Raw genomic sequence first — 144,179 nt, forward strand, 5'->3', positions numbered from 1 at the left:
ATAATTTTTTTTTAGCTTAGTGTGTAAGCTATTGTTCGTAGGAGTCTTTAAATGTATTATCAGGATGGTGCCGTGTGGTTCCCGGCACCAATAAAAAAAAGAATAGGACCACTCTATCTCGTTCCCATGAATGTCGTAAAAGGCGACTAAGGAATAGGCTTATAAACTTGGGATTCTTCTTTTAGGCGATGGGCTAGCAACCCGTCACTATTTGAATCTCAATTCTATCATTAAGCCAAATTGCTGAACGTGGCCATTCAGTCTATTCAAGACTGTTGTCTCTGTCTACCCCGCAAGGTATATAGACGTGGTCATATGTATGTATGTAAATATACCAATCAACGTAACATTTCGTGATTAAATTCTCATACTTCCGAAACAGACGGAAATAGCTAGTTCATTTTAAGTATGCAATGAATCAAAATGCCTTGATTTTCGTGTTAAACCTCTCGCTCGTTTGAATCAAGGTAGACCTGATGATATTCATATACATATAAAATGTGAGCTGTTGTGCAATTATTAATTAAACCTTCATAAAATTTATGAATATTTTTATGAAGGTAGGTATGTATGTCTATAACTAATAACGAATGTTGGATGATAATAATATTTTGTTTGTGAGTAAACAAACAAAAAAAAACATAATTTTCTTTTTCTTTTTTCACTTTTTTTTTATTTTTACCAAATTTTGAAAAACTATTTAAAAAAAGAAACCTGATTTTTTTTTAAGTAATTTATAATTAAAATAACTTTTATAAAAAAAAACGTTCAATCTTATATTCCTCATTTTTTTTAATTCACTCGCATAATTAATTTTCTACGAAAAATTATACTATTATATGGTTAAATATTTATACTATACTATACTATAGGGTTAAATATTTATACGTAACGTATAATATACTATAGGGTTAAATATTTATACGTAAACTAATGTACGAGTAGCACAAAAAGAGAACCGTAAAAGAGAGAAATATAGTAATTTGTATAACGTTTGTAACCTTCGTATACTACGGACACCAATACATTTTGTCATGACTCAATCAGTCAATTTGGTAACGAAACGCAAAAAAGGCATGCAAAGACGGCCATAGCTTTGTGTACAGTTCGCAAAAAAGGCGACTTACGCAGTACTTGCATACTAAACCGCCGTATTGACAACCGTACGAAATGATAAGATATGATAAATTGATAACGCGTGTAGTCGAACAAATATATACAAAAACTCTAGTAATATTTTGTGCTTTATTTAAAAGTTTTAAATTATCCTGATTGCCCTACGTTGTGGATGCTTATGTTTATTTTAGTAAACATATTATGGGAGGGGTAGGCAGAGACTACAACTTTCCACTTGCAACGATCCCTGCATATTTAATTCACATTTGTAACTCTCTTCACTCTCTAGTTTTACCCGTGGCTCCGCCTGCGCAAGCGCCACCTTCAAGGGAACCTACAAGTTTTTCGCAAATGCCACGTGATCTTTAATACTTATCAGGGTGAAAGGTACCCTATGTCCATTTTCAGACTATCTAGTCTATAAGTTTCTCCTTAGTCTGAGTTCTAGTTCTATTGTTGTTTATATTTGTTTATCATATATATATTTTTCCATAATGTACATAGATATTTAAAAAAAAAATATTCGCAATTCAATTTTTTTTCTTTTCAAGTACATTAGTTTTGTAGATAACGCGTGTAGAAATAACAAACAAACTTACTTCATAATATAAGTAAGATAGTATCGTAATATCAGTTTTGTGCCTACTCATGATTTTAAATATTTATAATACATTTTTTTGCTAACCGTACTAACTAATAACACACGTGTCGTAAGCGTAGAAAACGCATGAACGGACGCACTGACGAACCGTGAATATAAGTGAGTAGTGAAAACGAACCTACGTCCACTGTTAGACAAATGATACGATCATTTGCGAGTCGCTTTACGAAATCGTATTTATAAATACATACATATGGTCACGTCTGTATCCCTTGTTGAGTAGACAGAGCCAACAGTCTTCAAAAGACTGATAGGCCACGTTCAGCTATTTGGCTTTAAGATAGAATTGAGATTCAAATAGTGACAGGTTGCTAGCCCATCACCTACAAGAAAAATCCCAAGTTTATAACCCATCTCTAAGTCGCCTTTTACGACATCCATGGTAACGAAATAGAGTGGTCCTCTCATTTTTAATTAGTGCAGGGAACGACATTTTAGAGTATACCCCAGGCTCCTCTCCAGAGAGGTGTGGATGCAACCGGGACTAAAGCCAGGAAGACTGCTGGGTCTAAATTACCTACGTCTACAAGTTAGAAATCGTATAAAATCTGATGTTTCACAATGAAAACTGTAGGAAGTATAATTATAAAGTTATTTATTCCTACAGAAGATATAAGGAGAAAAGAGGAGAGAAATAATCAGTTAAAAATCACTATATTATTCAACATAAAATTAAGAATATCTATTTCACAATTAAAAATTATTTTGACATATCTCTAACAAACAAAATCATGGCAACCGTTGCTATGGCGTATACCAAAAAGGTTGCCTACAAAAACCTAATATTCGCAACAAATTTCAAAGCACGACTTGCAACTGAAAATAAAACAGCGTCACTGTCCGTCCACCCAGGTTTTCTATCCCATACAATTACAACAGCTTTTACGCAATAGTATCGTAACGAGCCGGCCCGGGTGGGTTGCCTAAGCGAGCGTGATACATAGGTATAGTTTTAGTAGATACTTCAGTTGACAATTGTGACAGCTGTGATGTAATAGTTCGAACTAATTGTAATTAAAGATAGATAAGCAGATATACAAGGAGAGTGTGGAGGGAAAGGTCGGAGTGGGAAGACCTAGACGAACGTATCTTGATCAAATTAAGGACGCCCTGGTAAAGGGTCAGGTCAAAAGTACCCGAAACCGCCGAGCTTGCATGAAGAAAGTTATGAATGTGGATGAAGCGAAGGAAGTATGCAGAGATCGTGGCAAGTGGAAAGAGGTAGTCTTTGCCTACCCCTCCGGGAAAGAGGCGTGATTTTATGTTTGTATGTATGTAAAGATAGATAAATACCGTTTGGTTCGCGGCATCAATACAAAAAAAAATAGTACCACTCCATCTCTTTCCCATGGATGTTGTAAAAGGCGACTAAGGGATAGGCTTACAAACTTGGGATTCTTTTTTAGGCGATGGGCTAGCAACCTGCCACTATTTGAATCTCAATTCTATAATTAAGCCGAATAGCTGAATGTGGCCATTCAGTATTTTAAAGACTGTTGGCTCTGTCTACCCCGCAAGGGATATAGACGTGACCATGTGTATGTATGAATAGAAAAATGTTTATTTGGTTCAAAATGCAAATTAAAATATGACAGTTTATATCCAAAAATGTACCAAAAAGGGGGGAGACTTTTTGGTACATTATTGGATGCTCAGCAAATGTCACAGTGCGAGACGCGACGCTGGTCTTCCGCGGATGCCATTGACAAAATTAAAATTAATTAATTAATTGCCGGTCAAGTTTAAGTTTGGTAAGTGCTAAGAATATTACTTAGAAATTAATTTTGATGAACTAGACTAGCTCTAGGTTTTAGATCCGTCGATTACACGTTTGTTGCAAAAAAAGTTTAAAAAATATAACGAGTATAATTACCTTATCACAGAAATCATAATAACAGTCGCAATATTTCGATTTCTGTGAAATTATTAAAATATACTTATTATAAAAATTGAAACAATTAGACATTATTTTTAAGAAGTTTTTCAGCTTCATTAGGGCATGATGCAAAATTATGTGTAAAATGTACCGCATTTATAGCTAATAAAGTATTTGTATTTATTAGTATTTTAATTTCGTCAATATTTTCTTTATAATTACATTTGTTACCAGTTTCATAGAATTAATTTATGAGAAATTATCAGTGTGTGAATAAAGAAAGTTCGTTCTTGAACTACTTTTCTGTCTTCAAATGCAGCGTGCGTAACAAATATACATACATTTTAATGCATTACATGTGCATCGATGCCAGTAGATTATTAAATGAGATAAATTGTTAGAATTTAGTACCGTGTGGTTCCCGGCACTAAATTATAGGACCACTCCGTCTCTTTCCAATGGATGTCATAAAAGGCAACTAAGGGATAGGCTTATAAACTTGGGATTCTTTTTGCAGGCAATGGGCTAGCAACCTGTCACTATTTGAATCTAAATTCTACTATAAAGCCTTACAGTTGAACGTGTAATTTTCCGTGTCAGTTTTTTTCAAGACTGTTGGTCTTGTATACCCCGCACGGGATATAGACGTGGTGAAATGTATGTATGTTAGAATTAAGTATGTATGAATAAAATTACATAATATCACGTTTTTAACTATTAAACGTAGCATTCCTGTATCTTCGAGATTGTTGGCTCTGCCTACTATGTAGAGAATAGAGATGTGATTATATGTATGTATATGTATATGTGATATAGGTATATTATATGTGTGATATAGGTTAGACAGAGTCAAAGTCTGACTGGCCTTATCCAAGATCATCGAAAAAGGTCATCACAATCTCCTTTTTAGAATGATAGGGATGAGAGAGGTAACCGGTTTTACCAGAAGAAAGTAGGATAGGCAGATTCAATAATACAGAGACTCGCTTGACTTTTGCTCGATGACCTGATAACGTAATTAAGATTTTTTATTATATAGATTTATAATAAGAATTATAATATTATATTACTAGCGACCCGCCCCGGCTTCGCACGGGTGCAAAATTCGGAAAAAAATATACATAAAAACCTTCCTCTTGAATCACTCTACCTGTTACAAAAAACCGCATTAAAATCCGTTGCGTAATTTTAAAGATTTAAGCATACAGACAAACAGACTAAAATAGCGACTTTGTTTTATACTATGTAGTGATAAGTATTTATGTTAAGTAAACATAAATAAACAGACGAATAAAAAAAACGCGCTTTTTCCAGACTAAGTAAATTTAAAATGGCGGAACTAATTTCCTAATGAACAATTTAAACGCTTTAATTTGATACCGCTACAAATTATTGTCCCGTATTTTCTACGCTTTTCATTTAAACTAAGTGATGTGTGGTTCGCTACACTTAATAATACGACCACTCCATTTCCCATGGATGTCGTTAAAGCCGACTAAGGGAATAGACATATTAATCTAGTAACTAAATGCTGTGTGGTTCTCTATTCTTAAGAATATGACCACTCCATAGATTTTTCATATATATCGTTAAAGCCGACTAAGGGAGTAGACACATTAATCCAGTGCGATATTCCATGTTGTACTGAAGGATAGTGTATGCCACCTGCTTCTTTTACCATGCAGACTGTAAACAGCAATCCAGGTAAAGGTCTTAACTTAGGATACTTCATCAAGGCGATGAGCTAGAAACCTGTTAACATCTGAATCTGAATTCCATCACTAAGCCATTCAGCTGAACGTGGTTTTTCAGTCTTTTCGGATCTGCTGGCTTCATCTGACCCTTGAAAACATCGAAATATCTAGGTAATATTTCACACCCGATTATATACCGTGGTTCCCAGCACCAAAACAAAAAAGAATAGGACCACTCCATCTCTTTACCATGGATGTCGTAAAAGGTGACTAAGGGATAGGCTTACAAACTTGGGATTATTTTTTAGGCGATGGTCTGGCAACCTATCACTATTTGAATCTCAATTCTATCATTAAGTCAAATAGCTGAACGGGGCCATTCAGTCTTTTCAAAACTGTTGGCGCTGTCTACCCCGCAAGGGATCTAGACGTGACCTTATGTATGTATGATTATATACACTCTATGACGAAATGAATAACTGGAAATATATAATCATTTTTGGACAAAACCTGTAATCTATCAGTTTCTATAATCCACTATGTGATATAAATATTATAATAGTATGTTCATAACGTAAGTCTATGGATTAACTTGATTGATGCTATGGCATATTCATGTTGGGAAAATTATGAGTAAAGATCACGGTATGTAGTAGATGAGGCAAAAATCTTTGTCACTTAAGGAGTAGCCAAAGCCATTTGTCACATAACTTAAGGCCACGTTCAACAGGATGGTTTAATGTTATCTATACTAATATTATAAAGCTGAAGGGTTTGTTTGTTTGAACAAGCTAATCTCAAGAACTACTGGTTCGAATTGAAAAATTCTTTTTGTGTTGGATATACCATTTATCGAGGAAGGCTTTAGGCTATATATTATCACGCTGCAACTATTAGTAGCGAAGAAATAATGGAGAATGTGAAAAAAATCGGAGAGAATTATTCATCCTTGAGGGCTTCAATGTTGTCCAAAATAACTATTTCACGCGGAAGAAGTCGCGGGAACAACCAGTAATAAATATAGATAAACATCCAACACCCAGTCCAATCAGAAAAAGTTCGTTTCTCATCACGCCCTGGCCGGGATTCGAACCCGGGACCTACTAAGTCACAGACAAGCGCACTACCGCTAGGCCACAGATGCCGCCAAATTACAATCTTAAATTAAAATTTATTTCAGTTGTTTTATATTTTATTCCGATGTTTTAATGACCTATTAAAAATGTTTTTTTTACTAAACCTTTATTTACATAAAAAGCTCCTAAAATATAAAACTAACAAAAATCCCTCTTAAACTAGAATACCTAATTACTTATCTTCTTTTTCTTTGATCTGTGTTCAAAATATATTTACTTGGTGAGCTAGCCAAAAAGGAGGCTTTATGTCTAGATTGTATAGAAAGGAGAAACTTTCTAAGTCTATTTTACTAGGTCATAAGACTTATTTTACCAGAAATAGTATTATTATGTTTTTAACGAGTATCGGTTAAAATTGAGATTCAAATAATAACGTCAAATAAAAAAGTCAATACATAGGTACTCGTAATCTCGTCAATTCAATACTCATATTGGATTGACGTTAATTATTCTTGACTTTGTACCCAGATAACAATTTCAATCTCAATTCTATCAGTAAGCTATACAGATGAACGTAAACTTTCAGTCTTTTCGAGACTCTTGACTCTATAAGGGATATAGTCATGAATGAAGAGATATTAATGTCAATCCATTTGAAAATAACAATTTCTTTCAAGTTTTTTTGCTATACAAAGCTTCCATTATTGAATTTTCACTAACGCTAAACTAAAATTTCTTTGTTAATAAAAATTTTGTTAATTAAAACATTATATTTTATATTAAATTCCACGTGATCAGAAGCGTGAAATACTTGAAACATAAATATGATACAGTAAAAACAATGCACGACCTTCAGATGCCAAAAGTTTACCGCTAGAGGGAGCCTAGGAGACCAAGGTTCGTATCTAGTTATTTACGTTTCATTGTTGCACTAGCTATTACCCGCGACTTCGTTCGCCGTAAAAGTTCATCGAAAAAGTTGAACCTCGGTCTGAGAAATGTTTGTATAGCAGTTTTTAATTTAGACTTAGTCTTAAACATTAGAGAAAGCCTCTTTTAAATCGGAACAATAGTTTTCGCGTGTTGCGACCAAAAACATGCAGACAGACGTTAATTCTACATACATATGGTCACGTCTATCGTATATCCCTTGTGGGGTAGACAGAGCCAACAGTCTTGAAAAGACGTTAATTCTAAATAACATATTTTTGACTTTTTTGGTCTTATATAGATCCTGATATTTATCAATATTATAAGTACAGACAATAAAACAACATACATACATACATATAGTCACGTTGTAGAGATTAACTTTTTGTTTCGTTGATAACAAAATAAAAAATATGTCTCACGCTTTCCCTTTGTCGGTCACAATAACCACTTATAAATACTAAAACGACTACTCTTAATTATCTTTATTAAATTATTAAAACCTTTTTTTCATTTTCAATGGCCAGCAACAGTAATTTAATGTACTTAGTATTTTTAAAAATATGATACAATCATATTATATATAACTTATATTCTTTACAATATAAACAACATAGATATAGTCTTTCCAAGACTGTTGGCTCTGCCTACCCCGTAAGGGATATAGACGTGATTATATGTATGTATATATATACTTTCGTGAGTGGGCTTTTATAATATAATAGAGATATATAAAAATAGTAATTACTTACATGTAGACGAGATTATATGTATGTATGCAATTTCTTGTAATGGCTTCGTATTAAGATTTAACTTTGTATATGTGCTTAGAAATGGTCTACATATCGTAATCATATAAATTATCATCGTTATTTTTATTATAATCGATACTTAATCTCTCAGCGGAATCCAGTGTGCAATTATTCCACGTCACTACTCATACAAATACGGTATGAATCTGTGTGCGCACGATTTCTACGCTCAGCACTTTCACTCAGAGAAACTGTCTTTTTGTGCATTGTCGGCGGCGCGAAAGAGCGCTAGCGACCAATGCGAAAACGGGGTTATCAGTTTTCCATTTTTAAAATAGGCACAATTTTGTTTTTAGAACTATTGATTGATAAACATTTTGATAAGTAAATAATTCTGAATATTGCGTTAAACGGTTTTCGATTTTCAAACCGTAATTTCGATTTGAGAATTGATAGCGTACGTAGGTATTGAAACATTTCGAATATCTTATGAGGAAGGTTTTATTATACCTTGGGAAACTTGTTTTTGATATTGGAAACGTAAATTTACTTTTTAAATTCTGTTAGTTTTAACAATATTGAAATAAGGTGACGATTATTCGTTAGTAATATAATTTAATCTTTTATAAAGCTGTGTCAATGTGGTTGGTTAAGAACTTAATTCTCGTTTAACGTTTATTTTGACCTTGTCTCGAGAATTAGATTGTGCTTCGCCAATGTTATTACACTGAAATAATATTTTCTAATGAAACAAAGAAGTACGACATTTATTGTATGGATAAAAAAAAAAAAAAATCTATTCGATTTTTTGTGCTATAATAATATCCTTTTTTTAACTTTAGTTTAATTTTTATGTTAAATTTATTTAAGGAGTGTCAATACCAAGCTTTCACTTTGTCTCTATTTAAGTATTTTTTTTTATTTAAAAGGTAGTAAATAAATTTTTAATAACTGAACAAGTAAGTATTTTAAAACATAATCTATTTCGCCTTCAACACCACCTACCTCGAATTCCTTTCTAAAAATCTGACCGAAGACGGAAGTTTGAGTTGCGATAAATGTATTTATGTTATATGTTTACAAATCAAACTACATTTCCTCGATTCAAAATTTCTCTCCTTATGTATATAAAAAAAAAATAATACTTGCCATTATTCCAGATTCAAATACTTCCAATTATGAAAAAAAAACGCACACACACGCACTTAAGTACTGTCGTTCACAAAAATCACGAGAAATCCAACACATAAAAAATATAATAATTCGATATTTATTTTTTTAAATAAACAGCATAACTGTCCCTTCGTCTGCCCGCTTCGAAAGACAGTCGTAGACTGACCGAAAGTTGATGTTAAGATTCAGTATGCGCTTGCGACTCTATAACGACTTAACTGTCTTGATACTTCGTCGTGAATTTTGATTTAGTAAAAAATGAAAGTGCTCATTGTTTTTCTTTATCAATTATAGTTTGATGAACCCGTGACGTGATGACTGAATGAAATATTTGTGGTGTCATTGAGGACGATTGAGTGAATTTATCGCTTATGTGAGTATTTCTTTTTTGTAAGCATATTTTAAAATTATAATTAATTAAAATTATAATTTAATATTTAATTGTTCACGGTCTCATGGTAAAGTTAGATAGGTAAAGCTTATTTAAAATTTGTTATAGTAAACACTATCAAGTATTTAATTTTGTTGTTCAAATTATAAATATATCTAAATATATTTTATATGAAATAAATTCTAAAACTAATTTCTGTTTCCAAAAACAAAATCTATCTCCCCATATAAGAATTTTAAATTTAGTAAGCTTGCCTAACTACTTTGTAACTTAAAGTTAATTTAACTTAAAACGATAAAATAACGCTTCAAGTTTTGGTAGCGTCTTCAATTCTGTCACTTGCTAAATAATTGACACAATATTCCTAAAAGTGTAATTAAAAATATAGTTTCGTAAAGTATCAAAACTATATGCTCCAATTTAAAAGTCTTTTTGTCAAAGTAAAAATCATATGCAGCTCGTTCCTTTCACCCTTACCGAATGTCAAACAAGTGTGAAAGAGACAAAACATAATAAGAAATGCGTCAAACCTCATTAACTACATTAATTATTAATCGGATCACGTCATTATTTTTTTTTTTTTTTAATATAATGAGCAAAATAAATATTGCCTTAATATTGAACCACGCATATAAGATTTTTTGAATGTGGATAAAGCGAAAGAAGTATGCAGTAATTAAATATTATTAAAGAATCTTATCATTCGACACAAATATACTACTCTGTCAAGAAAGTAGCAGGAAAAGATCAATAATACACAAACTGTTTGTTATTCATCCAAATTTATTTTATCACCTTGAAAATATGCTCCTTTAGAAACGATACACTTACGCCAACGAATAATCCAATCATCAAAACATTTTTTAAACGCTGTTTCCGGAATTGAGGTCAGTTCTCGCCGCGAATTCTCTTTTATGTCTTCTACCGATTGAAAACGGGTGCCACGAAGTGGTAATTTGAGTTTAGGAAAAAGAAAAAAGTCGGCTGGAGCCATATCTGGTGAATATGGTGGTTGCTCGATGGTATTTGTTGAGTGTTTGGTTAAAAATTCGTTCACAATGATGGCCTTGTGCGAAGGTGCATTATCATGGTGCAAAATCCAAGAATTTTCTTTCCACAAATCTGGCCTTTTTCGTCGGATTTGCTCTCTTAAACGCCGCATAACACTCAAATAATATTCCTTATTTACCGTTTGACCTTCCGGCAAGAATTCCGAGTGCACAACACCGCGATAGTCAAAGAAAACAGTCAACATGACTTTGACTTTTGAACGACTTTGGCGTGGTTTTTTCGGTTTCGGTTCAGTTGGAAGGCGCCACTCCGAAACTTGTTGACTAGTTTGCATGTCAAACTCGTAAACCCACGTCTCGTCACCAGTAACAATGCGTTTCATGAATGTTGGGTCGGAATTGACTCGTTCTAGCATGTCCTCAGCGACTCTCATGCGATTGAGTTTTTGAAAAAAATTCAGGTCTTTTGGGACTAGCCGAGCGGCAACATGTTTCATACCCAAATTATTAGTTAAAATGGTACGGATCGACTCGTGAGATTCAGAAAGTTCGGTGGCTATCTCTCTCAAAGTTGAATGAGGATTTTCAGTCACTATTTCCTTCACTTTTGCGATGTTAACTCAGTTGCAGACGTTGATGGCCTACCAGAGCGAGGCAAATCTTCCATCACATCTCGACCGCTTTTGAACGCTTTGTACCACTCATAAGCACGAGTTTTTGATAAAGTCGATTCACCGTAAGCCTTCTGTAACATTTTCAGTGACTCCGAACACGATATTCCATTGGCAATGCAAAATTGAAGACAAACTCTTTGTTCGATGTTTTTATCCATTATGAAATTAGCAATACACACTAGATATGATATAACTAAAAATAGCACTGTATTTAATGTAAACAACAGATGCAACTCAAACTCCGCGCCAAAATGGAAAACAGTTGTGCCAATCTAACAACAACAAAAAAAAACAAAAATTTGAATTTGGAACCATAAATAAATAATCCATTCCCGATACTTTTCTGACTGAATGTATTTCAAATTTAGAATGTCGTCTTTAAATATGGCCATTAAAATTGTAATTAAGAACCCGTTTAAATATAACCACAGATTACTAAATCACATAAATCAGATAAGATAAAAAAAAACTGGTACCTAACAAAATATTATTCTGAATAAGCTCACAGACGACCTTCATGGCGAAATGGTTACGACAGGTTGCTTGGGGTCCTGGGTTCTATTTCGGCACCAATTTATTTATTTCAAGCTTTTGTTTAAATAATCAGCCCAGTAGTTTTTGAATTAATTCGTTACAAAAATACAAATACATACATACAAACATTCATACATATAGTCACGTCTATATCCCTTGCGGGGCAGACAGAGCTAAAAGTCTCGAAACGACTGAAAGGTCACGTTCTGCTGTTAAGCTTAACGATAAAATTATAATTCAAATAGTGTTAGGTTGCTAGCCAATCGCCTAAAAGTAGAAACCCAAGTTTAAAAGCCATCCCTTCCCCATGGACGTCGTAAAAGGTGACTAAGGGATGAGCTTTTAAGCTTGGAATTTTTGAATTTTAAATCTATTTTAATTAAGTAAATTAAAATTGAAAAATCCCAAACTTAAAAAGCCTATTAAAACAAAACGTAGTATTACAAACAATAAGGTATCAATAACAAACTTCCTAGCGTCCTACGGAGACGCTACGAGTTTGCGCATCACACAAAAGACATCAACGCATGCGCACATTGTTCTGTTTCATACTGAACTAGCTCTCACGCGCAGGTCCATCCACGTTGTACTTGTACATTATATTTGTTTGTTTATTCATATAATCATGTCTATATCCCTTGCGGGATAGACGGAGCCAACAAACAGTCTTGAAAAACTGTACGGCCACATTTAGCTGTTTTGCTTAATGTTAGAACTGAGATTCAAATAGTGACAGGTTGCAAGCCTATCGCCTAAAAATAAAAGAATCCCAAGTTTATAACCCTATCCCTCAGTCGCCTTATACAACATCCACGGAAAAGAGACACAGCGGTCCAATTCTTTTTTGTATTAGTGCTGGGAACCACACGGCACTGTAGAAAAACGTAACGCAAATTGGATCATGGTTACTCATTATTTTAGCTGAATCTACAGGTTTCCTAGCGATGTTTTCCCTTACTGTAAGACCTTTGATTTGGTTATAAACTAATGTACGTGAATCATAATAGAGTCATTAGCAAATATGGTCTTATGTAATTTGAACCTGTGCCACCGCTTTTTTATTCGGACATTTTAACCGGTCGACCACCAACGCTGTAGATACACTCGGTCATAACATATGAATAATAAATCACAGAGATAAATCACAGAGATATATCTATACATCTATCTATATCTATACATATAATAAAATTGTAGAAAAGTGATGTCTGTACATTGAAAATAAAAATAAAAAAAATAGCAGGGGTTATTGTTATGTCGATGTCGAACCCAAAAACGTAATTAACTTTTTTTTTGTCTGTTTGTCGGTTTGTCTGTTTGTCGGTTTGTCTGTTTGTCTGTTCACGCTAATCTCAGAAACGGCTGAACCGAGTTGGATGCGGTTTTCACGAATATATTGTGGTATGCTTCAGTTATGCTTTAGTGTTTGTTTCATGTCAATCGGTTCATAAATAAAAAAGTTATGTCAAATTAAAGAATCACGTCGAACACTATTCTATGCTTATACATAGGCACCATTAATCTCCGCAACTATTTGACGGATTTGATTGAAATTTTGTACCGACATATTTTAGAGCCTGGCGCAACATAAAGACTACTTTTTACCGCGGGAAAACATCCGTTTCCCATGGGAATCGGTAGTATATTGTTTTTTTTAACGCCTGTTCCGGTCAACGAACGACGTCGATCATTGTTACTAGATAGGTAAATTACAATCTATCTATATATATACATATATACATATAATAAAATATATATATACATATAATAAAATTGTAGAAAAGTGCTGTCTGTACATTGAAAATAAAAATAAAAAAAATAGCAGGGGTTATTGTTATGTCGATGTCGAACCCAAAAACGTAATTAACTTTTTTTTTGTCTGTTTGTCGGTTTGTCTGTTTGTCGGTTTGTCTGTTTGTCTGTTCACGCTAATCTCAGAAACGGCTGAACCGAGTTGGATGCGGTTTTCACGAATATATTGTGGTATGCTTCAGTTATGCTTTAGTGTTTGTTTCATGTCAATCGATTCATAAATAAAAAAGTAATGTCAAATTAAAGAATCACGTCGAACATTATTCTATTATACATAGGCACCATTAATCTCCGCAACTATTTGACGGATTTGGTTGAAATTTTGTACCGACATATTTTAGAGCCTGGCGCAACATAAAGACTACTTTTTACCGCGGGAAAACATCCGTTTCCCATGGGAATCGGTAGTATATTGTTTTTTTAACGCCTGTTCCGGTCAACGAACGACGTCGATCATTGTTACTAGATAGGTAAATTACAATCATTAATAGAATATGTTATAGTTACTTATTACCTTGGAATTGACTGGATTACCATGGGAAAAAAATTAAAAGGGCTCATCTAAATTCTTTCTACTTAAGTTAGTTTAGGCTGATATCATAAACTATAAGAATAATTTACCGAGGGAAATCATAGTACTCCCATGGGAATGAAAAAACATTGTTCTTTTACGGCTGAAGGTAGTTTGTAAGCTGTTGAATTTTAAGAATAATGTCGAACAGATTCCTTCCAGTTTCCCGTGGGTCTGAGATGTTATCCCGCGGTAAAAAGTAACATAAGTGTTGTTATTTCCAAGCCTAAACTAACTGTTTGCCAAATTTCATCCATATCTGTTCAGTAGTTTTTGCGAGAAAGACTAACAAATATGCGTCTATACAAAGTTTCGCGTTTATATTATTAGTAAGAGTTAATTCTATTACGAATAACTACTTTTTTTCTCTGTTAGTAGAATTTACTGAAACTTTTTTAGCTACCCAAAATGACTGTGATTATGATCCAAAATAAAAATAAGTATATATTTAAAAAAAACGCTGCTCATAGTCACTATTCCACGCGAACGAAGTCGCGGGCACAGCTAGTTGACAATAAAAAGCACAACCACTTGCAAATCGTCAGTCACGGGTGAAAGTTTTAGGCTTCCGACATTCCGTCGAAAATGGCGTACAATTCCGGTCTGTGTGTAACTCACACGCCTTTTTTTTTGATTGATGTAGAGTTACATACATATAAACATATGGTCACGTCTATATCCCTTGCGGGGTAGACAGAGCCGACAGTCTTGAAAAGACTGAATGGCTACGTTCAGCTATTTGGCTTAATGATAGAATTGAGATTCAAATAGTGACAGGTTGCTAGCCCATCGCCTAAAAAAGAATCTCAAGTTTGTAAGCCTATCCCTTAGTCGCCTTTTACGACATCCATGGAAAAGAGATGGAGTGGTTCGGCCTCGGCCACGGCACACGGCCGATGATGTAGTTAGTTAACTGGTATTAATTAATTTTTGACTACAACAAATCAACTTGAATCAACAAAAATGTAATGTATTTTTTTAAATATATGTATGAATGCTAGTGCCGTGTGCTTCCCGACGCTTTAGAGTAGGAAAATGCCATTTATTCCCAAGGAAGTTGTGAAAGGCGACTAAGGGATAGGCAAATAAACTTGGGATTCTTCTTTTAGGCGATGGGTTTAGCAACTTGTTTTTTGTATCTCAATTCTTTCTTTAAGCCATACAGCCGAATGCGGCCTGTCAGTTTTTATGAGACTGTTGGCACTGTATATTCCGTAAGGGATACAGACGTGATTATTTGTATGTATGTTTGTAAAGCAATAACTTACGAACATATGGGAGATTTTCTAAATTGAATTTTTAAGTTAGTGGTGTAACAAAATCGGTTAAGATGTTTTTGAAATATTCACAATTTTGTTATTAAGTTTGCGAAGTCTAAATTCGATGCGAAAAACCAGTTTTACAGTACAGGCCTCCATGGCGCAGTGATAGTGCGCTTATCTGTTACACCGGAGGTTCGAATCCCGGCCAGGGCATGTTGAGAAACGAACTTTCTCTGATTGGCCTGGGTCTTGAATGTTTATCTGTATAATTAATTATTATAAAATATAACATCGTTGGGTTATTATCTCGTAACACAAGTCTCGAACTTACTTCGAGGCTAACTCAGTCTGTGTAATCTGTCTTGTATATATATTCATTTATTTATTCCTTCGTTCGTTCGATCGTTCGTTCGTTTGTTCGTTCGTTCTTTCGTTCATGCATTCATACGTTCATTCATCTAGTTCAGCGTTTACCATGATCCAACATGGGTTAGGTTCACCTGCTAAGGTTGCGGAGGTCAGATTCAGCTTGACAGATGGTTACCCATACAGAATCTTGGTCACAGGCGCACCCGCACAGGTTCGGAAGAGGTCTCTAAAGCTCGTAGCAAGTAGAAATGCATAGTCTCTGCCTATCCCAATGAGAAACAAGCGTGATGGTATGTATGTATGTTGGAGTCGAATACTGAACCACTAGACCACAAATGCTCTCAAACTATTCCAAAACAATACTAGCAAGTGAAATTGCTTAGTCTCTGCCTACCTCAATGAGAAACAGTCGTGATGGTATGTATGTAAGCTGTTTGAGTCGAATACTGAACCACTAGACCACCAAAGCTCTAAAACTATTCCAAAACAATACTACCAAGTGAAATTGCATAGTCTCTGGCTATCCTTATGAGAAACAGGCGTGATGATGGTATGTATGTATGTATGTTTAAGTCGAATACTGAACCACTAGACCACCAATACTCTCAAACTATTCCAAAACAATACTACAAACTAATTTGCATGCAATTCGAATTGTTACAATAACTATAACTGAAATGGTATGCGATGTAATTGGAACATTGCGAAGGCGGAAGGTAATATCTTAATTAAGCAATAATAAATTTATATACACACATACATATAATCACGTCTATATCCCTTGCGGGGTAGACAGAGCCAACAGTCTTGAAAAGACTGATAGGCCACGTTCAGCTAATAGAATTGAGATTCAAATAGTGACAGGTTTGTATCCCATCGCCTTAAAGAAGAATCCAAAGTCTATAAGCATATTTTTGCCTTTTATTTGCCTTTTACGACATCCACGGGAAAGAGATGGAGTGGTCCTATTCTTTTTTTATATTGATGCCAAGAACAACACGGCATTCCACAAGTCCAGTAGTAGTATTCGTCAAAAACAAAAAAGAAAACAGAGCTTGTCTCTTGATGATATGACTATAATTATGGATGGACTAAACAATGACTAATCTATTCATTACCAAATCGTAAATGAATCAACAGACGGCCTCTGTGGTGCAGCGGTAGTACGCTTGTCTGTGACACCGGAGGTCCCTGGTTCGAATCCCGGCTAGGGCATGATGAGAAAAAACGTTTTCTGATTGGCCTGGGTCTTGGATGTTTATCTATATAAGTATTTGTTATAAAATATAGTACCATTGAGTTAGTATCTCGTAACACAAGTCTCAAACTTACTTCGAGGCTAACTCAATCTGTGTAATTTGTCCCGTACATATTTATTTAAAGAACATTCATACATTGCAGTTGAAACTTACTCATTTATGCACTAGGTACAATAATAATCTCAGCTCAATGCATTGCAACTAATATTAAGGCCACTTACAAAATAAGGTGAAAGTAGAGGTAGCGAGACCAGTGAACTTGACCTCCCGCCCCCCGCTCGTTTCTTAGAAAGTTCTTACATTGTACGGGATTTAAGGTGATATGAGGGGTCAGATTGAACTGGGTTTGAACTCGAGTAGTGTACCAGTTTAGTTAGTGTTACAATAAAGGCTGATTATATGAGAGCGCTGTGATAAATACCCCGGTGGCCGAGTGATTAAGTTAATCGGTTCGTAGGCGACAAGTTCCGGGTTTGAATCCTTCTTCTGCGATCAGATATTAAATGGATACGCTTTAGAAATTGGATGGGCTAGCAATTTGTCACTATTTTAATCTCAATTCTATCATCAAAGCCAAACAGCTGAACGTGACCCATCAGTCTTGTAGAGTCTGTTGACACAGTCTATCCCGCAAGGGATACAGACGTGATTATATGTATGTAACTATGTTAAATTTAATCGGGCGTTCAAATAATTTGATTGAAATCAAGATATAAAGATGTCAAATGTAATAAACATATATGCGTTCAGACAACAAGTGGTATTTTGTCCATTTAAATTAGCAACCTTGTTGTAAATGTCCACAAGTTGGCTTTCAAGGTAAACTACCAAAATGGCGGCTAGCGAAGATTACTAGTTGACCATTTTGAATGAGTTTTAAGATTGTTGGGCTATATTAAGATATTTTCTTTTGTCTGAATTTTGGAGAAGGCAGAATGTTCTGGCTGGGCGTCTTTTATCTATACTAATATTATAAAGCTGAAGAGTTTATTTGTTTGTTTGAACGCGCTAATCTCAGGTACTACTGGTTCGAATTGAAAAATTATTTTGTGCTGAATAGACCATTTATCGAGGAAGGCTTAATTTCATGACAATCGGTCCAGCCGTTTCGGACGAGTACGGGAACGAACATTGTGACACGAGAATTTTATATATAAGACTAGCTGTGCCCGTGACTTCGTCCGTGTGGAATAGTTATTTTGGGCATCAGTGAAGCCCTCAAGGATGAATAATTTTCCCCGATTTTTTTTCACATTTTCCATTATTTCTTTGCTCCTTATAGTCGCAGCGTGATGTTATATAGCCTAAAGCTTTCCTCGATAAATGGTATATACAACGCAAAAATAATTTTTCAATTCGAACCAGTAGTTCCTGAGATTAGCGCGTTCAAACAAACAAACAAACTCTTCAGCTTTATAATATCAGTATAGATATTGTGTTCTTCCTCTGTCATTAGTCCCGGTTATATCCTGACCTCTCTAGAGGAACCCGGGGTGCGTATTTTATCAAGAAACCTGGATTGTGAGTCTCCATCTGCCCATCTGACCTCCGTTACCTCTGCAGGGGAATTTAAAACATATGTGATCATGGTTATTCACTATATTCAGTTTTTCCCCTTACGCATTCTATACACATACGTTTGACTATGTTTTTTATTTATTTTATTTGTTATAGCTTTAAGTTTGTTTCACTAGTGAAGAAAAAGAATTTTCTTTAGCTTCCTGGTTTGTGTACTTTTTGATGCATCTTCAAGCCAGGTTGCTAGTGTTTTTGTAATGTGATGACGCAAATGGTTTATTCTATATTCATATTAATATATATTTATATGACACATCTGTATAGCAAATTTGAAAATTCTAAGTAGACTTCTCGAGATTTTCTTTTATTTTCTAGACTGTTTACTCTGTCTTACTCGTAAGGAATATAGACATGATATATTTATGTATGTACCCAAAGCCTCAAAATTAGTAGGGTGAACTCAATCTGTGAGATTTTTGAGTCATATTAAACAATGCCGTGTGGTTCCCGGCACCAATACCTAAAAGAAGATGGAGTGGTCCAACCACTCCATCTCTTTCCCATGGACGTCGTAAAAGGCGACTAAGGGATAGGCTCATAAACTTGGGATTATTTTTAAAGGCGATGGGCTAGCGACCTGTCACTTTTTGAATCTCAATTCTATCATTAAGCCAAATAGCTGAACGAGGCCATTCAGTCTTTTCAAGACTGTTGGCTCTGTCTACCCCGCAAGGGATATAAACGTGACCATATGTATGTATGTATGTATGTAAACTAAACATATAAATAACAGTCTATTATCAATCCAACGTATGGATATAACATAGTGAAATCAAAGTTAATATACTTATTTAAACTATACATACATATAAATAGCAAGCTTTTTCTCCACAAGCAGGCTTTCACGGCAAACCGGTGGACTTCCTGCAATAGCAGCCTATATCCGCCTTCACTAGTAATTGTTATAATAACTAATGCCCGCTAGCGGCTTCGGTCGGAAGTCGATATTGTGTCGTATAGACAAAGACATCCTATTTGTATTTCCTTGCGTCCTTGCGTTTCAGTTCAGTCGAGTGTTCGTTCAGTTCAGTCGAGTGTTCGTTCGTGGCAGGACGCTTATCTCATTGCTTTGTGACTCAATTACCGGTCTTAAAGTAGTGCGTGCTAATTTGAATGGTGCATCAGTGCAATCAAGGTGCAATTTACATAAACATTGTCGGCTAACTTTTTTTATTGCTACCTGCTTTATGACAAAGCGGAATACGTGCCTAGCTCGTTTCAATCTATTTTATCGTGTTTTGTGCTTACAACAATAATTAACTATGAGCACACGCAAAACTCCATCGCCAAAACATGAAGCCAACCGGTCCAAAAGGAAAACACCGGATTGTCACTGCAATATCCAAGAAATTATGAGTGACTTTCAAAAGAAAATGACCATTTCTTTCAATGAATCACTGGCAACTCAATCTGAACAGATAAATAGTTCACTAAATCTGTTGCGAGATGATGTGAACTCATTTACAGGACAAATTAATGAATTAAATGCCACAATGCACAAAATTATTGAGGATCAATCAACGTTAAAAGAGGAGATCACAGATTTGAGATCATCAAATGATAAAACAAATAAAAAAATGGTCAATATTGAATGTGATGTTAATAACCTTGCGTCTAAAGTTAGTGAACTCACAGACCAATTAAGATTAAAAGAGCAACAAGGAAGAATCAACAATTTAGAAATAACCGGCATACCAATTGTCAAGGGCGAAAACCTGTACACCATTGTTGGTAATATTGCGTCTAAGATTGGCATTTCACTTAAGCCCACAGACATTGATTTCATCCACCGGGTGAGACGTTTCAATAATGCTCAGACAAGTGAGATAAAACCAGCGCGTGATGCTACCCTCGCACCAAATATTATCGTCCGTTTTACTCAAAGAAAACGCAAGACAGATATGTTGACGGCGGCACGGGCGCGACGCGGACTCACCACTGCAGATGCCGGTTTGGATGGTCCAGCGAGTCCCATCTTCATCAGTGATCATCTTACACCTCAAAATAAATTACTATATAAGCAAGTTCGTACCATAGCCAAGGAAAAATTATATAAATATGTATGGTTGTCAGACTGTAAAATTTTTGTGCGAAAAAGTGATACCTCGCATGCTATTTTGGTGTCCCGTGAATCTGATCTCATCAAAATCAAATGACTATGCCGTCTATTTCATTTCCAGTCGAATATGTTAAGTATAGTAATCATATTTAATACCCTAAACTCGTTTTGCATTTATTTTTATAGTAAGAAAACATGTACTTGTAATTATTTCTATATAGTCTTAAATTTTATTATTTGTTTCGAATATGCTGGTGGAACAATAAATATATTTAAAATTCGGTAACAATAATTTTTCCATTTACTATCAAAACGTGCGGGGCTTACGTACAAAGTCACATGAGTTTTTAGGAAACGTTTTGTCAGGAAATTATGACATTATATGCATAAACGAAAGTTGGCTTAATGATAACTTCTATGATTCTGAGTACTTTGATAATAGGTACTCGGTGTATCGATGTGATCGCGACCCAGTAGCAAGCGGCATGGATATGGGTGGTGGTGTTGTGATAGCCGTGCGACGCGACCTGCGCCCGGTGCACAGGATTGACATGCGTGCACCGCCGCCTGCAGATGAGGTATGGGTGTCCGTGGCGCTGAGCTCGCCGCCGTGCTCGCCTGACCTTCGGCGTCCGGGCGCTGCATCGCCTCGCTACTTACACATTATTTCTACGTATATATCTCACGGACCGAATCATGAGTGTTTGGTTACTTCATTTTATGACAGGGTTATTGATTTTATAAACGCTCACCCAGACGACGTCTATCTGGTTCTCGGGGATTTTAATGTCACTTTAGCGGATTGGTCACATAATGTAGATAACCAATGCATGGATATACATACCAATAACAATAACTTGGCCTGTATTACCGAGGATTTTTTAAACTTTTCATTGCTTTCCCAATATAATAATCAATTTAATTTAAACAATAGAATGTTAGACTTAGTTTTTAGTAATGAATTATGCACTGTTAACTCGTGTAATTTTCCTTTAGTAAAAGAAGATCCGAATCATAAATCTTTAAATATTATTTTAAACACTAACTTTCTTTCTCCATCTTCATTAAGAGATGCCAAAAGTAACAGAAAACTTTTTTTCAAAGCCGATTTCGAGTCTATAAAAATGGAACTCAATACCATTGATTGGGTAAGTAAATTCAATACTCTGTCTGACGTTAATTCTATGGTGGACTTCTTTTATTGTGTTTTTGACGAATTAATTGAAAAATATGTACCTACTTCTAAATTTAATAGTAAATATAAATTTCCTCCTTGGTACACGCAACCCTTGATAAAATTAAATAAAGAGAAAGAAAAATGTCATAAAAAATGGAAGTTTTATGGAAATTTGCAAGATTATTATACTTTTTCCACTTTAAGAAAACGTTTCAAAAAATTAGAAAGGTCTTGCTATGATGTGTATATTAAATTTTCAGAAGAAAATATAAGAAAAAATCCTAACTCATTTTGGTCATTTGTAAAATCAAAAAAGAACCATAACGACATTCCAGAAAATATGTTCTATAAAGATGAGTGTTTAACTGATGGAAACAAAATTTGTGACGCATTTAATAATTGTTTTGGTTCTGTTTTTGTTTCTTCGAATGGTGTAAGTTCACAAACCACTTTTTCATCTGGATCACAAGATAAAATACATGACACAACTGTTGATATAAGTCACATAAAATTTGATCTAGAAACCATAGTCAATGAATTTAAGAAAGTAAATATACACAAAGGGGCCGGTGCCGATAACATCCATCCTGTGCTTATATCAAATTGCGCAAAAGAACTTGCAATTCCAATGTTAATTATTTTTCAAAAATCAATAGATACAGGTGTATTTCCAAATAAATGGAAACAATCTCTGATTACGCCTATTCCAAAAAATAAAAACAGAGAACAAATTACTGAATATAGGCCAATCTCAAAATTATCCATTTTAGGCAAAATTTTTGAAAAACTTGTGACTTATCATCTTTCTTTGTCAGTTCGAAATTTTATTGCAGAAGAACAACACGGGTTTTTCAAGGGTCGTTGTGTTGAAAGCAACATGGTAACTTTTACTGATTTTTTATCACAAGCTATGGATAACAATGAACAGGTGGATGTCGTGTATACCGACTTCTCCCGGGCATTTGATAAATTAAATCATAAACTCCTTATTTTGAAGCTCGAAGAAGCCGGCATACATGGCTGCCTCCTTAGGTGGATTGAATCCTACATCAGTAATAGGAGTCAGGCCGTCTGTATTAAAGGATATTGTTCGCAATTTTTACCTGTGCCTTCCGGGGTCCCACAAGGTTCCCATATGGGGCCCTTGCTTTTCTCCCTATACATAAATGACATAGGAAACATATTTAATAACAGTCACCACCTTTTATATGCTGATGATAATAAAATATATAAAAAAATTAGGTCTGTGGTTGACTGTAACAGATTACAGGAGGACTTGCTGGCTCTTCAAGACTACTGTACCTCTAATCAGCTATATCTTAATACTGATAAATGTTATATTATTACCTACTCACGAAAAAGAAATATTGTCAAATACGAATATAAATTAAATAACGAAATTTTGCAGAGAGTAACAGAAATTAGAGATCTAGGTATAATTATGGATTCTGAACTCTCATTTAGGAAACACATTGATTTCGCAATAAAAAAAGCATTTCAAAAATTAGGCTTTGTATTAAGAATTAGTAAACCATTTAAACAAACCATCACAATGAAAATTTTATACTTTGCATTTGTTCGTTCTATTTTGGACTTTGCGAGTGTTGTATGGAGTCCTTATTATAAAGTACACATAGATAGAATCGAAAGAGTACAAAAAAAGTTTATAAAATCTTTAAATTTTCGTGAGTGTACACAATTTGACTCATATAACAAGGCCTTGCTTCATCATAAGTTTCTCTCCTTAATTGACAGGCGAAAAATGTTTGATTTGGTGTTTCTATATAAAATTCTTAATAATTTAATTGATTCTTCAAAACTTTTGAGTAAAATTTCCTTTGTGACTCCTAGGCGTTTACCTGTACGCCCCTCACGTAAAATTCCACTTTTCTCTCCTCCACATTTACACAAAAACTATACTCGTAACACATTTATACATCGTTCCACCACCATATATAATAAAGAGTTTGGAAATATAGATCTACTAAACACTACTCTAAAACGATTAAAACTCAGTTTTCAATCTAGTTCAACTGATAGTAATATAATTTTGTAAAACACTTATACTTATATAACAAACTTAATTAACCTAACACTGTAAGCTATTCTTAGTTGATTTTGTTTACAAATTCCTGCCATGTAATTAACCCTTTTTATTATATAAGTACATCACTTTAGGGCACTATAGGTCTTTAAATTGTACTCATAGTTTATGTAAATATCTATTTGTAAACGACTGTTTGTTGCCTAAATAAAGATAAATAAAATAAAATAAAATAAAGTCAAAGGCTACATAAATTTCGATTCGGAATCACATAAGTGATACATGGAATAACGTCTTTATGTCTTACGGGGTTGACAGAGCCAACTGTCTTGAAAAGACTGAAAGGCCACGTTCAGCTGTATGGTTTATCGATGGAATTGAGGTTCAAATAGCGACAGGTTGCTAACCCATCGCCTTAAAAAAGAAAACCAAATTTATAAGCCTATTCCTTAGTCGCCTTTTACGACGTCCATGGGAAAGAGGTGGAGTGGTAGGACCACTCCATCTTCTTTTATGTATTGGTGCCGGGAACCACACGGCATGTTTAGTTTAACTTTTCACTTTGTTTTATCCATATCATAAACTGTAATGTAAGTATTATGATAATATTATAGAGATACTCGTATCAATAAGTCATCTTGATTTGGTAATGTATGTTTCTTTGTGTGCCGTGTAGTTCCCGGCACCAATAGATAAAATTATAGGACCACTCTCTTTCCTATCGATATCGTCAAAGGCGACTAAGTAATAGGCTTATTAACTTGTGATTCCTCTTTAGGCGTTGGGCTAGCAGTCTGTCACTATTTGAATCTCAATTCCATCATGAAGCCATACAGCTGAACATGGACTGTCAGTCTTTTTAAGACTATTGTCTCTGTCTACTCCGCAAGGGATATAGACTTGACTATATGTGTGTATATATAAATGAATTTCCCACTTATTCAGATCTATGCAATGCCGGATCTGGAATCTTAATTAGTCTCATTAGATTCATTAATTTTTTTTCAGTGTCTTACTATTATGAAATTTTGCTAATTATTCTAGCCTATAGCTACTTTTTATATCAATTCATTACAATAAATAATAAATAATTAAAAAAAAAATTCTCATGACATATTGTCAAATCGATGTCATTAAATCTCAACAATTTTAAACCTCAGAAGTTTTAAGCTCACATAAAATTTTTAACGATAAGTTTTTCTAAATATTGTAAGTTCTAATAAGGTTCTTCTCGTTCTTATTTTTAGTAAACAATAGTGAATGTAAAATGACCAAAAAGATTGATGCGGCTAAAAGCGCAATTGTGTTCGAAGTGGACCCTAACGAGTGTCCCTTCAGAGAGTTCAGGGATAATGAACTGCATCCAGATTTGTGGGGAATGGTAAGTAACTAGCTTTTGCAGCGTGCATCGCTTCGCTAGAATCTCTTATTCTTTCATTAAGTTGTGGCGAAATCTATACGCCACAAGTCACAAAAATAAAAAATAGACATGCGACGCTATCAGACATAAACAGCGAAAAACCTGAATCGCGCAAGCAAAGATTTCACGGATTGGAGCAATATGTATAGTATATACAACCTCTGACTGAACATCGTCGGAGCCGCGTTTCCCTAGGCATAACACCTAGCCTAGCGGAAGATCTTCCCTTTGGTGGCGGTCGAGCTTAATCATCGCTCCCGCTACAGGTCTTCAAGACTATTGGCTCTGTCTAGCCTACTAGGGATATGGACGTGATAATATGGTATAAATAAATACTCACAACTTATTTTGGGTCAAGGTTATGGTAAAAGTTACAACTTGTGCTCCATGATATAGAAGTAGATATTGATTTCATAACTTCCTTTAAAGCTAACCCAATCTCTATAATTAGTCTGTTATGTTTATTTATATGCCGTGTGGTTCCCGGCACCAATAGAAAAAAGAATAGGATCACTCCATCTCTTTCCCATGGATGTCGTAAAAGGCGACTAAGGGATAGGCTTATAAACTTGGGATTCTTCTTATAGGCGATGGGCTAGCAACCTGTCACTATTTGAATCTCAATTCTATCATTAAACCAAACAGCTGAACGTGGCCTATTGGTCTTTTCGAAACTGTAAGCTCTGTCTACCCCGTTAGCGATATGAACGTGATTATATGTATGTAAATTTATTAATCCAGGGTCCAGCAGCAATGAGAGCCGCTATGCTGCTCAGCAAGACCGCAACTAAAGCGTCTTCCGAAGCGGCCTGGGTGGACGACCAGACGCAACCGCTGCCAAGGTCTGTGAGACAGTATCTGCACGGGTGGATACGAGCTGAAGACTTGGCCTTGGACAGGTGGGATGCGGAGGTCGTTATTTTTGAGGTAAGCTGCAACAGCTATAAGGAGCAAAGAAATAATGGAATATGTGAAAAAAAAAACGGGGAAAAATAACTATTCTACGCGGACGAAGTCGCGGGCGCAGCTAATACAAATATACAAATACAAATATCGTTTATTCAGTATGAGTTTACAAAAGTTTGTTGTGCTGGACCCCATTAAAGGTTTCCCTGTGATATGGGAGTCAGGCGTCTTCCGATCGTAAGTTACATTATTTTCATACCGTAAACGAAAGGAATTAGGATATTAGTCATTTGTTTAATAATATAAATTGTAGATAGTATTTCATAAAGTTATTCTTATTTGCCGTGTGGTTTCCGGCACCATTACAAAAAAGAATAGGACCACACCATCTCTTTCCCATGGATGTCGTAAAAGGCGACTAAGGGATAGGCTTACAAACTTGAGATTCTTTTTTTTAGGCGATAGGCTAGCAACTTATTGTCACTATTCGAATCTCAATTCTATCTTAAAGCCAAATAGCTGAACGTGGCCTATCAGTCCGCTCAGGACTGTTGGCTCTGTCTACCCCGCAAGGGATATAGACGTGATTATATGTATGTATTCTATCACAGGAGAGTAACGACGGAGGCAAGATGTCACCAATAGAGATACAATTGAGTCATGCCCAGGTTTTGCTGCGCTCATCATTCTGCAGGCGGGTTATGTCAGCGTGTTTTATGCTGGAGAGGCTTGAGGGTTTTGTGGTAACGTATGATGATTAAAGATCGGAATAGGTTGATTGAATTGGGGTCAATGAACTGAAACATATCCTACTACTATTATAAAGGCGAAAGTTTGTATGGATGTTTGTTACTCTTTCACGCAAAAACTACTGAACCGATTACCATGAAATTTGGTATGTAGGTAGCTGAAGACCCAGAATAACACATAGGCTACTTTTTATCCCAGAGTTCCCGCGGGATTGATAGGGATTCCATGCGGACGAAGTCGCGGGCGGCCTCTAGTATATTAATATGGACATGCCTCCGTCCGGGATTGCGGGATTTGTAAATTATTAAGATTTTTTTCGGAATTTTAACATGTGGGATGAAGATGAAGTGGTAGCCGTTTTCCCCCGACTTCGTTCACGTAAATTGTAGTTCTATGTTACCCGCGGACAATGTAGTTTACTGTAAGTGTAAGTACTGAAATGGAATCCCGGAAAAGAGGCTTATCCATGGTTATGCTTTCTATGGTAATTCATGATGCAAGTACATAAAATCAATCTACTTATTTCGATCTCTGATGATCATGATGTCACTTAATTTTAATCAACAGTTCAAATATAACATGTTCCTCTTTAAGTATAGATCGTAACTTGCTTGAAACGACAAACTTGGATGTGGAGAGTTAGAGGTTTCCGTGTGGTTTTCGGCACTTTAGAACGGAACCCTACCATATATTTCTTTCACGGATGTCGTAAAAGGTGACTAAGGGATATTACCAGCTTGTAAACTTAGGATTCCTCTTGTTGGCGATGGGCCAGCAACCTGTCACTATTTGAATCTCATTTCTATCATTATGCCAAACAGCTGAATGTGGCCTATCAGTCTTTACAAGACTGTTGGCACTGTCTACTCCGCAAGGGATTTAGACGTGACTTATTATATGGAATCACAGATTGAGCATCAATGGGAGAATTTCGCGTGCACCCTTCAGCCTGAAGGCTGGCGAGCTCGCTACCACGTCTACTCCCCTGGCATTAAACCTGGTGGTGGTCAACAGCATAGACCAGGACTCTCCAAGAATGGTATCATGATTTCCAATTGTTAAGCCCCTTTGGAGTAGTGTTAAACTTGCTTGGAACTAATGTATAGAGGACAAACTCCTTGCCGTTCTTTTTGAACCAGTAGTCGGCAGAAGAAAAAGAGGTCGAATTGAGAATCTCCTTTTTTGGAGTCGGTTAGAAAGAAGACCATTCTGCCGACGACTGATTCGAATATGGAAACCTGAAGATGAAAAATTATTTCGTCCTAATGTTCGTAGTATTGTCGGAGAAACAGTTTCAGATTCGGGAACCACACGGCACTAGCGGAAGGCAACTGTCAAGATTTATTTTATGACTTGGCCTGTCACTATTTGAATCTCAATTCCGTTATAAAGCCGTATAGCTGAACGTGGTCTTTCGGACTTTTCAAAACTGTTGGCTCTATCTACCTCGCTAGGTATATAGACGTAATATGTATGTGCCACAAGTGCCGTGTGGTCAACGGCACCAATAAAAAAGAAAAGGATCACTCCTTCTCTTACCAATAGATGTCGTAAGGTGACTTAGGGATAGGCTTATAAACTTGGGATTCTTCTTTTAGACGATGGGCTAGCTACCTGTCTCTATTTGCATCTCAATTCTATCATCAAGCCTAATAGCTGAACGTGGCCTATTAGCCTTTCAAGACTGCCTACCCTGCAAGGGATATGGAAGTGACTATATATATCACTACATAGTATAAAACAAAGTCGCCCATTTTGTCTGTAGTCCCTTCGTATGCATAAAACTTTAAAACTACGCAACGGATTTTGATGCGGTTTTCACTAATAGAAAGAGTATTTTCTCCGACAGGTTTTTATATATAATTGAAATACATTGAAACTATATTAGCTGAGTTATAGCGATTTATGTCCAAGAAGTCAGAAAAAAATCTAATTGTGGATTGCATTTGTGCGTGCGCCGCTTATACCGTTGGATACAAGTAAGAACAATGTATAGCAAAAACATTGGTCTTTATTAGTTCTACAAAAAAGTCCGCGATGACATATATCCAGCTTTTTTATTTAAGTCACAAAAACTACTTTTCTGTATTAAAAAAGCATTTAATTCGTTGGGTGATGTTTAACTGGTGATATAACCAATAATACATATATCCTTATCAAAATAAGTAAGTTCATCATCACGAGCATTTAATTTAGATTATTTTTGCAGTTTACAGTGTGTTATTTAGACATATCCCTAACATCCCTAACATTTTAATATTTTAAACGCGGTTAAGGGAAAGAGAAGTTATTGTGAATTGAAAATTAGTATCCAATATGTGTTGGTGCGTTGACTGTATTTGTCGAAGTAGCGGGATACACGCAAACGAAGTTGCGCGGGTCAGCTAGTGTAGATATATAGAATAGAATAGATTTATTTTCAAAATTGGATACAAGGTATCACTTATTGACGTCACATCACTTAAATCTAATTATAACTACTACCGCTTCCAAAGCGCATGTGTAGAAAAAGCGGCGGAACAAACTACACTGCAGCATTTTCATCGGACGTCAATATACAAATATATATAAGTGAAAACAATGAACCATTTACCATCATTATTTTCTACATCCAGGCTGTTACCTCGTAAGACTGTTCCACCTTGGAGCCTGGCGCTGCGTCTGGGTCAGCGACCAGGTACCGGTGGACGCCATAGACTCCCCCCTCCTGCCGTTCTCACCCCTCATCATCCACACGCCTGTCCAAAAAGCTGGACCTGCGCAGAAGCAAATAATAACGACTGTTACTTCGCAATACGTTCATTTGTGGCCCTTGTTGCTTTGTAAGGTAGGTAATTGATAAATGTATCACTTTTTTATCCTATACGTTCAGCTATTTGGCTTAATGATAGAATTGAGATTCAAATAGTGACAGGTTGCTAGCCCATCGCCTAAAAGACGAATCCCATGTTTAGAAGCCTATCTCTTAGTCGCCTTTTACGACATCCATGGAAAAGAGATGGAGTGGTCCTATTCTTTTTTTAACAGTGCCGTGAACCACACGGCAAAACCAACCATTTTAACCAGATGTTAAGATATAATAATTATATATCTACACATATATAAAATAAAACTAAATCCACGCCGAAAGTCTTTCAATAAAGTTAACGAGCAATCTCCACAAGTTTTACACAACAGTAATTCTTTACAGCCTCCTCGGTGAATGAGGAAGGGCACTTCGGAATAACTAAACGTCGTTTATTGCGGAATAAATTGGAGATTCTCTCAGTTATTACCTTAGTAATTGGGTGTTGCGGTCTGCTGTCAGTTTTAAAGGGGGGGGGTAATATTGATGCGGTGGCTTTATAAGTTACTAGCTGTGCCCGCGTGGAAAAGTTATTTAGATCATCATTGAAGCGCTCAAGGATGAATAATTCTCCCCGTTTGTTTTTTCACATTTTCCATTATTTCTTTGCTCCCCATAGTTGCAGCGTGATGTTATATAGCCTTAAGCCTTCCTCGATAAACGGTCTATTTAACGCAAAAAGAAGAAATTTTTCAATTCGAACCAGTAGTTCCTGAGATTAGCGCGTACAGACAAACTAACTCCTCAGCTTTATAATATTAGTATAGATCAAGATGGAATTTTCAAAGATGTTGCTCTTTGTCTAGACAAAGTTTGTCTAGACAAAAATACTACCTACAAAAATTTCGGAAAGATTGAGGGATCACTTTCAACTGGATTGATGGCTCAATAGAATTTTATTTGCCGTGCGGTACCCTGCTCCAATATAATAAAGAATAGGACCACTCCATTTCATTTCCCATGGATGTCGTAAGAGGCGACTAAGGAATAAGCTTATAAACTTGGGATTCTTATTTTAGGCGTTTGGCTAGCAACCTGTCTCTATTTGAAATCTCATTTCTGTCATAAAGCTGAACGTGGCTCATTCTCATTAAGGCCGTACATGGCCGAGGTGGAAATTGAACCTGTACCTTTTTGCGCATTACGGATTTTAACCGGTCACCTTACCGATTCGACTGCCGACACCGCCATTTAAAATCTATATGAGAATAAATCATCCGAATGTAAACTTGTAAATTATACTTGTTGTACATCTAGCGCCACTATTTTATAAATAGAAAGTATCTGCAAGTGGTAATTGCTATTAAAATTTCCACAGGCGCTTCTGAAACTGGCGGCGCCTGATATGAATTCCGACGAAGGAACAGATAATGCTGAAGACGAGCCAATGTCTGAATTCAGCGTACTTCACGCCTTGACAGGGTCTTTGCACATGGTTTATAGAGGGCTTGGTGAGTTTGACAGTCTTTCTTTCGATTCAAGCAGGAACTATTAGGTTTCTTATACATACAGTCTTTCTTTCGATTCAAGCAGGAACTATTAGGTTTCTTATACATATAATTACGAAATTTATAATGACAGCTGAGGTAGCGACATTTTAACGGGTCCAGTTACATACATACATATTATGACGCCTATATCCCTTGCGGGGTAGACAGAGGCAACGTCCTGGACCTCTCTTGAGCCACACTGTTGTTGTTCCCTGAGGAGTTTTATCCCACACGTTCATATAATTACGTCTCTATTCTTTACTGAGCAGATAGAGCCGATAATACTGGAAGGCCACGCTCGCTCTTGGCTAAATAACTTTTGTAATATTTTTTCACAGCTTTTGTTTCCAGTGTCCAACTTATATTATAAATGCGAAAGTAAGTTTGTTTGTTGCCTATTCACGCGTTATTTACTGAACCGATTTTAATGAAATTTAGCGTATGTGTAAAAAGGACATTGGTTACCTTTCATACCGGTAAAACCTTAGGATGGGATCGGATTTGCGAAGGTTTGCCTTTGTAGCTAAATTCGTCGTTTTTGTGAGTGGCGTTCAATTCGTTGCTTTATTGTAGATAGTAGTAAATACCTTCACGCGGGCGAAGCTTTGGTCCAGCGCTGCGGGTTAAAGCAAAGCTGGTCTATTAAAATAAGATTTTTTACACAAAAAAAAAATTAATTGCTGCAGATTTTGTACTATTTTGTTTTGTACAACTAAATAGACGCCGAGGGTCTATGGGAACTCATCACGTCAGAAGTGCCCATGTTCTCGTGGGATGATGACGACGACACCATGGCCAGCACGGTCAAGTCCAAGAGTACCAAGAAACCAACTAATAAGGACAGCGCTGTGGTCAAGGTGAGTCATAACTAAAGTGACCATACGTCCCGCTTTCGGCGGGATTGTCCCGCTTTCAGGCTGTCTGTCCCGCTGTCCCCGGCAAGCGCAAAAATGTCCCGTTTTAGCAAACAAACCAAATTTTTATACTTATTTTATATCAACATTGCACTCAAATCTCGCTGACGAGAACAGTCAGTCAAAAATACTAAATGTACAGGCAAAATATTTTAACTGTTTTATTATGTACATAATTCGGTAAGCGTCCCGCTCTGACGCAAAAAAAAATGACCACGTTAGTCATAACCAGATATAGGTAGATTGATTTTATGTACTTGCATCATGAATTACCATAGAAAGCATTATAACATGGATAAGCCTCTTTTCCGGGATTCCATTTCAGTACTTACACTTACAGTAAACAACATTGTCCGCGGGTAACATAGGACTACAACTTACGTGAACGAATTCGGGGGAAAACGGCTACCACTAATATATTCTTCATCCCATTTGTAAAAATTCCGGAAAAATACTAAATAATTTACAAATCCCGCAAGGCATGTCCATATTAATATATACGTTTCAGTTCATTGACCCCAATTCAATCTACCTATTCCGATCTCTGGTCATAAGTTATGTTAGTCATAGTTATGGCGGCCTATGTGGCGCAGCGGTAGTGCGCTTGTCTGTGACACCGGGGTTCCCGGGTTCGAATCTCCCGGCCAGGGCATGATGAGAAACGAACTTTCTCTGATTGGCCTGGGTCTTGGATGTTTATCTATATAAGTATTTATTTATTACAAAATATAGTATCGTTGAGTTAGTATCTCGTAACACGAGTCTCGAACTTGCTTCGAGGCTAACTCAATCAGTGTAATTTGTCCTGTATATATTTATTATTTATTTATAACTGTGTGTGTTCCTGGGAATATCATGAAAACTGACTTTTGGCCTGGCAACTGTCTAAACTCATCTCACAGGATTGTTAGAGTAAGCATGGCTTGGCTACGCATGGTGCCGTGTGGTTCCCGGCACCATTAATAAAAAAAAAAAGAATAGGACACCAACCAGGAGTCTCATTCCCATGGATGTAGTAAAAGGCGACTAAGGGATAGGACTTTTGAACTCGGGATTCTTCTTTTAGGTGATGGGCTAGCAATCTGTAACTATTTGAATCTCAATTCTGTCATTAAGCCAAGCAGCTAATCCTGGCCTATCAGTTTTTTCAAGACTGATGGTTATAAGCATGTATGGCTACGCAAAGCGTAACTTATATCGTCAGCCGCCTTTTCCATGGATGTCGAAAAAGGCAACTAAGGGATTGGCCCATAAACTTGAGATTCCTCTTGCAACCGATAGGTTAGCAACCTGTTACTTTTTGAATCTCCATTCCGTCATACAGCTGAACTTGGCCTTTCAGACTTTTCAAGACTGTTGGCTCTGTACACCCCGCAAGGGATGTAAACGTGACTATTGTGTGTTATTTCCCTGATATAATGTTAATGTTAACCGTTTAATACAAAGCCGCATACATCTTCTCATAACTTTAATTTTTCTCCGATTATCGCTCTCATAACATTATTTTTTAGCGTGGATCAATGGCGTCAATACTGCTGGAAGACACCAAGAACTTGCAGCCTTATCATCTGCCCGGAATCACTCCTGCGCACGAAATGGATCTACTTATATCAATGGCTAGGGATTTGCCCATCAAGAAACCACTTCCAGAACCCGGTAGGTATATAATGTTCTTAATTCCTTGTTTGTTTTCTATTTAAATGTAATAAGACTTTGTAGTGATTAGAACCGTGTAGTTTCCTGCATCAATACTTAAAAAAATAATACGACCACTCCTTCTCTTTGCCATGGATGTCGTAAAAGGCGACTAAGGGATAGGCTTATAAACTTGGGATTCTTCTTTTAGGCGATGGGCTAGCAACCTGTCACTATTTGAATCTCAATTCTATCACTAAGCCAAATAGCTGAACGTGGCCCTTCAGTCCTTTCAAGACTGTTGGCTCTGTCTACCCCGCAAGGGATATAGACGTGACCGTGTGTATGCACGTATGTATTTATTTACAGAGGTGTCACCGTGGAAGCAGTATCGATGGGTGGACTGGGCGAGAAGTCATGGTCTGTATGATGCGTACGAGTGTCCAAGGACAAGGTATCTGAAAGTGAACGGATTGTTGAAGCTGTCTCACGCTCCTCATCTGTTGGATGTCGGCAGTACTGAATCGGCAAGTATTTATAACATATATACACGTATATACCCTTGCGGGGTAGACAGAGCCAACAGTCACCAAAAGATTGAAAAGCCACGCCGAGCCGCTTGGCTTAATGATAGAATTGTGATTCAAATAGTGACAGGTTGCTAGCGCATCGCCTAAAAGTGGAATCGCAAGTTTATAAGCCTATCCCTTAGTCGCCTATTACGACATCCATTGAAAAGAGATGCAAGTGGTCTTGTTCCTTTTTTATTTTGGTGCCGGTAACCACACTGCACTATGGCAAGTATTTGTATATTCTAAAACTGGTAGGTGGCAACAAGCAACAAGCAGGCAGCGACCATTCATAAACTTTGTCAAATATATACCTACAAAATATTATACTAAGGCTTAGTATATTAGTAGGGCTAGTATATTTTGTAGGTACTAAGGGATAGGCTTACAAACTTGGGATTCTTAGTTAGGCGATGGGCTAGCAACCTGTCAATATCTGAATCTCAATTATATCATTAAGCCAAATAGCTGACATGTTATCACGTCTAGAACCCTTGCGGGGTAGACAGAGCCAACAGTCTTGAAAATACTGATAGGCCACGTTCAGCTGTTTGGCTTAATGGTCCAATTGTCATTGTACCAAAAAATATTTTTTTGAAAGCATTTCTTAAACGCCTGTTCTTTTTCCATTTTTTTTATGTCTATTACAATGTTTTTTTCATGTATTTTTTAATTTTTTCATATATTTTTTAACATTACTTTTTTTCTTTACATAGATAACGTTTGCTTTTAGACAACTCCACGAGAGAGCTGACCCGAATGAGGTAATTCTTTTTTTTAACTTATTTTGTAAACGTTCTTGGCATTTCACTTTACTTTTTTAACACTATCCATGATTAAGTCGTTATAAAAAAAAAACAATGTCATATTGTTCTTTTAAGGTTAAAAATAAAGCGAAGGATGGACCTGATAAGTCACAGACAGGGCCTGTCACAATGCAGATAAAAGAAGAAATGAGAGAATGGATTCCATATAAAGAGGTTATTTTGATTATATATATTATTACTTAGGTAAATAAGAAAAGTACCCGAATCCGCCGAGCTTGCATGAAGAGAGTTATGAATGGGGATGAAGCGAAGGAAGTATACAGAGATCGTGGCAAGTGGAAAGAGATAGTCTCTGCCTACCCCTCTGGGAAAGTGGCGTGATTTTATGTATGAATGTGAATAAGAAGCATCATGGATAACTGAAGCTTTCAGGCAGTAGTTCCTATATAGGTATACTGATCCCAGTCGTCTTACATATATTTTAAATTCTAAATTTTGTTCATTATAATAGAACATTTCAAACATCATTAAATAATTGACATATCTTTCGGTTTACTTAAAACTAAGTTTAAGGCCGTTCCCAAAGCGTTGTCAACACCATCAATAATAAATGGTGTTCTTATTTGATATACGTACAAACGTATAATCATATCTAAATACCCTTTATGGAGTAGAGAGAGTCAACAAGCATGAAAGGTCACGATCGGTTGTATGGCTTGAAATGGTAAAATGAGATTCAGATAAGTGCAGCTTGCTAGTAAATTATAATTCCCAATTTTTCATTAAGGCGATAGGTCTATTGCATAAAAAAGAAAAAATATCAATACAGTGTATCAATCCTTTGTGAATTCACCTTTAAATAAAACATTTTATCTAAGTACTCTCAATTTTTTGTGTGGTTCTTGAACCGCGTTAAAACAAAAAAGGTTATTAATTATTCTTCCAAACTTTCGCAGCTCCAACTCCTAGTGAAAGGTCTCGACATTCTATTCTACCCTTCAATGTACGAGTTCACGTCATCAGCCAGCAGTCCACCGGTCAGGATCACGAAAGCACCTCCCAATAGAGCGATCGACGTCCCAGCCCCAAAATGTGAACCCCTTTACCTCCAAATCGACAGTCCCGATGACAATTTACTGAGGATATCACTAAGCATACTGCACCCAAGAATTCTGCTGAACTGCGGTATACCTAACGAAGATTATATAGAGCCAGGTTATATGGTGTTGGAGGAATTCGAGTGGTTCAAAGATTGTGATTTGCCTAAAGCCAAAGGTTTCATTCAGACTAGGGGTTATGATACTGTCGAAGTGGAGTTCCATCCTGGAAGACATTTTTGCAGGTTGTTACTGTATTTAGAAAAAGAAACTAATTATTTTATATCTAGTAATGAATTCTGAAATGTTTGATCGATATTTGTTTGATCAACAGCATCTTTACCCACCCACAAATGTTTCGCCAACGTTATGAGTTTAGTTTCAGATTCAGTAGTAGACTACATGACGGTAAAATGGTATATTTTGATGGAACACAATGTCTCAGTCGCAAATAATACAAAATTCTTTGACAGATATCGCTTTAAAGGGGTTTTATGATGTATTTCACATTCCGCTCATATCACTAGCTTTCGATCCATCAGCTGGTAGCCTTGGATCACTGCGATAATAGACAATAGAAACAGAGATTTATTTCGTTTACTTAATCTAAAAATTTCATTTTTTAGAATCTGGGTCCATTCTCGTACAAACTGGCATATGATGCTGATCAGTGAATCTGCACTTCTATTGGGACCCCGAGATTTGATCCAATGTGCTACAGTCAGAGAATGTCCATGGGCAGCTAAGTTTCTCACCAACCTTTCAACAGCATTCGTAACTTGGGTGCGAGGTGCTAGATCTAACACGGATATGGCAAGCGCTGATAGGGATTTCTATAGGTAAGACAATAAAAATAATTGGTTTTCTAAGTAGCACTGAACGAAATCTGTGAATCTTCATTGCACCGTTGGCAGCTGGATAAACGTAGGCTTTAAGTCTTGGGATTGTTATGTGTGTGTGAAGAGAGAGTAACAAAAGCCTTTGATTCAATTATAAACAAAGAAATAGGCGTATCATAGGTTCCTAGTGTTTGAACCTTAAAAATACCAATGTGTATATCATCAGGTCTTGAGAAACTTGTAAATTTGCACGTTGAAGAAATTGCATTACGAATCAAATTGTTTTTTTGATTGTGTCACTTGAGTTGAAGAAATTCAAGCATTTTGATATAATTTTTAAATTTAATTAGCGATTTTTGTATTATGTCAGTGAAACATAATTATATCTCAGATCATACCAACCGGATCTGCCATGGGACCCTGAAGTGGTAGGTTACGAGAAGTATCTCCTTCACTGGATGTTCCGCCAGGCATTGCAAGCTCATCTCATCAAGAAACTGTCACATCCAGAGTTTCAAGCAGTTTGCAATGTTCTAAGGAGATATTTTTGTGATCCCGACTTTGGATTTCCACCGAAACCAAAACCGACAAGGTCTTTGAGAGAAATCGTTGATTTGGATCCGTGTGACTGTCTAATGCCCGAGATGGAGGAAGATGAACAAGTGGAAGAAATGGAAGAACAGGTATTATAAACATTTTAGAGGTCAAGTACGTGTAAGTATTCATTTTCTTTTCGGTTGTTACAAATGTTGTCTGCCCAGTAAAGAAAACTATTTAAACGGTTTGTTGTGGCAATTTTTTCAAAAAGGTATCATAAAATTTTACATTACATCACTTAAATTAAACCTAAAAAGGCAACGTTTAACTGTTAATGTCCCTGACAAAAATTATTCAGTCATAAAGTCCTCTGTGATATCCCAATGAGTTGTTCTATTCTGCTCTGCATGAAAACACATTAACAATACTTGACTTAACACTATTCTTATGGCAATTTATTATATTATTATCAGTCACCGGAAGTCCAATCATTAGTGGATGCAGAAACAATGGAAAAGCTTCTTCTGCCACCACAACCGCCTGTCACTTCCCAAGTTTGCGAACTGGCTACAGAGGAACTCCCTTGTGGAGTCCTGAAGGAGGAACGAGATAAGGTCATAAGAAGGCACGAGGCTGCCACAGTGTTACAGGCCCATTGGAGAGGCACCTGGGCCAGGATGTGTTTGAATACCACGCCAATGATTTCTCCTGATGTTTTGAGAATTGTTAGTGTATGCGATAAGTCTTGGTTCTTACTTAACTTTGTTATGTATGTGATTATTTTATTTTTTTTATTTTTATTTATTTATTTCAGAAGCTTAATTCTATCTTTACAGTTTGCACCAATGCGATAGAGAAGCAATACATTTTAATTATTATTATTACTGTAGCATACAATATATAACGCTGTTGTTATTATGGTTACAATTGTAGACTTGCAGCAGCGAAATTCAGTGAATGTAACTATTGGCCTGACCAAATTTGGCGCGTTTTGCATACCTATTTTAAAATTGTGTTTCTTAGGACTTTTTTTGGTTAAATTGCATAATTTTTTTTCAAATCGCAAACGCAAATATTTTTTCTGTGCTGAGCATTTAAGTAGTTATGACAAAATTCAATTTCAATCATCACAGCCTTAAAATATGCCGTGTGGTTTCCGGCACTAAAAGAAAAGCTGCATCTCTTTCCCATGGATGTCATAAAAGGCGACTAATGGATAGGCTTATAAGCTTGATATTCTTCTTTTTGATGTTGGGCTAGCAACCTTTTGAATCTCAATTCTATCTTCAAGCCAAACAGCTGAACGTGGCCTATCAGTCGTTTCAAGACTGTTAGCTCTGTCTACTCTGAAAGAGATATAGTCGTGATTACCTGTATATGTATAAGACAATTTAGTCAATTCTGTGAGAACTCTCGACAAATTAAACTACGTGTTGCTCTGTAAAACAAAGAAACGACATTTAAAGTTACTTTGCCGATCTTTTTACTACTTAACACAATCTTTAATTCACCTTTTTATTATTGTAAATCTGACGCCATCTTGTGTTTACAATATCATCTTATATTATTTTTCTAACCACAAGCGCCATCTATCAAATCAACATAACAATAATAGTAAAGCGCTCAAATTTGAACTATTAAAGAAAGGAATTCAAAGGTATTTCCTTACATATGTATGTATGTATGCATCCTTAAAAATACATATCCTTTTCAGATACTAGACAACGCATTCGGTAACCTCGAGTCTTTATCGGACGTCATGAACCAATTCTTTTCCATGTACCCTGGAGCTAAATACGCTTACTCTGTTGCGTCTGCGCTGAGTGGAGTGTACAGTTTGAATCAGCACAGCGGTGTTACTCACGTATCGCCTAAAACCGTATGGGTACCATTTTTCACTGGAACTTTCTACTGTCATTCGCCAGTGAAGGTACACTTTGATGTTGGCAGCTCCCTGCAGCAGAACACCTTGGCTGTGTATGACAATGACACGGGAACTCAATTGCCGCAAGTCTACAATTCTCACATAACGTTTGATGTCAAACCTAATATGTTTGGGTGAGTTGATTCTATTATATTGGACTAGAGGCCGCCCGCGACTTCGTCCGTGTGGAATCAATCCCATAGGAATTTCGGGATAAAAAGTAGCATATATGTTTTTCTGGGTCTTCAGCTACCTGTAGAATAAAATTTCATCGTAATAGGTTCAGTAGTTCTTGCGTGAAAGAGTTACAAATATCCATACTGACATACTCGCAAACTTTCGCATTTATAATATTAGTAGGATTTAAAAGACGTAAGGGATCAATGAGTGTCTTGCAACAATTGTGTTAAATTGTCCACACATCTTCTTAATTTCTTCTGACGGCCTCTGTGCCGCAGCGGTAGTTCGCTTGTCTGTGACACCGGAGGTCCTAGGTTCGAATCCTGACCAGGGCATGATGAGTAAAGACCATTTTCTGACTGGCCTGGGTCTTGGATGTTTATCTATGTAAGTCTTTATTATAAAATATAGTATCGTTGAGTTGTTAAGTATCTCGTAACACAAGTCTCGAACTTACTTCGAGGCTAACTCAATCTGTGTAATTTGTCCTGTATATATTTATTTATTTTTATCTGCCCTATAGTTGAAGGTTCAATCTGAAATTGATAATGGCGATTTTTGTCTTTATTTTTCATCATAGCTTTATTCGTTACAGGCATGACTTTAAAGCAAATTAATAATGTTTACTTTTACTATCAATAATTTAATTGTGTCCTATAATTTTAAGTTTAGAAACATTTACATTTTTTACCGACAAATTTATCTTATTTACTAAAATTCTAATATTTATACCTACGAAAGCATAAATGAAAATAAAAATTCTTAACTTAATGCGGTGTGGTTCCCGGCACTAATACAAAAAAGAACAGGACCACTCCATCTCTTTCCCATGTATGTCGTAAAAGGCGGCTGAGGGATAGGCTTATAAACTTGGGATTCTTGTTTTGGCGATGGGCTAGCATCCTGTCACTATTTGAATCTCAATTCTATCATTAAGCCAAATAGCTGAACGTGGCCTATCAGTCTCTTCAAGACTGTTGGCTCTGTCTACCCCGCAAGGGATATAGACGTGACTATATGTATGTATGTATCGATAGATAGATATACAGACTCTTTATTGCACCATAAGAAAAAGAAAAACAGAAAAAAAACACACAAGGTAAAGAGGTACAAAGGCGGACTTATCGCTAAAGCAATCTTTTCCAGTCAACCTTAGGGTGGGAGGAAATTAAAATAGAAAGGCGATTGGCGCAGTAAATATAAAATAAAATGTATGTATTAGAATAGAATAGATTTATTTTCAAAATTGGATACAAGGTATCTATCACTTATTGACGTCACATCACTTAAATCTAATTATAACAACTACCGCTTCCAAAGCGCGAAGAACTATTTATTCATTACTATTCTTAACTAATAGCACATTCAATATGTCGCAGATACTCTGTGCTGGGCCACGGAGCTCTCACGAGTCCAGCAGGCGCCAACTCCGACGTCCACTGGCAATTAACAGTGCTGTGTTCCACTGAAGGTGCTTTCCACGTCTGCGACAATGATACTGAGAAATGCAACGAAATTCCTCTCCAACATGCCACCAAATTGCACGTTGATGAGATCTTTATACCGAATAGACGAAACATATTGGGTGGTGTCCAAATATCTGTGACCAAACATGAGACTGTCAGCTTCAGAGCTGCCGCTACTTCGTCTGAGGTGTGATGTTTTAACAAGTCTATCATAGTTTTCGTTTACTTCGTACACTGTGTTTTTCGCATTTGATTTTATAATTTAGTCATTCCAGGCCCGTGTAGCGATTTTAATTTTTTCGCTCCACATTACAATCTTAGGAATCCAGTGCATTAGGCATGATGACATTTTTTTTTTGTTTCAAGTGTTTATTTAGTTTCACAACAACTAAAACATTGGTCAAATAATGGCATCAATAAACAATAAACTACCCGAGATATACGAGGTAACATAACACATTATTTGGACGAGTCCAAAACGCCCCGTACAAAACGCTACTCAAGTGTGACGTCACAACTGAGTTTCTTGTTCGCGTCATGAACTTTATTTGTATGGCAGCTACCTTAATTATTGCGTTTATGGATATGATGTCTTAATGAAAGTTATTCCATATTTTTGTTTATTCACTCCTGGCACAGTTATTATAAATAATTTTGAATTTTTTGATTGGACTTTCCCATCGTACTTTGAATGAATATAAAACATATAGGGTGTCAACATTATAACTAAAAATTCACATAACGGAATTAATTACGTGTATTCTATCATGTTATGCACTAATAAATAATGTTTTAAGACCTAGTCATCATCCCTATTTTTGAATCTATTATCGCGCATATCATTCCCGACGAGTCTTGCGCAGATATTTTCGGTTTACCTCTTAATAAGTTATAGAGTTTATTCGACCTATTAACGTGGAATGCAAAAATTTGGCATTAGCATGTTCCATCTATCCCTTTTTTGGTGTACTCTCCCTTTTTGGTACTTTTGAACGAGAGAAAACGATACAAATATGTGTGAAAGTCACGAGCTTTTATATAGATAGTTGAAGAATAAATCATTATGTCTTCAGCTGGAATTAGAAGCAGTGTTACGAACTACCAAAGACGGGATTGCTGAAGAAATTGCCCGATGTTCCGGCAAAGGAGAGTTGAACTGGCCGTATATAAGGCTGACACCTTATCGGTCGCATAGTACGGCGCCGCTGAAAAAGATCAAATCATACTCACAAGCGAATTTGCAGGTGATTTTTCGTACATAAATAAACTGATAGAACAAAATTGTGTAGATTTTATAATGATTAATTTTTATTTAGATAAATTAAATACAATTGAAATAGATAAATATAAACGGGGCATATTACATACACAGATTGTGATGTGTTACGAGATGGTAACTCAACGATACTATTTTTGGAATGAATAATTATATAGATTAACATCCAAGACCCAGTAACTGATAATAAATAATTTTATAAGAAGTGTATTTGAACAGAGAAGTACAAAACTATGCCAGAAATTTCTGTAAATGACTAAAGATGTTGACCAAATCATTATAAAGAATGTCCATTAAAACATATAGAATTTGTACTTACTTATTAGCGGCCCCTGTGGCGCAGCGGTGGTGCGCTTGTCTGAGTCACCGGAGGTCCCGGGTTCGAATCCCGGCCAGGGCATGATGACAAACGAACTTTCTCTGATTGGCCTGGGTTTTGGATGTTGATCTATATAAGTATTTATTATAAAATATAGTATCGTTGAGTTAGTATTTCGTAACACAAGTTTCGAATTTACTTCGAGGCTAACTCAATCTGTGTAATTTGTCCCGTATATAAGTATTTATTTTATTTATTTATGTATTTACTATCAAAATATTTCTTTACCAGAGTTCAGTAGAAAAACCGACGATGTTGAGCGCTCGTTCAATAAAAGGAGTCAAAGTTATTAAGCCTAGTTCGGCAAAAAGTCGATCTCTTAGCAAGGTAAGTCATTATTTTAAGGTTAACCATCGCATATACATATATGAATTAGTATGGAAGTATGCAGAGATCGCGGCTAGTGGAAAGATGTAGTCTCTGCCTACCACTCCGGGAAAGAGGCGTGATTTTATGTATGTATGTACTTTCGCATAGAGTGTCATTTGGTTCCCAGCACTTTGAAATAGAACCATTCCATCATTTATGTTCATGAATCATCTTTACAGATATAAAATCGAGTAACTATCACTCTGTCTAGAATTAATACTGGGCAAATCACGAAGATAGTGCCTTTCTTTTGTTTCACAATTTACAAAATCTATATCCCTTGCGGTGTAGACAGAGCCAAAAGTCTTGAAGAGACTGGTAGGCCACGTTCAGCTGTTTAGCTTTATGATAGAGGTTCAAAAAGTGACAGTTTGCTAGCCCATCGCCTAAAACGAGAATCCCAAGTTTATAAACTCATCCCTTAGTCGCCTCTTATGACATCCGTGGGGATGAGATGGAGTGGTTCCTATTCTTTTTTTCTATTGGTGCCGGGAACCACACGGCACCAAAGAAGTTTCAGTACAAAGTTTCAGAGATCTGCTTTATCCTCTCCTGAATTACGTGCTTTTCAACTTTGAAAAAATGCTTTCCCTTTAAACTCATGAACTTAAAGGGAAAGGTCGGAGTGGGAAGACCTAGACGAACGTATCTTGATCAAATTAAGGACGTCCTGGTAAAGAGTCAGGTCAAAAGTACCCGAAACTGCCGAGCTTGCATGAACAGAGTTATGAATGTGGATGAAGCGAAGGAAGTATGCAGAGATCGTGGCAAGTGGAAAGAGGTAGTCTCTGCCTACCCCTCCGGGAAAAAGGCGTGATTTTATGTATGTATGAATGACATGAGTTTAGCTGTCAAAATTAATCTTTCTTTTTTGTTACCTCTAGTTCAAAACGAGTACACCTGATCCGAAAGTGTATACGATTGAGTAAGTATTTTTCAAATAACTATACTGTTTTTATTGAAAACTAGCTATGCCCGCGACTTCGTCCGCGTGGAATAGTTATTATGGGCATCATTGAAGCCCTCAAGGAGGAATAACGATCCCCGTTTTTTTTTCACATTTTCCATTATTTCTTCGCTTCTTATAGTTGAAGCGTGATGTTATATAGCATAAAGTGTTCCTCGATAATTGGTCTGTTCAACACAAAAATATTTTTTTAATTCGAACCAGTAGTTCCTGAGATTAGCGCGTTCAAACAAATAAACAAACTAACTCTTCAGCTTTATAATATTAGTATAGAGTATAGATAATGCTTAATGATAGGCAAAATGAAGTGTTGCGTTAAAAATCCTCAAGTTTTTGGTAACTGGGTTGTAACAACAAGTAAATCAGTGATTACTTTTATGTCTAAGTGTTACATATTCTTTTTTATTTTTATTCAATACTCACGTCTTTTTCTATACGTAAGTGCTTACCTCTGTGGAGAGTGGCCTAAGACCACGATATGATTTTTATATTGCAAACTAACTTTGATGCGAAGAAATCAATTTAAATTTAACGCCGTGTGGTTCCCGGCACCAATAAAAAAAAAGAATAGGACCACTCCATCTCGTTCCCATGGATTTCGTAAAAGGCGACTAAGGCTTAAGGCTTATAAACTTGGGAATCTTCTTTTAGGCGATGGGCTAGCAACCTTTCACTATTTGAATCTATAGTTAAGCCAAACAGCAGAACGTGGCCTATCACTCTTTTCAAGACTGTTGGCTACGTCTACCCCTCAAGGGATATAGACGTGATTATATGTATGTATGTAACTTTAATCACAAATATTCAGGGTCATAGCACCTAGTGGATGGCCTCTCACACTGCCTCAATGGAAGAGAGTCGATGAAGTGCGAAACTCCGTGGAAAAAGTAGAAACAGCTCCAAAGAAGCCTGTTAAAGAGAAGGTTTGGGTTTGGTCTTAAACACTATTATAGTTACAACTTCGCGATGATAAAATTCCACGTTGACAAACAGTTACACAGATATTCATTCTTAATTCTTCACATTAAAAAAAAAAAACTTTTACTGGCAGGAAAGAAAAAAAACTAATCTTACATTCAGATGTTTGTATGTTTTTATTTTATAACGCCTTACTGTATTAGTATCTACTGTAAGGAGTAGGTAATTAAAAAAGAAAGGCTTAATGGTAGAATTGAGATTCAAATAGTGACAGGTTGCTAGCCCATCGCCTAAAAGGAGAATCCGAAGTTTATAAGCCTATCCCTTAGTCGACATCCATGGAAACGAGATGGAGTGGTCCTATTCTTTATTTTTAATTGGTGCCGGGAAGCACTCGGCACAATTCTACATATTTAAAATTAATCTAATAACTTACTTACTGGCAGGAAAGAAAAAAAATACTAACCTTAAAAAAAATACAAACATTTAATACTGTAAGAAATATTTAAAAAAAAGAATCCAATACCTGTTAAATCTTAAATACAGCCGTCGTCGTCAGCCAAAGATAAATCCGCGCCGCCGCCGTCGATATACCAACCTCAACCCGACGACGCGTACACAGAGTTGGAATGCGCGTACTCATCCGCGCTCGGTGCTCTGTGCAAGCGAGACGATGAGAGGGACCTGCTGTTCGCTGCGACGATCAAGGAATGGGACGCCAGGGAACCCGGTCGTAATATCAGAGGAGCTCAAATCAGGTTTTGTTTTTCTTTTTTCAAAATTTCTGTCCTGTCCTGGTAAAGGGTCAGGTCAAAAGTAAGTCAAAAGTTGACTAAGCAGATATACAAGGAGAGTGTAGAGGGAAAGGTCGGAGTGGGAAGACCTAGACGAACGTATCTTGATCAAATTATCGACGTCCTGGTAAAGGGTCAGATCAAAAGTAGGTATCCGAAACCGCCGAGCTTGCGTGAAGAGAGTTATGAATGTGGATGAAGCGAAGGTAGTATGCAGAGATCGTGGCAAGTGGAGAGAGGTAGTCTCTGCCTACCCCTCCGGGTAAGGGGCGTGATTTTATGTAGGTATGTTTTTATTCTGGACCACTTCTACTTACGTAACGTACGTACGTACATAAATTTATTCACGTCTATATCCCTTGCGTAGTAGACAGAGCCGACAGTCTTGAAAATACTGATAGGCCACGTTCAGCTGTATGGCTTGATGTTAGCATTGAGATTCAAATAGTGACAGGTGGTTAGCCTGTCGCCTAAAGGAAGATCTAAAGTTTATAAGCCTATCCCTTGGTCGCCTTTTACGACATCCACGGGAAAGTGGTCCTATTATTTTTTCTATTAATGCCGGGAACCACACGGCACGATATTTAATTGAATCATAAATACGTAAATAGATAAACATTCAAGACCCAGGGCAATCAGGGAAAGTCTGACCATCATCATGATGGTCACAATGTTAAAGCAGCAATTGACCTCCAATGAACGAAAGATGATGATGATGATGATGAGAGAGATTCTTTGCACAGTAAGAGTGTCAGTCATGCGTCTGGTGACAATGTGAGAAATGTTTAAATGTAAGTTTGTAACTTTTGCAAAGTGATAACAAAAGTTTTTACAAAATGTTTTCTAAGAGGCACTCTAAGAAGAAAAAAACTTAAATTGAACGATTGTGTTTTTAGAAAAGAATTCCGTGCTCATTTCCTTGAGGCCCTGCCCCCGCCGCCCACTGAAAGCGTGCACGTAATGGAAGAAGTGAACGATGAACAACTTGGTGAGGAAGAAGAGAAACGTAAGAACTCATTACATACATACATATATACATAAATTCACGCCTCTTTCCCGGACCTCATAACATACATGCATTAAAAGCTAACGTTGAAAGTTAGTTGCGCTTAGGAAAACAATATTGAGACATTTGCAAATATAATATGCTTGTTCTTAAGTATTGCGCTCACCGTATATATATGTATGTATACTAGCTGTCCCGGCAATCGTTGTTTTGCCATATAAATAATTTTTAAGTAATTTATAGTTAAAAATAAAATTAAATGTGGACAGCCCTTAACACTTAGGGGTGTGAAAAATAGATGTTAGCCGATTCTCAGACCTACTGAATATGCATGCAAAATTTGGTTAAAATCGGTAAAGCCGTTTCGGAGGAGTACGGAGACAAACATTGTGACACGAGAATTTTATATATAACATATATATACATATATACTAGCGTTTACCCGAGACAAAAGAATACAGGTTTTATTTTTATTCCCGCGGTAACTACAGTTTTTAACGGGATGAAAGGTATATATATGTCTTTATCCGTACCCCACACTATATGTATGTGAAATTTCTACAGATCGGTTCAAGAAGTAACAAACAAACTCACCTTTGGCATTTACATACATAGCATGATATATGTACCTAGTTTATGTTGTATGGAAGTAATTTCCTTATATACAGTCATCCAAGTATATTATTTTTATTATTTTTTTTCCATCCAAGTTTATTTTTTATTTTTTAGAAGAACAACAGCAAACTCTTCAAGGACCCAGCCCTGTAACAGAGAGTGGCAGTAAGTACTTATTTAGTAAAAAAATTGTAGCGTGTTATTATGAAAATTAATAATAAAAGCAACAAAAATGCATCAGTACCATTTTGAACAAAAGTAACGACTGGACTCCATTTTGTACGCTATAAAATTACCTAATTCGTAGCGAAGGAAAATGAAACTTATCTACCTAAAGCATAAGATTTCTAATTAAACTTATAATGCTGAAAAAAAAAATAGGTAAACTATTGGCAATCTTCATCAATTCTTTAAAAGTTTAACGAATTTATTAATAAACGACCATTTAGGTAGATAAGACTGAAAATATTGACTGAAGATACACAAGTGTACCTAATACCTAGACCAAATTAACGAATCGCCTTTTTAATCATTTTGACGGCCTTTGTAGCGCAGCGGTAGTACGCTTGTCTATTACACCGGAGGTCCCGGGTTCGAATACCGGTCAGGGCATGATTAGAAAAGAACTTTTTCTGATTGGCCTGGGTCTTGGATGTTTATCTATATAAGTATTTATTATAAAATATAGTATCGTTGAGTTAGTATCTCTTAACACAAGTTTCGAACTTACTTCGGGGCTAAGTCAATCAGTGTAATTTGTCCCGTATATATTTATTTATTTATTATTTATTTATTTTCAGTGATAGAAATGTCAGTTGAGTCGGAAGAAGAGGCTAAATACTTAACCCTGCCTGAACAATTGAGGGATAAATTCATACCATTGTACTTTTTACCTCTATGTACGAAAGAACTAAACGAAGAAGAAAGGTACGTGGAATCAAAATTAAATTTTTATCTAGATTTAAGTTCTTGCCTGTGTAAAAAAATAAATATTGATCAGTCTTATATACAGTCGTTCATGAGCCAAGTTCGAAAACTTTTAAAGCATCGAAAGACATTCATTCATACATATAATCTCGTCTAGTGCTGTGCCATCCCAGCACCAATATAAAAAAATAATATGACCACTCCATCTCGTTCCCATGGATGTCGTAAAAAGCGACTAAGGGATAGGCTTATAAACTTGGGATTCTTATTTTAGGCGATGGGCTAGCAACCTGTCACTATTTGAATCTCAATTCTATCATCGAGCCAAAAAGCTGAACGTTGCCTGTCAGTCTTTTCAAGACTGTTGGCTCTGTCTACTCCGCAAGGGATATAGACGTGACTATATGTATGTATGTTATCTCGAATTTAATGATTTATGAAAAATTAATGATAAACATGTGTGGCCCGAGCCTGACCTAATGGCCTCTTAAAGGCTTGTGCATTTTTGACATGGTGTTGACATAATTTATACCTACAGTGTGTACATATTTTCTTTTATCTATATCTTTATTTATTTGACGAAATATTCGTATTGATATTATAATTAGTTCTACATTCATTCATGTTTGTTTTTAATGTAGACAATGTGCATTCGTCCACGATTTCGATTTAAGAGATCTAGGTATATTTGTAAATTGACGTCCGATAAAAATGCTGCAGTGTAGTTTGCTTCTTCTACACATGCGCTTTGGAAGCGGTAGTATGTAGTTATAATTAGATTTAAATGATGTGACGTCAATAAGTGATAGCTTGTGATCCAATTTTGAAAATAAATCTATTCTATTCTATTTTTGACGGCCTCTGTGGCGCAGCGGTAGTACGCTTGTCTGTGACACCGGAGGTCCCGGGTTCGAATCCCGGCCAGGGCATGATGAGGAACGAACTTTTTCTGATCGGCCCCGGGTCTTGGATGTTTATCTATATAAGTATTCATTATAAAATATAGTCACTATTTGAATCTCGGTTCTATCATTAAGCCAAATAGCTGAACGTGGCCATTCAGTCTTTTCAAGACTGTTGGCTCTGTCTACCCCGCAAGGGATATAGACGTGGCCATATGTATGTATAAAATATAGTATCGTTGAGTTAGTATCTCGTAACACAAGTCTCGAACTGACTTCGTGGCTTACTCAATCAGTGTAATTTGTCCCGTATATATTATTCTATTCTATTCGAATTTCCAGCGTGGTGGTGACGCCGGACATGGCCGAAGCTGCCAAGCAGGATCGTCACGCTCGCCTCGATGTGGCTCTAGAGCGCATGCGCGAACTACAACTGTACAACGAGTTGCGCATGCTTGGACGTCAGAGGCAGAGGGCCCGGTTGCTGGAGACACTTTTTGTGGGTAAGTGGTGATTTGATATTTCAAATTTGTTATGGAATTTGACGAATAACCTTGTGGATAATGGAGAATCTGATAGTGATGCTGAGTGGGACGTGACTATATGTGTGTATTATATGTATGTGTGTATTAACACACATATAGTCACGACTGTATCCTTGCAGGGTAGACAAAGTCAACAGTCTAGAAAAGAGTGATAGGCCACGTTCAGCTGTACGGCTTAATGATAGAATTGAGATTCAAATAGTGACAGGTTGCAAACACATCGCCTAAAAGAAGAATCCCAAGTTTATAAACCTATCACTTAGTCGACACCCTTTACGGCATCCACGGGAAAGAGATGGAGTGGTCCTTTTTCTTTTTATTGTATTGGTGCCGGGAACCACACGGCACAAATGTTAATTAAAATTTATATATATATATATATATATAATCAACAGATTCCCACTGGAACCCTGAGTTGGCTGACGTTATGTACGCACGAGATGCGGCTATAGCCCAAGAAACACTAACAAGAACTCTTTCTGCTAACAAAAAGAAGGCTGAGGCTAAAGTTAAGAAATAACATACATACATACATATGGTCACGTCTATATCCCTTGCGGGGTAGACAGAGCCAACAGTCTTGAAAAGACTGAATGGCCACGTTCAGCTATTTGGCTTTATGCTAAAACTTAAGAAATAACAATGAAAATATATGAAAGTATTATCTTTATGTGCAACTTTTACTTTGAAAAAGCTTTTTTAAGCTTTTACCCCGCCCGTGTGAATTTAGCGTCATCAACAAAAAATAACGACGAATTTAGCGCCATTTACCTACAAAAAAGTGACGAAAAAGCATCACCTATAACAAGCAGCGAAATGAAATGCAACATTCAAAAAGCCAAGAATTTTGCACCACCTGCAAAAGAATACAGGTTTTATCGCAATTCAAAATTTGTTTGGATAGTACGGATTTTGTTTAGGTATAAGAAGTTTAATTTTTGTTTGGCCTAAGAAAACATTTATTTTTAAGTTGATTGTTAGTTTTAAATGTTAATATTATACCTAGTTACATATTAGAGACGTGTTTTTAATTTTACTATTTGAGCCGCAAAATAAAAAAGAACTTTATCTATACTAACATTATAAAGCTAAAGAGTTTGTTTGTTTGTTTGAACGCCCTAATATCAGAAACTACTGGTACGAATTGAAATATTCTTTTTGTGTTGAATAGACCATTTATCGAAGAAGGTTTTAAGCTATATAACATCACGTTTCAACTATAAAAAGCGACGAAATAATGGAAAATGCGAGAAAAACGGGGTATATTATTCATCCTTTAGGACTTCAATTATGCCCAAAATAACTATTCCACGCGGACAAAGTCGCGGGTACAGCTAGTGTTTATATATATATTTTTATATTAATTTATATTCCCGTCTATCTCCCAAGTCCCACTGAATTGGCCCATCGTGAGATGCATATCACATCTGATTCATTAGTCCCATGGGCTGATAGTAAGGATATCATCTAAATTGTCCCAACATTGCGAGTATTCAGAACCAACAGTCTTCTAAAGACTGAAAGGCCACGTTCAGCTGTTTGACTTAATGATAGAATTGAGATTCAAATAGTGACAGGTTGCTAGCCCATCGCCTAAAAGAAGAAAATACATATATATGGTCACGTCTATATCCTTTGCTGGGTAGGCAGAGCCAACAGTCTTCAAAATAATGAAAGGCCACGTTCAGCTGCTTGGCTTAATGATAGAATTGAGATTCAAATAGTGACAGGTTGCTAGCCCATCGCCTAAAAGAAGAACATACATACATACATATGGTCACGTCTATATCCCTTGCGGGTAGACAAAGCCAACAGTCTTCTAAAGACTGAAAGGCCACGTTCAGCTGTTTGACTTAAGAATTGAGATTCAAATAGTGACAGGTTGCTAGCCCGTCACCTTAAAAGAAGAATCTAAGTTTAAAAGCCTATCTCTTAGTGCCGTGTGGTTACCGGCACCAATAAAATAAAAAGAATATGACAACTACGTCTCTATGATTACTGGTACTTACATATTGTCTTGGAATTTGAAAGCAAAATAAATTAATTTTTGAACCAAACTCAATTAGTTAACAACACATCAAACTAGCGGTATAATAGTTACATTAGTAAGGACGGTAATCGTGTTAACTTGTTAGAAACTGTCAGAACTTTTGCCCGCTTTAAAATTTATGGATAGCCTCACTGGCTTCCAATGTAAACTGATATCTAGCTGATTAAATTTGTTTGTTTATATCAATATTATTTTATATACATACATATGGTCACGTCTATATCCCTTGCGGGGTAGACAGAGCCAACAGTCTTAAAAAGACTGAATGGCCACGTTCAGCTATTTGGATTAATGATAGAATTGAGATTCAAATAGCGACAGGTTGCTAGCCCGTCGCCTAAAAAAGAATCCCAAATTTGTAAGCCTATCCCTTAGTCGCCTTTTACGACATCCATGGGAAAGAGATGGAGTGGTCCTATTCTTTTCTGTATTGGTGCCGGGAACCTCACGGCACTTTCCACTAATAACTAATACGAATCATTATTTTACAATGATTCGTATTAGTTATTAATACGAATCCGTTAACAAATAAAAACATATGTACATACATTAATCACGCCGTTCCCTGACTTGTGGTTTCCGGCACCAATAAAAAAAATAGCACCACTCCCTCTCATACCCATGGATGTCGTAAAAGGCGACTAAGGAATATGCTTATAAACCTGAGATTCTTCTTTTAGGCGATGGGCTAGCAACCTGTCACTATTTGAATCTCAATTCTATCATTAAGTTGGCTTAAAACCGAATAAAGAAAAATTAATTTATTTTGCTTTCAAATTCCAAGACAATATGTAAGTACCAGTAATCATAGAGACGTAGTTGTCATATTCTTTTTATTTTATTGGTGCCGGTAACCACACGGCACTAAGAGATAGGCTTTTAAACTTAGATTCTTCTTTTAAGGTGACGGGCTAGCAACCTGTCACTATTTGAATCTCAATTCTTAAGTCAAACAGCTGAACGTGGCCTTTCAGTCTTTAGAAGACTGTTGGCTTTGTCTACCCGCAAGGGATATAGACGTGACCATATGTATGTATGTATGTTCTTCTTATTAACCAAACAGCTGAACGAGGCCAATCAGTCTTTTTAAGACTGTTGGGTCTGTCTACCCCGCATGGGATATAGACGTGAATATATCTATGTATATATGTATAAACCACGGCTCTTTCCCAGAGCGGTAAGCGGCGACTACATCTTTATACTTGCCATGATCATTGCACACTTCTTTCGTTTCATCCACATTCATAACACTCTTCATAATTAAAATTATATTCAGAAAATAGGCCATCGCGGGCAATTTTTGACGTCATGTTTTATTTCAAAAAAGTTAATTTGAGTTATAAAAATTGCGTAGGAAGTTAATTTTACACAATTGAATTTACTTTTTCGTTTAATTATAAAAAGTATTATTCATGTGTAGGTAATTACGTAATAACTTTATGTAACTTATATTAAGGCAAAACAAAAATGTCGTTGATTGAGTGGATAAAAATACCACATAGTAAACCTGACTAATGGTTTTAGTTCGTAAGAGACAGTCACATTTATCCTTTTTTTTTTAATGTTAAAATTAAATTTATTAAAAAACTAGGTTCCGCCCGCGACTCCATCCGCGCGGATGTCGGTCTTCGCGTGGATGGTTTATTTCTCCATTTTGAGTAACTCTGACAATGATATCTTATAAATATCTATTGGACCCGAATACGGGTGACGCAATGTGTTTTCGCGGTACTACAGAACAACGTTTATGGATAAAACTGAAAAATTAAGATTTATTTTTCTTCTACAGATTTATTATATGTATAGATAACTTAGTATATTTACATATAAATCAACAAATAAGCCTAAATTTAAAACTAACACTTAGTTACAAAAATGCAAGTCCCGGCAGATCGGAGTCTTGAGGTAAGCCGGGAGAGATTCGTGATTTATAGAATAGAATAGAATAGATTTATTTTCAAAATTGGATACAAGGTATCACTTATTGACGTCACATCACTTAAATCTAATTATAACTACTACCGCTTCCAAAGCGCATGTGTAGAAGAAGCGGCGGAACAAACTACACTGCAGCATTTTCATCGGACGTCAATATACAAAATATATAGATCTCTTAAATCTAAATCATGGACGAATCATACATACATACATACATATATTCACGTCTATATCCCTGAAGTGATAAGTTGGAACGTAACCCTTTGAGTCAATACTGGTTTCATCAACGTTAGATGCAGCTGGTAGGATGGACCAGGCAATAACTTCCATATTGGTTCACGAGCTATCAAAGATAAAGTTACTTAGCATTGACACTCAATAAAATACTGACAGAAAATAGCGATAAGAGCACGTAATTATCTGTACTTTATAATAATGTGCCGTGTGGTTCCCGACACTAATAAATAAAAATAATAGGACCACTCCTTGTTGTTCCCATGGATGTCGTCAAAGGAATAGAATAGAATAGATTTATTTTCAAAATTGTATACAAGGTATCACTTATTGACGTCACATCATTTAAATCTAATTATATCATTGGTACTACCGCTTCTAACGCGCACGTGTAGAAAAAGCGGCGGAACAAACTACGCTGCAGCATTTTCACCAAACGTCAATTTACAAATACATACATACATATGATCACGTCTATATCCCTAGCGGGGTAGACAGTACCAACAGTCTTGAAAAGACTGATAGGCCACGCTCAGCTGTTTGGCTTAGTGATAGAATTGAGATTCAAATAGTGACAGGTTGCTAGCCCATCGCCTAAAAAGAATCCCAAGTTTGTAAGCCTATCCCTTAGTCGCCTTTTACGACATCCATGGGAAAGAGATGAAGTGATCCTATTCTTTTTTGTATTGGTGCCGGGAACCACACGGCACTTGTCCTGCTAACCTTTCTGCAAAATATACTCTATGATAATTTGTGCCCGCAAAATCTGCGCGGATCACTAGTGTTATTGGATTGCATCTCAATCATGTGCCTTTTGGTGGCCGCTCCTCGGCGGCGGCCATTTTTGTTTCAATGAGACAGATATTAAAAAAAAATGAATAACTATGAGTTTAAATAGCTACCATAATGGTCTGTCCCTCACTGTAAAAGTATCGGTTAGTACATACATACATACATAAAATCACGCCTCTTTCCCGGAGGGGTAGGCAGAGAGTACCTCTTTCCACTTGCCACGATCTCTGCATACTTCCTTCGCTTCATCCACCGGTTATCGGTTAGTATTCAAACAAATATACATACCTTCGGACTACTAATGTTTTTTCGTAATTTTCCATTAATTCTTCGCTCCTAAAAGTTGCAGCGTGATGATATATAGCCTAAAACCTTTCTCTATTAATGGTCTACATACATAAAATCACGCCTCTTTCCCGAGGGGTAGGCAGAGACTACCTCTTTCCACTTGCCACGATCTCTGCACACTTCGTTCGCTTCATCCACATTCATAACTCTCTTCATGCAAGCTCGGCGGTTTCGGGTACTTTTGACCTGACCCTTTACCAGGACGTCCTTAATTTGATCAAGATACGTTCGTCTAGGTCTTCCCACTACGACCTTTCCCTCTACACTCTACTTGTATATCTGCTTAGTGAACCTGCTTTCATTCATCCTCTCCACATGACCAAACCATCTTAACGGTAATTAATGGTCTATTCAACACAAAAAGAATGTTTCAATTCGAACCAGTAGTTCCTGAGATTAGCGCCTTCAAGCAAACAAACAAACTCTTCAGCTTTATAATATTAGTATAGATTAAGAATTCTCTGAACATCTCCCCTTTTAAACTTATTTATTATTTATTAACCTTGTTCAATACTCTAAAATATTTTCAACATCCAATGAGACAGTTTCGTAGAAAGCCCTCAAGTGTCTTCTGAGCGATATTTAATGGAAAGTGGACTGTAAGGCATGATGCACACTTGCCACCGATTTATTGTTAAAATTCAAAAAATTCAAAATTCAAATTCAAAATTCAAATTCAAAATTCAAATTCAAAATTCAAATTCAAAATTCAAATTCAAAATTCAAATTCAAAATTCAAATTCAAAATTCAAATTCAAAATTCAAATTCAAAATACAAATTCAAATTCAAAATTCAAATTCAAAATTCAAATTCAAAATTCAAATTCAAAATTCAAAATTCAAAATTCAAAATTCAAAATTCAAAATTCAAAATTCAAAATTCAAAATTCAAAATTCAAAATTCAAAATTCAAAATTCAAAATTCAAAATTCAAAATTCAAAATTCAAAATTCAAAATTCAAAATTCAAAATTCAAAATTCAAAATTCAAAATTCAAAATTCAAAATTCAAAATTCAAAATTCAAAATTCAAAATTCAAAATTCAAAATTCAAAATTCAAAATTCAAAATTCAAAATTCAAAATTCAAAATTCAAAATTCAAAATTCAAAATTCAAAATTCAAAATTCAAAATTCAAAATTCAAAATTCAAAATTCAAAATTCAAAATTCAAAATTCAAAATTCAAAATTCAAAATTCAAAATTCAAAATTCAAAATTCAAAATTCAAAATTCAAAATTCAAAATTCAAAATTCAAAATTCAAAATTCAAAATTCAAAATTCAAAATTCAAAATTCAAAATTCAAAATTCAAAATTCAAAATTCAAAATTCAAAATTCAAAATTCAAAATTCAAAATTCAAAATTCAAAATTCAAAATTCAAAATTCAAAATTCAAAATTCAAAATTCAAAATTCAAAATTCAAATTCAAAATTCAAATTCAAAATTTTTATTTACTACTAAAGGATACTATATATCGTTTAATAATTGTCAAAGCGATAAAAAACTGCACTGCAGCATTTTCTTCAAAAAATTGCTAGAAAGCTTAAATTTGGACGAAAGTTTCATATCATTGGGATTCATCTTTTAGGCGATGATCTAGCGAACAGTTAAACAGTTAAACGTGGCCTGTCAGTCTTTTGAATACTGTTGGCACTGTCTACCCCGCAAGGGATATAGACGTGATTATATGTATGTATGTAAATTTCATAACTTCATACAAATCAAGTCATAACCCCTTACGGGGTAGACAGAGCCAATAGCTCAGGCTTGATTATTTACCTCTTTAATTCGTGATTGATGATTCACGTGAACATTAAGAAACGAATTACAAAGATTAAATACATTTTATAACTATTGAATCATTCCATCTCTTACTGAATCAGTCTTGAAAATACTAATTGGCAATATTTTGGCTTAATGATAGAATTGAGATTCAAATAGTGACCGGTTGCTAGACCATCGCCTAAAAGAAGAATTCCAAGTTTACTAGCCTATCCCTTACTCGCCATTTACGACATCCATGGGAACGAAATTGAATCGTCCTACTCTTTCTTTTATTGGTGCCGGGAACCAGACGGCACAGATAGTGAGCACCGAGCCTAAATTCGTCTGCGATAATTTCCTAATGGGCCCATAAAGAGAGAAGTTGATAGTGGTTGGATGAGAAAATTTTTCACTACAATTTTTTATTTTTTTTTCAACTATTGAATACATTTTGGTAACCGAATTCTGAGGAAAGAGTATTAAAATGAGCAAAAGCTTGGAAGATAAGAAATTAGAGTGAACTAACAAACATAAAATCTTCCCTGTTTCCCGGAGGGGTAGGCAGAGACTACATCGTTCTAACTGCCGCTATCCCTGCTTACTTCCGCTTCGTCCATATTCATACAAATCTCTTCATGCAAGCTCGTCGGTTTCGGGTACTCTTCATTTCATGCAGTTTTCTCATAGTGAGCAGGGTTTTTGGTAAGAAAAAAGATATAGTTACTGCATGCCCAGTGACATGACGTAATTAAAAGGTAATTAGTTATCTTAATCTGTGTCCCTGTAATATAAACGAACCATGTGTTTTCCATGCTGTGCCGGCAACTTTGTCCCCGTGGAATGGTTATTTTGGGCATCATTGAAGCCCTCAAGGATTAATAATTTTGCCCGTTTTTTCTTTGCTTCTTATAGTTGCAGCGTGATATAATATACTTAGCCTTAATCCTTCCTCGATAAATGGTCTATTCAACGCAAAAAGAATTTTTACAAACAAACAAACAAATATACCAATTAATTATACCAACCTCAAACGTCACACCTATCATAAAAACAGTATTTTTAAGCATATTTGGTCACATAACATAAAATATATGAGTTAAATATTAGAATTTTTGCAGTATCACAAAACATACCTAAGTTATTTTTTGTTATATTTAGGTTATACATGTGATTTTATGTCAAATACATTCTTATTTTAATTACCAATGAAATTCTATAATTTGCGTTCCGAGGGTATGCAAAAAAAGGGTTTCATAATTATTACTACAAAATCGCATTTCATTATAAATTTATCCGAGAAGGAAATTAAAGATTTTTGTAGCAATCTCACTAATTCCCTTAACCCAAAAACAATCAAATATTCATGGATGCGGGTTTCGAACCTATGCACCTGGAGACGGCACGCCTTACCACGCGTCGGATTCTTTTACCACTCCACCACCGTGCTCAGACAGACATTTATAACCAACGATGTATTTTATCTGTTAAATCAAAAAAATATCAAACCCATGGGCTGATGTTTCAACACGCAGTGGCAGCCCTAACTACAAATATTTACTTCAAAGTATAAATACAAATCACAAAGTTTAATTCTATCTACAATAAACCGTCTGTAACCCAGGTACAATGTATTTTCCATCAATTTTGCTACTCTTTGTGTATACTTTAGCAGCGGCAGAAGTTGACAATCTGCTCTCCGATGAATACATCCAACTTCTGAACACCAAGCAGAGCTCATGGAAAGCAGGTCGCAATTATCCTGAAGGAACTCCGAAAGGCCATCTACCAAGTCTAAGTTGTTTGTTGCGAGAAGTTAACAGAGATGATATACCTTCTATCACTTACGATCGTAGCTTCATAGATTCGCTTCCAGAAAGTTTCGACGCAAGAGTTCAGTGGAAAAATTGTCCATCTCTAAAAGAAATCAGAGATCAAGGTTCATGTGGCAGTTGCTGGGCGTTCGGTGCTGTTGAAGCGATGACTGACAGATGGTGTATCCACTCAAACGGCACGCAGTTCCATTTCTCTGCTCAAGACATGGCCGGCTGTAGTTTAGATGGAAACGGCTGTGATGGAGGATATTTGAGGGTCCCTTGGCAATATTGGCATACTGACGGCATAGTTTCCGGTGGAAACTATAATTCAGAGCAAGGCTGTAAACCGTACGAAATTCCTGAATGTGTTCATGGCTATGATGATGGTGCAAATTGTACTGGTTATGGCAGTCTCTATTGCGATCAGAAATGCCGTGATGGTTACGATGTATCTTACGAACAAGATAAAAAATATGGATTAAAACCTTACGCTGTATCGCAGGAAGATCACATAAAAGCTGATTTATATGTCAATGGACCTCTTGAAGTGGGTTTTATAGCTTGTCCAGATTTATATCATTACAAGAGCGGCGTATATAGAAGCACATTTAGTCCAGATAATAACCAGTGTGGCGGGCATGCTGTTAAAGTGCTGGGCTGGGGTGCAGAAGACGGTACAAAATATTGGTTGCTTGCAAACTCTTGGAATACATATTGGGGCGAATTAGGTGGGTTTTTCAAATTTCTTCGTGGAGAAAATCACATGGGAATTGAATCCGAGGCGGTGGGTGCTAAACCTAAATTGTAAATATATTACGCGTTGAAAAATGTGGGATTTTATTTATTTCAAGAGGGATGTTAAAACTTAGAAAAAGCCTATTTAACAAAATGAAAGTTTACCCTAAATGTTTTGTATTGTATTTATTTATTACTGTCAATGATACATACACATTAAGGTTATGTCTATATCCCTTGCGGTGAAGACAGAGCCAATAGTCATGAAAGGACTGAATGGCCACGTTCAGTTATTTGGCTTAATGATAGAATTGAGATTCAAATAGTCAAAAAATAAAGTAAGTATATTTATTTAAAATTATTTATTATCACCCCCCACACTAAGATTCTCTGCTTAACTCAATGGTAGACTGTTAGATAATGCTATTAGCATTAAGTATTGTACTTTACAAATTGTAATTGTTACAATCCTACTACTATTATAAAGGCGAAAGTTTGTATGGATGTATGGATGTTTGTTACTCTTTCACGCAAAAACTACTGAACCGATTACCATGAAATTTGGTATGTAGGTAGCTGAAGACCCAGAATAACACATAGGCTACTTTTTATCCCAGAGTTCCCGCGGGATTGATAGGGTTTCCATGCGGACGAAGTCGCGGGCGGCCTCTAGTAAAGAATAAATAAATAACACATAATCCAGTTATTTTACAATGTAACTTATAAAAGAACTAATTGTTGCCCGCAAATTCGTTCACTGTAAAAGTTCAATAACAATCTCAATACCTACATATAAAAGGGCAAAAAACCACAGTTCATGGCAAAATATTGGAAAAAACTAACATACTTTGCCGACCCCACGTAAAATGAGCAAGAAAGTAACGGCAAAAATGAAGATTGTAACTCACCCCCAAAAGATCTACAGGACATACATACATATAATCACGTCTACATCTCTTGCGGGGTAGACAGCGCCAGGAGTCTCGAAAATACCAATAGGCCACGTTCAGCTGTTTATCTTAAAGTCGCCTGAAAGCTGGCTTACAAACTTGGAAGCTTTTTTGGGCGATGGGCTGGCAACCTGTCACTAGTTGAATCTTAATTCTATCGTTAAGCCAAATAGCTGAACGTGGCTATTCAGCCTTTTCAAGACTGTTGACTCTGTCTACCCCGCAAGGGATATAGACGTGAACATATGTATGTATGTATGTCGCCTGAAAGAAGAATCCCAAGTTTATAAGCTTATCCCTTAGTCGGCATTCACGACACCCACGGAAAAGATATGGAGAGGTCCTATTCTTTTATGTACTAGTGCCGGGAACTACACTTTACCAATAGATAATCGGAATACTATTTCGATTCATTTGCGACAAACCGTTAAAGTTTAAAGTTAGGTATTTCAAAAAAAATATTTATACTAATATTATAAAGCTGTAGAGTTTGTTTATTTGAACGCGCTAATCTCAAGAACTGCTGGTTCGAATTGGAAAATTATTTTTGCGTTGAATAGACCATTTATCGAGGAAGGTTTGAAGCTATATAACATCATGCTGCAACTATTAGGAGCGAAGAACTTATGGAAAATATAAAAAAAAAAACGGGGGAAATTATTCATCCATTCCACGCGGACGTTGTCGTAGACTTAGTAATTGAGTATTAAAATAATGGCACTAGAATTTTTTTAATGCAATTTTCTTGTTTTATTTTTAGTCTGATGGAAAACAAATTTTAGTATCCATTTCAGCAAATGATACGACACAGGCGTCCTTTCGCTGAATTTTTCAATAAACAGCTTGTTACCGCGGCTGCAAATAGTTTATTCAAAAGGACACCTAAAAGCCTAGCCTGCAAAGAAATGTAGGCCAGTTTTTGAATAACCTAGAATATTTTAAAGATATTTTTACCAAGTCGAATATTATACAAACTTGCTTACGCCTGTGTTTATTCCCATTTTTTCCGTTCATCATCAGCACACAAAATATTTTCTCAGGCCTATTAGAGGAGTGTGGTTCCCGGCTTTTTAAAATAAGACTGCATCCATGAATGTCGTAAAAGGCGACTAAGTGATAGGCCAATGAACTTGGTATTCTTCTTTTAGGCGATGGGCTAGCAATCTGTCACTATTTGAACATCAATTCCATCTTTGATCCATACGGCTGAACGTGGCCTTTCAGTCTTTTTAAAACTGTTTGCTCTGTCTACCCCGCAAGGGATATGGACGTGATTATATGTAAGTATATAATATAATAAATCGGTGTGGTGCAGCTTATCCTCAAATCTGCACCTAGCATTATTCTGCCCTGGTATAACTAAAATGCCGTTATCTGCCAAATCCTTGTTTTAAGTAAAACGTCAAAAACTGCAGTAAAAATTTAAACTGATGCCATTCATCAATGAGAACGCCTATTTATGACTTAAAGGTACTAAAAAGTCGTATATACAGATCGAAAGAGATTTTTTTTTTCTTATTTTACTGGTAAAAAAGGTTTAAATCCTGATGTCAGATAACGGCATTTTAGTTATACCACGGCAGTATTACTAACTACAAATTATTACAAACGTATTCCAATAAAGCCGAGTCCACATTGATCGCGAAGAACCAATATAAGGCGGCGTCTACAACAGACGAGCTGCTCTTGAAACATTTGAAGTAATTTAGGAAGGGTGTTACTCAATGTGCTGAATGTAACAACTGCTTTATTTAAAAAGTTAATATGACAATACCCATTGTTAATTTATGCGTCTCTGCCAACTTATTCACGAAAGTTTTGAGTGAAGCATCTACTTCGCGTTCTTATTATGTCCCGGGTTCGAATCCCGGCCATTGTATGATGAGCATAAAACCTTTTTCTGATTGTCCTTGGATTGTATTAGATGTTTATCTATATAGATAAGTATTTATTATAAAATATGATTAGAATCTCGAACCACAAGTCTTGAACTTAATTCGAGTCTAACTCAATCTGTGTAATTTGTCCCGTATATATTTATATTGTTTTTTTTATAAAAGTACAAATATATATACTAATATTTCTGTCGGCTGCTCATCCGGCACAGAAACATTTGTCGAAGTTAAGTTTCAGACTCATATTATAAAGCTGAAGAGTTTTTTTGTTTGTTTGTTTGAAAGTGCTAATCTCAGGAACAATAAGTTCGAATTGAAAAATTCTTTTTGCTGAATATAAGGCTTTAGGCTATATAACATCACGCTGCAACTATAAGGAGCAAAGACACAATGGAATATGTGAAAAAAAACGGGGAAAATCATTCATCCTTGAGGGCTTCAATGATGCCCAAAATAACTATTCCGCGCGGAGAAGTCGCGGGCACAGCTAGTACTCAATGAAGGTTAAAAATAAATATTTTTTTATCCACATTGATCGCGAGAGCCAATATACAGCGTCTACTACAGCCAACCTGCGCTTGATTAAAAACACAACCATCTGAACTAACACAGGCGGGTGTTCTACAATGGGTTTATTTCTAACGAATTGAATGTAGGATGAATAATTTCCCCCTTTTTTTTACATTTTCCATTATTTCTTCGCTCCTTATAGTTGAAGCGTGATGTTATATAGCCTAAAGCCTTCCTCGATAAATGGTCTATTCAACGAAAAAATAATTTTTCAATTGGAACCAGTACTTCCTGAGATTAGCGCGTTCAAACAAACAAACTCTTCAGTTTTATAATATTAGTATAGATATAAAGCTTTTTTTAACAGTTACAACATGCTAGCTATTAAAAACTCAATCTATACATATAATAAATCTGTAGAAGGGTCAATTCTGTACATTGAAAATATTGAAAAAATAAGTAGCAGGGGGTGTAACTGGATCGATACCAAACACAAATATGTGATTAAAAAATTTTTTGTCTGTCTGTCTGTATGTTCAGGCATCACGTGAAAACTAACGGTTCGATTTTGATGAAACTTGGTATAATTATACCTTATTATCCTGGGCATAAAATAGGATACTTTTTATCCTGGAAAAATACGAAAAAAAAAAATTATTAATTTTTCAGTTTATCCATAGACGTTGTTTTGTAGAACCGCGAACACACGTTACGTTACCCGCAGTGGATTCAGCGCCGTAACCTGTAGCACCGAAAGTCGGATTTAGCTTGAACCGTTTGCGGCACACGCGGGCCGCTACGAATTACTATGAAAAAAAAACTTTAGTCCGGTCAATCTAGACATTCGAAGCTACATTTCCCATCAAGCTGAAAATGAGTATAATTGTTTAAAACACAATCAAAAGCATTATTTCAAAATTTCCCATGATTCTGGTTTAAGGAAATAAATTTACCCAAGGTCAAAGGTAAAAAATGGGTGTTTCGCGATTTTCTTCAAAACAGTAAGTTTTTCAAATCGCAAAATAACCTCAGTCATTTGTAGATCATAAAGTTATCTATAAAAAAGGTATCAATATTTTTTTTCAATAAAGCTACCGTTTTTGAGATATAACGATGCAAAAAGTTGCAAGCGTCATAATATACACACGTTTCCACGCCACCTCTGAGGTAGTGTACTATTAGCGCGTTTTTTTAACATTTTTATTATTAAACTTGAAAAAGTCTGAAAGAGGTTATGAAAAACACGTGTTTTTACTACGCAGTGGCACTCAAGCCTAACGTTTGCATTATTTAAAAAAAAATAGAATAACCCTAAGTGAAGAAAATCATCTTAGGACAATAATAGAGATTACAATTAAATCAAATTAAAACTAAAACTACTTATAAAAAGAAAGAAAAAAAGATGACTACAAACTTAAATTTAATTTATAAATTGTACAGTCTCTGCATAGTATCAACATGTGGGAGTGTGCCCAGAAGGCTGGCAGCATTGCCGATTTGAATGGCAATGCTGATACTCTGAGCCAGATAATTTCCAGCCCTCCGGTCAAAAGATACCTTAATCAGCTTTTTCGACAATTGTCGGAAAAACTGATGGGCAGATAGGTCCCCCGGTCCCAGAGTTTCTACCTCAAATGGTTCAAAAGTATAGGTATTACCGACCTACATATTTGCACGTTTTGAGGTTTCTTGCCTCATTTGAAGCAGAACCGGCCTTAGATTTAGTAACCTGAAGATGAGACGGCGCAAGTGTATCGACACAAGTAGCATCCCACACCAAAGGCCGCCTCAATCTCCAGGGTACCAAAGTCATACCATCCGGTCTCTTGGCATCATCCCGAGCCAGACCGTTTGGTTCTAGAACGGCTGGAACATGGATGGTGGCAAGAGCACAGAGGATTATATTATTTAGGGCGGCATGGCGCCCTAAACGGCCGGCACTTCTAGGGCATGAGAGGCCGTGGTGTCCATAGCTGTCAACGGTATCCCCGCAAGGACTACTATTATTAAAGACTAACGGTATTTCATGTGTTGAGCATTCTGAGATAAAGCAGGTATACGACCCTAGCCACGTACACAATTAAACAGAGAGGCAGATGTTGTCTCAAGGTTTCACTACAGTATAAATGAAGGGACTGGGTTTCATTATACTTATGTATATTTTATATTTTGAATTCAAGTTAAAATTACCGACAGAACAATATTTTTACTTATATTACTGCCACACAGAGTATATACGAGACGTGCTTATGCATATTATGACTCTTGCAACTTTTTGCATCGTTATATCTTAGAAACGTTAGCTTTATTGAAAAAAATATTGATTCCTTTTTATAGATAACTTTATGATCTACAATCTATGTCTGAGGTAATTTTCCGATAAAATTTACCGTTTTGAAGAAAATCGTGAAAACCCCATTTTTTTTACCTTTGACCTTGGGTAATTTTTTTTCCTTAAAGCGGAATCATGGGGAATTTTGAAATAATGCTTTTTATTGTGTTTTAAACAATTATACTCATTTTCAGCTTGATGGGAATTAATGTAGCTTCATTCTTATTTTTTGGTCTAAATTGACCGGACTACTTACTACAGAACGCGAACTCAACAATAGTAGCTCAATAGAGGGATCTCCTTAATTATTATAGGGCTAGCCGTAATTGGGTCCAATAGATATTTATAAGATGTCATTGTCAGAGTTACTCAAAATGGAGAAATAAACCATCCACGCGAAGACCGACATCCGCGCGGACGGAGTCGCGGGGGGAAGCTAGTGCTAAAATAATTCTTAGAATGTGTCGCAATTTATAAATGTGAAATATTTTTAATAGGAAGTTATTTGTATAAGTAATAATTAACGATAACGTCACTTTTAATATAAAACATAAAAAAAATAACTTCAGTTTTACTAGTTAAAACACGACTTTGCAAACGGGCAGTCAATATTGAATTTTTTTTTTAATAAAAAACCTAGTTTAATTTAATTAATATAATCGTATCTTATATTCATCATAACCAAAGTTTGTATCTGTTAACAAAACTGTTACAGCGTACAATGTTTGTTTTCTTGCTTTTTCTTCTATTTGATACAAGTGCTGTAGCAAACAACCATCTTCATCCACTTTCAGATGAATTTATTGACCTCATCAACTCCAAACAAAATTTATGGAAAGCTGGTCGGAATTACCCAGAGGATATTCCAATAGAGCATCTAACAGGACTCTTTGGTTCTATTCTAAATGAACTTCGAGAAGGCGACGCTGTTAAAGTTCATGACGCTAATCTTATTGCTTCACTGCCTGAAACATTTGACGCTAGAGAAAAATGGCACAACTGTCCATCTTTAAATGAAATCCGAGACCAAGGAGGTTGTGGAAGTTGCTGGGCTTTCGGTGCTGTTGAAGCGATGACTGACAGATGGTGTATTCACTCAAACGGCTCGCAATTCCATTTTTCTGCTCAGGATATGGTGGGTTGTGTCACAAAAGCTAAGGGTTGCCATGGTGGTGCTCCCATTGAAGCGTGGAATTTCTGGAACACTGACGGTGTTGTTTCTGGTGGTAATTATAATTCTAAAGAAGGTTGTAGACCTTACGAAATTCAAGAATGCATTCACGATAATTCTCCAAGGGGTAACTGCTCAAATCATGGTAAAGTACATTGCTTTGATAAATGTCGAAGTGGTTACAATGTGCCTTTTGAAAAGGATAAACGTTTTGGATTGACTCCTTACCGAGTCATGGGTGAAGATCATATAAAAGCTGAACTGTATTTAAATGGGCCGCTCGAAGCCGGATTTCTGGCTTGTCCAGATATACTTCATTATAAAACCGGCGTTTATAAATGTGTTATTGATCCTCCTGATAATCGTTGTAAAGGTCACGCCGTTAAGATACTTGGATGGGGAGTTGAAAATGGTACTAATTATTGGTTACTAGCAAACTCATGGAATACTAATTGGGGTGAATTAGGGGGGTTCTTCAAATTTATTCGAGGAGAAAATCATATGAGAATTGAAAATGAAGTTGTTGGCGGAATGCCAAATTATGAAAAGTAGAAGTTAATAAACATATTGTTTTATTTATTTTTTGTTTATATTTTTAAAATGATCAAAATCTTGATTTTTATTTAAAACATATACAATAACAGATTTCAATATGATCCCTTGTAAAAATACTTAATATGCTTACATAGACACACCCGCAGCAAAACTTTGTGAACCTCTCTTTTTATACAAGTGGGTTAAGGGCTAATATCTTTTGACACCATTGTAGAACACCAGCCAACATGCAGAATGTCCTGTTAAAATGAACCCCGCGTCTCGAGATTCGCAAACTTAATTGATTCCGTGTTTTATGTGCTCTGTGTCAGCTTTAAATGGGAATGTTTGTATGTTTATTAGTATATTAGGATGAATGAAAGCAGGTTGACTAAGCACATAAACAAGGAGAGTGTGGAGGGAAAGGTCGGAGTGGGAAGACCTAGACGAACGTATCTTGATCAAATTAAGGACGTCCTGGTAAAGGGTCAGGTCAAAAGTACCCGAAACCGCCGAGCTTGCATGAAGAGAGTTATAAATGTGGATGAAGCGGAGGAAGTATGCAGAGATCGTGACAAGTGGAAAGAGGTAGTCTCTGCCTGCCCCTCCAGGTAAGAGGCGTGATTTATGTATGTATGTATGTTTATTAGTATGTGTATATGTATGTGTAGCGGAAGCGATTATTCGAGCAACAAAGGGAAGATCTTCCGCCAGGTTGGGTGTTAAGCCTGGGGAACCGCGGTTCCCACGATGTTGTGTCAGAGATTGTATGTATATATGCTTCAATCTGTGTAATCTTTGCTTGCGCGATTTAGACTCCTCGCTGTTGTGACTTGTGGCCACATATGTATGTTTTTTGTATAGTATGTATGTATATACATATGTCAGTTAATCAGTCATAGGACTTTTATTATTATTTTCGGCTTAAAAATTGGGATCCTTCTTTTGGGCGATTGGCTAGTAACCTGTCACTATTTGAATCTCAATCTCTCATCCTTTATGGGATAGAGATATGACTATATGTGTGTATGTAAAAACTAGCGCAAACCCAATTGAAAATTAGTTTGCAATAGTCCTACTAACTAGTTCATCACATAAAAGTAGGCGCACAGTTGGAACTTTAGTATAACAAAGTGAATGGTTTAAATCAATACCGAGTCACTGCGACACGGTTCCATGTGACGTGGCGTGTTCATTGTATTTGCACCCTTGTCGCCGTTGACATGTGAACAATTATTATTGTCATTGCGAGGGTGAATGTACATATGTGTAGCAGTTTGTTACATATGCACTGATGTATGTCATATTGTTTTACTTGATGAATTATCCGTCCAAATAATCACGTCTGTATCCACGGGGTGGACAGAGCCAGCAGTCTTTGAAGTCTGACAGGTTTCAGCTGTATGTCCCAATGATAGAAGGGAGATTCGAATATTGGCAAGTTGCTAACCCATCGCCTATAAAAAGAGTCCCAAGTTCATGAGCCTATCTCTTAGTCGCCTTTTACGACATCCATGAGAAAGAGATGGAGTGGTCCTATTATTTTGTATATTGATAAATTATCTCTTTTTATATAATGGGTGTCAGCCATAGAATTTTCGTAACTCACATAGCAACGGGCAGACCAAACCGCTGGGTTTAGATATTTAAAATTTGACATTACAGTTACATACATACATATAGTCACGTCTATATACCCTGCAGGGTAGACAGAGCGAACAGTCTTGAAAAGACTGATAGGCCTCGTTCAGCTTTTACACACATTAAAGTTAAAAAATAGACATTAAAAGTTCTTTATGAAAATTCGAAAAGGTTAATTTTACCCTTACGAGTATGTTATTGAAACACCAAAAAGACGAACTGAAGGCTTCGATAGTTCGTTTTTGGTTCGAGTGGCTGAGGTATGGAATGAACTGATATATATTCCCAGACAAGAACTGAGTGTCATTTTAAATAGGTCAAAAACATTTCGTGTTAAAGAAATCGTACCTTATATGTCGCACCCAGTGAATTATATCACTTTTGCACCTGCGCTTCGTATAACTACGTTTACATAATAATGTCGGACGATGCACACCGCATTTTGCGGGGTTCCATTGTACGACATTTTATTTTAGAAAACTATGCACATACATACATAAAATCACGCCTCTTTCCCGGCGGGGTAGGCAAAGACTACGTCTTTCCACTTGCCACGATCTCTGCATCTTGCAACTCTCTTCATACAAGCTCGGCGGTTTCGGGTACTTTTGACCTGACCCTTTGCCAGGACGTCCTTAATTTGACCAAGATACACACTCTTCTTGTATATCTGCTTAGTCAACCTGCTTTCATTGATCCTCTCCACATGACCAAACCATCTTAACATACCCTTTTCTATTCCTGTAACTACATCTTCTCACCACAACATTCCCTTATCACGCTGTTCCTTATCCGGTCACTCAATGTCACACTGATCATACTCCTTAACGCTCTCATTTTTATTTGTAAATAAATACATTGTCACGTCTATATCCCCCTATATTCTCTTTTTATGGTAGACGGAAAACTAGGGCGCCAATTTTCTTCAGATAGAAAATGTCACTTGAATTATGCTTTTAAAATTGATAGTCTTCATTTAGGCGATGGGCAGCAACTTGACACGATTTGATTCTCAATTTAATTATTAAGATGAACGTGGCTTTTCTGTTTTTTTTTAAAGTGTAGGCTCTGTAAAATTGAAATTCAAATCTTTTATTCATTAGTATATGACACTTAAACATCACTTAATAATTGTCATATCTTTTGGTTTCACAACATTGGTTGACCTCAAATAAATAACTTAAAACTAAGTAACAAACTGCACTGCAGCATTTACTTCGATAACGTCAACTTCACAACTATCCAAACTTGTCTCCTGTCCTGTATTCTGTATACCCCGTTATGGATAAACGTGATTGTGTAAAAATAGAAAAAAGTAGGTTAACTTTTATTCATATTAATAAATTTATTTATCGTGATTCAATGGACACATTGCCATCTCACCTAACTCATAGTATTTAGCGGTCAATATGAAATGATGCACTGACCTGTCTATGTGTGAATGTTTGATTTAGTAGTGTGAGTCATTTGTTTTGTCGCTCGACCGACAGAACACTGTATCTGAATATTTTAATAATTTTAATTCAGGCTGGAAAAAAAAACAAAAGTGATGACTGGTAATAAAACTATAATAAGTAAATAATAAAATAAAAAATAATAATTTTCAAATATAAAAATAAAGATGCTCTTGGTTATCAATCATACGATACTGTTTAAAGTATAAGTAATATTTGTAGACTATACCACAAATTGATTTTTTTATTGAACGCATTCGTTCGTTCAAGGACAAAAAAATATTGTACATGGTTGTTAAAAAACTTGCAAAATTATCTGGCAAGTCACTAATTTAAAAAATAAAACGAAGTTCGTGAAGCGATATATTTATTTCTTTTTAAGATTTTCGCTTTTCATGGTGTGTTTTAAATATGAAAACTAACAACCTTAAAATGTTCAACCTTCATGGACAAATAACTATTCGTTCTGCATACATACTTACCTAATTTGCATGTGTTTTATGTCTCTGTAAAAATTATCATAAGAATTATTAAAATAGCTAAACTATTATATTAATGTTACAAAGATTTTTATATAAGTAACATATTTATACATAATTATACTTATGTGTCTGTCGTTGGATAGTCTTTATATCAATATACGAGTACCTACTGTTATTCACAATTCCAAAGATTAATCAAAATTTCCGTTTGTATAAAAACGTTAAACCGCCATCTATTCAAACACGTTTCTAAATTCCATATTAACACGCAAAACATATTTTTCACGGATTTTCAATGTAGGTAATACTTAATTATTGCATGATACATTCTTACTCAATTGGAGCGTGGAACGAGGTAGACCCATACTAGGTTTGTATTACAGTGGAACTGGCACTCGGCGGCTGTACATCACTGGACAACAGAGTTTAAAACGGTACGAAAAAAAAAATCAAAAGAATCTCTGACATCTGTCAGATTACGCGCGAAAAGTTCGTTCTGTTTTCAATTTTGGAGCATTAATTTTGATACGTGACAGTGCGAAATTGGGAAATTAGATTTGATTGTTCTCTGATTCGCATTAATTTTTCTTTTAGTTTTTCAAGGCAAAAGACATTTGAGTTGAACAGCCAGATAAAGTGATTAATTTTTAATTGTATGTGTTTTGTGTGAGTGTGTGCGGTAGCAGTGGACGCCTTATTGTTGTAATCGAATTAGCCATAATTTAATTAGTTCAGCCGTGGACACTGCGGTAGACCACGCTTGTACAAGTAGGTTATTATTTCAGAGCATTTTATATTATCTAAGTTTAATGTTTCTGTGCGATTTTGCTTAGTATACCTAGATTTTGTGATAGTGTTGCCATTTGGTGGATTTTGTGTGGGTATCTCTCTAACATTTAAATAATCACCTTCGCAAATAGATACGTAATTATATAAAAGTAAGTAGGTGTCCAGGTTGATAAAAAATTTCGCAGGTAGGTGCCAAAAAGAATTAAGTAATTGAATGGTCTAATATTTAAGCATCTATGTGCGGCTTATTCTTTTTATTTAATTTGGACATTAATATGACGACCGATACATTTACTACCGCATTGGCAAAACCATTTAGTGCCGTGTGGTGCCTGGAACTTTTGAATAGGACCATCACTTTCAATTCTTTCCCATGGATGTAGCAAAAGGCGACTACGGAAAAAGGCAATACATTCAATGCCCATGATACATTATGGGTTAGGTACTGCAAGTGCAAAGGTTGCGGAGAGGCTTAGAGGGGTTTTAGAGGCTGGCATAGTAGCTACCAGGAGTCCCATTTCTCCCGGGGGCCGTCCGTTACGGGATTTCCCCTTCGAAAATAAGTTAGGTATTTTATGAAAATTCAAGTTTCACCAAGGCAAATTTGTTTTTCGTTTGTACTTACATATAATCACGTCTATATCCCTTGCGGGGTAAACAAAACTGGCAGTCTTGAAAGACTGACAGGCCACGTTCAGCTGTTAGGTTTAACGATAGAATTGAGATTCAAATAGTGACAGGTTGCTAGCCATCGCCTAAAAGAAGAATCCAAAGTTTATAAACCTATCCCTTAGTAGCCTTTAAGGACATCCCTTCGAAAGAGATTTAGTGGTCCTCTTTTTTATATTGGTGCCGGGAACCACACGGCACTGAGGGGACCCACAGGTGTGCATTTTATTTTTGTTTGTTTTCATTATTATTTTCGTTCGTTTAAAAATGCTAGACCATCACAGGGTCACACTTAATGTTCATTTCCCGCTCGTTATGTTAATTATTTTAACGTACCTATCTATATTGAGGAGTGTAGTTTTTCTACGCTTAATTGAGTATTCTCTGTTAGATAATTATGGCCAATTAAGAATTCAAGTCTGTGTGTCTGTAACAATCTGTTTGAATTGCTAATCAGTTTCTCTGTGGGGAAAAGATGGGTACCTACTTGTATCTTTTGTTATATATATATATATATATATGTAGGTATATACGTTTTAGCATCGGTAATTTTTCAGGAATTGTTTTTTTTTTAAAGAAAATCTTCGCGACTATTTTTAATTTTTTTTACATAATTAGAAGTTAAATTAGTACGTTAACCTCTGCATATCGTGAAATAGGATAGCTTTATTTATCTTATATATAAAATTCTCGTGTCACAATGTTCGTTCCCGTAGGTACTCCTCCGAAACGGCTTGACTGAAGGTTTTATTGAAGGAAGTCATGAGATGCTTAATTCTTATTTCAAAAATAAAAAAAATACTCACGTATGTACTTACTTGCTTAAAAACGGTTTTTTTTTTATTTCTTGTTTGGCTTACAAAGCCAGACCAGCAATATAAAAGTCAAATTATGAGGTTATTTAATATCAATTTGTAAGCAATTAAAGATCAATAGACGATGACCTTTTAATAGGCGTATTGTAGGAGATAAGTGAAGATATTTGACCTCTTTTTTACATTAACTAAACTAGAGTACGCCCGCGAGTATATTTCCCATGGATGTCGTAAAAGGCCACTAACGGATTGACTTATAATACTAAGGATTCCTGTTGTAAGCGATGAGCTAGCAACCTGTCCCTATTTGAATCTCAATTCCATCATAAAGATTTTCAAGAGAGTTTGCTCTGTCTACCCCGCAAGGGAAAGACTTGATTATATGTATGTACGCATACGTATGTATATTTATCGAACAATATCGTCACAAGCATACAGACATATTGTTCTCTTCTTAATTAGGCTTAAAGTATGCCTAGTCTTTCGAAAACAATGGAAGTCTTTGTCGCATCCAATCAATGTGACTATTGATCCCAATAAGGTGTTACTAGATGTTGTCCGCGACTTCGTACGCCGTAAAAGTTCAATATCAATCTTTTATACCCTAATTGTAAATTATGCACCTTGACGACCTGTGGCGCAACGGTAGTGCGCTTGTCTGTGGCATCGGTGGTCCCGGGTTCGAATCCCGGCCAGGGCATGATGAAAAATGAACATTTTCCATTATTTCTTTGCTCCTAATAGTTGCAGCGTGATGTTATATAGCCGAAAACCTTGCTCGATAAATGGTCTATTCAACGCAAAAAGAATTTTTCAATTCGAACCTAATAGTTCCTGAGATTAGCGCGTTCAAACAAACTGTTCAGCTTTATAATATTAAAATAGATTTTTTAAATATTTATTTAGTGCAAACATTATAGTATCGTCGAGTTAGTTACTTGTAAGACAAGTTTCGAATTTACTTCGATGTTAACTTAATCTGTGTAATTTGTCAAAAAAATATAAAAAGATTAGTCCTGTTTTGAAGTACCGTATAAGTATTTTTGAAGTAAAAGTCAGTTAAAGACGTGTGTGTTATAAGTACTTATACATTAATTTCCCCTCAATATGCAGGCTTTCACGCAAAACCTCTTTAATACAAAAACTAAAATTCTACCAATCGTTAAAAAAATACTTTTAATAATTTATAAGCGTTGAGCTAGCATCCTGTCGCTATTTGAATCTTAATTCTAACATTGAGCCTAACAGCTAACCGTGACCTACCAGTTTCGAGACTGCTGGCTCTGTCTACTCCGCAAGACATTATATGAATGAATGAATGAATTTTAAGGTTGCAACCCCATTGACCCAATTATTTCGTCCAACACATTTTATTGCCAATTTAGGTCGTCCTATTAGGCGGGTTATTCGCAGAAATTTATTTAAATAAAGAGACAGCTAATTTAATTTGTAATGACAAAATACACTCCTTCAATCGATGAATTCCTCGAATTTACATTCCCTCTGAAATTCCGGAAAATCCGCCAGTAGACCACATTAAAAAACTTACATGCCAATTGTCAAATTGAATCAACCTATCCAAAATTTAACCGTGTGATTCCATAATAAGACCACTCCATATCTTTCGCGTGGATGTCGTAAAAGGCGACTAAGTAATAGGCTGATAAACATTCGTTTTTTTCACGTTTTTTAAGTACCGTATGTACAGTATGTTGGCTATTAGTTTGAATACACTCCATATATTTCACATGGATGTCGTGAAAGGCGACTAAGGGTTAGGCTTATAAACTTGGAATTCTTCTTTTAGGCGCTGGGCTAGCAACATGTCACTATTTGAATCTCAATTCCATAAAACAGCTGAACGTGGCCCTTTAGTCTTTTGAAGACTGTTTCTTTTCAAGAATTTAGACGTTATTATATGTATAAAATAGAATAGAATAGATTTATTTTCAAAATTAGATACAAGGTATCACTTATTGACGTCACATCACTTAAATCTAATTATAACCACTACTGCTTCCAAAGCGCATGTGTAGAAGAAACGGGGGAACAAAACACACTGCAACATTTTCACCGGACGTCAATTTACAAATACAGATCTCTTAAATCTAAATCGTGGACGAATGCACATAAAAAACATGAATGAATGTAAAACTAATTATTTCAGTATGTAAGATATAGCGCACCATATTTATAAGTTCCTTTCAATAAGATTAAAAAATGTACTCCCGTATTTTTTCAAGCTTTTTAATCTGTTTCAGAATCTAATACCGAAGCTCACTGCGATCTGTTAAGAACTAAGAAAGTAATTAATGTAAGTATTGAAATTCCTTCTTTGTAAAGTACACCTTTTTGTATGTGTTAGATTTTTAAAATAGTCTAAATTAACTCGAATTGATTAAAAAAACTTACACTATATAAATAAGATTGTTCCCTTAGTCGCCTTCAAATACATCTATTTCGAAGAGTAATCGTGTCCCTTAAGTGACAGAGACTCTAGTTTCCCTTCAAAACGCATAAATCATTCGCCTTTTACCATACCTAAGGCAAAACTTAACGAATTTGCCATATCAAAACTAGAAAGATAAAAGACTTATTCATTGAGTTACGATAAATCAAAACAATTTGTTACCAACAACATCAAACAAATCTCTTTGAAGCATTCTATTAAGTAAGAACACAAGAAACATGTTTGATACTCGTAGACCGTAACATTAACGGTTGTAATGTGTCCAGTTTCATAAGCGTTCTTTTATTCATTGCATATACTTGTATTACGTGTGGTTCCCGGCACCAATAGACAAAAGAATAGGACCACTCCCATCTCTTTCCCATGGATGTCGTTAAAGGCGACTAAGGGATAGGCTTATAAACTTAACGATTCGTCTTTTAGGCGATGTGCTAGCAACCTGTCACTATTTAAATCTGTACTGTGTGATCATATATATATTTATAGCCATACTTATGTATGTAAATTATTATATTATGCACTTACAGTGCATAAAGTAACCTATTATTCATATTTATCAATACATATAATACCTATACTAATATTATAAAGCTGAAGAGTTTGTTTAGTTATTTGTTTGTTTGAAAAAAAAATTCTTTTTGTGTTGAATAGACCATTTATCGAGGAAGGCTTTAGGCTATATAACATCACGCTGCTACTTTTAGGTGCGATGAAATAATAGAAAATGTGAACAAAACGGGGAAATTTATTCATCCTTGAGGGCTTCAATGATGCCCAAAATAACTATTCCACGCGGATAAAGTCGCGGGCACAGCTAGTATCTTATCATAAATCTTTAACATCGCACCACCCGTAAGTACCTACATCCATGTCAGTTTGGTCCAAAGGTTCGACTGGCAGATAATGCTTTGTGGCATTAAGTCCACCCGTTGTACCTACATTTATCGTGCATAAAGTTTAAATAAATAAAGAAATAATAATAATCTTGTTAACATAATACAGACGATTTTAATCCGTCCGAACATTTTGTAATTGAACATGATTGTAAAGACGGACGGCGAGGCGTGACAAATTGAGTTAGTTCGTCATCTCGCGTCTAGAACTCAGGATTAATTCCAGAAGCTATACATCATTTGAGGAGATGAAATATAACAATCTATGTAGGTATATCTCAGATTTTATTGGACACTGGTGTTCGTATTTCCTGTATTTTTATAACATAACATATAGTCACGTCTATATCCCTTGCGGGGTAGACAACAACAGTGGTAGATAGAGTCAACAGTCATCAAAAGATAAAAGGCCACGTTCAGCTGTTTGGTATAATAATAGAATTGAGATTCAAATAGTGACAGGTTGCTAGCTCATCGCCTAAAACAGGAATCCGAAGTATATAAGCTTATCCCTTAGTCGCTTTTTACGATATCCATGGGAAAGAGATGGAGTGGTCCTTTTCTTTTTTCTATTGGTATAGGTAACCACACGGTATTTAGGTAACTTTTTTTTAATAATTAAGTCTTATTCTGTATTGTCGTGTGGTTTCTAACACTTTAGATTACATACCATATCTTTCTCATGGATGTTTTAAAAGGCGACTAAGTGAGTAAATGTATTAATGACTAAGTAACCTACATTCCAAATTTGATATTCCAAACGCTAGGGGGTACACATTGACGGCCTCTGTGGCGCAGCGGTAGTACGCTTGTCTGTGACACCTGAGGTCCCGGGTTCGAATCCCGGCCAGGATGATGAGAAAAGATTTTTTTCTGATTGGCCTGGGTTTTGGATATTTATCTATATAAGTATTTATTATAAAACATAGTATCGTTGAGTTAGTATCTCGTAACAAAGTCCGAACTTACTTCGAGGCTAAATCAATCAGTGTAATTTGTCCCATATATATTTATTAATTTATTTTTATTTAAAGATAGCGTTTCCGCTATTTCATTTCACGCGGGCGGTGCCGCGATTGTATATATTTTAATTCTGTGATTCTGTTACCAATAAAGTTTCTTTTTCCTCTAATAATTCAACTCAGTTTTATAGCAGAAAGTCTGAGAAAGCGGCATAATAATCAGGCACTATAATAGTGTTTGGGAAAATCCCACAGACACAATGATGCTATATTTTTAACACTAATTTAGTAAAAAGTTTACGGTATATCAACTTTTTAGCTCATCTTATTCTTCATACATGCATACATAAAATCACACCTCTTTCTTGGAGAGGTAGGCAGAGACTACATCTTTCCACTTGCCACGATCTCTGCATACTTCCTTCGCTTCATCCTCAACTCTCTTCATGCAAGCTCGGCGGCTTCGGGTACTCTTGACCTGACCCTTTACCAGGACTTATTTTTCATACTTACATATAGTCACGTCTATGTTCCTTGCGGGGTAGATAGAACCAATATTCTTGAAGACCGAACGGCCACGCTCAGCTGTATGGCTTTATGACGTTATGGAGATTGAAATAGTGACAGGTTGTTAGCCCATTGCCTAAAAGAGGTTTCCAAGTTTATAAGCCTGTCCCTTTTTAACAACATCCATGGGAAAGATATGGAGTTGATCTATTCTAAATTCTAAAACCACACGGCAATATTCTAAAGTGAAAGATACACTCATTCTTAACCTATGTAAAAAGTAAAAAAGTAAAAGGAATTTATTCATAAAAAATACAAAAATGGAAAAAATAAAATGTACAAAAATAGACATGTAGTAAGTATGGTGCTCCCGAAAGGGGAACCCTCAGCATAATGCTGGTTGTAAACATACTGTATGTTTTGAAACTATATTTATGAACCAAGCTTCGTAAACGCTGTTAATGATGAAATAGTTACATTGCTACCTCATCACTAAAAAGAAAAACCCACGATTTCCTTTCCTTTCATTTTCTTTTACAGCTACGGAAAGAAATGGCGCATTCGGATGTTTCTTCTTCCGACCAGGCTAGCAATATGTAGTATATTTTATCTAGCTATATATCAGCTCAATAAGCTTCTTTAAGCTAAATAAAAATATGACTTAATTAAGCTTTATCGCAACTGTTCACTGGAATACACCTGCGTTTGGCACCTCAATCAATTGATATAAAAGACACTACAGGTATCAGAACTCTTTATAGCGCCCTCTATGTTTATTATACAAAAACAAAGAACAATGTAATGCGAACCGTGGAGAACTACCGGTCATTACGCCTTAATTCATTAATTTCACAAACCAATCGAACACAAAAATCAACTTAAACGAAAAGGGCTTAAGTCGAAAATCACAAAAATGGTGTAACCAACTTTGCGTAAGCTAACTTCAGTGTCCTAAAAGGGGTTGTCATAGAAACTGTAATGGTGCGCGCGCATCACTCACACTACCGTAGTTCACGCACACTCCCCCGCAGTCTCCCCTTATTGTTAGAGCGAGATAGTTGCTTAGTACTATTGCATACAAAAGTGGTTTGAAATTTTTCGATTATCAAATTAAAATAAAGAGGAAATTAATTGTTTGACTAATTTACATTATAAGCGCACATTCTAAAAGAGATCTAAATTTGCCGTGTATGTTTCTTAAGTGATCTAAAAGAGGACTTCCCAAAGTACCCAAGGGAAAAGACATTAACTGGACTTTTGATTAACGTGGATATAACCGGGGGATTTGTACTTTTAAAATGTTAAGTATGATCTAAAACACTCATAGTAGAAAACATTTGAGTTATACATTAAGTTATTTAGATTTGTCTTAAAGTTATAGATGTAAAACTATAGAAATTTAGTACTGTCGAATGTGACGTGTCATAGTAAATTTTTGTGATCTGTTTTTCAATAAACACCTACAATCTCAGATGTATTTTACATTTGAGCAGAAAACTTGAGTACAATGTCACGCCGCTCCAATAATTTAAAAGCAATTTATAAAATATAATAATAATTATAGAATATATAAAATATGGTCTTTAATAAAAACTATAATATCCAATTATTATGTGTCAAACCATTCATCAGATATATACATATATCGAACAATGAATTGATAAGGAAGCATTTACAGAAATTACCAATTAACACTTGTATTTTTTCAGCAAATCCCCCAAATAACACATTCTGTAAATTTTGTAACGGACTGTACTCGATGTACTACAGTCCCTTACAAACACTGGCGTCGGTAAGTGTACTATAACAATTACACATGTGTGCGTGTTTTATACCACAGATTCTGCGCGATGGACCCCAGTATTCTCGCAGCCATGGACAAAGAGGCACTCAAAAAGCAGATCGAAAACATGAAGTACCAAGCGTCTATGGAACGCTGGCCGCTATCTAAAAGCATTGCAGCGTGAGTAACAAATTCCATTTTTAAATTTAAAAAAAGGAACGCGTAGTGTTCATCGCCATTCGTGAAGTGAAATAGGCCGGGTTAGCCCGGGAGTGTCCCTGTGCAGTGCCCCATACAATTTTGGTGCTTTTTCTTTATGGATTGAGGTAGAAAATTGCGTGTACCATCAGCTAAAACGGGTAGGCGTTTGTCGTCGCATAGAATATTGTGAATGGTTTCTTTTTATTTATATTTTTTTTATTTTTTTTTTAATTCTCGTCGAATTCTGACTTCTATACTTATTCCGCTTTTCGTATTGTCAATTTTTTTTTGTTTATATCCAAATACATTTTAATAATTTTTATTGGCACTTGCCATTAATTTTTAGGGCGGTTATTACGTTAATGCCTGTCTGACACTTAATTTTTTTCAGTAGCTATGAAAACCATTTTTATTAGACATCGTTAAATTTTAGTATCAGTGAGTTACATGTTTTATTATAGGGAATCGATATGATCGCCCTAACTAGGTTATGTTTTTACATTTTATAGCATCGTTTCAGATACGCCTAATGGTTTCTTTACTTTCGATAAAATGGTCAATTTTCACTTTAAATTACTGCCCAAAGTCTTATCAATACCTTTAATATTATTTAATGTAAGGCCATCTACGTTTTTATTGATTTCTGACCTACGGTAACATAATTCGGTATTCCAATGTGTCCCTTATAATCCTTTATATATTATAAGGCATTTTCCAAACTTTTCACATGAGATGTTACATGTGAAGTACCTATACCTTCGTACGTTTTTTGTTTCTTGTTACATCATTAACAAAATTGATGTAATGATTAGTTAAATTTACAAAGTATCCAAAAATATAAATGATATTCCTAGACCTAATGCAAAAATCTGTTTTTATTAAAGAAAATAAATTGTACATTTAATTTTCTTTTTTCCGACGAAACATTAACACAAAAATTTGACACGAACGAAAAATTTTAATATCTACGATAACTATCTTGCTAATTTGCAACTCAGGGTATAATCAGGTCAAATACATTGGAAAATATTCTATATTAACTCCTTTTCACGGACCCGTCATAGTCTGGGACATTATATTTTTATATAGAAACTGCTAAATTGCATAAATAGTATTTAATGTCAATGATACCTTACTCTACTATTTTGGAAGTTGCTTTTGAACGGGTTTATTTTTATGTCATTATTTAAATTATTCTTTATTAAGAAATCCTCTGATATTTCTTTAAATTTCGTCAGGAATGGAAATTATTGAAAGACTCTGTATTTACATTACATTAAATGATAAAAAAATCTTCTAATCATACATACTAATTGCCAAAATTACAGAACAAACATTCCGATAGTGAGAACATTCACGTGCTCAAATACCAAAGAAGTGTAGTGGTTGAATATACATGCATGCAAATTTTGGGGTTTTGTCTTAACAAGACTTGGGTTAAACAGTACTTAATTTAAAACCTAAAACCCTTAAAAAATTCATTATTTTTGAGTACTGTTTTACTTAAAAATAATGAATGATTTTGTATTTCATACATTTTATGAATACACAGATAAAAACACATCTGTTTCCGGGTGAACTTTTGCCCTAAAAATTATGAGACTCTGGAATGCCTTACCCGAAGACCTCAGACATAATTTTATGGGAAATGTGCATTCTTTCTTCCTCAGAAAACAAACGACGTAATGATTCATCATCTCTTACTTATGTGAACAATATTTATGTATGTCTATGAATAATTCATTCGCGTTTTTTTCTTACTCTTAAAATGCATACATATGGTCACGTCTACATCCCTCGCGGAGTAGACAGAGCCAACAGTCCTTAAAAGACTGATCGGCCACGCTCAGCTACTTGGCTTAATGATAGAATTGAGATCCAAATATTGACAGGGTGCTAGCCCATCGCCTTAAAAAAGAATCCCAAGTTTGTAAGCCTATCCCTTAGTCTTTTACGACATCTATGGGAAAGAGATGGAGTGGTCCTATTCTTTTTTGTATTGGTGCCGTAAACCACACGGCACCGGATAATTATCTGTTTGCTATTTTCTAAAGGTTGACTAGTAGATAATGCTATTAGCATTAAGTCCACCTATTGTACCTTTTAAGCGCAATAAATTCTTAAAATATAAATTAAAGTAATCAAAGATTACTTCATTTCAATTTACATATATATGTACTTTTCTATGAAAAAAAATCTATTTTTTGTTATTTTCTCTAAATTTGATATGATTTTTGGATATATTTGTAATATAATATACATGTTTAAGTAAATACCTAATATACTCGTATAAGTAAGTCCAAACATATAATAAAACTATAACTGAACTTTGTCTGTACATTGAAGATATTTAAGAAAAAAATATAAGGGGTCTTTTTAGGTTTAATAGAAGCCAAAACAATTTTTTTTAGAATTTTTGTCTGTCTGTCTGTCTGTCTGTCTGTATGTTTGTACGCGCATCACGCAAAATCTACCAAACGGATCTGAACGAAATTCGGCACAGATCGGAAGACAGAACCTGGATTAGAATATAGGCTACTTATTATCCTGAAATTCTATCCCAAGGGGATGAAATAGGGGGTGCAAGTTTGTATGGAACTTCGTCATTTTTAAATCGATATTAAAAGCTATTAATAATTATAATACATAGACTGATAGACAAAACTGTAGTCAAAATCTATACTAATATTATAAAGCTGAAGAGTTTGTTTGTTTGAACGCGCTAATCTCAGGAAGTGCTGGTTCGAATTGAAATAATCTTTTTGTGTTGAATAGACCAATTATCGAGGAAGGCTTTAGGCTATATAACATCACGCTGCAACTGTAAGGAGCGAAGAAATAATGGAAAATGTGAAAAAAACACGGCGAAAATTATTCACCCTTGAGGGCTGCAATGATGCCTAAAATAACTATTCCACGCGGACGGAGTCGCGGGCACAGCAGTCATTAATAAATTAATATTAAAATTGTTATATTTAGGATCATTACCGTTTATTTTCTTGAAAAAAATATAAAAAAATTAAAAAATTAAAATTTCTTCATAGATTGCTCTGATAAATCTCTTAAAACTAGCTTTTATCTTTGGCATCTAATTCCTAAAAAAAAACATTTTTTTTATTCTAAAATAAATATTTCAATTCTCACACCAAGAAACCAGACTCCATCCCACAGTTAGTAATAGGTATCGAAAAATCTAGATAACCTCTTCTGTATTATTTGCTGACAACTAAAAGCCAACTTAACATCTCTAAGGATTTAAAGTTCTAAAAACTTGAAAGTTTCACAGAGCTTTATTTGACACATGATAAAGGCTAGACAGATTAATTTTGTTTCTTCGATACATACATACATACATATAGTCACGACTATTTCCCTCGCGGGGTAGACAGAGCTAACCGGAGAACCACACCACAAGAATATAAATATAACGCTATAAATCTATCATTGGCATTTGAAGTTTCAAATGTGGATTTCGCCACAGAATTGAATTATGAAAATAGACATACAGACGGGATATCTTCCACTGTTTATTTATTTAAAGTAAGATTTCGAATTTCGAAATTCGTGGCCATTCAGTCTTTTCAAGACTGTTGGCTCTGTCTGCCCCGCAAGGGATATACACGTGACCATATGTATAAGATATCGAAAAACACGGGAAAGACTTTAAATTCTTAGTTAGTAACCTCCCACTATCCTTGGATGTCGATTCCATTCAGCTTATGCGTCGTGTGGTTCCCGGCACCAATAGAAAGAAGAATAGGACCACTCTATCTCTTTTCAACCACTATTCGAATGTTTTATATGTTGCTTGAATGTGTTTCTCGTGTTACCTTAATCGGTTAGCGCGCAAACTAATGTACGTAACTCATAAAGGATTAATTGGCCGAGGTTGGATTTGAACTTATGCCTTAATGGGCATCCCGCATTCAAATCGGACAACTAACTTTCATAGTACATACATACATACATACATAAACTCACGCCTCTTTCCCGGAGGGGTAGGCAGAGACTACCTCTTTCCACTTGCCACGATCCCTGCATACTTCCTTTGCTTCATCCACATTCATAACTCTCTTCATGCAAGCTCGGCGGTTTCGGGCACTTTTGACCTGACCCTTCACCAGGACGTCCTTAATTTGACTTAACTTTCATAGTATGTCAAAAATTTATAATGAATGTCATAAAATTCAATTTGCCATGTAAATTCAACATGATTGCTAATTAAAATTATATGGAACAAATAAGGAAACTTTATTAACATGATTATAATAACTTATTATAACTTGTTTTTAACATGGCTAATAAGGACGTAACATTTTCCTTACGAGTAAATGTTTTTTTGTTTGTTTGTTACAACTTTATTGCACAGATTTGTACAAGAACAAGACATACATAGTTATAAAAGGAATTAATCACTTGCAATTGCGGACTTATCCCATGGAGGGATCTCTATCAGTCAACCGGCGAATAAATGAACTAGATAATAAGTAAAAATCGGCAAGTCGCTGTGTTGTATGTAAGTACATCAAAGCAAACATTTGAACATGTAAATTTCAATTCTGTCTACATACATATAATCACGTCTATATTCCTCGCGGGGTTGACAGAGCCATCAGTCTTCAAGAGACTGAAAGGCCACTTTCAGCTTTTTGACTTAATGATACAATTGAGATTCAAATAGCGACAGGCTGCTAACCCATCGCCAAAAAGAAGAATTCTAAGTATATAATCATTTTCTTTAATCGCTTTTTACGACACTCATGGGAAAGATGTAGATTGGTCCTATTCTTTTTTCCATTGGTACCGGGAACCACACGGCGCACGGTTCTGTCTAACCCGTGGTTAAAGATGTTTTGTTAGTAGGTAAAAAGTAATTTTCAATTTAATATCTTTGACTGGAAGAGATCCCTTCATGGGACAAGTCTGCCATTGCAAGTGATATATTTCTTTTATAACTATGTACTACTTTCTTGTTACTGTGTAAATTTCTATACAATTAAGATATTACAATCAAGCAAACAAACAAATACATACATACACACATATGGTCACGTCTATATCCCTTGCGGGGTAGACAGAGCCACGTTCAGCTATTTGGCTTAATGATAGAATTGAGATTCAAATAGTGACAGGTTGCTAGCCCATCGCCTAAAAGAAGAAACCCAAGTTTTTAAGCCTATGCCTTAGTCGCCTTTTACGACATCCATGGGAAAGAGATGGAGTGGTCCTATTCTTTTTTGTATTGGTGCCGGAAACCACACGGCACTCCATGGGAAAGAGATGGAGTCGCAAACAAACAAATCTTTTACGCTTTATCTATTAACGCCTTTAACGTCAGTTTCCATAACAAAACATACGAACTGTCAAACAGTTTGCCAAAGCTTTCGTCCCTTAGTCATGTGTGTGGGCCGATTGTTGTATGTATATATATTTCGATATTTCGTTGTTTCAATAGAGCGGGAAGCGTGTGTAAACAACTATATATTTAGTATCTACATGGTCGAGTGGTTAAGGTGTCCGACTTGAAAGTACGTGTTCGTAGAAAGCATTCATTCATGTATATACTCGTAAACTCTTACGATTTTTTTATTGAAATCTGATGACGTTTAAAATCAAACTGAATAAAAGTACTAATCTTAATTTAAAAAAAAAAAGAAAATGAAATAATAGCTAATCTAAAAATGTGAAAAATAAATTCTTACAACTGATTTCACATTTATATTCCTGTCACTATATCTTATTATTTAAAATACTTTGTTATTTCTTTATTCATTTTTTTTTTTGTTTTGGTACATCAGCATTATTCTATTTTTTCTGTTCCATTAAGAAGAATTTGTTTGTAAAAAGAAATATTACTTGACGAAAAATTGAAAAATTTAACGAGGTCGCCAGCCATCAAGTATCAAATTGAATTTTATTGAAGACTGGAGTGTTTTATCTCACCCTTCAGGCTATAGAATTCTGTTCACATTGGTAAAATGGCGATTAGAGGAAAAATACAGTTAACCTTACTACTGTTTGTAGCTACTACTACTAGTGTACTACTAAAACTACTATTCTACTACTGCATTACTACAACTACTATACTACAACCTCTATTGTACTACTACAACTACTGTACTACTACGACTACTGAAATATTGCAACTACTGTACTACTATAACTGCTACCTTTACTGTACTACTAAGACTACTGCACTACTACAACTACTGTGCTACTGCAACTACATCATCTACTGCACTTCTGCTACTAGGTACTACTGTATTAGGTACTGTACTACTACAACTGTAACTAGCTGCTTCCCGCGACTTCATTCGCTGAAAGTTTACTGAATAAGCTCACCTTCTATATTTTGTGTCTGATTTCGTTATTTCACGGTTGGTCCCAAAATAAAAGTCGTTCAGTTTGGTGTACTGATTCACCTTTTATTCTTCAAAATTCTTGTTAATTACATACAACCCTGTATATGATCAAACTCGGTCTAGTAGCTGTTGAGTTCATTCGATTATATCGATTATAATATAGGTAAAATATTTATCGTTTTTTGGATGGAACAGAATTCCCCTCGTCGCCGCTACGACTGAAGTAACTCATTACCAAAACTCGCTCAATACAAAGGCAATGTGCCAAATTCACTTCTGAAATACTCCAACAACAAGCATAGCCCGATAACGTTAAGATGTATGTTAAACGTTATGTGTTGAAACAGAAATACCTACATATTATTTTGGCTAGATGTTTCGTTGTTCTTGAAAATATGTTTGTTGCAAAACTTTTCTTTTCAATAAAAATATACATATATTTTTAAAAACTTTGGCACGAAAATGTGCTAAAAATAATACTATTTGAATCTCCATTCTAGTATAAAGCTAAACGTAGATTACTTATGTCAAAATGCTGATAGGTGTTTTATGCATATCCCATAGTTGCCTTTTACGACATCCATGGGAACGAGATGGAGTGACCCTGTTCTATTTTTTGGTGGTGTCGGGAATCACACGGCGCTAATTTAATATAAAAAAACACTTTAATAATCAAAATTGCTCATTACACCAAAACAAAATAAGATTTTAATACAACAGCCATTTTCATTAGTATTAATTTTTATTAGTAACCGTAAGAATAAAATTATAACAAACGTAAATCCACGTTTTCATCGCATTAACTTTATTTATACGCGAAAGCTTCAATTCGGTGGAGCCCATTATATAACCAAGTTATCCCTTAACTAATTTAATTTGGATATAAGCAATAAATTTTGATCATGGCGCTCAGAAGTCGATTTCCGTGACCCTTCGGTATGATTATACCTCTACGTTGACTTTCAATATGGACATTAATAAGGATATACCTGGATTATGTTATTACGTAGACGACTTTTAAACAAATTTTGAAATTGTAGCGTTATTGAAACTTTTATTTTTAATTTTCTTCTTCAGTTTTAAGAACATTGGGACTCTTTATCATTAACTAGTTTCTTTTATCATTTTGTCAAACGCATCCGCGAGAGACCAAAGTCGCGGCTAATTTTTTCACATTTGCTGAGCGGAAACCGTTTTGTTTGTAATATCTTTATTAAAACATTATTGTTATATATAATAACGTCTATATCCCCTGCGGGGCAGACAGAGCTAACAATCATCGATTGAAAGGCCACGTTCAGCCGCTTGGCATTGAGATTCAAATAGTGACAGGTTACTAGCCCATCGCGTAAAAGAGGAATTTCAAGATTATAAGCATTAGTCCCTTTGACCCTTAGTCGTCTTTGACGACTTCCATGGGAATGCAGACTTACGCGTTTAAATTACAAATACCTGTTCTACGGTTGTCGCGCTTAGAAAGAACCATTTTTTAAAATATGGCGTCTAAAATGGCGCTTTTGTCATGTGAATTGCAATTTACAAACCCACGATAAGACGCTTGCTTAAGAAATATGTGGTGATGACGTCGCGTCAGCCATAATATCTGGGAAACACTATACTTAGCCGTTGCTCGTAAACTTAAATTCAAGTTCCCGCAGGAATTTCGAGATAAAATCTCTCAATGCATCCCCAGACCACTTAAAATATGAACTATCATACCAAATTTCAAATCTCATGCACCCAGCTCCCTGCATTAGCATTATTTGCGCTGTTCGTCCACTGATGCTCATATAATATAAATAATAAATATATACGGGACAAATTACACAGATTGAGTTAGCCACGAAGTAAGTTCGAGACTTGTGCTAAGAGATACTAACTAAACGATACTATATTTTATAATAAATACTTATATAGATAAACATCCATATCCCAGGCCAATCAGAAAAAGTTCCTTTCTCATCATGCCCTGACCGGTATTCGAACCCGGGACCTCCGGTGTCACAGACAAGCGTCCTACCGCTGCGCCATAGAGGCCGTCTATGGGGGATATATATATGGGGGTGACGTCATATCGACCCCCATATTGTTTGGAAAACCCTCGGTCGATGTATTTCTGTCTCTAAATACATATGGAATTGAATAAAAATAAATTGACATCAAGATAGGCCGTCGTCGGTCGAAGTTATGGCGAATAAGAGACTTTTTTCCTATACTAATTAGTTTCTAGAAAATAACCTTTGAGATTCGACTATTTCGACTATATTCGATATCTAGCCCGTAGAGGATAAAATGCATATATAAAATCAAGACTCTTTTCCAGAAGGGTAGGCAGATATTACGTTCCACCTGCCACAATCCCTACTATTACCAAATACTCTTTTACGCAAGCTCATCGGTTTACGGTAGGTAGTCTTGACCTGCATAAAATGCGTCTATACCCTTGCGGGGTAGTCAGAGCCAACATGTCATGAAATACTGATAGGCCACGTTCAGCTGTTTGGATTCCAAGTTTATAAGCCTATACCTTAGTCACCTTTTACGTCGTCCACGGGTAACAGATGATGTCGTCCCATTGATTTATATTTATGTATGATTTAAAAATTCATGGGAGTGACGTCACGACAGAGCCATATTGTCTGGGAGACCCTCGCTCGCTATATTTTTGGTCGAAAACTCGCCGAGTACGTATGGAATTGAAAATAAAATGACATAAAGATAGGCCATCGGTTGTAATTATGGCGGACGAGAGATTTTTTCTGTTGTCGGGTTTCTCGGTGAGTTGTCGAATGGAAAGTCCATCACGTCTATATCTCTTGCGGGGTAGACAGAGCCGAAAGTCTTGAAGAGACTGACAGGTCACGTTCAACTGTTTGGCTTAATGATAGAATTGAGATTTAAATAGGCATATGTTGCCTAAAATAATCCCAAGATTATAATATAGTCCTATTATTTTTTTTTATTGGTGCCGGGAACCATACGGCACTAACACGGCTTTAAGCCTTTCTCAATAAATGGTCTATTCAATACAAAAAATACGAACCAGTAGTTCCTGAGATTAGCGCGTTCAAACAAACAAACAAACTATTCAGCTTTATAATATTTGTATAGATAATTACTATCTAGTTTAGAAAGTGGTTTTAATTATTTACGTGACTCGGCTATGTCTGGCCCGTAAGAAATAATAAATATATATATCTAATTTTCATTCCCTGAGGGTAGTCAGAGAGTTAATGTTCTTAAGCTTCATTCACATTTTGATTGTACATACATAGTGCGGTATTTTGGACACTTGACTCTGTCTACCCCTTAAAACGCAACGACGATAACATATGTATGCATTATTACCTCTTTTTAACCGTGCCATCTGTTTCCTTTGCTAAATTAAATGCATGCGTGTTCAAAAGTGAAATACGACTAAGGGACAAAGACATGTCATGTCTATTCAAAAGTGGAATAGCTGAAACACGCATCAACAAGACCGCAGCCCACCTAGCTACTTACCCAGAATAACTGACCCAAAAACAAAGCCACCCCCTGTCACTTGCCAAGGGGGTGATCCGGGGGGAGGGGTGGAGCGAGGGAGGGGCAGTGCCTTCTTATAATAATGTATAAAGCATGGCCGAATTTCGTGTGTGCCAGTGTGATTGGGGGGGAGGGTAATTACTGGAGTGTTTAGTGGTTAAACTTTTCACTTAAGATCCCAATATAATTGATTAAATTGTCTGTATATATAGTTCCATGTTAGTGGTTCCGTCCGTCTGGTTCTCGGCACTTTAAAAAAATAAGAATAAGACCACTAGGTCTCATTCCCATGGATGTTGTAAAAGCCGAATAAGGGATTGGATTATAAACTTGGGATTCTTCTTTTAGGCGATGGGCTAGCAACATGTCATTATTTGAATTTCAATTCTATCGTTAAACCAAACAGCTGAACGTAGCCTATCAGTCTTTGTAAATATGTTGGTAAATATTTAAAATATAAAAAATAAAATTAAAATATGAGCCACAAAAAAATTTATATGCACAAGATTGAATATGGGACCAACTGAAGAATGTACATACATATTTATACGAAAGAAGGTATCTTTAAAATTGGTGTGATTCACCGAGTAATCGTGTCATAAACATACCTACATGAGTCATAAAAATTTTGTTCCTCAATGTTTACTAGCGACCCGCCCCGGCTTCGCACGTGTATTATTTCCACATAGGTATAAACCTTCGTCTTGAATTTATATTAAATAAATATATACGTCACAAATTACACAGATTTAATCACTCGGTCTATATATAAAAAAAAAACTGTATCAAAATCCATTTTGTAGTTTTAAAGACCTAAGCATACATACCTACATACATAGGAACAGACGCGGGAAGCGACTATGCTTTATACAATTTAATGATAGATAAATCGTAACAAACAATACCTACCCCTTTTTGCTGTAGGTTGAATACCAAAATAATTTCTCGCTCGGCTACTTTTAAGGCCTAAGACATAAAATGTTGCCTATTTCGTTAAGAAAAACATGTTTGTTCGAAATAGATATTATTTTTATTACGCACCTAACTACGCGTTCTGCAAAAAAAAAAAACATATCCAATTTTATTACCTCGTTACTTTACTTTATATTTCATTCACACCGCATTCATATCGGTACAGTAATAAAATATTTTACACACTCGGATGTGCTGGGTTCAGTATGCCATCCTTTTTAGGAGGGACATTTTGGCAAAATTATGGCTAAGTTGCTATGCCGCGTAGTTCCCGGCACCAATACAAAAATAATAGGACCACTCCATCTCTTTCCCGTGGATGTCGTAAAAGGCGACTAAGGGATAGGCTTACAAACTTGAAATTCTCTTTAGCCGATTGGCTAGCAACCTGTCGCTATTTGAATTTCAATCCTATCATTAAGCCAAATAGGTAAACGTGGCCATTCAGTTTTTTCAAGACTGGTGGCTCTGTCTACCCCGCAAGGGATATAGACGTGACCAAATGTATGTATGCTATGAATAAGGCGATTATTAAAATATAATTGAGTATTATTTTTGTTCGTCAGATTTTCATACTAAGTCATGCAATAGACAGTAAATGTTTTACACTTTTAATAAATGGAATAAAAAGATATGGGTAATTGACATTCGTTTCTTCCCGTTTTTTTTTAAATACCGTATGTATGTTGATTTTAAGTTTGAATCCACTTCATATATTTCACATGGATGTCGTAAAAGGCGAATAAGGGATAGGCTTATAAGCTTGGAATTCCTGTTATAGGCGATAGGCTAGCAACCTGTCACTATTTGAATCTCAATTCCATCATAAAGACACACAGCTGAACGTGACCTTTAATTCTGTATGTAACACTAGAGACCCGCCCCAAATCCATACACAACTACCCGAGATTAGCGCATACATGTAGACAGAGAAAAGAAGGGGAATTTATAATGTGTAGCAATACAGAACATACATGCCAAATTTTAGCATCCTTTACTCAGTAATTGCAGTAGTACGTTGCCGTCAGTCAGTCAGTCAATAATTTAAGTGTAATGATTGATGATTGAACTTTTTTTTCTTCCTTCCCCTCTTTCCAGTCAAGTAACAAAAACAATAAGTTATTCAAAGTGGCAAGCCACCGCATCTCAAACTTTGCAAAGCAAATCAATCTGTGTCCTCTCAAACTGTTCGAAAATTATTTTTCGCTGAACGGTTTCCATTTTTTTTTACAATAAAATTGCTTTGTTGCATTTTTGTTATTCAAATTCATTGAACGGCTTATCTTTTGATGATGCTTTACCACGTTTTTTTCTTAACTTTTTTAAACCTCAAAAATCTGGCACGTAAGTACATTTTTGCTAAAAATTTGTTTTTGCTTTTAATTAGGTACTTTATTAAAATCGAAACTTTGTGTTGAAATATGTCCTTCTTATTTCAAATAACTGTTACTATTGCTAGGTCTCTTTACTTTTTATGTATACGGCAACATTTGACGGAATCTCTTCAAGTCTATAGCATTTCTTGTTACCGTATAGTAAGAAACAGGGACCGCCATTTTATGATACATTATTCAATGATGCCGTATGGTTCCCGGCACCAATACAAAAAAGAACAGGACCACTCCATCTCTTTCCCATGGATGTCGTAAAAGGCGACTAAAGGATAGGCTTACAATACAAACTTGGAATGCTTTTTTAGGCGATGGGCTAGCAACCTGTCACTATTTAAATCTCAATTCTGTCATTAAGCTTAATAGCTGAATGTGGCCATTCAGTCTTTTCAAGACTTCTGGCTTTGTCTACCCCGCAAGGGATATAGACATGACCATATGTATGTATGTATTATTCAATGATACCTTGTCCAAACATTTGGTCAAAAAGATACACAAATTTGGCGTATGTCCAAATTATTGGTTTTCGCACTTATGTCTATTTTTACTCCGTTCCTGTGGAATAAATCAAATGGGATTTATTATTGAACGTTTTAAAATATCATAGTGCCCTTTTTAGGGTTCCGTATCTAAAAGGTAAAAACGGGAACCTATTACTAAGTCTCCGCTGTCTGTCTGTCCATCATTCACCAGGCTATATCTCGTAAACTGTGATAACGAGAAAGCTTATAATGTATTTCTGTTTTCACTGACAATAAATACACTATTTTAATATTTTATTTAACAGCAAGAAGAGATTCTTTCTCCTCTCGTGAGAGAACAGTACATTAATGGGAGCCAAAAAGCTAAGAACGATAAAAAAAACTTAAAATCCAAATTAAGAATCGTGAAATGTTATAAATTGCGCGTAACGGAACACAATAACGGAATTATCGCGCCATCTAGCGTTCAACATAAATAACGTATGACAGATTTATAGCTGAATCGGGTAGGAGCAATATTCTCAAGTTTATTTGGTAGGTGAAATTGATTGCCAAATATATTGGATCTGAACTGTCGCCGGCGCCTTTGTGCGTTCCGTTTTACGTTAGTGCCGTGCCACTAATTTAATGCAGATTGTAAATTAAATTTTGCTGAATCTGGATTTTAAAATGATAGATCGCTACGATAAAATGCATTCGTTAATATATTTATTGAACAAACTTTCAATAACAAACGTTGTAACGTTCGTTCAATAAATATCTTAACACGTGAAAACATAATTTTGGGTTAGCTTATTTAGATTTTTTATGTAAATATCTTATGTTTATAGAAAACTGCGGCCTTTATTTTGGAATTTACGAAAAAAAGTAAGCAATGCTTTTCCTAAAGGTCTATTTTATGTCAACCAAATTTCATAAAAATCGCTTAAAGTAGTTTTTGAGTTTATTCGTTACGCGTTAGTCGTTCGTTAAGCGTACAAAAATACGTATATTTTCTGTTTATTATTAGTGTGGAATTAGTAGCCTACTCAACAAAGTAACTTAAATAGATAAAAAGTAACTTTAAGTTAGGCCAAATCAAAAATTACGTACACATATGCGAAAAACTATTAAAATTACATTTTAATTATAGATATACATTTGTTTGCTTGAAAAGGTTAGAACGTTTCAAATTTAATTTAAAAAAAAAACGATGTTTTATAAGTAAGTACGTAAAAAGTTGTACTATTTACAATGTGGCAAATACAGGAATGTAGCAACACTAATTGGTATCCACATTCAAATCCCCTGCAACAGATACAGGGCCGCATTCATCTCACACGTCGAACATGTCATGACATGAACGGTTCACATAACATCTCTCCGAGATATACACACATCCTATACCCTAATTGATACCTTTTCACCTGGCGTCGCTTTTGTAAAATACACGAACCAAATACCCACGGCCGATTGATTGAAATTGATGCCTGAATACAGCTCTGACATATTGGACTTCTGAATGCGGCCCTGGGCTCACTCGAATATGGTTTTGTGCAAAAAAAATTGGATATTGAAAGCGATTGGAAATTGAATTGATATTTTATGTGATCGTCTCGTTTTTTTTACGCGTGCACTAGGAAAATGTGGTGTTTTGTTTTTAGAACGTAGACTTTTACAGCTGGACCTGGCCTTTTAGTCTTTTCGAGACTGTTAGATCTATCTAGTCCGTAAGGGATATAGACGTGAATATATGTATGTATGTGTTTTTAGAGACTGGCAAAGTTTCTTGATTCCTCCTGGCGTTAAAATAGATAGGTGTTTTTGTTGTCGAGTTGTGCTTTTGAAAATAATCCTAAACGATGAATGAGTCAGGGTTTTACACGAATTGCCTTTTATCGGACCCCTTTGCAGGGGTACCTAAACCATATTAGATTTTGGAAAAAATTCACTAGACGAGTCTATATCGCCTACGGGGTCAATAGAGCCAACAGTCTTAAGGCTGAAAGGCCGCGTTCAGCTCTATGGTATATGGTTTATGTTAATGAAATTGAGCTACAATAAGAATCCTAAGTTTATTAGCCTTTCCCTTATCGCCTTTTACAACATCCTTGGATTGACATGGAGTGGTCCTATGCCAAAGTGCCGAGTATTTTGGTACTTCATCGTTCATGAAAAGAGAAATCTCTCTCCAGACACTAATACCCATTTCCGCTCCAACACTAAAACATAACAAGAGAACATATAACTGCAGGTTTTATAAGTGTCCGAAGCACACAGCTGGCCGTTAAACCCTAAAGTGGGCATAAAACCTCTTGATGTTCAGCAAACGTTATTTTAAATGGTTAAAAATAACACGATGACTGTATGCACGTTTCATACTTCTCTTTTGATGCTATTGGAATTTAAATTTTTACTGCAGAGAAATTTTATTGAAAGCTTTGAATGGTCTATCGGTCGTACAGTCAACCGCATATCAAGTTGGGTATCTTGTAATGGCGTGATAATAGAAATGAATTTCCAATTGAATAGAAAAATGTAGGAGTACTCTATCTTTCCCATCTCATCATGTTGTAAAAGGCAACTAAAAGATAGGCTTATAATCTTCTTTTAGGCGATGGGCTAGCAATATGTCACTATTTCAATCTCAATTCTAAATATTATAAAGCTAAACAGCTGAACGTGGCCTATCAGTCTTTTCAAGCCTGTTGGCTCTGCCTACCCCGCAACGGATATATTATTATATACACGTGATTACTATGAATGTATGAATGTTTTGCAATTGATTTGAGTTGATTGATATGCCGTGACTGTAAATGTCTTCCATTCTAGTTTTGTAGCAAAGAAGAATCTTTATTTACATACATACATACATATGGTCATGTCTATATCCCATACGGGGTAGACAGAGCCAACAGTCTTGAAGACTAAATGGCCACGTTCAGCTATTTGGCTTAATGTTAGAATTTAGATTCAAATAGTGACAGGTTGCTAGCCCATCGCCTAAAAGAAGAATCCCAAGTTTATAAGCCTATCCTTAATCGCCTTTTACGACATCCATGGGAAAGAGATGGAGTGGTCCTATTCTTTTTTGTATTGGTGCCGGGAACCACACGGCATCTTTATTTACTCGTACTAATTACTTACCAGCTGCTTTTCAAAGGGTCTTATATTTAGCTTTTAAGCCGTTGACTAGCAAAGTAAAACTTTATGCGCATAGACGTAGAAAAAAAGGCAGACGGAGATATACTACACGGCAAAATGAAGCACCAATATTGTACACGCTCTCACCTATTAGTGTGACGGTTGGCCGCCATTACGTTCTTAAAGCGTCATAGATTATCTCACAATACGGCAAATTTTGTCGCACACACCATGCGTTCAACTTCGCCTTCACGATGCTTCACTTTTTTGTATGCCACACTCCGTCCTACTTTTTTTAAACGTCTATGTAGGTATATTGTGTATAGTAGTGTGGTAGGTGATTATCAATTTCATAATTTAATATTCAACTATTGCGACAAGCTGTCAATCAGTCGCTTAAAATAATAATCTAGAGTTTTAACGCCTTTGAACCAAATGATAACATTAAGCAATGCTTTGACAAAAGCTTAACGTGCCCTTTGATTTCGTTGGCTATTGGCTCTGTATTAAGTACAAAGACGTGATAAGTATGTGTTTTTGTACACTAAATAATGTGTACAAAAAGTCTTACTTGTGCCCAAAATTCAGATTGTGTGCACAGATTTCACACCTCATTTTTTTAACTGAAAACTTCCATAAAACCTTAATCCGAGTCCAAATTTATTGCTGGGAAAGTCATATAAACGGTAATTTATTCCAGCAAGCCAACTTTCAATATTCAAGAACGATAATATATTATACCCCAGAACTTTATGGTTTAATTTTATTCAACTTTCCAAATTAATTGATTCATTGCTTCTTCAAATATCTTTCTCAATATTTGTTACTAGCTTTTGTCCGCGAGTTCATACAGGTGAAGGAGTCATGCTCTTACCTATATGTGTCGTTGGTAGTTACAATAGTTTGCTTTTAAACTGTAAAATACTCAAGTCAAGGAATTTCATCAACATTTTCATAAAAGCTTGTCGATTTACCGTGCACTTGAATCAGGAGCTGAATCTCTTTATTTGGTGAAAATCCTACTACTATTATAAAGGCGAAAGTTTGTATGGATGTTTGTTACTCTTTCACGCAAAAACTACTGAACCGATTACCATGAAATTTGGTATGTAGGTAGCTGAAGACCCAGAATAACACATAGGCTACTTTTTATCCCAGAGTTCCCGCGGGATTGATAGGGTTTCCATGCGGACGAAGTCGCGGGCGGCCTCTAGTACAATATAATTTTTCAGATTTTTTACTACATATCATTCCTATGTATGTCGTAAATGGCGACTAAGCTTTATAAACTTGAGAATCCGCTTGTAAGCGATGGGCAACAACCAAAATTATTTATTCGTATGATATTACTAAAGTCAGAAATTAAGGTAATAAGTCATATAATGTAGGTAAAGAATTTTAACAAGTATAAAAGTATATACCGTAATAATTTTTGTTGTATCATTCTATTCGTTGTGAGAAAAGGCACCAAAATTCAATTATCAGAAGCCGATAAAGAAAACAGATAGGGAGCGCGTGTAAACGCCAAGATGAAGCGTCAATCTAGATTTATTATTCTTCAATTATATAATAACCAATTTCATTGTTGCAGGATGCGGGAGTATGTGGAGGAAAATGAAAAGAATGATCCCCTCATACACGCGCCAGACAAGAAAAACAACCCATGGGCTGAAAAAGGAAAATGCATCATCATGTAATCTATTAAATAAGTAAAAAACAAAAAAATATCACCAAATTCTAAAATACACGATTCAGGTACGACGGGTGATGATGATGATGGTGGTCTGGTTGATATTAAAGAAACGATTGGTAATGCTCAAGATTATGTTGATGAAGATGATGAAACACCTGTTTTTGATGAGCTAATTGATGATACTGCCAGACAATATTTACAACTGAGAGTTGTACAAATCATCGAGCGTAGTGAAGCCAAAACTCCACACGTTACTCTATTTATGTTCATGTAGCCTTTTGTTCCAAAATAAACAAATCTAGTCCTTATAATTATAACATGTAAAGAATGTACATTTTGACTGTGCGTGACGCAAGGATGTACTTATGAATGTTTTATTAAAAGGTTAAAAATGGTTGTAAATACGTTAAATTTTGTATTTCTAGTAATAGAATGTTTGGTCACGAATCTAACGGTAGAGGTTACTGGAAGGATAATAGCGAACGCGTTAAAAGTGTAATGCAAAAATGTAAAAAAAATAATAATAATTTATTTCGATGATATAAAGCCGGCAGATAAAAAAAATTATTTAATTTTGTTATTTGGAAAATAACACCTTGAAAATTACCTATGTTTTGGTTTTTGTTTTTTTTTATATTTGAATTTGATTGAACCCATGCAGTTCCATACAAAGTAACGCAACTTCCCTATACATCTCTTTGTATGGAGTTGAAGTGGATTCGTGTATGGGTCAACTAAACTGTGCTGCATTCAAAGCCAGTTTGGTTGGTCCATGGAGAAACTTTAATGAATTTTGTTTAATTTCTTATAAAGAAAAAAAATTAAAAACAATTAAAGAGATCATCTTCGCCATCTGAATCTAGTAGCTAAATCGGTAACGATAAATGGGAGGATTCTTTGAGCTCAAGAGTTTTCACATTTAGATAATAATAATAATAAAATTATTAAACTATAGGGTTAATCGCGAATCACAACTTAACAACTATTTGCTGAATCACATGATTAAGGTATGTTTGAGAGTAAATTGGCAATAAGTGAATGAATATAAAGACAATGATGTTAAACGTAGTGCAGTGAAAGTAAATTTAAGGTAACATGAAGGATTAAACATAATCTTGTTCAAAACAAACTCTAATTGTTAAGCTGAATTAGGATACTTTTTTTATGAACACAGGTACATTCCGCAGTGCCATTATCTAGTAATGCTTATATAATATATCTCTTAGCGACCTTCTATATTCCAGTTTCAATATCATATTAATATCACCAGCGTTAATCACGATCCCTTGCATTTATTTTCATCGAAACTGCTTTTTTATCACACTCAAGCTTTCATTTAAATACTTCTTCTCCTGGCATTAAAATTATAAGTAATTAAATTCTATTATCAACTACAATTTTTAAATTTAGCACTTGATTAGCATAGTATAATTCAAAATTAAATTGAAATGAAAAATACCTAAGTCGTTCAAGGTTTACTTATTAAAGCAAACTATCGTAGTTTCCTAATAAACTTCTTCTAAATTGTATCTAAGATTTTCAGGTTACAAATACTGAAACTTTTTTTTGATCGTGCGAAATTTTAAAATTTCTGCCCGATGTAATGAAAAGTTTTGGTATTTTCGACCGTGTAGAGCTATAACTAACATTCCATTTAAAAGGATTGCCTCTAATCCAAATTCTTGATTAAAATAGAAAGTTTAAACTTACGCACTGTAGATAATTATAGATTAAAATTAAATCTAACTTTAATTAAATTTCTAAACTTAAATACCTTCCCTTACCATATCTAGACACGAAGTATGGAAAATCATTCGGGCTGTGAATACTTCAATTGTTTAAGACGCTTCACCATCGTCAGTAGTCAGGCCGTCACCTATAGATATGCTTACACGGACAATAACTCACATTCATACAACCAGTACTGTTTCAATAGTAGCTTCCATCAAAATTATTTTGTCACATTCCAGATTTGTCAATTCATTATACGTACTTCTTTAGGTTACATCTTCAATAGCATTCTTCTATCGCCTGCTAGCAATTTCTATCATAGCTTCGTTATTTACATCCCTATCTCTAATATAATTTCCATATTATATCTATCCTTTATTAGCATAAAAATAGTCATAATTAGGAAATTAGCGATTAATTAGTAGAGCTACTTAAGAAACATGAATCAAAGTTGTTTGTTAATCTATATGATAAAATTGCAATTCAGAGCATTAACCTTAGAATATAAATAAAACGATAATTGTTAATTTAAAATATTTAGTTGATAAATTAAGGGATCTCATAAAAAGATGGCGAAGCTTTTCTCTTGGGGGTAATATTTTCGGTTTTTTTAATCTTAGGGTAATTTTCAAGGTGATATTTGTCGGTTGATTTATTAAGTTTCGTTCATATTTTATTATAATTTATTCCACTGTTATGCTAAGTTTTAACCAAAGATTTCTTTGTAACGTGGGTATTGTCACCGCATATAAAATAAAATTTAATAAAATAGAAATTGAATGGCGCTTTTTTAACGTAATATCTAGTTCTAGAATTAGGGCGTGAGATGAATTCTTCAGGGGTCGGCAATGTGTGATGACTACCTTAGAATAGCGGGCGTCTTAAGGCCACGGTAACCACTTACCATATCGTGGGTCGTTTGCCTGTCAATAGAAAAAAGAAAACATTGCTTAGCGTCATTCAATTCCTATGTTTTTTAAACTAAGAATAACTTAAACGGTAATTTTTAATGGATTAATCCGAAATTTAATAACTAGGTAAGGGTGATATTGGAAATGATTTTTTTAGAATCAGTAGGCTAAGATACCGTATGTTATTATTAATAATGTAATCAGTAATCACTGAAAATAAATGAAAATCTGTAATGTGTGTGGTTTTAATTTACAACATTTTTATTCATACACGAGCTGAGCTCGCGACTTCGTCCGCGTGGAATAGTTATTTTGGGCATCATTGAAGATAATTTTCCCCATTTTTTTCACATTCTCTATTATTTCTTCGCTCCCAATAGTTGCAGCGTGATGTTAAATAGTCTAAAGCCTTCACCGATTAATGGTCTATTCAACACAAAAAATATTTTTTTATTCAAACCAGTAGTTCCTGAGATTAGGGCGTTCAAACAAACAAACCAACAAACTATGACAAAATATGGGATGCTCAAGCGGGATTTCGAAAGGGAATGGGATGTACTGATCAGGTCTTTTCCTTGCGGTGCATAGCCGAAAAGTTTTTGGCCAAGAGTCAAAAAGTCTATTGCACATTCGTAGATCTGGAAAAGGCCTATGACAGAGTTGAGAGGAATGAATTGTGGTCAGCACTTTCTATGCATGGGGTAAGCAGTCTCTTAATACGAGCACTGAAATCCTTATATGAGGATTCGAGTGCTTGTGTCAGGATAAACGGAGCGCACACTGAGTGGTTTAAGATTGAGAAAGGCGTTAGGCAAGGATGTGTTGCGTCACCGTGGCTGTTCAACCTATTTATGGATAGCTGTTTGACAGATTTGAAAGAGTCTAAAAGTGGATTAAGGATGAATGAGTTACTCGTCAAATGTCTGCTCTATGCCGACGATCAGGTTATACTGGCGTCATCAGCGGAGGAGTTACAGGAGATGGTAAACTGTATGCATGAAGCTTTAAAAGAGAAAGAATGAAAGTGAACGTAAGTAAAACTAAAACACTGGTTTTTGAAATGGAGAAAGAAATGACAGCATGTAATATTTTGATTGGAGGAGAAAAAGTGGAGCAAGTGAAAGAGTTTGTATATCTAGGATCAAAGTTTACATCAGATGGCAAGTATGATAGTGATATTGAAAGGAGAGTGAACGCGGGGAACATGGTGAATGGAGCTTTGCATGCCTTTATGAGCAGTCAGAAACTATCCAAAAAGGCTCGACTGGCTGTGCACAGGGGCGTGTTGGTCCCGACATTAATGTATGGGAGTGAAAGTTGGGTATGGCAAAAGAAGCATGAAAGCAGAATAAATGCAGTGGAAATGAGAGCGTTAAGGAGTATGATGGGTGTGAAATTGAGTGACAGGATAAGGAACAGCGTGATAAGGGAATGTTGTGATGTGAAAGAAGATGTAGTTACAGGAATAGAAAAGGGTATGTTAAGATGGTTCGGTCATGTGGAGAGGATGAATGAAAGCAGGTTGACTAAGCAGATATACAAGGAGAGTGTGGAGGGAAAGGTCGGAGTGGGAAGACCTAGACGAACGTATCTTGATCAAATTAAGGACGTCCTGGTAAAGGGTCAGGTCAAAAGTACCCGAAACCGCCGAGCTTGTATGAAGAGAGTTATGAATGTGGACGAAGCGAAAGAAGTATGCAGAGATCGTGGCAAGTGGAAAGAGGTAGTCTCTGCCTACCCCTCCGGGAAAGAGGCGTGATTTTATGTATGTATGTATGTATGTAAACCAACAAACTCTTCAGCTTTATAATATTAGTATAGATTGTGAGGATATTGGTAAGTTGGCCATTTTCCATTTATGCTACCATGCAAGCGAAATTTAAATCTCTACAAAAGTCTAACAGATAGATTTTCGCGTTTATAATATCTTTTTTTTTTTCCAACACTATGTTTTATTAAGGTTTAACAAATAAAGATTAAAATGAACTCAAGACTAAAGCCTTCTGGGCACACATTCCCGCATATTGATGCTTTGCAGGGACTGTAAAATTTTAAAATTGAATTTTAGTTTGTAAGCGTTTTTTTTTCCTTTCGTTTTTATAAGTAGTTGTACCAATAACTTGACATTGACTTGATATAAGAAAGCTGGCCGCTTTTTAATATCTACGTTTAACAGATAGATTTAGATATAATATCGTAACGTAATATCATCATTATCATATCGACTGTATAGCCTGTAACAGCAGTTAATGATAATGCTTACATTAAGCCGTGATCATATCGGATGTAATGCGGGATTTCCAGATTACATTGTAATTAACGCACTAATTACGATACTGATGGGCTTTCTAAATTGATAGGGTAAGGGAATTTCATGTCTGAAATAGTACATACATACTTACATATGATCAAGTCTATATCCCTTGCGGTGTAGACAGAGCCACCAGTCTTGAAAAAACTGATAGGCGACGCTCAGCTATCCAGCTTTAAGATAGAATTGAAATTCAAATAGTGACAGGTTGCTAGCCCATCGCCTAAAAGAAGAATGCAATGTTTATAAGCCTACCCCTTAGTCGCCTTTTACGACATTCAAGGGAAAGAGATGGAGTGGACCTATTCTTTTTAGCACTGGTGCCGGGAACCACACGGCACGGCAAGCAAAGGATTAATACTGATTTTTAAATGAATTCATTTTACAAGGCATTGACTTAAATATTAATTTAAGCTATTTTATTTTAATAAACATTATTGGATTTCTGAACGCACAGAATTTCATAATTCCACACCCTTCATTATTTGGCGGGAATTTCTTTGGCTTTATTATTTTAGCCTCAAATTGCTACCTTCCTTATGTACAGTCAACACAAAACATCCTGAAGGAACGTAATATAAAAAAATATTCTTGGTTAAAATAAATTTACATATTCTTCTTTTTCAGTAAGTACCCTTTAACAAACTTAACGGGGGTCGGAATAATGTTTAAGTTTTTTGCAGAACTCGTATTGGATCATATTAACAGATTCAGTCTTAATGTTTTCTCTCAAAGTGAGGGCATCGGTAAGTATATAAACTAATGTGGATAACTTCGTTAATAGTCATTGATACACGGCCGAATGGGATTTGAACACCTGCCTTTTGACCGTTTCGACCACTGTACTCTCCAACGCTCCTTAACGCTATGCATTAATTTCTTTTACGTTTTACTACAAAATCGTTAAATTAAAATGCCCTTGCTACTAGAACTACTACTCATATGGACGCAGCTAAAATAACTGTTATTTTATGTCGATATATATACATACATCCTATTTAATATTATAAATGCGAAAGTTTGTGACTATGTCAGGATGTCAGTATGGATGTTTGTTACTCTTTCACACAAAAACTACTGAACCGATCACGATGAAATTTAGTATGTAGGTAGCTGAAGACCCAGAATAACAAATAGGCAATTTTATCCCGGAGTTCCCGCGGGATTGAAAGTGTTTCCATGCGGACGAAGTACATACATACAATCACATCTATTTCCCATGCGGGGTAGTCAGAGCCAACAGTCTGGTAAAGACCAAAGGCCACGTTCAGCTGTATATCTTAACGATAGAATCGAGATTCATATAGTGACAGGTTGCTAGCCCGTCGCCTAAAAGAAGAATCCCAAGTTTATAAGCCTATCCCTTAGTCGGCTTTTACGACATCCATGGAAAATCCATCCATTTTTTGTCGACAGTACTTAGTATTCGGAGTTTACAGTATAACTCGTAAAACTCTACTCTTATTAACCGTATGGACCAAGTTCGTAATAGGTTTATTATGATTAGCAAAAATTTTCTTCTAACGGGATAAACTCGTAAGCAAATTATGGTGAAAAGTTTGTTAATTCATTTATTTTTTCATATAATCACGTCTGTACCCTTTGCAGGGTAGACAGAGCCAGCAGTCTTAAAAGACTGACAGGTCACGTTCACATGTTAGGCTTAATTGAAGAATTGAGATTCAAATAGTGACATGTTGCTAAGCCATCGCCTAAATGAAGAATCACAAGTTTATTAGCCTATACCTTAGTCGCCTTTTATGACATCCATGAGAAAAAGATATGGTGGTCCTTTTTCTTTCTTTAGAATAGAATAGAATAGCATAGAATAGATTTATTTTTAAAATTGGATACAAGGTAACACTTATTGACGTCACATCATTTAAATCTAATTATAACTACTACCGCTTCCAAAGCGCGTGTGTTGAAAAAGCGGCGGAACAAACTACATTGCAGCATTTTCATTGGAACTGCTGGGAACCACACGGAACTGTCTGTACATGTTATTTTATTTTTTTAGTATTTTGTTAACGCCGTGCTTATTTTGCATAGCAAACACCCGCATACGAAGCTTTTGTACGTAAGTAGGTAGGAACTCTAAACCTAGAATATTGCACGAAAATATTGATGAATACATACAGATATATTACATCAAAGAAGCATGAATTAAGCAACACTGCCTACCCCTCCGTGAAATAGGTGTGATCTTATCATTTGTAAGTTACAAAAAAAATATAGTAACAGATACATTTTTGTGTTTGAGTTATAGCGGGCTTTTTAATAGGAGAGATTCTGTGTATACTCATATTATAAAGCTGAAGAGTTTGTTTGTTTGAACGCGCTAATCTCAGGAACTACTGGTTCGAATTGAAAAATTCTTTTTGTGTTAAACAGACCATTTATCGAGGAAGTCTTTAGGCTATATAACATCACGCTGCAACTATAAGAAGCGAAGAAATAATGGAAAATGTGAAAAACGAACGGGGAAAATTATTCACCCTTGAGGGTTTCAATGATGCCCAAAATAACTATTCCACAAAGACGAAGTCGCGGGCACAGTTAGTATCGGATAAGATCCTTTGGATTTTGTGACATCGTGCCGGCTTTGTTTGCCTCCCGCCCATCTTCACCTCCCGGGGTATCCCATAAGAGCGCGTGCGCACCCCGAACCTTCTCGTTTGGTCTCCTTCAGCGATCACCAAGTTAAGTAGCTCGCTATCCTCAGGCGGGTACAAGCTGGATCTCGTGTCTATAACTTGAATAAATCTCTGTTAAAAATTGTAAAACTAGTCCAATAAAATCCTATGAATTTATAAATTATCTCTCATCATCATAAACCACAATATTTTACCTGTCACAATGCATGTATTTTTCTCTATAAGATTCATGGTGTCCCGGCACCTATATAAAAAAGAACAGTACCACTCCATCTCATTTCCCATGGATGTCATAAGAGGCGACTAAGGGATAGGCTTATAAACTTGGGATTCTTATTTTAGGCGTTGGACGAGCAACCTGTCACTATTTGAATCTCAATTCTATCATAAAGCCAAACAGCTGAACGTGGCCTATCAGTCTCTCCAGAACTTTTGGCTCTGTCTACCCCGCAAGGGATATAGGCTATATGAATGAATTAATGAATAGATTTAAATCTAAGACCTTCAGATCATAAGCCTTGATTTAAATCTAAGCCCTTTACATCATAAGCCTTTTAACCACTGTTCCACAGCGGTGCCTTATCAATATTTCAGCATTTGGCAGCCATCCAAGACCGTGTCTGCCTGCTCTGTGACAGCTGCTGCCTTCGTTTTAATACACCTGCATTTATGTAGATTTCATCCCAGTCCAAAATCATGATGTTTGAGCCGCCGTGTTATGTCCACACGGCGACGGTACTAAGTTTTACAAAAATATAATATGTATTTTTCAATACGAAAACAAAAATATACTACATACATAAATATTAAAAACATATATCATACATACATACATATGGTCACGCGTATATCCCTTGCGGGGTAGACAGAGCCAGCAGTCTTGAAAAGACCGTAAGGCCACGTTCAGCTATTTGGTTTAATGATAGAATTGACATTCAAATAGTGACAGGTTGCTAGCCCAACGCCTAAAAGATGAATCCCAAGTTTGTAAGTTAAGCACACTAAGAGATAAGCTCTTAGTGTGCGGATGTCGTAAATACATATATCCACGTCTATATCCCTTGCGGGGTAGACAGAGCCAACAGTCTTGAAAAGACCGTAAGGCCACGTTCAATTGTTTGGCTTGATGATAGAATTGAGATTCATGTAGTGACAGATTGATTCCACTTTTAAGACGATGGACTAGCAACGTGTGTTAATTAGCGATTATATGTTATCTTATGTCTCTTTCAACATTCATAAGTCAACATCAACATTCATAAGTCTCTTTATGCAAATTCGTCGCTTTAGGGTACTCAAAGCTACAGTAAATATGACATACGAATACCTCTTTCTTCTACAGGGGTTAAAAGTATTCTTGCAACCAACAACACAGTTACACAGAATTGGGTGTGCGCCAAACCTTATGTGACGTGATTGAGCGACACGTTTTGTTGACAGGGTTAACCGATGGCCTTAACCCTCAAGCGCTTACATATATATTCGTCGTCTTTATCCCTTACGGGGTAGACAGACCCAGCAGTATCGAAAATAGTGAAAGGCTGTATGGTTATGATTAATGTGCTGTCTGGTTTCTTTAGAATATAACCACTCCATAATTATAACCAATATTAGCCCATGAACGTCGTAAAAAGCGACGAAGGAATAGGCTTATTAACTTGGGAATCATCTTTAAGGCGATGGGATTTCATCAATTACCCATACAGCTGAAAGTGGCTTTTTAGTGTTTTTTAGACTGCTGACTCTGCCTACCCTGCAAGGGATGCAGACGTGAACGAGTGACGTTATGCATGTACGGGTTGTGGTTAAAATAAAATATTTCTTGCCATTAAAAAATGTTTAGTCGCTCTATTCGATGGCCTCTGTGGCGCAGCGGTAGTACGCTTGTCTGTGACACCGGAGGTCCCGGGTTCGATTCCGGCCAGGGCATGATGAGAAAAGACCTTTTTCTGATTGGCCTGGGTTATGGATGTTATCTATACAATTTATTATAAAATGTAGCATCGTTGAGTTAGTATCTAGTAACACAAGTCTCGAACTTACTTCGAGGCTGACACAATCTGTGTAATTTGTCCCGTATACATTTATTTATTGAGATCTTTTCAGCGCGTCGCCACCTAGGACCGTCCATAAAGTTAAACGTGGAAAGAAGAAAATGTCACGGTTAATATTTAACTAGATACCCTCTCCAATATCTATGAATTATTAAAATCCTTTGCAAAACATCTGCTCCACTGTATATATTTTGAAATCGAAGCTAAACAAATGCACGCTGCAATTTCAGAGGATATTGCCGGCTGGATATCGTAAACTGGATAAAACTGGTTCATACCGGTATTGTAAATTAAAAAGGTAACAGAAATAAAAAATTGCAGATGATGTCAAATCTGCAAGTATAAATAAATATACACGGTACAAATTACACGGACTGAGTTACCCCTAAATTATTCGAGACTTGTGTTACGAGATACTAAATCAACGATACTATATTTTGCAATAAATATTTATATAGATAAACATCCAAGACCCAGGTCAATCAGAGTTCGTTTCTCATCATGCCCTGGCCGGGATTCGAACCCGGAACCTTCTGTGTCACAGACAAAGCACTATAAAAAAATCTGTACTGAAAGAGAAGAAGTATGGGAACAAATGGTCGAATAAAGCCGTGCCGTGTGGTTCCAAGCACCAACATACCAAATAACTATGACCACTCCATCATTCTGGCTCTGTCTACCCCGCAAGGAATATAGATGTAATTATATAAATGACTGAATAAATTTGAAAACAAGAAACAGGTGGCGTTAGTAAGTAAGGAGGGAGGAAAAAAAGAGAAAAGTCACAATACACTGTGTCATTTCTTAATTGTAGTAGGAAAAAATCAGTACATACATATAATCACGTCTATATCCCTTGCGGGGTAGACAGAGCCAGCAGTCTTTAAAAGACTGAAAGGCCACGTCCAGCTGTTTGGCTTAATGAAAGAATTGAGATTTGAATAGTGTCAGGTTGCTAGCTCATCGCCTAAAAGGAAAATTTCAAATTTATAAGCCTATCCCTCAGTCGCCTTTTACGACATCCATGGGAATGAGACGGAGTGGTCCTATTCTTTTTTTTATTGGAGCCGGAATCCACACTACACAAAAAATATATATACATACATATAATCACGTCTATATCCCTTGCAGAGTAGACAGAGCCAACAGTCTTGAAAAGACTGATAGGTCACGTTCAGCTGTTTGGCTGAACGTGGCCTACTACTATGTAGCCTAAAAAAAAAATATATATTTTTAAACTATTACGATTCCTAAAACGTAGGTGGAGCTCATTCTGTTAACATTTTATTTTGAGCTCTATACGCGAGTCCCCGTGCGGATATACCTTAGGATTTGAGGATTAGCAAATGGCCCAGAAGACTGGAAACAAATGTTTTTGGTCCCCTTGACTTTCAGAACGTGAGGAGTCATTTCGACGAGGAGTCAACTTTCTTTACCTTCTTCCAAGACCTAGATTAAATAAGTCAAGTTTTTTTTAAAGTGCTGTATGGTTTCCGGCGATTCGGGATAGGAACACTCCATCTCTTTCCAGTGGAAGTCGTAAAAGGAGACTAAGCGTGTAGGTGCACATTCATAAAGCTGCTCCCATGCTGGCCAGTTTTGTGTCTTCCTGTGGAAACTGTAAAAGTCAATCAAAGAACCTAACTCATATTGGATCATTATTACACATTCAGACAACTGAATGTGCAGGTTTCCTTACGATGTTTTCCCTTACCGTAAAAGCATCAGTTAGTATTCGAACTGATACCTGGATTTGAACCTATCCTAGCTTGCGAATTTAGTCGGGCACCTTAACCCTTCGACCGCCGCTGCTCTAATTCAAAAACCACCCTATTGTTTCAAAACGCCCCGCCCGATCTTACCAAAAATCAAATTCAAAATTTTTAATTAATTATTTATTATAGGATACTTCATATCGCTTTATAATTGTCAAAACTTTTGGTTTCACAACATTGGTTGACGTCCAAGGCGACAGTGCAGAAGAAGCGGTAACAAACTGCACTGCAGCATTTTCTTCAACAACGTCAACTTCACAAATATCCAAACCAAGAATAGAATTAGAGAATAAGATAGAGAGAATACATTACCACGTCAACGCCTTACCGTCTAACCGTATAAGGCGCTATCACCTCGCAATTTTTACAACCCTATTATCCATTCCTGTCACGTTTCCCTTAAACACATCCCCGCATCCTTATCCTAAACCAATAAGGTCCAAATTGCAGCCAAATAACCTATATATCACGTGCCAAGAGCGAACTTTCTACAGTAATTCGATATGGACTCAGTAAATATATTTTCGTTGGGTACGTAGTTTGTCTTGGATGTAATTTTGTAAAAGAGTTTTCAGTTTTCAGGTGTGCGAGTAGGATTTTGAAGTGAATTTGAGATAGATAGATTTTGTTTTTTTTTTTTTGTTTTTTTTTTTTTTGACAAATTACACAGATTGAGTTACCAAATTACTCGATGTAAGTTCGAGAATTTTGTTACGAGATACTAACACAACGATATTATATTTTATAGATATATAGATAAACAATATATAAATAATAATATAAATAAATAAATAATACTTATATAACTAAACATCCAAGACCCAGGCCAATCTATCATTAAGCTTAATTTTTCTTTTCAAGACTGTTGGCTCTGTCTACCCTGCAGGGGATATAGACGTGACTATATGTTATTCCACATTGTTCGCTGATAGCATTTCTTAATGAAATTAAATAAATGTAGAAAAATATATCCCTCAGCTCTCATGCGCAGAAGAACGGCATTGTTTTATCAAAGAATTTATCAAAAAATGTTCAGCATTTACACAGAATAAGCGTTGACTCATAAAATAACAATGGCAAGGAAGGGGTGACCATAATTTTAAACAATAATGTCTTCTCTTATCATACGAAAGATTATTTTTATTTACCTACATATACATAAATACATATACATGGTCCATTACATTATGGTCCCACCTCTTTATGGAGAAAAAGAGAGATGATGATTTTGTCTTGGTGCCGTGGGGTTCCCAGGACCAATATATAAAAGAATAGGACCACTCCATCTCTTTCCCATGGATGTATTAAAATGTGACAAAGGAATATGCGATGGACTAGCAATCTGTCACTATCTATTTGAATCTCAATTCTATCATTAAGCCTAACAGCTGAACGTGGCCTGTCAGTCTTTCAAAACTGCTGGCTCTGTCTACCCCGCAAGAGCGCGTCGCAATGTTCGAATTGTGCAGGTAAAGATTTTTTAAATACCTATTTTTTTTATCAATTGCTTCCCTAGATGCATTCCCATGATAATTATGAGTTAAAAAAATCACTTTATTATGTCCTTCTCAGTTTTCATAACTATGTATCGACTATGGAAACATTCATACATAACATACATAAAATCACGCCTCCTTCCCGGAGGGGTAGGCAGAGACTACCTATTCCCACTTGCCACGATCTCTGCATACTTCCTTCGCTTCATCCACATTCATAATATAGATATGACTATGGAAAGTTTAATATAATTCTTCAAATAGATTTATCTATTGGAAGTAACTTACAAATAACAAAAACACATTTTTTGTTTTTTTTTTTTAAATAATTTACGTATTTCCGCGTCAAACACAACACCTGGTCACCCTAACCGCAAGCATAAAGCATCGGTGACACCGTCCCGAGTAAGTTTCATTTAAAATTCTATTCCGCTTGAAGCACATAAATACACGTTTGCGTCAAAAGTTAGTCTTCTCCCCCGGCTGTGGTCCCAAAGCGCAACCTATCCAATTTGGCAGCATTATACATGAAGGTCTTCTTATTCTGGCGTTAATCGAAGAATAGGACTGCTCCTCATCTTACCCATGGATGTCGAAAAAGGCGACTGAGGGGAAGATTTATAAACTTGAGATTCTTCTTGTTTTAATAGGCTGGCAACTTGTCAGTATCTGAATCTCAATTCCATAATTAAACTATACAACTGCACGTGGCCTTTCAGTCTTTTTAGACTGTTGGCTCTGTCCACCCCGCAAGGAATATGGACCTGACTATATGTATGTATTCTTAGTTAAAATTCTCATCGCTCTATAGAGAAGCATGATATACGTCTTTGGCCATAATCCTGGATTGATTAAGTGAAGTTTTTACACGAAGCGTCTCCCGTCTGACTTCCGAAACCTTTACTGGTGAACCTAACCTTTATTGAATCATGGTTACAGATTCAGTTTCCTTATATTTTCAATCACCATAAAAACCTACCTGATGTACTGGTTTTCTCATGATGTTTTATCGGTTAGCATTGAAATTAACGACATGACTCAGAACAGCGTTCACTCATTCATTCATATAGTTATGTCTATTTCCCTTGCGGGGTAGACAGAGCCAAAAGTCTTGAAGAGACTGGTAGACCACGTTCAGCTGTTCGGCTTTATGATGGAATTGAGATTCAAAAAGTGACAGGTTGCTAGCCCATCGCCTAAAACGAGAATCCCAAATGTATAAGCCCATCCCTTAGTCGCCTCTTAAGACATCCATAGGAAATGAGATGGAGTGGTCCTATTCTTTTTTATGTTGGTACCGGGAACTACACAGAACAGCGTCCTTGGTTTATGACCACATTGAGTGAGTTCATTCAAATCTAACACCATAACAGTTTTATCACTTACACTACAGAAAGCGTCAGCTCCTCAACCGTCTTCTCCAATTTGACAGCATTATTCATGAGGTTGCGATGTAGGAACCTTCGTCTAACTGATTTTAGACGCACGTAGCATCCATTAGGCAAATGATTTGGGTATTTCGAAGAAAACGCGTTTCTCCTTTTAGGCGATGGGCTAGCAACCTGTCACTATTTGAATCTCAATTCTATCAATAAGCCAAATAGCTGAACGTGGCCTATCAGTCTTTTCAAGACTGTTGTCTCTGTCTATCCCGCAAGGCATATAGATGTGACCATTTGTATGTATGTACATCAAATTTAGTTTTATATGCCCATTAGTTACACCAGACGCTTTATCGAAGTCTTATAAATGCCAATAAAGAAACTAGTGAACTGGCTACAATCGTCTTAACTTTGCATTAGAAACGTCACAACGACTTAATTCCCATTCTTAACTTCACTGACAAGTCAGTTAATTATTAGGCTGGATTAGTCGTGTAAATTTACACGCCGCCACCCTAATTACTGGGACCGGAAACCGAAGCAACTTATAGGGAAAAACAGAACGGTTTGATTGACAAGATGTAGCGATTTTTTTGTTTTTTGTTTTTTTTTTTGTCTGCGTGGAGAGATGAGCAGTTGGCACACACAATTTATTTTCTATGCTGCCATTGACATTTCAGTCTTCTGCATACTTGTGTTAGTCTCTGGCCTGTCGACGGCCTCTGTGGCGCAGCGGTAGTACGCTTGTCTGTGACACCGGAGTTCCCGGGTTCGAATCCCGGCCAGGGCATGATGAGAAAATAACTTTTTCTGATTGGCCTGGGTCTTGGATGTTTATCTTTGTAAGTATTTATTATAAAATAAAGTATCGTTGAGTTAGTATCTCGTAACACAAGTCTCGAACTTACTTCGAGGCTTACTTAATCTGTGTAATTTGTCCCGCATATATTCATTATATATTAATATTTTTATATATTTTATTTTTTCTTTTAACATCACATGAAGAGAGTTATGAATGTGAATGAAGCGAAGGAAGTATGCAGAGATCGTGGCAAGTGGAATGAGGTAGTCTCTGCCTACCCCTCCGGGAAAGAGGCGTGATTTTATGTATGTATGTAACAAATAACACGGGCTAAAAGTAATGTTTAGCCCGTGTTATTTGTACATAATTCAATTTAAACGGATAATTGATACAAATAATTTTTTTAAGGTGTATTTTTTGGTACCTTTATATTTTAAGATATGACAATTATACACACATACATATATATAGTTACGTCTATATTACTTGCGGAGTAGATAGCGCCAACAATCTTGAAAAGACTGATAAGCCACTTTCAACTACTTGGCTTGATGATAGAATTGAGATTCAAATAGTGACAAGTTGTTAGCCCATCGCCTTAGAGGAGAATCCCAAGTGCAGAAGCCCATCCCTTAGTTGCCTTTTACGACACTCATGGGAACAAGACAAAGTGCACATGGCACTGAAATTAAAATTTATAAATATTGAAAGCAAAAATGAAAAAAAAAATACAAAATGTACATACGAGTATATACATACATACATACATAAAGTCACGCCTCTTCCGGAGGGGTAGGCAGAGACGACCTCTTTCCACTTGCCACGATCTCTGCACACTTTCTTCGCTTCATCCACATTCATAACTCTCTTCATGCAAGCTCGGCGGTTTCGGGTACTATATACGAGTATACTTATATTAAAATTTCTCTCATGACTTGGACCAAACCTCACGCCGACACCCGGAGGCCGGTCCGGCACCAAGTGAATTTGGTATTCTCACCCAAACTCGCCACAAGAGCCCCTCCCAGGGTTTATTGTGAGTTTGAAGTGAAGATCATTCATAATGGAACGACGCTGATTGGAGTTCCGAATTCGTATGGGTTCCTTTTCAATGACATTTAAGTAGAATTTGGATTTGATGCTTGTTAGTAATTATTCAAATACATACATATGGTCATGTCTATATCCCTTGCGGGGTAGACAGAGCCAACAGTCTTGAAAAGACTGAATGGACACGTTCAGCTGTTAGGCTTAATGATAGAATTGTGATTCAAATAGTGACAGGTTGCTAGCCCATCGCTTAAAGAAGAATCCCAAGTTTGTAAGCCTATCCCTTAGTCGCCTTTTACGACATCCATGGGAAAGAGATGGAGTGGTCCTATTATTTTTTTAATTGGTGCCGGGAACCACACGGCACCTTACTATATACTATACTATATACTATATTATTCAAATACATACATTAAATCACTCTTTTCCCGAAGGAGTAGGCAGAGACTACGTAATAACACTTGCCACGATCCCTGCATACTTCTTTTATTAAACGGTTTTATTTAGCTCACCCCGTTTGTTTTATTTATTCTTGGGTCAATTTATCCTTGGACTTGTAGGTTAAGGGTAAACTTGACCTTACCTTTCGAAAAATATCCTTTTAAGAAATATGAAAATTAAAGTAGGTATTTCATTATTAAAATTTTGTAGGTAAAAAGGATTGCTAGGAACTAGGTGAAAAATACCTTTTACGCCTTAACTACTGTACCGATTTTGATATATTTAGTTTAATTATAGTCTGAATGAATCAAAGTTTACTTTATTTCCTTTTCGGAATAAGAAAACGGATGATTTAACTTTGAACAAAATAGCAAAAAACGGCAATATGACAAAATGCTTATTTTTCGAAAAATATTGAAAACGTAAACGAATGATATGTATGAGATATAATGAGTCATGAAACATTGTGTGCAAAATTAACTGACATAACATGACCTGAAAACAGCAAAATTTGCGCAAAAAAAAGGGTAAATTAAATCAGACTTTGTATTGACCTGAAGTTTGTTACCTCCAAACCAAATGGAGGATTCTCATTTTAACGACGCCGTTTATATCAAAAAAAAAAGAATAGACCACTCCGTCTCTTTCGTATTGATGTCGCAAAAGGCGACTAACGGATAGGCTCATAAACTTGGGATTTCTTTTTAAGGCGTTGAGCTGGCAACCTGTCAATATCTGAATCTCAGTTCCATCACTATACCATGCAGCTGAACATGGCCTTCCATGGCCTTCCTTCTTTTCGAGGTTGTAAGCTCTGTTAAGCCCGTAAAGGATAAAGACGTGACTATAAGTATGTTTATTTACACTTCTGAAAGATACGCCCTTCTCATAATTAACTTTGAGATTCTACAAACGTGCATAAAATCACACATCTTTCTCGGAGAGGTAGGCAGTGAATTCATTTCTCTACTTCCCGCAATCCCTACATACTTACTAGAGCCTTTTCCATTATTCTCTTCATGCAAGCTTGACCATACTTTTTCTTAAATTAAATTATTATTTCGACCTTCCAATCGTCGCTGTATGAAAAAAAAAATCATACTTATAATTAACCCTCCGGACCCGGGTTAACCCTAGTGGTTAACCGGTTATAATCTCCATGATAAACGGACAAAAAGGCCCTTTGAAATAAAAAGCCCTGACACATGGTCCGGGGATGACTGACCCATGAATAATATGAGGGGAATAAATTTAATTCGAATTATATAACGAACTGGGATATAAGAGGGTAATTTATTTTTGAAGGTATGTTTGAAAGTTAGGTTATGTTAAACTTATTTTACTACATAGATACTTATGATCACATCTTATATATACAGCTGAAGAGTTTATTTGTTTGTTTGAACGCGCTTATCTCAGGAACTACTGGTTCGAATCGAAAAATTCTTTTTGTTTTGAATAGACCATTTATCTTTAGGCTATATAACATCACGCTGCAACTATTCGGAGCGAAGAAATAATGGAAAATGTGAAAAATAAACGGGGAAAATTATTCATCTTTGATGGCTTCAATGATGCCCAAAATAACTATTCCACGCGGACGAAGTCGCGGGCACAGCTAGTTGAGATGCAAAGATTGAGAATTGAGATACCTAAGTTCTTATTTTGAACTTCCGAAGACTGAATAAAACGGAAAAAGTAGTATAAAATCACGCCTCTTTCCCGGAGGGGTAGGCAGAGGCTACACCTTTTCACTTGCCACGATCCCTGCATACTTCTTCCGCTTCATCCACACTCATGCAAACTCGTCGCTTTTATCCATGTGATGAAGAAAATGCTGCAGTGGAGTTCGTTACCGCTTCTTCTGCACTGACGCTTTGGAAGCGGCAGTAAACTTAGTTTTTGATCAATGTATTTCACGTCAACCAATGTTGTGAAACCAAAAGATATGATAATTATTGAGTGATGTATAAAATGTCCCATAATAATGAATAAAAAATTTGAATTTCAATAATATAATTGTAAATAAGTAAAGCATAATATTTTGCCGCGATAACAAAAAAAGAAACTGTTTATATACAAGGGCTGTCACATATACATATTATATATGCCTTCCTAACAAGATATTTGCACAAAAACAAAGCTATCTCTTACAAGCAGATGGCATTGTTTAGAAACAATGAAATGCAAAGACAGTTGAGTTGACACAGCTCTAAAGGAGTCCTCAAATATATCTTTACATATAGTTTATATCATAGATGTATAAATTCCTCATCAGGTGGTTTATTCACTTATATAAATATTATCACGTCTATATGCCTTGCGGGGTAGACAGAGCCAACAGTCTTGAAAAGACTGAAAGGCCTCGTTCAGCTTAATGAGAGATCCAAATAAAGTAATATTGACAGGTTGCTACAACATCGTCTACAAGAGAAATTCCAGTCTTTTAAGCCTATCCCTTAGTCGCCTTTTGAAAAGAAGCGTAGTTTAGTGTTATGCATGGTACATATGTACCTACCGTGCCGTGTGGTTCCTGGCACCAATAAAAAAAGAGTAGGACCACTCCATCTCTTTCCTATGTATGTCTTAAAAAGCGACTAAGGGATAGGCTTACAAACTTGGGATTCTTCTTATAGGCAACGGGCTAGCAACCTATCACTTTATATGAATCTCAATTCTAACATTAAGCCAAACAGCTGAACGTGGCCTATCAGTATTTTCAGGACTGTTGACTTTTTCTACCTCGCAAGGGATTTAGACGTGATTATATGTATGTATGTATGTACATATATATATAATATATTTCTGATAACCTACGTGTACGTAAAAGGCGAGTACCTACAATTGATTATGTAAATATCGTCACTCCAAATAACATGTCGTTTATATCCGTCGTGACGTGATACGCTTTTCCGGGATAGTCTTCGCAAATAGACTAAACCGCAAATGATCGAACTAGGCCATCGTCCTACTGGAATTTTTACCTTGGGGAAAGAGGCGGGAACATTTTGGGGGACAGACTAAAATAAAAATGATTAAACTAGGTCGCCGTGTGGTTCCCGGAACTTGAAAAATAGGACTACATACGTACATATGGTCACGTCTATATCCCTTGTGGGGTAGACAGAGCCAACAGTCTTGAAAAGACTGATAGGCCACGCTCAGCTATTTGGCTTAATGATAGAATTGTGATTGAAATAGTGACAGGTTGCTAGCCCATCGCCTAAGAAAAGAATCCCAAGTTTGTAAGCCTATCCTTAAGTCGCCTTTTACCACATCCATGGGAAAGAGATGGAGTGGTATTATTTTTATTTGTACTGGTTACTATTCGAATCTCAATTCTATCATTAAGCCAAACAGCTAAACGTGGCCTATCAGTTTTTTCAAGACTGTTGGCTCTGTCTACCCCGCAGGCGATATGGACGTGATTATATGAATATATGTATGTGTGTATACATATTCAATTGCCTGAATATGCAGGATCCTCACGATATTTTCCCTCAAAGTAAGAGTTACTGATACCGAAGACCTACATAAATTTGTAAGTTCAGAATAAGTTAGTTTGACATAGTTAGATACTTGAGTGTAAGATCCGCTGTAATTGAAGTAAAAATAAATCAACATACTTACAATGTAAATTTGTTTTTTTTTCTTCAACGGGATAGACAGAGCCAACAGTTTTGGAAATGTCTCAAAGGCACAGCTGTTCCCCTTAAAAGACGAATAATTAGGTAATTAAAAATTCCTGTTCCTTGGTTGGCTTTTACAATTTGCACAGAAATAGAAGCAGCTGGTACACGATGTGTTTCTTTTATCGCCACCATTCTTATTCGCCTTTTCCATACATTCATGAGAAAGAAATGGTATTTTACGCGCTAATTTGACGCTACCTACAAAGAGCGCTGAATCTAGCGCTACTTACAAAAAGCGCCGAATTTAGCGCTACTTACAAAAAGCGCCAAATTTAGCGCAACTTACAAAAAGCGCCGAATTTATCGCTACCTAATAACAAAAAGCGCGGAATTTAGCGTTACTTACAAAAAGCGCTAAATTTAGCGCCACCTGCAGAAAACAACGAATTTACTGCAACCTACACAAGAATACAGGTTTTTTGTAAATCCTACGGGAACTATAGTTTTACCGGGATTAAAGGTAATGTCCTTCTCCAGACTTTTATATATACGCGAAATCTGAAGTTTGGTTCAGTAGTTAACGCGTGAAGAACAAACAAACAAACAAACTAAATTCCGCATTTATAACATTAGTTGGGATAATAATGAACGAACGAAATTGTACCTACGTAATTACAAAATCTATGGCTGAAACCGACACAACTAAACTAGAACGACTGAATTTCAAATTTGTCAGTCTTCGTATCGGCGCGGTCCGGATTCGGGACAAAGGGCTTTATGCAACGGTTGGAAGAATATTTTATGCATCCTGATTATTTTATACCCTGTGTCGCCATCTAGCGTTGAATAAATGATTGGTCGGGAACGAAACCTACAATGAATCTAGAGTCACAACTTCATATCATATACCTAGGTATTAAAGTCCCCCTATTTTATCTGTCTATGTACGTGGTAATCTCCGAAAATTGTGGGCGGATTTTGTTACTGTTTGTAAAAGATGGTTTTGCGGGTGTCGCTTCGTGTAAAAACCTGACTCACTCAATGCAGGATTCGTGGTCAAAGGCATACCCCGGGCTCCTCTCCAGAGTGGTGAGGATGCAACCGGGACTAAAAGCTAGTAGGAAGAATGTATTTATACATATATCTAGTGGGTAGATATATGTATTTATTTGTAGTTGTATTTCTGTTAATATATTATTATATTGTTGCTAAAACACAGTGACTTGCAACTTTTTAGTAAAAACACTAAAGGAACTAGATAATTAAGTAAAAAGTTTTTACTTAATTATCTAGTTCCTTTAGTGTTTGCCGGTTGACTGGAAGAGATTCCATCATGGGATAAGTCCGCCATTGCAAGTGATTTGCTTCTTTTATAACTATGTACTTGTTACTATGTAAATTTCTATGCAATAAAGATATAACTAACAAACAAACAATTCATTTCTTGAACAGGGAAAAATTACATCAGTAATACTAGTAGATACCAAATTAATTAATCATTTTACATGAAGTTGATAAAGATAATAACTTTTTGGATGCGGCAATATCTTCAATATTATATTCTATATATAATAGAATATAATAGAATATAATATTCTATATATATATATATATATATATATATATATATATATATAGAATATAATATTGAAGAACACAAACACGTTTTCCACACAACACACTAACAAAACACATTTGCACCCAATACATATATTAAACATCAAATCTTTTTTTTTTTCCTTCTCTTTTGTTGTAATAAATGGATTAGGTGCTAAGATTAAGGAAACACATTATATAAATGTTTTCTGGAGGTGGGCGTTGAGATCTGCGACACAGTTTCATAACTTCTGCAGATGTCATCGTTATCCTATGTTACTTAAATTGTACTTGTTTTTGTTTCCAAATAAAATATTTTTCATTTTCATTTCATTTTCATATATTCTTTTTTATTTACTTGAAACATGGTACAAATGGGTGTTAGAAATATATTATTAATAGGCACCTACACTATTACAATAGTTTCATCGCCAACCGATTCCATTACGATGAAGAATGCTGCACATTCAGACGGCTGGATGTGTAAAAAAGTCAACCAAAGAAAAGGGTAACAAACTTAGGGTTCTTCTTTTTAGGCGGCGAGTAAGCAACTTGTCACTATTGGAATTTCATTGGTATCATTGTACCTTACAGCTGATTAAGTCTTTTTATCTTTTCGAGACTGTTGGGTCTGTCTGCCCCGTAAGAGTAAAGACGTGGTTGTGTTAAAATGTTGCAAGACTACCGCATGATGACATCTTATTCCACTTAATCTCTATTGATATACATAAGACTATATATTTCCTAGAGACTTGTCCCCCCAGAAGCGATACAATGAGACAAATGCAATAACTATTAATGTACATACACATATTTTAGTTTTTTTTAATTAGTTATAGTTTTAATTTTGCTTAATCCAAAATGTTATATTAATTGGTTGATAATAAAAAGTAACGTTTATATATATACTAGCTGACCCGCGCAACTTCGTTTGCGTGTATCCCGCTACTTCGACAAATACAGTCAACGCACCAACACATATTGGATACTAATTTTCAATTCACAATAACTTCTCTTTCCCTTAACCGCGTTTAAAATATTAAAATGTTTTTTGGTTTCTGTGACTCTTCTTTGATCGCCCCCCCTATCAGTTTTTGGAAAAAATATTTAAGTAATGTACAGATTTTTTTTGTCTTATATGTATAGATCAAAGTCGTAGTACCTACTTTTTAATATTATTTATTTTTTATGTACCGTTTTTTTATATTTTTTGTTTTTTTTTTATGTACTTACCTACTTTTGTTATATACATCTAACTATTATTTTCTATAGGGACGCTGCCCCCGCCGCCGCGGCCGGCCCGTACCGTGCCGCAATACTAATATCGTGATATCTCCTAAACTATATGTCTAAATAACACACTGTAAACTGCAAAAATAATCTAAATTAAATGCTCGTGATGATGAACTTACTTATTTTGATAAGGATATATGTATTATTGGTTATATCACCAGTTAAACATCACCCAACGAATTAAATGTTTTTTTAATACAGAAAAGTAGTTTTTGTGACTTAAATAAAAAAGCTGGATATAAGTATGTCATCGCGGACTTTTTTGTAGAACTAATAAAGACCAATGTTTTTGCTATACATTGTTCTTACTTGTATCCAACGGTATAAGCGGCGCACGCACAAATGCAATCTTCAATTATTTTTCTGACTTCTTGGACATAAATCGCTATAACTCAGCTAATATAGTTTCAATGTATTTCAATTATATATAAAAACCTGTCGGAGAAAATACTTTTTCTATTAGTGAAAACCGCATCAAAATCCGTTGCGTAGTTTTAAAGTTTTATGCATACGAAGGGACTACAGACAAAATGGGCGACTTTTTTTTATACTATGTAGTGATATAGTGATATCGTAAAATAAAATTAAATTGCATACATACATATCGTCATGTCTATATCCATTGCCGGGTAGACAGAACCAAGTCTCGAAAAGTCTGCTGCTAGTGAAAGATGTTTGTCTTAATGTTAGAACTAAAGTTGCTAGCCCATCTCCTAAAAAACCCCAAATTTATAAGGCTATCTCTTAGTCACCTTTCACGATACCCATGGGAAAGAGATGAAGTAATCCTATGCTATTTTGTATCTGTGCCGGAAACCACACGGCACTGCCGGGAATGTATTACTTTAAAAATGAATGTACATGCAAATAAATGGTTGTTTGAAATTTTCATAATCGTATCTGAATTTCCTATCTCTCAGTTAGTTTCTAGATGCAAGACTGCAGTCTAGACGCAGCGCTGCGCTGTTTGACTTCGATTCAAGACAATTTCCTTCGTTATAGTTGATGATATCGAGGAATCTATTCGAACATTCTGCAACAGACATAGCGTGTATCTTTTAAGATACTATCGTTTCTAGACCAGACACGATAGTTTTTCTTCCTCTTTGTTACACATATAGGTATATAGGTTACATCTTCACCTCTGTTAAGTGGTGCAGGTTTTAATTGTGCTTACTGAATGGAGCATATCTAGTTTTACATAAACCTCAGCAGAGTGCAAATAATCATGGACTTGCAATGCGTATTGGCACGTTAGTTTTGCGTACCAATGATATTTTTTGACAAGAAAATTTCAGTAGTTAACGCGTGAAGAACAAACAAACTAAATTCCGCATTTATAACATTCGTTGGGATAATAATGAACGAACGAAATTGTACCTACGTAATTACAAAATCTATGGCTGAAACCGATACAACTAAACTAGAACGACTGAATTTCAAATTTGTCAGTCTTCGTATCGGCGCGGTCCGGATTCGGGACAAAGGGCTTTATGCAACGGTTGGAAGAATATTTTATGCATCCTGATTATTTTATACCCCGTGTCGCCATCTGGCGATGAATAAATGATTGGTCGGAAGCGAGACATACAATGAATCTAGAGTCACAACTTCATATCATATAGGTATTAAAGTCTCCCTATTTTATCTGTCTGTATGTACGTGGTAATCTCCGAAAATTGTGGGCGTATTTTGTTGCTGTTTATGACAAATGGTTTTGCGGAGGTCAGACGGGTGAAGCTTCGTGTAAAAACCTGACTCACCCAATCCAGGATTCGTGGTCAAAGGCATACCCCGGGCTCCTCTCCAGAGTGGTGAGGATGTTACCAGGACTAAAGTTAGTAGGAAGAATGTATTAATGTATACATATATCTAGTGGGTAGATATATGTATTTATTTGTAGTTGTATTTCTGTTAATATATTATTATATTGTTGCTAAAACACAGTGACTTGCAACTTTTTAGTAAAAACACTAAAGGAACTAGATAATTAAGTAAAAAGTTTTTACTTAATTATCTAGTTCCTTTAGTGTTTGCCGGTTGACTGGAAGAGATTCCTTCATGGGATAAGTCCGCCAATGCAAGTGATTTGCTTCTTTTATAACTATGTACTTGTTACCGTGTAAATTCTATGCAATAAAGATATGACAAACAAACAAACAATTCATTACTTGAACAGGGAAAAATTACATCAGTAATACTAGTAGATACCAAATTAATTAATCATTTTACATGAAATTTATAAAGATAATAACTTTTTGGATGCGGCAATATATAGATTTTCAAATTATTAATAGGCACTTACACTATTACAATAGTTTCATCGCCAACCGATTCCATTACGATGAAGAAAGCTGCACATTCCGACGGCTGGATGTGTGAAAAAGTCAACCAAAGAAAAGGGTAACAAACTTAGGGTTCTTCTTTTTAGGCGGCGAGTAAGCAACTTGTCACTATTGGAATTTCATTGGTATCATTGTACTTTACAGCTAATTAAGTCTTTTTATCTTTTCGAGACTGTTGGGTCTGTCTGCCCCGTAAGAGTAAAGACGTGGTTGTGTTAAAATGTTGCAAGACTACCGCATGACATCTTATTCCACTTTATCTCCATTGATATACCTACATAAGACCATTTATTTCTTACAGACTTGACCCCCCAGCAACAATGAAGGAAATGTTATATTAATTGGTTAATAATAAAAAGTAACGTTTATATATAAAAAAAAATTAACATACATACATATCGTCATGTCTATATCCATTGCCGGGTAGACAGAACCGTCTCGAAGAGACTGCTGCTTGTGACAGATGTTTGTCTTAATGTGAGAATTAAGGTTGCTAGCCCATCGCCTAAAAAACCCCAAATTTATAAGGCTATCCCTTAGTCACCTTTTACGATACCCATGGGCAAGAGATGAAGTAGTCCTATGTTATTTTGTAGTTGTGTCGGGAACCACACGGCACTCCCAGAATATATTACTTTTAAAAATGAATGTACATGCAAGTAAATGGTTGTTTGAAATTTCCATAATCGTATCTGAATTTCCTATCTCTCAGTTAGTTCCTAGATGCAAGACTGCAGTCTAGACGCAGCGCTGCGCTGTTTGACTTCGATTCAAGACAATTTCCTTCGTTATAGTTGATGATATCGAGGAATCTATTCGAACATTCTGCAACAGACATAGCGTGTATCTTTTAAGATACAGTCGTTTCTAGACCAGACACGATATTTTTTCTTCCTCCTTGTTAAACATATAGGTATATAGGTTACATCTTCACCTCTGTTAAGTGGTGCAGGTTTTAATTGTGCTTACTGAATGGAGCATATCTAGTTTTACATAAACCTTAGCAGGGTGCAAGTTATCATGGACTTGCAATGCATATTGGCACATTACAAGCCTAATAGTCTAATCTCTCGTATTTTCGCGTACACAGCTCTCACCCAGCCTTAAGTCCCACAAACCACTTTCCAATTTTTCTCTATCAATAGTGGCCAGTATGCAGTCTTCTTCCGATAAAACGTGTCTTTTACAGACAAGACATGTCTTACCACGTAAGAACCGACATTTGTCTTGGATTGGCGGAACTTGCACATTACACGAACTTAATCGTCATAAATCCAGCAAAATTGCTTCGCTTTGCCTTAAATTTTTCTAATGACTTCGTCTAAAATACAGTTTTGTATTCATGCTCTTTGTTACTTGGCGCTAATGTAATTTAGAAGAATTCTTAGTGGAAAATTAATATCGAGATTTAGACGATAAAGAGTAAAATATTTGTGTCACTGGTATTATTATATTTGTGTCAACTCCCATTAAGTGACGTGTGGTTCCAGGCACCAATAGAAAAACGTCTCCGGTGGCTCGTTGAGTAGAAAGATAAAGTCTCTGCCTACCCGTCCAAAAAAGATACGTGATTTATTGTATTTATTTATTGAGGAATGGAGGAGGAATGGAATGGAATTGAGGAATGGATTTTGAGTGGGTACGTCCGTCTACGCCTCGTAGACGGACGTATCTTGATCAAATCAGAGACGTTCTAGCAAAAGGTCAAGAGTACCTACCCGAAACCGACGAGGTTGCATGAAGAGAGTTATGAATGTGGATGAAGCGAAAGTTGTATGCAAAGATCGTGGCAAGTGGAAATATGTGGTCTCTGCCTACCCCTCCAGGAAAGAGGCGTTATTTATGTATGTATTTATGATTTTTTTTAAAATTTTATTTTAATTATTAATAAAATTTCACTTTATCGGTGGAACTGGTCAAAAATGTTGATGGCAATAAATTTTTTTAGTATATAAGTGAAACTTTACAACACGAATTTGGAGGGTAAGCGAGATTGGCCCGCATTGCATTCGTTAAAACTTGTCTACTGAGCGGAGTTTTAAGTGCACAATTTTGTCATGTCAAACTTTTTAGTTTGATGTCTCGTATCCACTAGTTTTAAACGATCAACTAATGTTGTGTTAGTCCTTTTTCGGACAACTTCCAAAGTGGAGATTTTCAATTCTATTTGATACTAGAGGCCGCCCGCGACTTCGTCCGCATGGAAACCCTATCAATCCCGCGGAACTCTGGGGTAAAAGTAGCCTATGTGTTATTCTGGGTCTTTAGCTAACCACATACCAAATTTCATCGTAATAGGTTCAGTAATTTTTGCGTGAAAGAGTAACAAACAACCATACATGACATCCTGACATATTCAAAAACTTTCGCTTTTTTAATATACTAGTAGGATTTTAGTTTCTTTTTGTATCGGCATATCCTAATGGTAAGTGACAGGTTGCTCAAAAGAAGAATTCTTAGTTTACAACCCTATCCCTTAGTCGCATTTAACGACATTCATGGGAAAGGGTGGTCCAGTTCTTTTTTCCATTGGTGCCGGGTACCACACGGCAAATTATCACACGCTGTAAACTTTTAAAAGGTAAAATGCGTGATTCAGTAGACTTCTCGCTGTCTCGAAGTCTCTAATGGAAAAACTTTGGCTGTTTGCGAGTGAAATCAATGAGACCCCCATTATGTGCGAGACCTGAATATGTATGGAGTTTGTATGGCCCATTGTCGGGTAGTTTAAATGACATCTGAACTTGATGTGTGAAAACAAATATCTTGAAAGCGGTGCGTAGGCACATAATATAACTTGGTAAAAACATACAATTTAATATACAATACATACCTAATAATTTAATTACAATCACGTCTTTATCATTTAAAGCGTATGTACTACGAGATAGAGCATCAGTGGTCAAACGGTTAAGGTGCCCGAATAGAAAGCTTGTTAAGTAGAATTAATATATGGAATGCTACATTTCAGTATCTTCAAGACTGTTGGATCTGTCTACCCCGCAAGGGATATAGACGTGACTGTAAGAATGAATGAATTGATGGCCTAAAAAGAAGAAAGTGTCATGTACCACACAATACGGGAAGTTGAGAGAAATGACTGTCGATATATGTTTGCAACTCTTTCACCCGTAATATACTACATACTACTTACTAAGCGAATTTGATGTAATTAAAACATGCATTAGTATGGCACGCGCGATGCCATTTTTAACGCGTGATAAACTGTAGCTGGTTCATCTCGCGTCATAAATAAATAAATATGTATATACGGGACAAATTACACAGATTGAGTTAGCCTCGAAGTAAGTTCGAAACTTGTGTTACGAGATACTAACTCAACGATACTATATCTATACATATAATAAAATTGTAGAAAAGTGCTGTCTGTACATTGAAAATAAAAATAAAAAAAATAGCAGGGGTTATTGTTATGTCGATGTCGAACCCAAAAACGTAATTAACTTTTTTTTTGTCTGTTTGTCGGTTTGTCTGTTTGTCGGTTTGTCTGTTTGTCTGTTCACGCTAATCTCAGAAACGGCTGAACCGAGTTGGATGCAATTTTCACGAATATATTGTGGTATGCTTCAGTTATGCTTTAGTGTTTGTTTCATGTCAATCGGTTCATAAATAAAAAAGTTATGTCAAATTAAAGAATCACGTCGAACACTATTCTATGCTTATACATAGGCACCATTAATCTCCGCAACTATTTGACGGATTTGGTTGAAATTTTGTACCGACATATTTTAGAGCCTGGCGCAACATAAAGACTACTTTTTACCGCGGGAAAACATCCGTTTCCCATGGGAATCGGTAGTATATTGTTTTTTTAACGCCTGTTCCGGTCAACGAACGACGTCGATCATTGTTACTAGATAGGTAAATTACAATCATTAATAGAATATGTTATAGTTACTTATTACCTTGGAATTGACTGGATTACCATGGGAAAAAAATTAAAAGGGCTCATCTAAATTCTTTCTACTTAAGTTAGTTTAGGCTGATATCATAAACTATAAGAATAATTTACCGAGGGAAATCATAGTACTCCCATGGGAATGAAAAAACATTGTTCTTTTACGGCTGAAGGTAGTTTGTAAGCTGTTGAATTTTAAGAATAATGTCGAACAGATTCCTTCCAGTTTCCCGTGGGTCTGAGATGTTATCCCGCGGTAAAAAGTAACATAAGTGTTGTTATTTCCAAGCCTAAACTAACTGTTTGCCAAATTTCATCCATATCTGTTCAGTAGTTTTTGCGAGAAAGACTAACAAATATGCGTCTATACAAAGTTTCGCGTTTATATTATTAGTAAGAGTTAATTCTATTACGAATAACTACTTTTTTTCTCTGTTAGTAGAATTTACTGAAACTTTATAATAATTTTTATTTATAATAAATATCTTTATAGAGAAGTTAAATAAAAATTATCGGTTTAGGAATCGCGGTTCAGCTTAGGATGGACGTTTGTCGGTTGCATACGACGACTGCGCGCGCGGGTAGGTATATAAAGCGCGCCGAGAACCGCGCCGCGCCATTAAAGTAGGTTTTTTAGCTACCCAAAATGACTGTGATTATGATCCAAAATAAAAATAAGTATATATTTAAAAAAAAACGCTGCTCATAGTCACTATTCCACGCGAACGAAGTCGCGGGCACAGCTAGTTTTATAATAAATACGTATAACGATAAACATCCAAGACCCAGGCCAATCAGAGAAAGTTCGTTTCTCATCATGCCCTGGCCGGGATTCGAACCCGGGACCTCCGGTGACACAGACAAGCGTACTACCGCTGCGCCACAGAGGCCGTCATAAGTAAAAAGGTTTTGCGCGTGCTACGCTTCGGGTGCTGGAATTTAATAGTACATACATACATACATTCAAAAAATCACGCCTCTTTCCCGGAGGGGTAGGCAGAGACTACCTCTTTCCACTTGTCGCGATCTCTGCACACTTCCTCCGCTTCATCCACATTCATAACTCTCTTCATGCAAGCTCGGCGGTTTCGGGTACTTTTGACCTGACCCTTTACCAGGACGTCCTTCATTTGATCAAGATACGTTCGTCTAGGTCTTCCCACTCCGACCTTTCCCTCCAAACTCTCCTTGTATTTCTGCTTAGTCAACCTGCAATTATTGATAGTGTATTTTTTTATCTCAAAATTATATTTTTTTAATATCAAATTTATCAATTTAATAGTGTATTTTTTTTTCTCAAAATTCCCGCGGGAGCGACGCCCCGGCACGCAGCTAGTTAGTTATATTATATATGTAACTATTTTGCGAAAACTTTCGCATAATCACAGTCCTTTCCAAGGCAGTCATATAAGATAGCGATAAAATATTATCTTGGAAAGTCAATAACTATGCCACATAAATCTTTTAGAGGAAAGGATATTATTTCGATGGACGCTAACTGAATTTGACACAGTATGAAATGAGACAGATCTCTGGTGGAGCTTTCCGTGAGATTTTGAACTGACAAGCTCGTTTTGGATTACTTGGAACCATATCACATCTATATCCCTTGCGGGGTTGACAGAGCCAACAGACCTAATAGGTTAAATGATAGAATTGATGGGCGTTATGATAGAATTAATATTTAAATACTAACAAGTTACTAGCCCATTGTCTAAAAGAAGCATTGAAATTTTATAAACCTATCCCTTAGTCGCCTTTTACGGCATCCATGGGAAAGAGATGGAGTGCTATTCTTTTTGTATTGGTGCCAGGAACCACACGGTAAATTTAGTTTTAAGGAATTTTTTTCGATATGAACTAAGTAATGCTGTGAAACCCAAAGATATGACAATTACATATTAAGTAATTCTTGAAATGTCCCACAATAATGAATAAAAATGAATTTCGAATTTTTGAGTATGAACTTATCGTGTCAAGTGAAAAAATGCAGTATCTGCCTTTCCATCAGGGAATGAGACGTGAATTTATGTATGAAGCATCATCATTTATTTACTAAGTCATCATATATCAGTCTTTTCAAGATTGTTGACTCTGTCTACCCCGCAAGGGATGTAGGTATGTATGTATTTATTAACTAAGTATTTGCTATGTATTTACTAAGTATTATTAAATTCAGCTTAATATCTTATCGTTATTCGATAAGATATTAAGCTGAATTTAATAATACTACTACTACTAATATGTATTTACTAAGTATTATTAAATTCAGCTTAATATCTTATCGAATAAGCAAGAAAATTGTATATGCACTTGCCACAACGCAGACGATGGCCCTTATTATGCATGCATAGCGTTATACAGGGTGTTTTATACAGTTTGTTCTATACAGGGTGTAACATAAGGATAGTGTCGCACAACGCAGCCACTCGGGCCGGATTGACATTGACGGGGTCATTGAACTTGAAGTAGAGTCAGCAAAAATGTGAGATGATGAAAAAAAAAAGTGCTCGAATAATGTGTTATATCTGAACTTGTCATGTTTGATGTTGAGTTCTGGCTACTTCAGAGTGAGATCCATAAGATCCCAGTATATGTCATAAAACGAAGAAATTTTCATTCAGATGTAATTACCTTTATGATAGAGAGTTTTCAGAGCTTACAAACTTGAGTTTCTTTCTTTTGGGTTGGACTAGCAACTTGTGACTATTTGAATCGCATTAATTAAGCTGAACATGGCCTTCGAGTCGTTTGAAGACTAGGTTTCAATCTACCGTTTAAAGGGTAAAATTATAAAAGAGGACACTAATTGACTGATATATCACCGCATACCCCAAAACGCTGGGTCTAGAGATTTGAAATTGGAATGTACTAGAGACAATAGTGCCGTGTGGTTCCCGGCACCACACGGCACTATTGTCTCTAGTATTACAACACAAGTACACAAAAAAGAATAGGACCACTCCATCTCTTTCCCATGGATGTCGTAAAAGGCGGCTAAGGGATATGCTTACAAACTTGGGATTCTTTTTTAGGCGATGGGTTAGCAACCTGTCACTATTTGAATCTCAATTCTATCATTAAGCCAAATAGCTGACCGTGGCCATTCAGTCTTTTCATGACTGTTGGCTCTGTCTACCCCGCAAGGGATATAGACGTGATCATATGTATGTATGTATTTTTTTATATCACGTTAAAGTCAACTTATTTGCTGTCGGTACCCCGTCTGGCACATCAATGGTGGCAGCGCGTTGTATGCTCATTTCGTCTCTTGCGTATTGCACGTGGCTTTCCTCACTTTTCTTCAAAGCGTGTGTGGTGTAAATCATAAACGTTTTGCTCGTGAAATTTGACCAATGTCCCAATGTGGTCTTTATTATGCTGCGGTAAAATGGTAAAAACCATTGTCATTGTAAAAATAAAAAATTGGGCTGAAGAGTAAATATAAAATATACATATACGGGGCAAATTACACAGATTAAGTTGGCCTCGAAGTAAGTTCGAGACTTGTGTTACGAGATACTAACTCAACGATACTATATTTTTCAATAAGTACTTATACAGAAAAACATCCACGACCCAGGCCAATCGGAGAAAGTTCGTTTCTCATCATGCCCTGGCCGGGATTCGAACCCGGGACCTCCGGTGTCAGAAACATGCGTACTACCGCTGCGTCACAGAGGCCGTCAGAGAGAGACAGTGAGTCGAGTACAAATCAGGGTATGTTCAATGTTTATCTATGCATATGTATTTAAATAGAAACTGCTGGATTCGCGTAAATGACGGATGTAAACGAGCAAAAGATAAAGTGGAAAAAAAACGGTTTGAATTGATTTATGTGCTACATTTTAGAAAGAAATACATCATGTAGCGGGAGCGATGATTTGGCTCGACCGCCACCAAAGGGAAGATCTTCCTCCAGGCATGCCTGGGGAACCGCGGCTCCGACGATGTTGTTTTATTTTTTATTTTTATTTTTTTGACTATGAGAACATAGTTTGCCTGAGGGGCATTTACTATTACAGCGGGACGTTTTTAGGCGAGGGCTTGACGCTCCTCCTAACAGCCTTTTCGGCGAAAGCGCGCAAGGGGCTCCCAGTTGGGACGAACCTCGGCCTTGGACTTTGCCTTTGAGCAATGCGAGCGATGCAAACTCGCGAGCGGATGCAACGCTCAACCTTATGGGTTCTAATCTTGACTAGCCTTGCCTTAGGGGCCTAACGTGTCGGCGTGAAGTGCCCTGGTACATTGCGGGCCGACGATGTTGTGTCGGAGGTTGTATATATAGCTCCAATCCGTGAAATCTTTGCTTGCGCGATTTAGGTTTTTCGCTGTTTATGACTGATAGCGTCGCGTGATTCTATTTTTTTTATTTTTGTGACTTGTGGCGTATAGATTTCGCCACACTCATTAATATTATACCTACTACAAGACAATATTGCAAATGGTTCACAATCACATGTTCCGTTGCTTCTTGTACAAATAAAGTTGTGTTATGGTTATTATAATTATAACATACCTTATAGGAAGTATGAAAAAAAAGGAAAAAAATTTTTTTTTTTTTTTTAATAACAAAATATTTTTTTTTTATATTTTCAGTTAAGCGGACAATGCGTTTATGACTTACACCACAATATAAAGTGCAAAGTAAGCATCCTATGAAAGGTTGTAGCCGGGATCCGGGATCGCCTGTGACGTCACCAGCACTTTGTCTCCCGTTTTCGATGCAAAATGGTAAATACCGGCTTTGTGTGGTTAGATGACGTGATAGTTTAACAAACATACATACATATGGTCACGTCTATATCCCTTGTGGGGTAGACAGAGCTAACAGTCTCGAATCAGTCCATCTCTTTCCCATGGATGTCGTAAAAGGCGACTAAGGGATAGGATTACAAACTTGGGATTTTTTTTAGGCGACGCGCTAGCAACCTGTCATTATTTGGATCTCAATTCTATCATTTAGCCAAATAGCTTAACGTGGCCTATCAGTCTTTTCAAGACTGTTGGCCCTGTCTACCCCGCAAGGGACATAGACGTGATTATATGTACATACATAGTAGGAGAAAAATATACATACATACATACATAAGGTGAAAAATAATAATAAAATAATAATAAAAATAAAAATAAGGAGAAAAATATATATGTATGTATGTATATTTTTCTCCTTATTTCCTGGAATATGTTCTCTCAAGGTTTCTCCTCAATAGGGCTGTCAACTCGTAACAAATTATAAGTTTGTCTAGGTAGTACAATTTATATTTTGCAAGTTTTATGTTTGACGGCGTCTGTGGCGCAGCGATAATGTCTGTGACTTGTCTGTGATAGCGGAGGCCCCGAGTTCGAATCCCGGCCATGGCATGATGAGAAAAGAACTTTTTCTGATTGGCCTGGGTCTTCGATGTTTATCTTTATAAGTATTTGTTATTAATTTAGTATCGTGGAGTAAGTATCTTGTAACACAAGTATCGACTCAACTTACTTCGAGGCTAACTCAATCTGTGTAATTTGACCCGTATATATTTATTTATTTTGTATGTTTTGTTTTGTTGAGGATATCTTCGAGAATTTACTATGTCGAGTTCTATTTCATCATAATTCTATTCTGTTTGTCCATTAGTCTCCAGAAGCTCAAATGCAATATTTTTATTTCTCTTAATTATGTAGTATTGCTGGTAATTATATTTTCAATGCGAATATAATACAAAATAAAAGAAAACCTATATAGGTACACCTATTTCAAAAAATAGTGAAAATATTTGTATAAAATTTGACTAACAAGGTTTATTCTAGATACGTAGTACTGGCCTCTAGCAGAACTTAAATAAAACAAAAAAATGGCGCGATTTCAACAACTCTTATGTAAATCGGGATTTGTTCTTAAATCAAACTTAACAGAAATAAAAAAAAAACCACAAATCTTGATTTCAAAATAACGAAAAACAAAAGACGGTGGAGCCCTATAATTTTTATTGTCTTGTAAAAGGTGTGAAAAGTAAAGTCCCTCGTTACCCAACGGGTTCAATGTACCGCTCGTGACGAAATAACAACAAAAGGTTTGAACATTTCCGCACCTATTTACTGGTAAGTATATGTTATCGTTTTATATATGTATGTACGTGTTTTTCTTGTTAACAGGAAACGGGGATCCGAGGATTATTTCCTAAATGTGTAAATACAGCATAAAATTAACATATACATACAATATATGTACATAGGTATATGTGCCGTGTGGTTCCCGGGTGCCGTGTGGTTCCTGGCACTAATAAAAAAAAAGAACAGGACCACCATACTGCATCTTTTTTACGTGCATGTATATAGCCTACAAGACTTATCCCAAGTTTATAAACCTATTACTTAGTGGCCTTTAACGACATCCTTTGTAAAAATATGGAGCGGTTCTATTCTAAAGTGCAGAAAACCACACGGCGTTCACGCTCTATATTGACATGTAAACTCGTTCACATTTCGAAATTGGCAACCCTATCGTCTCACTATGACAAATATGATGGATAGGATGATCCAACAATCTATCACAGTATATTGCTATCGTCGCGATCCATTTGTTATTCGGCTGATGCGCAGACGTGTATTACTGCGCTGCAAATCATTTCACGACCAACCATGACGAATTACGGCAGATTGATATATATATGGTAAAGGTAGTGAAAGAGTTTGTATATCTATGATCAAAGTTTAGATCAGATGCCAAGGGTGATAGTGATATTGAAAGGAGAGTGAACAGTCAGGTCAAGAGTACCCGAAACCGCCGAGCTTGCATGAAGAGAGTTACGAATGTGGATGAAGTGAAGGTAGTATGCAGAGATCGTGGCAAGTGGAAAGAGGTAGTTTCTGCCTAACCCTCCGGGAAAGAGGCGTGATTTTATGTATGTATGATAAATATATGTATATGTATAGCTCCTTTAACCGACCTAGAAAAGAGGTTCTGTTTCTATGATCAATGTTCAATTATATAATCGCGTACGTACACGTGATATTCACGAAAATTCCTGAACTCATTAAAAAAGGATCTCATTGGGAAGGGAAAAAAGATTACAGACAAGTTCTAAACCAAAAATAAAGATTTCAATACACCATTTGTTACTGTCCAATTAATAAATACTTAAAGATATTCAAGTCTTTATATCCTGCGGGTTAGACAGAGCCAACAGCCTTGAAATATCTTAAACCCCAAGTTTATAAGCATTTTCCTTAGTCGCCTTTTACTACATCTATCTATATCTATATCTATACTTATAATAAATCTGTAGAGAGGTCAATTCTGTACATGGAATATATTTTCAAAATAACTATCAGGGGGTGATAAGTGATCGGTACTGAAGCCAAAAATGCAATCAGTAAAATTTTTGTCTGTCTGTCTGTCTGTCTGTCTGTCTGTCTGTCTGTATGTTCTTTATAGAAACAAAAACTACTTGACGGATTTTAACGAAACTTGGTACAGTTATTCTTCATACTCCTGAGCAGGTTATAGTATACTTTTCATTACGCTACAATCACTAGGAGCAGAGCAGTGAAAGGAAATGTTGGGAAAACGGGAGATGTTACTTGATTTTTTAAGCTTCCGTCGCGTGTGCAGCCTTAGTGGTTAAAGATACAGCGAAACCATGTATAACGGAAATATTCTACATAAAATTATTAAAAAAATATCCCAAGACAGCATAAGTCTATCTTTTATGGTTGACTCACAATAACACGTGTAATTCCTAATAGCTTAGCAGTTCGGAGATTTCTGATTATATTTCTTTACTCTGATGTTTATAATACCAATAACACTCACACTCATTCGTAATTATTAAAAATTTATATAAGTACCTATTCAATAAAAAAAGAATCATCGAAATCGGTATAGAAACACCAAATTTATACATGAAATAAAATAATACCCTAACAAGCCATCGCGCGTAAATACTGAATCATGCTATAAGGATTATTTTTGCGTAACGGTTGCCGCGCTCGACGCGTCTCGCGGCGGCAGGGTATAAAAGGGGCAGGAGGCGAGCGCAAGCTTCATGACCAAGGCAGCCAGGGGGAGACTTCACGAAGTTCTCTCCTCCAGCCTCCCCCTGAGGACGAAGCACGGGATCTACGGAACATACGTCAGATCCCGCCACACGTACGCGGCCACGGCGTGGTACGCATTCTGCTCTGAGACCAACAGGAGAAGACTCAGAGCCCAAGAGAACCAAAGTCTCAGAGCAGTCGTCGGAGCCCCGCGCTACGTGAGGAACTCGACGATCCTCAGGGACCTGAAGTTCCCACTTCTGACCTGAAGTTCTCCCGAACGTAGATATTCGAGAGGGCGGACGCGTCATCACACAGCCACCTGCGCGGCATTGCGCCGCTCCACGCCCGCCCTCCGGGCCGTCGGTTGAAACTCTCCCCTCGCTGCCTTGCAGCAGACGTCGTCGACCAGTGACGACGCCGCCGCCGATGGCAACTCCCAGTGTATGAAGACGTGAAGACCCAGGCCTACACGGCCGCCCCATCGACCTGTCTACAGTCGTAGGCAGCGATGATGCCATTGAAGAGGGCCAAAAGCCCTGACCAATCTACTCCGACTCCCTAAGGGTAAAAGTATGGGAAGACCCGACGACGGCAAGATAGTATTGCACAGGCGTTTTAACTTTATTTTCATTTCTTTTTCTTTTGTAAGTTGTAGGTACATATTTCTGGTTATAATTCTATTAGAGTATTTTTTTTAGTTTAAATAGGCACTTAGATTTATCTATCCTAATATTATAAAACTAAGGAGTTTGTTTGTTTGTTTGAATGTGCTAAACTCAAGAACTACTGGTTCGATTTGAAAGATTATTGTGTTGAATAGACCATTTATCGAGGAAGGCTTTAGGCTATAAAACGTCTAGGTGCAACCTTATAGCGAAGAAATAATGGAAAATGTGAAAAAAACGGGGAAGGAGCATCCTTGAGGGCTTCAATGATGCCCAAAATAACTATTCCACGCGGACGAAGTCGCAGGCACAGCTAGTCCATAATAAATATGGTGTGGTCCAATTCCAAAGTGCTAGAAAACACACGTCTAGAAATCACACAAAAATTATTTATATGGCAAAACAACGTTTGCCGGGACAGCTAGTATATATTAAAAAAACATACGTAGTCATTATTTCCGCCTTGCCTGTCTAACACATAAGCCCGTAGCGATAATATAGCCTTAAAATACACTTACATTTCCTCGTAGCAAGGGTGTAAATTATATTTATGATTGCTATAAAGTGGCCAGTCGCGTTTCCACGTAAAACTGTCGGGAGGAACACCATTTAATGTTTTTGTTGTTTCTTGTTTTCAACGTGCATACATATAATCACGTCTATATCCATTGCGGGGTTGACACAGCCATCAGAGCCTGTTCTTAGCAACGGAACGCGACAATCGTTTAAACCAGCCTCAGCACTTACCTATACGTTAATCACAGCTTAAAATCCTATATTATTATACACTAGACTAAGGGATAGACTTGGGATTCCTCTTTAATGTAAATCCCTGCCAATCTAAGGTCTGCCGCGCCGATGGATGCATGGCTAGGGGCGAGCCTAGTCTCGAGCGTGCCACTTCCGCCATGGGGTTGGGCGACCCCCAGGTAATGGCTAGCCTTACCCTGGCATGCGGGGCTCTGCTGGGGCGGACAAAATTTTTCCCTAGCGTCTCGTGGGAATCGCATGGATGCAAATTTTTTGAAAGAGCACCTAGATGGCGGCGATGGTGTCCGCACCCCATCACGTCTCGTTCCCGGCGGGAGCGGTATGCGGTCTGCTGAAAGCCGCTTTGCGACGATGAATGTAAGAGGAGGAATGAAGGATAAGATTGAGGAAGTATGCCAGATGATGGATGAAAGACGTTTGGATGTGTTGTGCGTGAATGAAACGAAGCGGAAAGGATGCGACGCGACGCAGCACGGCCCTTACACGGCGTATTGGTCTGGAATTTCCAGTACCAGCCGAGGCTGTCAAGGGGTCGGTCTAATTCTTTCTGCACGAATGGCTGAGTGCGTGAATGAGTATGAGTGTGTCAGCCCTCGTCTTCTATGGATTAGGCTGAAAGTTGGAATCACTCGGATCTTCGTTCTAGGTGTTTATGCACCTTGGGATGTGGGTTCGAGGGGTACAACATCAGCAAAAAGCGAAAACGAGGAGTTCTGGAATAGTGTAAGAGAAGTATTGAAAGTTACCAAGCCAAATGAGAAGATTATTATGTTAGGTGATTTTAATGGATGGGTGGGTGTAAAGCGTGATGGATATGAAAAGGTGCTTGGTGCGTTTGGTGACGAAAAGGTGAATGATAATGGAAGAAGTGTATTAGAAATTTGTCTAGAGTGGGATCTTTTTGTGTCGAACTCAATGTTTCAACATAAAGAGATCCACACCTACACAAGAGTGGAAGGTATTTTAAAAAGTATGATAGACTTTGTGATTGTAGATGAAAGATTGAAGAACAAAGTGCTGGATACCCGTGCATATCGCGGTGCTGGCATTGACTCGGACCATTTACTGGTGATATCCCGGATAAGGGGTATCTTCAATCGCTGGCGGCACAGGGTAAGGGAGCAAACCAGCGCTTTGGAAAGAGTAAAAGTAGAAAATTTGCAAGATATGGATGTAGGTAAGAAGTATATTAATAGACTGAAGGATGAATTTGAAGATTTAGAGGAAATGAGCGATATTGAAGATGGATGGAAGGAATTTAAAGAAAGAATTGTGAAAGTAGCTGTTGAAGTGTGTGGTGTAAGTAGAAGAAGGAAAGGAAAAAATCACAAAAATGCGTGGATGAGTAAAGATGTGCAAGAACTTGTGCGATTAAAGAAGAAAGCATGGCTGGATTTGTTAGCAGCAAAAGCTAACTTAAGAATGCAAGAGGTTATAGATGAAGATGTGAATGAAGCACGTAAGGAATATAAGAAAATGAAAGATTTGGTTAAGAAAGCTGTGATTAGAAAGAAAGAAGAGTATAAAGAGGATTTTGATAAAAGGCTATCAGAAGACTTTCAGTCAAATCTGAAAGTATTCTGGAAATCCGTAAGGTCAGCCCGAGGAAATACTATAACCAGAGAGCTGACTAGGATCAGATGCCAGGATGGTAGCGTTGTGAAAGGAGAAGAATGTGTACTAAAGATATGGAAGGACTATTTTGAAAGTTTATTTGAAAAAAAGGAAGGAAATAAGAAAGATTTCTGCTATAGCGAAGAAAAAGAGAATGAGATGGAAGGCGAAATTGAAATGTTCGAAATTGTGGAAGCACTTAAGAGTATGAAAGCGGGAAAGGCTGCTGGGTGTGATAGAGTGTCGGTCGAGATGCTTAAAGCAGGAAAAGGCGTAGTAGCTAGTCAGTTGTACTGCCTTTTCAATTTGTGTTGGAGAAGCGGCCGAGTACCAAAAGATTGGTGTAAGGCTGTTATCGTGCCACTTTACAAAGGAAAAGGGTCACAGCTGGACTGCAAAAATTATCGTGGTATAAGCCTGCTTAGCGTCGTCGGCAAATTGTATGCTAAGGTATTGATTAATAGAGTCAGGAATGAAACTGATGACAAAATATGGGATGCTCAAGCGGGATTTCGAAAGGGAATGGGATGTACTGATCAGGTCTTTTCCTTGCGGTGCATAGCCGAAAAGTTTTTGGCCAAGAGTCAAAAAGTCTATTGCACATTCGTAGATCTGGAAAAGGCCTATGACAGAGTTGAGAGGAATGAATTGTGGTCAGCACTTTCTATGCATGGGGTGAGCAGTCTCTTAATACGAGCACTGAAATCCTTATATGAGGATTCGAGTGCTTGTGTCAGGATAAACGGAGCGCACACTGAGTGGTTTAAGATTGAGAAAGGCGTTAGGCAAGGATGTGTTGCGTCACCGTGGCTGTTCAACCTATTTATGGATAGCTGTTTGACAGATTTGAAAGAGTCTAAAAGTGGATTAAGGATGAATGAGTTACTCGTCAAATGTCTGCTCTATGCCGACGATCAGGTTATACTGGCGTCATCAGCGGAGGAGTTACAGGAGATGGTAAACTGTATGCATGAAGCTTTAAAAGAGAAAGGAATGAAAGTGAACGTAAGTAAAACTAAAACACTGGTTTTTGAAATGGAGAAAGAAATGACAGCATGTAATATTTTGATTGGAGGAGAAAAAGTGGAGCAAGTGAAAGAGTTTGTATATCTAGGATCAAAGTTTACATCAGATGGCAAGTATGATAGTGATATTGAAAGGAGAGTGAACGCGGGGAACATGGTGAATGGAGCTTTGCATGCCTTTATGAGCAGTCAGAAACTATCCAAAAAGGCTCGACTGGCTGTGCACAGGGGCGTGTTGGTCCCGACATTAATGTATGGGAGTGAAAGTTGGGTATGGCAAAAGAAGCATGAAAGCAGAATAAATGCAGTGGAAATGAGAGCGTTAAGGAGTATGATGGGTGTGAAATTGAGTGACAGGATAAGGAACAGCGTGATTAGGGAATGTTGTGATGTGAAAGAAGATGTAGTTACAGGAATAGAAAAGGGTATGTTAAGATGGTTCGGTCATGTGGAGAGGATGAATGAAAGCAGGTTGACTAAGCAGATATACAAGGAGAGTGTGGAGGGAAAGGTCGGAGTGGGAAGACCTAGACGAACGTATCTTGATCAAATTAAGGACGTCCTGGTAAAGGGTCAGGTCAAAAGTACCCGAAACCGCCGAGCTTGTATGAAGAGAGTTATGAATGTGGACGAAGCGAAAGAAGTATGCAGAGATCGTGGCAAGTGGAAAGAGGTAGTCTCTGCCTACCCCTCCGGGAAAGAGGCGTGATTTTATGTATGTATGTATGTATGTATTATTATACAAATTGAAAACAACAAACCATCCGTCGCTATTAGAATAGAATAGAATACTTTTATTTTCAAAATTGGATACACACAAGGTTTTACCTATTGACGTCACATCACTTAATTCTAATTATAACTACTACCGCTTCCAAAGCGCACGTGTAGAAGAAGCGGCGGAACAAACTACACTGCAGCATTTTCATCGGACGTCAATTTAGGTTCATTTTTTATTTGAATCTCAATTCTATCATTAAGCCAATCAGCTAATCGTGGCCTATCAGTCGTTTTCAAGAATGTTGGCTCTGCCTACTCCGCAAAGGCATTTCGCTAAAAAGAGGGTTCTGGGCAAAAAAGAGGGTTCTTATCCGAAAATACCTAGAACCATACGACACACTTCAAAAAATTTAAAGCGTCACAACAAGACTGACAACTATATGCAGAAGGTTTAAGATTAAAATTCAAAATCTTTATCACCTATCATAAAATGCATCAGTTGAATTACAATACGTAGACCTCACAAGTAGATTTCTACGAAACGGTATATTAGTTCCCTTAATCGCCCACTTCGAACTACCCGTTACATCGGACCAGTGCGTTATTAGGGTGATTCAATATGAGACGAGTTTCGCAACACGCTGTATATAAGAGCGGTTTCATTAATGGGATGAACATGATACGATTAAGAACAGAACCCTTTGTATCCCTGATGGTATGGTCCAAGTGAAAGCATATAGCGTACATACATACATATAATCACGTCTATATCCCTTGCGGGGTAGACAGAGCCAACAGTCTTGAAAAGACTGATAGGCCACGCTCAGCTATTTGGCTTAATGATAGAATTGAGATACAAATAGTGACAGGTTGTTAGCCCATCGCCTAAAATGGAATCCCGAGTTTGTAAGCCAATCCCTTAGTCGCCTTTTACGATATCCATGGGAAATAGATGGAGTGATCCTATTCTTTTTTGTATTGGTGCCGGGAACCACACGGCACCGATTTTAGATAACACCTTATATAAATAAATATTAGCCTATAAGGGGTAGGCCTATAAACTTGGGATTCTTCTTTTAGGCGACAGGCTAGCAACCTGTCACTATTTGAATCTCATTTCTATCATTAAGCCAAACAGCTGAACGTGGCCTATCAGTCTTTTACTATTGGCTCTGTCTACCCTTCAAGGGATGTAGACGTGATTATATGTATGTATTCAGACTAACAGTTCGAAATTTATCGCGTTACATAGGTACTACATACATCCAAAAAATATATATATTTGGGTCCAAGTGATGTGTTGATGTGTGATGTGTAGATGTGTGATGAGTCCCACACTCGGTAAAGATATTCTTAAGACTCCTATACCTTGGACCAATCAAATTACGAAGTGTGAACTAGTTAATGTCGCCTTAGTTTAAGCTGAGCGAGAGGTTCTGGCTAATTAATTGTTTTCGTTTTCCGAAGCATTCCGAAAAAAAACGACGCTTGCCGAAAAAAACAGTACAAAAACTCCGGTAATTAGATTTCGCGAACCATTTGTTTATTTGCTCCTGAAGAAATCAAAGGTCGGAATGTAAAAAGGGTGTAAAAATATATCAACTTACTGTTTTGGACGAAAAATCGATCGTTTTTTTATTTGTATTCATAGAAAATTCTATCAAAATCTATTTAACCTAGTTTAAGGGTATTAGAACTTATAATTTTATATTGACTATATTAGAGAACATAAGTATATGCTTCTAAATCTTTAGTCTTACATACATACATATAATCACGTCTATAACATTTACGGGATAGACAGAGCCAACAGTCTGGAAAACACTGATAGACCACGTTCAGCTGTTTGGCTTTATGATGGAATTGAGATTCAAATAATGACAGGTCGCTAGCCCATCGCCTATAATAAGAATACCAAGATACTTATATTAAGCCATTCTCAAAGTCGCTTTATGACATCCACCGTAAAAAGATCTAGAGCCTCTTCAAACAATGAGGTCACCCAATATCAATGAAATCACACTAAAAGATAGGTAGTCAGAGGTCAGGGAGCGTTGCCAGCATATACATAGAAAACAAGTTTAGTCATATTTTGACAAACACCAAATTTATCGTGCCGAGCTAAGGAGTTACACGCCGCATTTAAAGTTGCTTACACACTACATGCTAGAGATATAAAGTTTATAGTTTTGGTAGCTTTATTCAACAAAATATAGTGGGAAGTTTTAACGTGACTCTCAGTGTTTGCCTGGTATTTTTTTAATAATCTACCTTATTATCCCTTGCGGGGTAGACAGAGAAAACAGTCTTGATAATACTGAAAGGCCACGTTCAACTTATATATGTAACATATATATGTAGTGTGACTTTATGATGGAATAAAAATTTATATAGTGAAAAGTTGCTAGCCCACTGCCTGTAAGAGGAATCCCAAATTATGAACCTATCCCTTAGTCGACTTTTAGAAATTCTTCGGGAAAGATATGGAGTGATTTTATTCCAAGGCGCCTGAAACCTCTCGAATCTCGAAATTTGAGGCGTTCTCAATTTAAAAATACATACATATCTATAAATTTATACATACATACATATACGAAATCTAATCACTTGCAAACCATGCAATACTTTTTTCGCTTCATCCACATTCATAACCATCTTAATGCAAGCTATATATTTATCAGTCAAAAACGAAATATAACATGCCTTATTCTCAAAGACAAGTCGCAAGTTGCAACAATAAGGCACATACAGTTGGCTGGGTGCCATTCGATCCTCCGAGATTAGAATGTTAATGTGTATAGTTTGTCATGTCTTAGAGACGTTATATATGTATATGTACTAGCTGCGCCCGCGACTACGTCCGCGTGGAATGGTTATTTCGGGCATAATTGAAGCCGAAAATAACTATTCCATTAATCTAATCTAAAATCGAAGAATAATAATTTTCCCCGTTTTTTTTCCCATTTTCCATTATTTCTTCGCTCTTAATAGTTGCAGCGTGATGTTATATAGCCTAAAGCCTTCCTCGACAAATGGTCTATTAAACACAAAAATAATTTTTCAATTCGAAAAAGTAGTTCCTGAGATTAGCGCGTTTAAACAAACAAACAAACTCTTCAGCTTTATAATATTAGTATAGACTAGCTGTGCTCGCGACTTCGTACGCGTGGAATAGTTATTTTGTGCATCATTGAAGCCCTCAAGGAGGAATAATTTTCCCCGTTTCTTTTCATATTTTAAATTATTTCTTCGCTCTTAATAGTTGCAGTGTCATGTTATATAGCCTATAGCCTTCCTCGATAAATTGTCTATTCAACACAAAAAGAATTTTTCAATTCGAAAAAGTAGTTCCTGAGATAAGCGCGTTCAAACAAACAAACAAACTCTTCAACTTTATAATATTAGTATATAGATATGTGTAATATTAATGCCATATCTTACTAAGAACATTAGGCGTCGTTGGTCGAATCGGTAAAATGAAAGAAAGTACAGTTTCAACTCGTACTAGTTACACATCCAGTTGCCTGAATGTGCAGGTTTCCTCGCGATGCTTTTCCCTAACCGTAAGAGCATCGATTTGTATTCAAACTACATTCATACATATTGTCACGTCTATATCCGTTGCGGGGTAGACAGAGCCAACAGTCTGGAAAAGACTGAAAGGCCGCGTTTAGCTCTGCTCGTGTTAAAAGTATCTCGGTACTCCACACGATGCGCTTATTCAAAATTTCTACTGAAAGTCTTAATGAGAGAATTGAGATTCAAATAGTGACAGGTTGCCAGCCCATAGCCCAAAAGAAGAATATCAACTTTATAAGCCTATGCCCTCAGTCGCCTTTTACGACATCCACGGGTAGGAGATGCGAGTAGTCCTATTCTTTTTCATATATCGGTACCGGGTACCACACAGCACGAATCTTTTAAATAAAGTCAATTGACAATGCATAGACAAAATAATGTGTAAAGTTTTTTTTTTTATTATTGGCTGAATCTCTAACTAACTTGGAAGATTAGGAAAGTTCGTGTCGAAGTGATTTAAACTTGCGTCAAGTTGAGAAATCCAACGTGAACTGGTTTTATAGCAGTTTTAAACTATTTTAATAACGAATGCCTGCCAGTATTTGTTCTAACTTAGGTAAATAATATAATGCTCTGTGGGGAGTTATTTTTGAATGAAAATCAAATAGTATTAGAAAAAAGGTAGTAGGTTTAATACAAATGAATAAATAATAAATAAATATATACGGGACAAATGACACAGATTGAGTTAGCCTCGAAGTAAGTTCGAGACTTGCGTTACGAGATACTAACTCAAAGATACTATATTTTATAATAAATACTTATATAGATAAACATCCAAGACCCAGGCCAATCAGAAAAAGTTATTTTCTCATCATGCATTGGCCGGGATTCGAACCCGGGAGCTCCGGTGTCACAGACAAACGTACTACCGCTGATATAATATACATATATATATGAAAAAAAAACTATTTGTTACATACATACACACAGCTGAACGTGGCCTATCAATCTTCCAAGACTGCTGGCTCTGTTCACCCCGCAAGGGATATAGACGTGATTATATGAATGAATACACGCGTCTATATCCGTTGCGGGATAGAGA

At 36.2% G+C, this 144,179-nt stretch overlaps 5 protein-coding genes across 7 annotated transcripts; all 5 read left to right on the forward strand.

Annotated features, from left to right (window-relative positions):
* The first annotated feature begins 19,780 nt into the window (after positions 1-19,780).
* On the forward strand, positions 19,781-21,130 carry LOC132902341 (uncharacterized). The gene has a single exon (XM_060946982.1). It carries the CDS (start codon positions 20,001-20,003, stop codon positions 20,892-20,894), a length of 894 nt encoding a protein of 297 aa, XP_060802965.1. The 5' UTR covers positions 19,781-20,000; the 3' UTR covers positions 20,895-21,130.
* A 4,155-nt stretch (positions 21,131-25,285) lies between these two features.
* Positions 25,286-50,575, forward strand: LOC106141840 (uncharacterized). The gene is made up of 26 exons (XM_060946921.1): positions 25,286-25,399; positions 26,180-26,365; positions 26,959-27,087; positions 28,004-28,133; positions 29,710-29,921; positions 31,258-31,390; positions 32,150-32,286; positions 33,855-33,999; positions 34,348-34,505; positions 35,264-35,311; positions 36,271-36,656; positions 37,038-37,250; positions 37,642-37,933; positions 38,261-38,512; positions 39,502-39,845; positions 41,271-41,544; positions 42,431-42,601; positions 43,244-43,357; positions 44,266-44,306; positions 45,157-45,271; positions 45,813-46,024; positions 46,957-47,066; positions 47,796-47,846; positions 48,482-48,608; positions 49,853-50,013; positions 50,451-50,575. The coding sequence occupies exons 1-26, from the start codon at positions 25,286-25,288 to the stop codon at positions 50,573-50,575; spliced, it is 4,380 nt and encodes a 1,459-aa protein (XP_060802904.1).
* An 8,233-nt stretch (positions 50,576-58,808) lies between these two features.
* On the forward strand, positions 58,809-59,804 carry LOC106141851 (cathepsin B-like). The gene has a single exon (XM_060946922.1). The coding sequence runs from the start codon at positions 58,809-58,811 to the stop codon at positions 59,802-59,804; it is 996 nt and encodes a 331-aa protein (XP_060802905.1).
* Positions 59,805-66,139: 6,335 nt separating this feature from the next.
* LOC106141860 (cathepsin B-like) lies at positions 66,140-67,141 on the forward strand. The gene has a single exon (XM_060946923.1). It carries the CDS (start codon positions 66,140-66,142, stop codon positions 67,139-67,141), a length of 1,002 nt encoding a protein of 333 aa, XP_060802906.1.
* Positions 67,142-71,088: 3,947 nt separating this feature from the next.
* Positions 71,089-100,168, forward strand: LOC106142158 (guanine nucleotide-binding protein subunit gamma-e). 3 transcript variants are annotated; one of them, XM_013343822.2, is made up of 4 exons: positions 71,089-71,134; positions 75,235-75,287; positions 79,646-79,768; positions 97,236-100,168. In XM_013343822.2, exons 3-4 carry the CDS (start codon positions 79,656-79,658, stop codon positions 97,339-97,341), a joined length of 219 nt encoding a protein of 72 aa, XP_013199276.1. In that variant the 5' UTR covers positions 71,089-71,134; positions 75,235-75,287; positions 79,646-79,655; the 3' UTR covers positions 97,342-100,168. The 3 variants fall into 3 exon arrangements, with proteins under 3 accessions (XP_013199276.1, XP_060803045.1, XP_060803044.1); XM_060947061.1 differs by lacking the exon at positions 71,089-71,134 and adding an exon at positions 71,168-71,468; XM_060947062.1 differs by lacking the exon at positions 75,235-75,287 and having other exon boundaries at positions 71,095-71,134.
* Positions 100,169-144,179: the final 44,011 nt, after the last annotated feature.

The sequence above is a fragment of the Amyelois transitella genome, chromosome 12 (assembly GCF_032362555.1).
Source record: "Amyelois transitella isolate CPQ chromosome 12, ilAmyTran1.1, whole genome shotgun sequence".
Lineage (NCBI taxonomy): Eukaryota > Metazoa > Arthropoda > Insecta > Lepidoptera > Pyralidae > Amyelois > Amyelois transitella.

What these genes read in the sequence shown, in the direction of transcription:
- LOC132902341 (XM_060946982.1), top strand. Translation starts at nt 20,001, where the DNA reads ATGAGCACACGCAAAACTCCATCGCCAAAACATGAAGCCAACCGGTCC.
- LOC106141860 (XM_060946923.1), top strand. Translation starts at nt 66,140, where the DNA reads ATGTTTGTTTTCTTGCTTTTTCTTCTATTTGATACAAGTGCTGTAGCA.
- LOC106141840 (XM_060946921.1), top strand. Translation starts at nt 25,286, where the DNA reads ATGACCAAAAAGATTGATGCGGCTAAAAGCGCAATTGTGTTCGAAGTG. An exon ending in TGGAAGAAATGGAAGAACAG is followed by an intron (nt 37,934 to 38,260) that starts GTATTATAAACA and finishes TATTATTATCAG; the next exon opens with TCACCGGAAGTCCAATCATT. An exon ending in GAACTAAACGAAGAAGAAAG is followed by an intron (nt 48,609 to 49,852) that starts GTACGTGGAATC and finishes TCGAATTTCCAG; the next exon opens with CGTGGTGGTGACGCCGGACA.
- LOC106142158 (XM_013343822.2), top strand. Translation starts at nt 79,656, where the DNA reads ATGGACCCCAGTATTCTCGCAGCCATGGACAAAGAGGCACTCAAAAAG. An exon ending in CTATCTAAAAGCATTGCAGC is followed by an intron (nt 79,769 to 97,235) that starts GTGAGTAACAAA and finishes TCATTGTTGCAG; the next exon opens with GATGCGGGAGTATGTGGAGG.
- LOC106141851 (XM_060946922.1), top strand. Translation starts at nt 58,809, where the DNA reads ATGTATTTTCCATCAATTTTGCTACTCTTTGTGTATACTTTAGCAGCG.